Source organism: Chironomus tepperi, unplaced genomic scaffold (assembly GCF_022539635.2).
Source record: "Chironomus tepperi strain 1889 unplaced genomic scaffold, CSIRO-AGI_Ctep_v1 contig_445, whole genome shotgun sequence".
Classification (NCBI taxonomy): domain Eukaryota; kingdom Metazoa; phylum Arthropoda; class Insecta; order Diptera; family Chironomidae; genus Chironomus; species Chironomus tepperi.
In genome coordinates this window covers 158,158-290,572 of record NW_027226567.1, presented here as the reverse complement: position 1 = coordinate 290,572, position 132,415 = coordinate 158,158, and the positions used below count along the sequence as shown (strand labels likewise).

The 132,415-nt window shown below is 32.0% G+C and overlaps 1 protein-coding gene across 1 annotated transcript; it reads left to right on the top strand.

Annotated features, from left to right (window-relative positions):
• Positions 1–29,777: 29,777 nt before the first annotated feature.
• On the top strand, positions 29,778–110,466 carry LOC139098209 (zwei Ig domain protein zig-8-like). Its single transcript, XM_070650339.1, has 12 exons — positions 29,778–30,400; positions 69,106–69,197; positions 73,954–74,288; positions 75,238–75,354; positions 80,712–80,760; positions 80,826–80,870; positions 84,939–85,083; positions 85,242–85,346; positions 86,306–86,352; positions 104,884–104,983; positions 107,465–107,772; positions 109,909–110,466. Exons 2-11 carry the CDS (start codon positions 69,152–69,154, stop codon positions 107,472–107,474), a joined length of 999 nt encoding a protein of 332 aa, XP_070506440.1. The 5' UTR covers positions 29,778–30,400; positions 69,106–69,151; the 3' UTR covers positions 107,475–107,772; positions 109,909–110,466.
• Positions 110,467–132,415: the final 21,949 nt, after the last annotated feature.

The following is a 132,415-nucleotide window of genomic DNA, read 5'->3' as shown; positions in this document are numbered from 1 at the left end:
CTTTTTATCAATGTGTTGTTCTTGATTTTAATTTGAAAATAATTTTACAGAACAGATTTTGATAAACCATTGCCTTAGGTAAAATTTTAATGATGATTATTAATGAGTTTTTAGTGAAAGTTGTTCATACGTAATTTCTAAAATGTTAATTTCTTTCAAGGTAAATTTTGTGTATTGATATCATGCTTAGTGATACATCATTTTTATGGAAAACTAATGGGTCTCACGTGATATAATAATTGAAAATTGCTAATGTGCAAAACTATAATTAAAATTCATTAGAGGAAGGTATAATTATAATTTCAACGCAGTTATTGTAGCAAAAGCACTTAAAATTTTCCTAGGTCAACAATGATGCGCAATGTTTGTCTTGAGGTGGATGGGGGCTGGAGATCAACATTTCATGGCATTTTTTTGCTTCCTGTTTTTTGAAGTATCCTTAGTAAAGTGTCAAAATAACGTAAAGGTGTTCTGATAGAGACAGCTATTTACAGCCTGATCTGATTGCAAAAATTGAGATTTTCTGAATCAGAACGCCGATGTGATTATAAATTCCACAACTCTGAAGTAAATAATGTAGTAGCCAGCATCATCATTAGCATATTTTTTCACCATTTCCTGTCCTATATCCACAATTTACTCTCAATTGATGCGCTTACAAGACAAAGATAAATACAAACAGAATTACCAAAAAGAAAAAAAAAACAGCAAACAAATCTTTTCGTTTCTTTTCCGTAATTAATTTTTCTCGTAATGAATTTCTCATTGCGCAATTCTACATTATTCTTTCTCTTTTCCATTTAATGCCTTTTGGACATTGTGAAATTTTTCATTTTCTATAAAGCATGCAAACATACGATGAAAAAAAAAGAATCTCAGAGCTTTATTTTTCAATGAAAATAAATTAACAATATAAAAAGATCCTTGAAGCTATTTTTCGGCTTTCTCTTTCATCCACTTTTCATATCGTGATGCTGCTATTTCAAAAATACCGCGTTATTTTGATGATTTGTTCATCATCATTCCAACTTCGAGGCATCAATTAAAAAATTTTCATCTATTTAATTGCAAAAGTTTTTTTGCATATCGCCGATGGATAAATTTTAGAAATGGAAACGAGAATTTTTCGGTGAGATATTGTTGAACTGAGCAATATCTGTTATATCTGTTAGATGAATGAGAGCAAACACCATCTAATATACATTTGATCATGATGTAAACTATGCTGGAATTTTTTGAATGGAAATATTTCGTACAACAGATATCCAGTATTGCCAATTCAATATATACAGCATCAATTATCAAAAAAACTTGTATCGTTTGCAAAATCCTTCCATCACATTCCTACCCTCATTTCAATAGACTTCATTGTTCTCAATTATGAAGCACATTCAACAAACCGTAAACAGTGAGAAATGAGATTATGTTTACATAAACTTTTCTATTAAATTTTCACCTAAAGTGCGCAGTTTTCATCGCATCATCGCTTTTTACTACCCTATTGTTGGCATCGCCACTACTTTTAATTACTTCATCATCGTTAAAATTATCTGCTTGTTATGAATTTTATGGACATGATAGTGTGAAGTGGATTCATCTTCAATACATTTCAAACTAACAGTAATTGAATGCTTAATGTACATTTTTGAGGAATTTCATATAGAGTAGCTGTTTAGGGATATAAATGTTTGAATTACAATGATGGAAGTGAATGAGAAAATTAAAAAGCTACTGTTAATTTAATTGATAAAGTTGAGTTCATAAGTAGGGTATGTTGTGCATTATCCAATAGCTGCTATATTGACCGACATAATTATTTACAAAGTTATCATATTGCAGATATAATTTTACCAAAAATAGCATTAACACGAGAATATAGAAATTCGTAGATGATCTCAAAATGCCAGCCGGTGCAGCTGGCCTCAAAACAATTGTTCCAACAATATCTATAGAATATTATCAATACTCGAACTTGCTAACCGAATTTCTAATTAGATATTTGAGTTCAAAAACATTTTATGATTGTTTAGACTTACTGTTCGTGGTGCAATAGTGTAGTTTGGTAGTTTGGATGTGCGTTATGTTGCTTCAGGATTTGTTTCCAAAATTGCGGCTGTCAATAGTTTTATATTGTATGAGCTTAACAACTAAACTTACACAATCTAAATTTTTATGCCTTTTCTATGTCGTTGAAATTTGGTTCTAGACGTTTTAGTCGTTAAAATGATAAAAAGTTTTTAATGATTTAGCCTTAAGCCTTGTTTTCTTGATTATTGGGGTTTCTATCTGGATATTATCTGGAAAAACTTGGGAAAAACATTCAAGTTTTTCGTATCATGCCTCTGAATTGGTTAATATTATTAGGTTTAGATGACAGAGCCACGACAGTGTGGTGCCGGAATGTGCTGATTGGGAAAGAAAGTTTTTGGAGTCAAAATCCACTTTTGCCTGTAGAATTTCATTAATTTGTTTAATTTTTTTGAGAAAAAATCCACAAAACTATCCCAAATGTTTCCGGAGACTCTGTAAGGATTGCATCAATCTAAAATTGAAAGATTCTCATTTTAAGAAGCATCTCTTAACCAGAGCTCGAGGTCGATTTTGTATGAAAAAGTTGACATAAGTCGACTCGACTCCACATTAAGATGGAGTCTTCTAGCTCTGCTCCTAAGTCGATAGTCAGCCTGCTCAATTAACGAGAAATGCATTTGGTAATATTTTCAAAATTACCATCGTAATATTTCTAATATAAAGTACAATTGAAAACTGATATCATTAATATTACGAAATTATGAGCTATGCATGTAGGTAATGACTAAACATTATTATACATAATTACCAATAATTCTTATCTTAACAATAATTTGTTGTTATCTATTCCGTAATGCAAACATTCACGAAATGAAAAATCCGCGAGCATCACCTTAAGCACCCATATACATTCACTTATCATCCACAGATCGTTGTGACATCGACCCAAATGAATGTGTGAGAAATCCCATCATGTGGCAAGTTAAAAATCATACCGCATTTAATCTTTTTGATGTTTCCCTCTTTTTCGATTAGCGCTTTCTGTGTTTAGCTTGAACTCTCGTATTGCCATTTCACATTTATCGCTACATTCATTCATTTATGTGAGTCATTTTTTTCTCCCATCTTATTCATTTCCTACTGGATTCTCTATGCACAATTTCCGTTTGTTCTCTCTTACTCCCACTTAAACACGTTCTAGTCTCACAAACCACTAGACAATTTTATGTCTGTTTTGTGCATAGCGAGGAATATTACAAAAACCACAGAACGAAAGCTTCATCGTTGGATACAATAAGCAACAGCAGTTTGCAAACTATTTGCTGTAGTAGGAGGGCAAAAAAAAAAGAAAAACAACAAGCTGATAATGAATATGTAGATGTTGTGTATAGACATATAGGTGAACCATTGCATAAATAACTTGATTAAAATGCATACAAAATAGTATATATAATGTCTCTATAGCTCTGGCCCTATTGTATTATATTCATTGACAACTATTGCATGCAAAGTGAATATAGTAACATCACTTCCAACAGCAACAATAGCATAAAAAGGAGTAGAAAAAAAATTAAAGGAATGAATAAAAATTTAACAAAAGAGCTTTTCTAGAATGATAAAGTATGAATGTAAAGCGGAGCACTAATGAATATAAATGTTTTTGTTTTGCTCTTCTATGTGCTATACTTGCCCTCAACCTCCTACACACACAAAAAACAAACTTCTATTTCTCATCCAATACACATTTTTTCAATGTTTATTATCTGCAAGCATGCAAAAAAAAAGACTTTTGTGATGCATTTCGAGCATATTTGATGATGAAGAAGAGCTTATTTTTTTTTAGAAGTGAATAAAAGAGCTTAAAAGCTTTGTAATTTGATAAACTTTTATTTTTTCCATTCTCAGAGTTTTTGATTGCATATTAGTAGTGAATGTGAGTAATAAACTTTTCATGTTGGATTTTATTTGTTGTTAAACTTTTATGTTATGTACTGAGTAAAGACATGAGGAGTTTTTTTGTTATGAAATTTGATTGTTGATTTTGAGTTCCTAATTGATAATGGATTATGATTTTAATGCAGTATTTTTTTTGTTGCTGTCTGTTGTGTTCTTAGAATTTTAAAATGGTTTAATATGTTGTGTTATGTATGTGTAAGTAATTTTTGTATAATAATGATGATGATGTTCTTTGCTTCACATTCTTTAATTGCTTGTATAAGCCTTAAGCTTATTGAATGAGCTTACAATTTCGTGAGAATTACTCCCTAGGTAAATATCGAAGAGCATTGTGTGTAATAAAAGAGAGAGATCAACCTCAGGTAGGACTCAAACCTACGTACTACAAAAGAGTAGGTTGCAGTTTTTTGGTATGATGTCTAACCGTTGGATCACCAAAGACCAAAAGTCTTACTCTTGCATCTAAAAATTTTCAAAGTGGACTAAAATACGTTATAATTACTTAAAGGCAAGTCAATGTCTAGTTAATGACTAGTTTTGTCGACTCGTGTTTGCCTATAAGGCTTAATATCCCAGATTCCACTATACTCCCATAACATACTCTGCTGATCCACTTCTTTGCTATCATAGGATTGTTATTTATCACTAGATATACCAGATATAAGTCTAAATCTGGGCTCAATGCATTAGATTCTAAATGGTTTCCAAATTAAAGCGGCTTAAGTTTGGTGCTAATAAAAGACGCTTACCTGAGTTTTTAAAGTTCGGCGACGGAGTCTTCTTCATTTGTTTCACTTGGTGTTTCAGTTCAAAACTCAAACTGTAGCCATAATATTACAACATTTGATAATTTTGATACAATTTTTTTTATTAAATTACAGCTTTACATAAAATTATTTGCCTAAAAACTTCCTAATTATGTAAAGCTTTGACAGTTCATCAATTATAACTTTTAATGAACTAGATATTTTTGTAAAAATAATAAAAAATAATTTTGTCAGCACTAAAATCAAACAAATTTTAATTAATGCCAAACCATTGAGATTTGAATCATACATCACCATGATTATAACCTACACACAATATCACATTGCATCATTTTCCACAAAATTAAAATAAATTTACAAATCAAATTATCATAATGTCAATCACTAACACTCACTTAATGGAAAAGCAGGTCAATCAAACATTTTAAAAATTATAATTTCTTTCACAATAAATGTCGCATTTTATCAAAATAGGATTACTAATTTATATTATACTACATATATTTGCATATGAACATTGATATACCCACAAGTGAATGATGATATCATATGAAAGGATATGCTTATGCATATCAAAATATATTTGTAAGCACTTTGATTGAGTTTGACATGAGAAATTCTTTATCTCTTCATTTTCGTGGGTTTTCTTGGCTTTTTTCTCTATGACGGCAAAAATATGCTTTCGCAGAAATGACAAATTTGACAATTTAAAAAGGCACAAAAAAAAAAGAGAAAATTTCATTCATCTCATGTACTTGATGAAGATGTAGGAAAAAGAAAGTGAAATGAGTTCGTAAGAAGAAGATGACAAGAAAAATAATAATAATAATAAAATGAAGTGAATGATAGCGATGATGGTGGAAAAAAAAAGTTTGAAAGTCATCGATCAAGTAAGAGGAGGAAAAATAATTAATGGAAAAAATTGTTGGAATTTCTTGTGTTGCTTCTTCTTGTGAATATTTTTTATGCTCTGAAGCACTGCTTGTTAAATATGATTTTCATTCTTCGTTGTAGATTTTTTATTAGAATTTTATAGTTTCTTTCTACTTACAACACATTAGAGTTGTTGTTGCTATGAGAATTGTTGAATCGGGAATTGGCAAATGGAAGCTAGCGATAGAGTCAGCTTCAGGCAATATCTATGAGAGGTCATGTATTACAATTGAAGCTCATATGGCATTTATGAGAGATCAAGGATCACAATTGATCTGTACATGATCAGAAAAGTCAGGAATTAAGCAAGTTAACCTCAAAATTTTAAAGGTTATAACATTAAAGTCATTAAATGAGAGTTTTGAGAATCTCTTACAATATTGTAACTGATTTATGCTTAAAATATGGAATTTATAAGCTAATAGAAGCAATAACCTACATGTTTTCTGGAGCACTCAAGAGATCTTATCACTGTACAATTCCAAATCATAACAATAAAATTTGAGCATCAATTTACTTGAATTACCCGAACATATATCCTAAGACACACTAATTTATCACTAATGAATCTACAAAACTTCATACTTACTACATAATTTCTGCTTAATATCAAATGCTTTAAGTCATAACTCATTAGAAGAAATTACTACGATTATTGTATGAAGCAACAAATTAATGACTGCATTGTTGATTTTATAGAGAATTTTAAGCTCATAATCATTGTTTCACAGTAGACGACACTACTGGGAAATAAAACTATGATAACAATGAGTGCTTCTTCCGAACAGCATGTTTCTTATGAAAATACTGCAGAGACATTTAATGACAATGATGCATTTTCCAAGCATTTTCATTTTAATAAAGATTACGAGTCATAGCTGATAGCAGTTTTGTATTCTTAACATTATTCATTCTCATATTTCAGACATATTTCTTCTCAATATTATATCTTGTCTGTGGAAACTATTGAAAAATTACAGAACGATGCATGTTTGCTGAACATAAATCTGATTTACATTCCCGAACAGCATAACTTGTTGGCTAGGGCAGCGCTGTGTCACAGTGGTCCGCAACAATAATTTGAAGCTAATTATTCTTGGAAATGCCATGAACCTTATGTTGTGTACGGTTTCGGTCGAAGCTTACCACCAAGGTTTGCTGCAAAAAACAGAAGGTTGTCCATCACTGCTATATCGTCGTATTAATGATAAGATCCAAAGTTGCCATGACGGCTGGCTTGAATATTGATAAATTTAAGTTTGTCCTGCTCGGCATTGTTCTCATTTCCTTTATTTTTCAAAAAGTAATAAAATATTTTTCCATCATACTTCCGATTAACTGGAACAGTCAATATTAATAACTGAAGCAACATACTGTTGTGATGCATAAATGCTCAAATCATACATAAAGCTTTATGAACTTAAAAATCCCACCCAAATTCATGAAGCAATTCCGCTAAATTCCTCCAAGCAGAGTAATCAATTTTAAAAGCCATTCCATGTTGATTCCTGAATTTCACCCCGGGAATTCCATAAAGCACAGTTACGCAGCTTAATAAAAAAGATAATTTTCATATAATGCATAATGAGAATTTACTCCTTAATGTGTCTATTCACCCTTCATAAAATTTCAGTCACAAACCCATTCTACATTGATGATAATAACAGGTATTGAAGATTTCATGAAACTAGCACACGTCAAGAAAAATGAGGAAAACATTAACAGTGTCAACAGTATGCGAATGCCAAAGTTGATCCAATGACATAGAAAAACATTTCCTCATTTTTTTACCCCAGCTATACTTGCTTTTTTTATTTTATTTTATATACATTTCATTTTCATTCACACTATAGGTATGGCATAGAGCGTCACCATCAACATAATCATCATCAACACCGTCACGTGTAAGAGAGATTTATTACCATCGCGATGCTAACATTATAATGTGAATTCAAAGCATATTTACTTACATGTTAGATGCTGATGATGATGATGAGGTAGTGGTGTTTGGATGAATCATGTACAAACGAACGAGAGAAACTTATCATGCTGAAAAATAAGAAAAAAAAAAATCCAATTTTTTTAAAGAACATTTTCCACCTTTTTGTGAGCTTCTGAGAAATGGTGATTTTTGTACATGTATTTTGTTCTGTTTATGAGACTGACTGGGGATGGGGGGATGTTCAGGTATTGTTTTTGTTCGTGATTTGAAAGAGGAATGAGTACTGAGTTGTGATACATACCTTGAAAAATAATAGGGTTCGACCAAGATACTCAGTCCTGCAGTTTTCGGCTATACCTTACAGTTTTTCAAAGGCTGCAGTCCTGCAATTTGGTAGACTTGTTAACGCCAATCTGCAGTATTGGACTAAATTCAGAGAGTAATTTTTGTTATAAAAATTGGATAAATTAAGCTTCTTTGCTACCTTATAATCATTCAGCTCCTATGATAAGGACGAAGTTGAATCTTTCCTAAGTATACAACGCATTTCGCATCAATCTTTTAGATTTACAAAACAAACAAATGTTTTTCAAAATATTTTTCTAATTTCTGCATGAGAGCCTCAAATTTGGCATGTAATTTTATAAGAAATAGAAGAGAATCAACAACTTTGATGCAGAGGCGTAGTCAGGAATCCATAAAAGAAAGTCTTTGAATTTTTTTCTATAAGAACTCTTATCCAATTGAATAATTTGACCACGAAAACCGCCTGCCCATCCAAATACACCCCAGCTATGACGTATGCTGTATGTTCCGAAGTTGATTTTCTGTTTACGATAACAATTCATGAAAGATGAGAATTTGATGCCTTAAGAATGATAAACAATATAATTTGAGCTTAAAAATATCTCGAAGATAATGCGGATTTGCTTGCATCATCGACAATCTGACATTCTAAGCTTCAACAAGCTTATGATTGCAAACTTTTTTTTCCCCCGCTTGCCATTTTCTCGCCTTCCTTTTTTGTTCTCATTTACATTATCGACATGCAGCTTGAAATATGATTTATTTAGAAAAATGAAGGCAGTTAAGAGCTTGTGCTGTTTATTCACCTCGAGGCAATACTCTCTCGAATGTACACATCCATCTTTACAACTAGTCATCTCATCTTTCATTTTAGTATTCAGAATGTAAAAGAAGACGAGTGAAAAGCATAAGTCGATAATGATAAAGTATCAAATATCCTTTTTTTCTTTTCTCTTCCCTTATTTTTCTCACTTTTGATAGATAAGAGAGACATGTTTGAGGCAATGCTTCGTACTTCCTTACATACCCATCCATTCAAATTCATTATACGTACATATATATATACATTTCAAAAACGAGAAAGTCTTATAGAGAATGACACATGATTGATCTTCTTCTTCGTCTTCCTGCTATTACTTTTTTCTCGCTTCTTAAATTCTCTCGATACTTGCTTGTTTCTGGCACAATGTTTTGTAAAACAAATGTTCGTATTGATAGGTTGAGAGAGGCTAATTGACAGACTGACTAGTTGATTTGAATAGAATTAAAGTAATGCTGAATGGGAATTGATCTCAAATGTTTATTGGTGAACTTGTTGTATGTGAGGATTTTATTCTGAATATTTTTATGTATTTGAGTTTGTAAGGATCATTGCGGTCAAATTCTATATCCTTAAATTTGTAGAATATAATCCAAAAGATTCAATAAAGCTAGTCTGGATCAAGGCTATATTAATATTCAAATCATATCCAAAATGCGTCTATGATATCTTTTACATACAAAACTTTTCATGTCAAGCTTCCCATTTCGAACAAAAAGGAAATTTTCTTCCTAGAAATTTGTTAGGCTTATTCATGATTAGATTATATAATGATGTGGTTCTTGTGATTTCTCTTCTTGTTCCTCAAATTCAATGTAACAAAATAACAAGAAGAGAAAAAAGATGCCTTAAAGTGAATTCTATTGCTGGGATATTAATGCGTGCTAGAGAGCTACAATATCAAAGCATTAAAACAGACTTTTTGAATAAGATGCCTTCGTGATTTGAAAGTATCATAAAGAAAATAGGGTTTTCTTTAATGGAAATATATACTTTTTTGAGACAGAATTATTCAAAAGATTGAGATTTTTGAGATTTTTGGGATTGCGTGGGAATGATGTCTGTTGAATATTGGAATCATCAATTCTTCTTAAATCTGGATCATACAATATCCTTGGGAAATTTGAGATTTCAGAAGGTATAAGGGTAGATGTTGTCAAGACCAAAGCTATGAAGTCGATTTGTCAGGACTTCTAAGAGTAGTCTTAGTCTCGGTCACAGGTAGTCCTAATTCCGATATCGTCAACAGAATTCACTAGAATTCCTATATATCTAGCATCCTTACTTACTTACTTCGCTGACCGTACAGATCAAGTGTGATCCATGGCTTTGATATACATCCAATTCACCAAAGAGAAGACATCACAAACAAACAAATCCTTTACGTTCATGCCTTTCAAATTTCCAGAAAAATGAGAAAAAATTGACATTAAGTCAAAAATTGAAATTTTATCGACGAGTTTAATCGAAGAAGAAGTTCCATTGGTAGCATACTTCTTAAGGAATCATTTGAATGAAATTCCCAAGGTGGATAAACTTTAAAAAAAATATAGATCAAGGTTGCAAAGTTTTTCTTTAAACAAAACTTTTTGTTCATTCTGTCTCAGCAACCATTGATATTAAAATTTCAGTCAGTAAATTTCTTTTGGGATTTTGGCATAAAGTCGCCCTACCTTGTGTATTCCTCCTAAGAATGCAAGAAGTTTCTTTTCTCAAGTGAATAACTTTTCCATTAAAGACACAAGCATAGATGAATGTCAACCGCAATATAATTGACATTAGTGTTTGGAATCAAGATGAACAGTGCAAAGGTAATGAATTTTCATTTTAAGGTAAATCATTCATTCATTAAAAGATAATGGACGAAGGATTTACTTTAAAATAAATAACAAAAAATATAAAGTAAATTGCATGTGCAAAGCATATTTATGGCTTCCGTCTGAGTGAATGCACACAATTTCACACAACAAGACACAAAGTACAATTCCATTTTTTAAGCCAGCATCTACACAAACAAATTTGCTAATTACTTCAGAGTAGAATTAGAACCTTAACCATCCAATTTTCATATCTAATTATATCACACAGTAGTGCATGTTTTTATGATGAGCTGGGCTAATTTAATTACTTTGTTTGTTCAAAGATCACAGACCATAATTTTGTATCCCTTTTTTTTTTATTAACGTACCATAAAATGAACGAGTAAATTATTCATGGATCAAATTTATTTTTAAAAAAATTATGCTGTTGCTCAAAAGGATCAAAGGGAGTAAATTAAAGACTTGCTTGTGGGACCTTTAAGATTTCTATTTATGCTGGTTTGAAAAATAATCGTTTCCATTAATTAATCCTTTTTTTGTGTCAATGGGGTTGTTTATTTGTGATGTCGATCGAAAAATAGGAGTTTGATGTAAAACTATCATTCTAAGGGATTTACGTAATTAATGAACGACTCTAGTGTTACAAAGCATTTTAAGATACTTCTCCATCCACCATAACGTTTTGTTGCAAAATCACGAGCCAGAATTGGAACCCCATTCTACCATAAGCATTATGTAATTCAACTTGCATTCCTTGGTTTGTGTACAGATCAGCTGTGATCCATGCCATCTCTCAGTTGACGTCTAAAACTGGCTTTAGCGATTGCTGTCCTTTTCCAATTGCCAATACCAAGTGCTATACTGTCTATCAACAGCCTCCTTCAAAGAAGGCTAATCAGTTCCTTCCAACGTAATCTCCAAACATTTCCTAAACTGCTCATCATAGTCAAATCTTCATCCAAAAAATTAACAAAAACTAAGCACGAAAAATTAAGAGATAAAAGTCAATAAGAGAAAACACAGTTCGTCAACCAGCATGAACACTCGTGTTGCAAAAAAAAATTCCAAGGTTAAAGCTACAATGTAAACATGATAATTTAGTAGTCTGATTTATTTTGTCAATGGATACGAAGCAACAACATATTCATTCTTGTTTTATTTTATCTTTTCCCTTATTAGTACAATATCAATTCCATTCAAGACTCTTAAATCTCAGACATACAGTCGTTGAATAACGAAAATAATAAAAATAAGGTTCCTATGTGCAGATAGATTTTTATTCAACTTTATACTTCATTTTCTATTCTATGGATGTTGAATGAAATAAGAAAAAAAAAAGAAAATCTATTTATTCAATTTTCATGAAAGCTATGTCACATACACGCATAGATCCAAATGGGACGAAAATTTGAAGCTTGCGATACAAATCAAGGTTTGTAAATATTTAATGAAGTCGAATAAATTTCACTTGCTTTTGGTTTTGATTTTTATCTTGTTCGATGACTACATCGTTCAGGGGGATGAAAGGTATTGGGGATGAAGATAAATAAGACGCTTTTGGGTTTTCTAGTTTTCTGGGGTTGTAAACAAAAAGCTTATATAATGTCTTACGATTCACAGTGGATCAATAGGAACTAATCATCATTATCATCATTTCTGGGTATGGATTTGCTTCTGTCAGGTGCATGCTTTAAGTTGATGTGGCTCTATGGCGTGTTCTGATATAGACAAAGTAGCTTAGCAATCAAAACACTGGTGCAGCAATCATAGATTTGAGATCTAACAGCATCAATCATTGATTTCTTCAAAGACAAGGCTCACTGTCTCTCATTGAATTGACATACAGTAATAAGTCGTCTCACTGTAATATGCTACAACCTTAAAAATAGTAATATGTCGAAGCCAAATTGAGTTCGCCACAGTTCGCTAAGAAGTAATTGAAATTTGTCTGAAATGTTATACTTCACAAGAGTCAGCAGAAAAAAAATTCAATTTCAATTTTCATCGATTTTTAGCGAACTAGAGTCAATTTAAGTCGACTTCGACCTCTGGAAAATAGTCAAGCTTCACCCAATTCTGCTTGGCAAAGGTAAATTGATCCTTTGAACCATAGGTGAACAATAAAAAATTCAAAAACAAATAATTCATAGAATCCTTAAAAGATATTCCAATTTATCATATATCACAGCATACCTAACTGAGTATTACTACGACTAAGGTGCTAAGTTTGTCGATAAAAAAAAGAACAAAATGAAATTCAAAATTCAATTTACGTCCTCGATGAAATGACTTTTTATCCACATTCGAATGGAATCTACGAAAGTAATAAAGAAACAAGCAGTTTGTGGCACCACAAGATGAAAATTTATTTTTATCGTCAACTTTCAAACTTGAAATCGATTTGTTCGGAACTTTTGATATACACAAAAATTTTCTCACAGCACTTCTTCTTTGTCTTCATTTGTTCTCTATTATTTCTTACATTGTATGGAAATAAATCATGAAATGAAAACGACAATAAGAAAACTTGCTGACTTTTCATGAAAAAAAATCAAGCAAAATTTATTTTTATGTATTATAAAAAAGACAATACCAAATACCCGGAAAAATGAAAAACTTTCAAAAAATCGATTTTTCATTTTCTTAAACTATGTGGATAGAGATGAATGTGAAAGACATCTGGTGATCTTTTATTCTTCTCATTCCTATTTTCCTTATTTTTATAGATTATTGACACATAACATGTAGTTCTGTACATTACACAATGAGTCAATATGGATGAAGACAGTGATGGGCAACCTTTGTGCTGTGGTACACTAGTATGGTCTGAAGTAATTTTTTGGAAATACCATGAACCGTTGGACGTAAGTGGTTTCGATCGAGGCTTACCAACAAGATGTGCTGCGAAAAATATTAGATTGTCCATCACTGGATTAAGGGTATTGAGGTAGAAGAAATGAGAATTTACATCATTTTCTGAATAAATTTCAATCAATGAGATTTATTTTCTTCTAGGACAGTGGTGGACAACCTTTTAGTTTTCGTGGCACACCTTAGTGGTTTGCCCCGACCAAAACTGCAAATTTCGTATTGTTCAAGGCATTTCCAAAAAATACTTGCGACACATTAGAGTGACGAATCACACAGGTTGTCCATCACTGCCTTAATCCATTTTGAGTCTTTGTGCAATATAAAGATCATTTCGTAAGGAATTTCCATAAATTATTAGCAATACACTTATGTGCCGCGACACACAGATTGCCCACCACTGAATTTACGGAAATAATGGAGAAAAAAATTGAAAAATAATCTCTTTTTGAGGTGAACTTGCTGATGATGGCTTTTTTTCATTTGAATAAATATTGAAAATTGATTTTTCCTCATTGAATAGCTCATGAATTTCATTTAATGAATGCTATTGTAATATTTGTAATTTCATTTCCGAAAATTTATTATTGATAATTGTGAAAATAAGTCACTATGGTCTTGGGAATTATTTATGTAAGTATAAGAACTTCCAATAAGCTTTTTATTGTTAGGTTTAAATTACATTTCTATATTGCTGAAAGATGTTCTTGTTCATGGAATTGCTCTATTGAAATATTGGAACTTGATATTTGTTGATTGGTGTTGTATTTACTGTTGGAAGATGTATTTAAATTTTAAGAATTATGAAACAATTATTTTGGATTGTTTTGCGTTTTGGGATCAGATGTATTATTGGATAGGTCGTATTAAATTTATCAGGGAAAAAGCTGCAACGGTCTAGTTGTTTAGGAAGTCGGGTAATAGTTTCTAAAGGTCCCGGGTTCGATCCCAGGGAAAAGTCTCGTTGAATTCAGTGCATTGGTGAATACAACTTGTCTAGGTGTGTATTCGTCTAGGTACGTCGTATTTAGTATGTATTCTCGTGACTACACAAACTTTAAGGAGTCAAACTCTCGCATAAATTCCTTTCAAATATGAATATCCAGCAGGTCATCGACCTTGTTAAAACACGACAGCCAAAAAGAAGCAGGACTCGTAATAGTTCTCACTCTAGACACTTTTGTAATTCATGTTCCTACAAAAATGAAACTTCTTATCGTTCAAAACTTAGTCAACTTACCTCACCATTCAAGAACTGGATAACAATAAAATAATTTTCAGCAAAAAAAAAAAAAAATAAGTTGAAGTTTACATTTTAAAATTCATTTTAATTTCATGCAAATTGACTCCCCACTTTGCTATTTCTTTCATCTCCATTTTGTTCACTTACATTACACCTGAGGAGAATTTTTTATTTCTTCTTCTTCCTTTATGCATAATTTTTCTACAAATTAAAATCATCTCGAATAATGAGTGTGAAAATTATCACTTTCTATTCATTTGTGTCAGCCATTAAGTCAAGAATTTCAACCCCACTCAATTTCCATTTCATTCAATTATAATATCAGTAAACCGCATGAATAGAGAATTAATTTGTGCTTAGGTATGATTCTTATTTTTACTCAATCTACTCGGTGTGCAATTAATTCAATTGAAAGGAGCATCTTCTTGCCTTTTTACTATTCATTCAGCATTGGCAGGTTCTTTTCATTTAATACATCAGAGAGATCATTGGAGTGACTTTAATTTTACTAATTTAATGTAAACAGTTTTAATGGCGATCGTAAATTGCACGAAACTTTTTTCTTTTTTTTATGCATAACTACCAACTGTTGTACATCTGAAGGATAATGGAATCTATCTATTCTGCCAAATCTCAATTCGCATTTGCTCAATATTGCATAATATCCCATTGCATATTTCATATAAACTGAAATTGATTCTGAAAAGAAAGTAAGATGTTGAGATGAGGGAAAGAAGCTCAAAGAAATTGAAAAAAAGAAGTGCTTTTCAAAATCAATGGATATAAGTGATGCAAAGTAGATTTACTTTGTCAGATTGACTGAGAGAGGGAAAAACATCTAAACAGATCATGTTGAATATCTTGTCATGGATGGAATGAGATAAATATATTGATATGTTGTATTGCTGTATATCGTGGAGTTGCTTATTAAAATATTATAGGATGAAAGGAGCTTAGCATTTTGTTTTGTTTAGAAATACAAAGCTTTATGTTAGTTTTGGTTTAGGTTAAGATGTTTATGCATCGATTGAGAGTTTAGAGAAGATTTGTGCAGTCAAACTGTTTTAAATCTGTTAAGGAGACACTTTTTTGTATTTATTAGTGTCGTTTGACTTGGATTATGTTTGTTAGGGAATGTTTTTAAACTACGGAAAGCTAAAAATGGCGTTTAAGCAGAGTTGTCTGGACTTTAGGAGTTCGGACTCCAAAATCCAAAATGGAGCCTTCACTATGGAGTTGGGTCACCTCATGAAACATCTCCTTGCGTTTCTCCAACTCTTTCATAGTGAGAATCCCTCCCTTACGGTATAATTTAAGCTTTCAATTACTCAGAAGGCACGTGGAGTAGAAATGGTCAAAATGTAAGGTTTTGGTCGGCGTAACTTAGACTGTGGACCACAATTGGGGAAATCCAGCATCAGACTAGACTGAAATCGATCCTTTCCGGCTTGACAACTTCTAATTGGTAAAGTTCTGCTTCTATCCAATTTAAGTAAAATGCGCCTAATAGTTCCTGCAACCCCTTAATAACCTCAATTCTTACTCACCACATTTTCCTCTTTCAGAATAATTTTTTTTATTGAAATAAGTTACGAGACTTGAACAAATTTTTTTTAAATAGCTCATTCACAAGGAACTATTTTCATTTTCTTTATTTTCCTGACACTTTTCAAATTGTTTTTCATTCTCCATACCCTGCTCCTTACTCGACTCATTCACCATTCAATAGCTTTTTGAAGTTTTTTTCATGATAAGTCTTACGCTTCATTGTTGAATGCAAAAAGAGCGTGAAAGAAAAAAAGGAGCGAAATTTTCCATTAACCAATTGAACAAATTTCCATTCCTTCACTTTCCTTTATGAAAAACTTTGTCGATAGATTTAATTTAATTTTTTTTTCTTCTATTTTACTTTAGTCTTTACTTTTTTTTGTGTGTGCATGCTTGTTCCTCTCTTAAAAAAAAAGAAGCAAATTTTTATAACAAGTTTATTGAAATTGCTTGTTGGTCAACAAAATTAGAATCTTTTCTTTTTTTGTTCATTGTAACTTCTTCAGTTTATTGATAGTAAAAAGTTTAAAAGTCAAAAGAAATGAAATCTCGAAGAATTTTTTGTTTTTGGGGCACAAAAATGTGTGTGTTTTTGTGGGGTTAGATTGAACGGAAAAAAAGAATTTGAATGGCAAAAGTTTGACCTAAGAAAATTCTTTTATTGAGATCGGAGGAATAGGAAATGAGCTTTGATTTTTGTGCTCTGCATATTCGATGTGGAAATTATAGATACAAGATTTTCTTATCTTATTTGTTTTTCTTTGTAAATTAGAGATGTTTTGAAGGGTAGAGGCAGGGTTGAAGTAGAAATTATGCTAATGTTGTGATATTTAGTGAGTCGAAGTGGCTTGGTGGACGAATGGGTTTACTTTAATACCTAACCATTGCAACACCGACTCTATGATCATGGGTTCGAGACTCGGCAGGAGAAATTTTTCACTTGTCCTTTTTCGAATCATATACAGTGAAAACGTGGCTCATAGTCTTCCTTCGTAGACTCCAGATCAGAAATAAAAGTTGATTCAATTTTCATAAGGAATCGACTCGACTTGAGTAGAATTTCCATACAAAATTCCAATCGAGCTTCTGCTATAGGCAATAATGTCATCAAATGAGTGGTTCCGATCACATTATGAGCTGTAAGTCTATTTATTGCAAAGGTTTGGTACACCCTCACATCCTTAAATAGATGTTAGCTGCGAAACGACCTATCACACCTCTGGATCCCAATGAATGTCTATAGGGTTTCTTAATCGGCTTAAGAACATCTTTTGATCATTTCATCAAGCAGCTCAAGAAAATGAAAACAAATTTCCCATTCAAAAATAGACCTTGAACTCCAAATCTACCTCCCTGACCAAAGCTACCGTATTGTATGTTAATAAAAATTGGTCGAAATGTTTTTTTCCCTCAAATAAAGCTGATATTGCAGACAATTTCACTTCTTACTTCTCAATCAGTTTGTTTTACATTTTTATAAAGAAATTTAACTTTGACCCGATCTTAAATTACGTGAATAAACGAGGGTATGAGTTGAATCGTAAAAAATTGTGTACCGCTGTGTTTCGGTATCCTCTGAGAAAACCAAAAAAACAATTCATTTTGTGACCTTTGAATGTTTTTATTTCTTAAGAATTTCTGATGTAGGTACTGGTTTTGGGGGATTTGTAAGAAAATAATTTTATGTTTTTCAAAATATTTACTTTAAAAGTTTATTGACATTAGTGTATTTCTGATGAAAAATATGTAGTACTATATGCTTATTATTAAAATGTATATTATCTGTGAATTCTAAGAATGGAAGCGATGTTATTTTGTCCTTTAATAAATTTAAAGTAAAATGATGAAAAATATTGTTGAGTTCAAGTGTTGAGTACGAGTTTGATACGCTCAACAACGCGAAGATGCGTCGATACCCGAGCGACACAAATGATGGAAGCTCAACCATGAAAAACATTTAAGGCTCAGCAAGATCTCTTTTAAACTGCGGCATTCTGGATTAGGGAGTCATTTAAATACTAAACGGAGCATTTGTTCAAGCATTTGTTGCATTTTAGATGCATAAGCTGACAGTTTTCAGCTGAACCTTATAGTTCATCCAAAGGTACAGGCCGACATTTTTGAACAATCCATAGTGTTAATAAAACAGCTTCCCAAGAGCCTTCCTTAAATTGCATCACTCGGGTATAATCGTAAAATTTTGTTATGATTTTATGTAAGATTAGCTGCCATGACAAAATATATTTCCATTTAAAGAAGAAGAGATAAGGATAAAAAAACATTTACAGACCTTCTCAGAAATTCATACAACTTTAACATTGCGACTTATTAAACATTGATATATTTCTAAAATTGGCGGAAAAATGACTTGTGAAAACATTTTAATAGCTTTGGAATAATTTTGAATATATTTTAATGGGTAAAGGCTCGTTGAATATATTTTTGGAATTTATTTAGGTTTAGAAACAAATATTTGAAGCGAAAAGTGTCTATAAATATTGTGCAAAGTGATTAAACATCGATTTTACACCGAAAATCAGTTTATAACCGTTGACAGTTGTTTACTCCTTAAGTTTACATTGAACATTCGGAAATTACACAACGCTTAGGCTGGAGTTAGGGAGAGGAGCTGCTTTATTTTTAAGAAACACGAATTTTGACTCATGACAGGGCTTGAAGTCGACTCGAATTCTGCATGAAGTCTAGTAGACTCAAGTCGACTTGACCATACAAAATCCGGGTCAAATGTTAATTCTCGTTCATGATATTGAGTTTGCTACAGAGTGTAAAGCTGTTGGAAGGAAGGGAGGTAGTAAAAACTCTATGTTCAGCGTGTTTTAACTTCTAAACATCACCTCATTTGCTAATTGATATTATTTGATAATTAAAATTCTTGTTAAAAAAAGTTTTCCAAAATTACGAGTAAATCATTTCACAATAGTTAATTAGTAAACAATAAATGAGGTAATTAAGCTTCCCCAAACTTTAAAGCATTTTAACAACAAATAATAAAATAAAAAAAAATACGATAAGTATCGTGATTCTCTGTGATTAATAAATAATTACGATACTTGCCGAAATAAGTTTATGTAAATTGTTAAATATCATAAAATTTCAAGCATCTCAACATAATATTATCCATCACGTCAACATCCATTCTTCTTGCTAATGAACCGTATGATAAGATGAATAAATTTTGCTTCATTGAATTTTCCAACATTGAGAAAAAAAAGAATTTTGAGTAAATTATATTTTTTGTCGCGATTTTTCCACGCTTTATAAAACATGGTTTAATCATATCCATACACCCACATACGATCCACATACTGAGAAAACATTTATCACAAAATAATAAAGGGTGCATTTAATGATGAGTCATTCTGAACTTCTTGGAGGGTGCGAAACAAAATTGAGCATTTTTATTATTGAAGCTGATCAATAAAGAAATAAATTGCAAATCAAAGCATATGGAGATCCAATCCAGTAAGATGCTGTGAACCATCAAAACCACAAATTGTCTATGATCAATTGTATAACAGCATGGAAGTAAAAAAATACAGTACACAAAAAAAAAAATGAAAAGTATTCCAACTTTGGTGACAGAAATTCTTCAATAAATCATTTTACTGTAAAAAAGAAATTCTTTCCTTCAGTTCCCGCCTGCTTTCATTTTGCTTCCATATTCATTGTTAGGATGAGGAATTTATCACACAGCGATGAAGATGGAGAGAGAGAAAAAATATGAAATTCTTCATCACTGTTTAGCAAATCTCAAAGGGAGATTCATGCTTACATAAACTGCATTTTGTACATACTTGTTTGGGGTCTAGAGGAGTTTTGGAGAGTTTTTGTGGTGTCTGGTGAGATATGACTCGGAACTAAGGGATTTTGAATTTTCTTGAGCCGCACAATCTCGGAAATTTCATGTTGCGGCATAAAAATAGGTTAAAAACAGTCATTATGGTGTAGTCAAAGCCACTTCATGTGTGGTCGTTAGAGGCTTACTCTAGCACAGTGGAGGGCAACCTCTTATTTTTCGAGATACACTTTGGCTACAATCCTCGACAGAAACCACATACGACATACGGTTCATGACATTGCTAGAGTATTTTGGCGGCAGACAAGTGTGTCGCAGCACACAAGTTACCCATCACTGCTCTAGCGACTACATTGTGCTGCTTGAGTAATAGTCAGTCTATTCTAGAGTGAGTGGTTAAACGTCAGAGCCTGAAACTAGGGAGCCAAGCCCAATGTTACATAGAACAGTTGAACCAGTCAGAACTGCTGCTGAATATATAAGCATTTTACTCAATAAATCCCAAAAAAATCCTAAATCCAATATCAATATATATCCACATCCTCAACAACTGTTTTCACAAAAACTCCATAACTTGTGATTCCTCTTCTTCACACCTACCAAGAAAGAGCAACTTTTTGTCGTTCCTCTACCTTTTAGCATTTTATGCATTACATGATGATGTTAATAAATTTAATGAATTACAAAAAAGCTCTGAGTTTCCATAAATAAGATACACATATCCACGAACGCACATAAAATTCGTAACACATTTTAACCTTAAATTTTGTGTCTGCACTCACGAGGAATTCGCAAAACAAAAAAAATGTGTTGTTCTTATTATCCTTAAACCGCACGAGGAAACAGAAAGTTTCAATTGTTTTTCTTATGCTGTAAAGTTTTTTTTGTTCCTGAGGTTGTTCATCACTTTTTGTACGGTCGTGTTTTAGAGGCAAAAAGGTTGTGTAAAGAATATTTTAATAACAAATTAGTGACATAAAGGAGGTTGGGGGTAAGGTGTTAAAAACTATATTTTAGACATGCTTTTCTAAGTGAACGACCCCGACCCCTTATGAACTCATAATATCGAAATTGCTTACAATTATTAAAGAATTATGAAGTCACTTATTTACTTCCTGTTCTGCTTACATCTTATTTCACTCTTGAGAATAATACATTGAATTATTATGGCTGGATCATGCTCGATAGTCTGAATGAAAAAATTAATTTCCGGTATTTTTCTTCTTTCAATTTAGCAGCATCTATTGTTATTTGATTGTTTTCCTGCACTATATCATGTTTTTATTGCCATTATTTTAACATTATTACTGGTGCGGCAATTAGTTTTCATAATAATTATTGTGGTTAGGTTAAATAAATTGCATTTTATCCTCGTATTTAATATATTAAAGGAATTGAAGGTAAATCTTTTATTTTTCGGATAAATTTATATTCAGGTTCAATAATAGCAACCAATTATTGCTGGTAAAATAAATAATTGTACAATATTGTGGGAATGTTCTTAACAACTGGTATATACTGGAAACATTGCCTATAAAAAATACCGCATTGTAAAATCATTCAATTTTATTGATTTTGATGATGACGCTCACATTTACGAATCATTTGATTTGAATTACTGTATTTTTTCTCAATTGGGTTAGAAATTCAACATTACAGGTAGGAGAAGATGAGAACAAATCAAATGAATTTACTCAAATTTAGTTTCAATATTTGAATAAAATCAAGCATTTACATATTGGTTTCTATGTAAAAATAGAAGTGGTTGAAATGTTGCATGAATAATATAGATATTGGAATGAATTCTAAGTAATGCAAAAATTGGCTTTGCTGACTTACTCTATAGTGTTGAAAAACACATACTCTTACCACTCTTACACCCTTCTCTCTCATTTGTGTTCTGTAATAAGTTAATGACGACATAGCTTTGAGATAGAAGATTCATTCGAATAGTTCAGCGTGTAATTGTTTATGGACCACATTGTAATAACTCTAATGAAGTAATCTGAACCTTCGGTGAGTACTATATGCAATAATTGTTTAATGTGCATACCAGCCAAGGAATTAACTTAGGAATTTCTGTACTCGTATGTAACAGGCTGCGATGACTCAATCTTATGATTTTTAGCTAAAGCTTGATATTTGTGGAATTTCCCATGATACAAGTTTATCAATACACAATGAGTTTGACAAATTGCAGCCTGTTCTACTCAACACTCGGTATGGACACTTCGATAAGCATAGTTTCTTATGTAAATCTAATAGATGCAGGTGTTTAAAATGAATTTTAACCAAAAAGTTTATGCCAGAGCTTGAAGTTGACTCGAAAGTCTAGTCGACTTCGAGCTCTGATTTCTGCCAAATTTGAGCTAAATTCGGTTTAACTTCAGCATATTATTGACCGTGCGTCATATTAACATAAAATTATTCAAATTCAGCAAGACAACTTCAAAATTTACCATCCAATAAACTTCTGGATGACTACCAATATCAAATTAAAATCTATAGCAATCAATCCAGTTATAACTTATTTTGAAAGTACTTCAAATTATCAATAAAATATTCCAAAAATAAATTAAATCTAATTTACATTTGATTGTATATAGTTTTGTCCAAATATCAAATATGTTCTCATTCAATTTAATTATATTGTTGGATATGCAAACTAAAGTTCATTAGATAGATAATCAGATTATTGATTACACATAATTACTATTGAAACCTTCCAAAAATTGTCAATAATTTTGATGAATATTTGCTATGGCACCCATTTATTTGATAAACAAGTCATTGTTGATGATTATTACATTCATGCATTAACATAATGATGTCGTAAAAATACAGTATGTAATTAAAAATAATTTCAACAACTTCAATTATCCCTGAAAAATATTTCAACAAAGAAAATTTCATTTCACATTAAAAGCTCCGTAAACTAAACTTTATGGCTCATTTTGTTATTGAATGTTTGTTGCTTTATAAAGGAATCTTTAATGTTATTGCATCATATTACAATATTGAAAGAGGAAAGAAAGGGAAATAAAATTCATGAAATGCAATATTAAAAACGCTTTTAACAGGGGTGTGTTTGGAGGATGGTTTGGAAGGTCAATGTCTTTAATTTGGTTAAGAATCTAACATAGAAATACATTCAAATGACGTCAATCGAGAACTGGAATTTCTTTAAAGCATGAAGTGTCACTATCATTAGAGCCAACTTGAGAACTTTATGAGACAACTAAGGAAGTTTATGGATCGCAATTGATCTCTACGACCAGTGACGTAAATAAGCATGAAGTTTCCCTAGACCTTAGACTGCTTAGACCTTCTCTGTTGGCACTCTTTGAAATGATGCAACCACGGCGACAAGGTGTAGTTCTAAGTAAACTATGTACTTAAAATGAAGCTAATTGGCTAATTAGGTTGGTTTCACCAATTGACTGCTACATCATTGAAATATACGCTTTGTCGTCATCGTACGTAGAAGCAACATTTCCATGCCTCCTGAAGTGCTAACTGTGTTCGCTAAGATTCCATCATATTTATGGTAAGACACGAATCTGCTCTGACGAATTATGACGGTGGATATAAATCCATTTCACTTGCGTACGTCGATCGGGTATCCCGCAAAAAAGTTAGACTCACTTCATGAAAGTCTATTTTCGAGAGGTTCAGACCAATTCTCATCTAAGAACATTTAACTACGCTTCTGACTTTTTACAATTCTACATTTTCATGCTCATTCACTTTATTTTTTTCTGTTTCCTTTTTGCATGAATTTTAGCTTCACTCTCCTTTGTTCATGCAAAATTTATTTATTTTTATTTTTATTTTTACCCCACCATGCACGTTGTTTTTGTTTCTCTCCAACAATACATAATAAAAACAACTTTTGAGGATGAAAAGAAGTATAAAAATTTTTGCATAAAACGAGTACAAAAATTGTTTTTGCTTGCTTTCTGTATATCGATTCCATCATTTAAATATGTTGGGTATATATCGAAAAAAAAAGAAATGTTTGCTCAAGGTTTTTTTTTGACTTCCGTAGTCAGCTTATATGGCACATGTGAATATTTTCCTTTCATACTTTTCATCTATTTGTTTTTTTGTGTGCGGAAAATTTCATGTTTGTTTGAAAAAAAAATTTCCAAAAATAAGAAGAAACAAAAAAAAAAATCCGAAAATATTCAGTCATACATAATGGGAAAATATCTTTTCAGCATTTTATAAGCTGCTTTGAATTCTTTAAGCGTATTTCCAACATCGAGAGATTGTCTGTCTGGACAAAAAAGGTTGCATGGCAGCTTGAATTATGGATTGATGAAAAAGCTATGAAAGTTATTATTTAAATTATATTGATGTTGTATCCGACAGTCAAGTGCATTGATAAGTCGGAAAATAATATCCAACGATCAACGTGACACTAAGATGCGTCTGGATTAGACCAAATTTGACTTGAAGTTTCACTAAACCCTAGACAACTTAGATATTGTACCGATCAACATGGATAGATTGAAATGTTGCCACAATGGCGACAAGACTGCTGTTCTAAGCAAGAACCAACATTCGAATGCATCCTGAACAGCACATCATGTTAGCTAGGGGCCTCATTTTGTCACTGTTTTAATGGTAAGATGCAAAATTTCCCTGACAGTACCGTTACGGCGGATTTAAATATTTGATTCGAAATCGAAGTCACATTGGCAAAGGGCGCTATTTACTTGGGTTGGCAAAATCGTATTCGAATATTTGCCCAACCCTACTATTTAAAGACATTGGTGCTTTTATTTCCATATATCATTGCAAATTGAAGAATGTGATTTGAGGGTTGATTACAGTTGGATTACAGGTTCATTATCCCAAGTGGATAAGAATACGTAAGAACTAGACATCATCATGTCATTAACTAATAATACACACTCGAGATAGCCTCTCAACCCACTAACATACCACACGAAGCGAGGTTTGAATATCACTGACCTAGCTGCTCATTTATATTCAATATAAATTTAGAATCACGAAATTTTCCAAGAATTGAATTAGAATCCTAGCTCTTCATAATATACAAGTGCAAATAAATATACCATCATGCGACTGTGGAGCTTCATTTAATAACAATTGAATGCGTAACTAATACCAAATATTCATAATTTTCATTTAGAACTATAGAAATATTTCCAATTTCCTATTTCATCAGAATCCTATAAAAATTTTTATCTCAAATCTAGTCAAAAATCTAGAATATTCAATGTTGATTCCATAAAATAGAATTCAATTAAAATTACAATGAAATTTTTGTTAATTGATTTTTCGTATTCATCATTCACAGGTTGAACAACAATGACGAACAATGGAATTACGCGTCAAATGCGCTTCGACTTTTTCAGTTCTATTGAAAAATCATTTCCACCATCTAAGCTTCTATTTTATTACATCGACGGTAGTCACAGTAGAGCATCATATACACACAAAACCATCAGCCAATATGCATATTTACATCTGTTGCTCCAATCTCGCATCGCTTGTTCGCTTTATTGAGTTTTCGTGTCTCTTCACTGAATTGTGTATACGTACAAATATAACATTCATGTATGTATCTATGGATGGGATTTTTTTTCTTCATCCCCTCCTTGTTGGGTTATAAATTTCCTCCTCTCAGTTTTTTTTTTATATTTTTATTTAGCACTGCTCAATATATTTGCATGAACATACGTTACGGTAGCAAAAAAAGAGAGGACGTAGTGCCGCAGAAAATCAAACAATTTTGTGTGCGAATCAAAAATATTTTTTTTCATGTGTAAATAAATCAATAACCAACTGGGTTGTTAATGTTGATTGTAAACATTAATTAATGATCATGTAAATAAACCTTTTTTTTTTCGGGGGGATGTTAATGTTTAATAAATTTTCTTGAAAAACAATCGAGATAAATTAAATTGAAAATTTTCCGTAATTTTATTAAGTGTATGTGTATGTGAGGAACATGCAGCTTCAGGGTGAAAGCGTCTGGATCAATATGCGGGCGGTTTGATTGTTATGTAACGCTATGCGCTGTTATGAGGAGGTCCTCCTGGGAGAGGAACAGGATGAGTTAGATTTTGTTACGCTTCATGCAATTCACGAAGGTAGGAAAGAGGGTTGCGAGGAAGACCGAAGAATTCCTGGATTGTATGTGTTGAAAAGGAAGCTAGATTCCTTAATATGCCGAACTGGCAGAAGGTTTCGAAAGATAGAGCTGTTTTTAGACATTCCCTACGCGCGGCAATGGGCCCTCGTGCGCTTTAGCCTAGGAAGTAAGTAGAAGTAAGGGAATAAGGCTCAGCAAGTCGAGTCTATTTTCACATTTACTTATTGACCGCATAAATCTATTATAATCGATGACCTCCCATAGATGCCGCTTCAGATCAGCCATATAGCTGGCTACCGTTTGCCAATTCCCGATTCCAAATGCAATACTATCTCGATCGACAGCTTCTTTCCATGACTTCTTAGCCCGCCTAAGTGACCTTTTGTTCAATTTTTCACATTACATAATATGTGAACAGCCCCTAATCAATATGTTTCATTACAAGATGAAATGTGTATTCTGAGAAGTAGAACTGAACTTCAGACTTCATACTGTTTTAGGTAGCTTGATAGCAGCTGGAACAACACATTTGTAATATACGTTGATTTTACATGACTGTCTATACCTACATTGAGGAACCCGACATTAAAATCTATGCAAAATCATCAGATATGAACTCAAAAATCGATCTTAAAGTTCAAAGATCAAACAGTCAAATAAGTTTTTATTCAAAAATCATTTGCATTTTAAATATTTTTTATTCATGCATCTAAAAATAGAGTTTAATTACATTACAAATAGTGAGAGTCTTGTATTAATTTGGTCACGTATGCATACGTGATGTTTTTCTCACTAAGTACTTTTGATAATATTCACTTCTATGTTATTATTATTATTTTCACCCTGTGCTATATAATTATATATATGAAATATTTATAGAAGAGCTAGAAAAGCTTAGCATCGATAGCGTGATGGATTTAAATAAGACACGTGGAGATGAAAGGAATCTGATTTATTAGTTCTGGGAAATTATGATAAGATGTTGTATGCTAAGAGATATTGAAAGATATGTTTGGATGTTGTAGTTTTTGAATAGAGGAAGGAATGAAGATGTGCATTGTTGCCAATTAGAATTTAGTTGATTTGTTATTCTGTTAAATTTTGATGCATCCTGCATCATTTGACTACATAATTTGCTGTATTTGTCATTCTATCTAGAGGTAAATCCAGGAGAGGAGCTTTTGTGTTAAAATCAGGGTTTGACCAAGAACTGCAGATGTGCATTTGCTACATTTTAGATGCTCAGATTTGAAATTTTTGGCTGTAGCTTATAGTTTGCAAACAAAGTTTGGACAATTATCGAAGGCTGCAGGTGTTGTCAAAATTTTTCAATTTACTAGGGTTTTTCCAGCTACACTTCTGGTTCTATTTGTTGCAAATCTATTGTGAACGCACTGTGCATTATTCGGTAATTCAATCTTTAATGAAGAAAGGAGTATGATTATTAGAAGTAAATTTCTAGTGAATCTACCAGGCCATATATCAAGGCCATCCTGTCCCTTGAATAACATTAACAAGGTTGAAAATCCACTAAACCAATTTTTTGAAAGCTCAAAATCAATTCTCGCCAACAAAAACTTTTTATTTGCGGCAACACAAAATAAGTTTTATCTAAAACATGCTTTACTTGCTAGAAGCTTCCTTCAGAAAACTCCAAAACGTACTGGAAAGTCTATTTCTAATATATAAATATTTCAAAGCCATTGCGGTTAAGTAGATATGTCTCAATAAAATAAATGTGGACACGTGTGATAAGACAATACTCATGACATAAGGTATGGACTTCATCAAGCATTCTAAATATAAACTCCATAAGTTTTCAATTACTCCACAGAGGATATGTTGAGGAATTTATTTTTAAATGACCAAAAATAAAGTTTCTGGCACAATATTTCTGTGCGGTTGACCCATAGAAATATTTTTTAGATATTAATTATTTATCACATATTCAGAATTTGTTAACACATTGGATGCTGTTCAAAAAAATTCAAATAATTCTAACAATATGAACAGAATAATGAAATAATTTGCAATTCCAAAAACTATAAAATTGGATTTATTTCAAATTCATTATTCAGCATAAAGGAAATTTATGTAAAATTTGTTAAAGGCGAATAACAATGGGGAAAATTGAAAATAAAGCCCAAAAAAAGAAAAAACTTTCTCTTCCCAACTTGAAAAACAGGAAAAATCAAAAAATTAACAATAAACTTTTCCATATCCAACAAAAACATACAAAAAAGTTCATTTTAAGGAAAACATGGTTGAGCTACAACAACAACAAATAAAGTCGTCAATGTTTTCAAACATTCAACGTTCAACATTCAACATTCGACATCCTGCGAATGGGAAAACTGGAACGGAATGTAATCGTACGAAGGGGAAATTGATGATTTTCTGTGTGCCTTAATATTCACATTCACAATGTGATTGTTTCCAGTTGCGTAAAGTTCATCGTCGGATGTAGTTTGGACATAAGAGGAAAGGATAAAAATTTTGAAAAAAATTATCAAGGCGGTAAAAAAAGCAAAAATTTTCTGACTGGATATACCAAAAAAAAAGAAAAAGTTTTTCCAAATTATATGAAGAAAAATTTCCTCGTACGTGAGCATATTAATAACACGTCATTGTGCTTAAATTCACAGTTTTCTAAGGATTCACATCCACAGTTCGATGTGAATTATCACTTAGTGACTCTCCCGTGTATACATGTTTGGATAAACAACACGACATTGTTAAGAAATATAATCTTTGTAGATATTTTTCATCATCATCCTCACAATCTTTTGTGTGTTGTGTTAGGCAACAAATAGATGAGAAAAAAAATTCTGTCCATTCACAAGGATTTCAGATAGAAAAATAATCCAGTGTCATTTTTAACAACATCAAATGGATACAATTATTTGTGTGAACGAATCAATAATTTAATTTCATTTAAAAGCAAAAAAAGGAGAGGAAAAAAGAAGTGATTTTGAAACGTGCTTGATAGTGATTTATAAAATACATAGAATCAGTTGAATGAAAATGAGAAAATCATTGTGTGAAAAATAAATAAGAAAATAATTTAATGGAAGTAAAAAAAGTTGTTATCGATTAGAAGGAAAGATTTGAGTGTTTTGTGGATTTATCAAAGATTTGCCGAGCGGGTTTTTGAGGAAAATAAACGAACAAGTCCAATAAAAGAGTGTAAAATTAGAAAATTGCAAAACTTTAAAACTCTAATTTCTCGTGTTATTTTGAGTTTTGAACTCTTGTCAAATAAGACATTAAGATTTTAAGACTTGATTTTGTTATTAGAAAATTGGATTAAATTGAATTTACGAATTTAAATTGTGAAAAAGTTGTTAAGAATGTTCAAACAAATTGACGAATACTTAAAAAATTGTTAAAAAATTGATTTCAAGATTTGATCTCGACAAAATAAAGACTGACAAATAAGAAAGCAAGTTAAGAAACACGATGTAACATCTGTAAAAAAGATTGCAAAAAAGTAAAAAAGTTCAAAAAATAACAATTTTAGACATTCAAAAAATAATCAAAAATATCTAAACATTCAAAAAATAATTAAAGCAACTACAAAAAAACTGCCAAAAAGTGACTAAAAAGTTCAAGAAAACAATCAAAAAAGTTTAAAAGGTTCAAAAACTTCAAAAAATAATCAAAAAATTCAAAAAAGAACAAAAAATCTTCAAAAAGTGACTTAAAAAACTTCAAAATTCCATCACTAAATCTCAATCTAACAAGAACCGCTATAAAAAATAATAACCTCACATACACCGTCTCTAACAGTGTGCAAGATAAAAAGAATATCAAATCATCCAATAGTTGAAGAACACATCACTAATATTCTCGTACCAAGTTGAAGAAAATTGCGCTAAAAAAATCTCATAAAGCTCAATGATGATGATGACGCTTTATCATAATACAGAAAAAATGTGAATTCATAAAAAAACGGAGTCTGTAGGAAAAAAAAGAAAAAAGGAATCATAAAAGAGGATTCAATCCAATTTTTGTTACTTCGTCATAATCGCTTGCTGATTGAATTTTATGTATGAAATATTTTGTGTGAAAAAGAAAGGAAAAAAAGGAATTGTGAATAAATACTTAATCATTCAACACGTTGTGAAAGTGAAATTAAGTTTTATAAAAAGTGAAAAAATATCAAAAACGGAAATTCTGTTTTTTCGGAAACATATAATAAGGAATGAAATTTCATTCGAAGGTAATTTAGACACAAAAAAATTTAATGTAACAAGGAGCAAGACAGAGGAGATTAAAACACAAATGTGTACTCATGTAGAGATGAATTAATTACTTTTTGGGGTTGCAAATGAGATTTTGCGATATTCCTTCTTCTGCTAGCTTCCTCCGCATAGCTTGTCTGGGATGGTTGAAGGGATTTTACACATGAAATCATTTTTATGGAAAATTTTCACTTTTTTTATTTAATTCTGCTTAAAATGTATTTTTTAATGATATTTTAAAGGTTTTTATGTCGAACAATTAACTTTAAATAAATTTAATGGTTTTATAGCATAAAGGACATTTTTTTAATTGCTAAAGTGGTTTAAGAGTCTTATTTTAATAAAATTTGTTATAAAATCGAAAGGTTGAAACAAAATCGACTTGAATTTATGCCTTAATGCGAATTTGAAAATTCATTTTATACTGACTTTATTGAACGAAGTTTGATAATGCCTAATTATCAATGTGTAAATCTAGACGTTTTGATTTATGACTCAGACACTGTCTCAGTATTGTCCAAAATTTATTGTAAACAGCACACCTTGGTGATAAGCCGCAACCAAAACAGCATAAGATCTGTGGTTTATGACATTTCTAAATATTATTCTGAGGTAAACAGTTCAGACAGCACTGAACTAACGTAAAAATTGCATAATTTAACTAATATTGTGGAATTTAATAGAAAGTCTAAACTGAATAATTGCAATTTTTCAATTTTTCGAAATCAAAAAATCATAAAAAAAAATCAATTTTTAGAATTTTTGATCAAAAATGGCTCGACTTTATCCAATTTTCGTTGTTTTGAGGCTGAAATTGGTGAAAAGAGTTATGCTGAAATTTCAGGCTTTGTAAGTCATTCTTTGTGTTCTTTTAATCAATCAATAAAACTTCAATGTCCAATTTTGGTATTTTTCAACATAAAAATTAAAAAATAAATGCAATTGTTGATGTTTAGCCACAAAGTCAATTAAATATCAAAATAAATATTATGTGACTGGTTTTAACAATGAATGGTTTATTTTGGATATAGGTAAAATGCTGACAACTGTTTAATTGTTATGAACGTCAATAAATATGATCATAAAGCATCTAGTTCCATTAAATAATAAAGAATGAAGTTTTATGAACTGTTAATGAATTATTTTCCCGACGCCTACTCACCTGCACTGAAATTGTTTAAAAATTCGCGGTTATTGACCATTGTGTGTATTCATGTAACTTTTACAGTTTCACTGTTAAACATGTTTCCATTATTGCCTAGGTTTATTAAATTTTTTTTAATTGCTAATTAATTTATTGTGCTGCTTAACGCTGATATGAACATTCCAATTAACGTAATTTACCAAATTTTGTGTAAATTATTAATTTATTAACACCATTTTTCAATTACGATCATTGTTCTGTCATTTAATTGTTGAAATATTCCATGACTTATCAAAAGCAGCTTATTATTAAAAACATTTTAATTGAGTTTTATTATAAAAAAAATGTTGTGGTTTCAATTGTTTAATTTTGGGAATGAAAAGGTTGGTGAAGCGGTCATGTAATGTGATGATTGTTTTTAAGCTAATTGATATTTATGATATTACATCTGTGCCATTGTGTATTTTAGGGTTGTGTCACATTTAATTCCTGAAAATTCAAACTCAATTTATAAATGAATCCATTCCAGTTCTAATGCTGCATTGTTGGGTTTATGTTTAGATTAATTCAATTTTTCAATTTTTGATTCAAATTCAATTTTTAAAATTCAATTTTTTTAAAGTTATTTTGGTACGTTTCAGGAATTGGGTATTCTGGAATAGGGGTGTCAACCTAATGGGATTGCTTGTTAAATCTTAAATTAATGCTCAATTACAATCGAATCAGTTTTATTTGCAACTTAAGTGCAACCTTTCATTCTCATTGATTAAGTAACAATCGATCTAAAATCTGGCACCAAGCTGGTATGACTCTGAGTGAATAAGCTGGCATGAGTCAAGTCAGATTTAAATTGAACCAAGTACTAAGTTAGAGTCACAATGGTTTACTGTCGATTTTTGAATCGATCAATCAACTTGTACTGTTTTAGATATTTGCTTAATATCGTTCAAAAGTCCAGATTCCTTCTAGATTTGATAGCTTGATTAATATCTCAATTTTAAACACAATTTTCTCATTTTCTGTCAATATTTTTAATCAAAAAAATTCCTTCCAACCAAGTCCCACTTTTTATTTACATCTCAATCGTTTATTTAATTTTTTTCGGCCAATTGATTATAAAATTTCACCCATAAAATGACAGCAAAATTTCATTAGTCCTTATTTTGACTATAACTTTTTTCTCAATGAAGCTTCTCATGATTATATTCTTTTTTGGTAAATAAAAATGAAGAAGAGATAAAAATGATAAAATCTGACATAAAAGCGGATTAATTTTAAAAAAAGTCTCATAAAGAAAAAAATCCAGCATAAGTATTCACACAGCCGAAGAATATTTTAGGGAATTGAAGATATTCTTATTTTTTTGCATAGCACTTACGACTTACCCATCAATTGCCAATAAAATCTAATATAAATAATTGTGTAGATTTTGGAGGGGACGTTCAGCTGTTTTGTAATGTGAGGAATTGACACTTTGATGCCTCGTCTTCCTCTGGACCGAAATCTAAAATGCTGATTAACAAATGAAATGCTCAATGTGGATATCACATTGAAATCTCAATTCATTATTTGAGCTTTGACAAGCTGAGGGAGCAATTTGAGCAAATTGAGGTATTTTGTCCAAAAAGAGAGGAGAAAGGTGTGAACCCCAAAACTCTCCTTCCTCTTTGCTTCCTTGACCTCTTTCCCCAGACCTTAGATTAGTGATAGGCAACTTTTAATTTTTCAAGGCACTTCTTGGTGGACCTCGACCTAGCCTCGACCAAAACCGTATAAGGCATATGATTCATGGCAAACAGGTTGCCCATTACTGTCTTAGAGCGTGACATAATAGCTGAACAATCCCCCCATTTGCTGTATTTTTTTTTTGTTATGTGGAACCCTCAAACAAATATTTTTCCCTAAAGCTACAGCAAAAATGCCAATAATCCAAAAAATTCTTTCTAATACCAAACTTTTCTCTCATTTAATTCCAAAAGTGATGCCATAAAAATTTTTATAATAAAAAAGAAGAGAAAAACCCATAAATCAAATTTATTCTGTGTTTAATTTTTTCTTTTTCTTTCTCTTTTTTTTTCATAAATATTAAAAAGGCACAAGAAATTCGGTTCTTCTAAGAATGAATTGGAGAAAAAAAAAATAGGAAAAGGAAAAAGGATCAATTGCTTGAATCAATAAATAAAAATTTGCGATTTTTTTTTTGCATATTCCATAGATTTTCCTCCTCCAGTCTAATTTCCTTTTCTTTTCGCTGAGCATGCCTTTATATATTTTAGGATTTTCTATCCTTTCTGCCTATGCTGTTCACTTTTTTCAATGTCAAGTGGAAAGGATTAAAATAAGAGAAAAAGATGAAAACTCTTTCTTCTTGTGTGATTTTTTTGGATGTTGGTTTGTGGGATATAAAAGGCAGTTTGTCAGGTTTAGTAAAGTGTATCGGTGGTCTAAATGAGAGAGAATTGGACTGATGTGTCAAGAGTTTTATTCATAATTTAAAATTCATAATTTCAAAATATTCTTTATCATTTATTTATTTTTTGAAAACATTAATGTTAAGCCCTTATCCATTTAATCTTCAATAAAATGGACTTAAATCCAATCAGAATTAACTTCGTTTTTGTTGATTTGATTCTTCTTCGAGTTTTGATTAATGTTATCCTTTAGCGATACAAAGACTTTAATTATTATCCACGTAAAACTCTGAAATCCATGTGACTTCCAAATGGCTCCCAAATGTGTCGTTTGGCAACATGGAGCTTGAGGTGTTTTAGGACTCCATGAAAATTCCTTTGGCAGAATTAGTCTACTTTTTGTCACTTTGGCACTTAATTATTGAGTTTAAATGGCTTGAAAGAGGTAACACTTAATTATGTCAGCAAATCTGATCGGGATACGCCAGTCTTGAGAACCAAATGGTGGCCACATGATATCTAAGTGGTAACCAAAAGTGACACTTAATTATGTCTGCAAACTCGATCGTGACAAGTCTTTTTTGGCTGCCAAATGACGGCTACACGGCATTCAAGTGGCAACCAATTAACCGTCATGAGTAATTTGTGCCGATCGGGAAATAGTAAGAATCGGAAAATTCAGTTGCTCACATGCTCTAAAGAGCCGAGTAATCTGAGAGCAACGCTCATGAGCATGTTCATGCAATAAATTCGAGAGTATGCTCTTTGCCTGTTAGGAGCAATTTACCTTATCATCCAAAACCTAATAAATCATGCAACTCTTAAACAACATAAGTCCTAAATTCCCATCCTACTTTAGATGCGCTTTAATCCCCTGTTCCAAATCCGTCAACCTCACTTCAAATTTCTTTTATTTCTCGTTTTTTTTTCTGCTTCTTAAGAATAAAACCAAATAAAAAACACACAAAAAAGTGGAAAGAGGAAGCAACAAAAAAAAAAGGAAAACTAGCGTGAATTTTATTTGTTTTAAGAATTATGCAAAACTTTAAGGGGATTTTTGTTTTAACATAATTTGATTTTGATAAAAAAACCATTGTTTGCACAAATATTTAAAACAGACAGAAAAAAACTGTCTGAAAAGAATTATTTTTAAGGTTTTTTTTGGCAATAAAAATTCATGAGAACTGCTCGGTTGTGGGATTTTTTTTTAATATTAAGGAAAGTATCGGGGTTAGTTTATTGGTTGACTTTATAAACTTTAGCCTCTTCGACACTTGTAATTTAGATTATATTGTGTTGGTTGTTGCTGATTAAAATTCTTGCAATCCAATTCAATCGATGAAAGGTTTACAGTCGGGCAATTGAATTGAAATTTGTTGGATTTTTGAACACGGAATGCTTATTGGATTTGCGTTTTACAAACAAATCGATGTTTTATTTCAGTACATAAGCTAGTATTCGTCTGATTCTAGTAATATTTTATCTGCTACCCGAACAGCACCATTTGTTTGTTTGTCGCACTGCTTACTTACTTACTTATTTCACTGGCCATACAGATCAATTGTGGTCAATATCTTTCCTCAGATGGCGCCTAAAGCTAGTTCTTTAGCTGCCTTCTGTCTTCCTATTTCCAATATTTGCTTACTTACTTCGTTGTCCGTATTGATCAGCTGTGACCCATGGCTACCCTTAGACAATTGCCAATATCAAGTGCTACAATTTTTCCATCGACAACTTCCTTCCAAGAGCTCTTTGGTCACTGCAAAGACGCCGTATTAATGGTAAGACGCAAAGTTACACGGATGACATCAAGACCGGCTTCATTGACTCGAATTCAGCATACAAAATGTCTTTGTTCGCTGGATTGTGCTGCTCGGGTTACATTTAGTAGTCACACCCACGCAATAATCGCTAATACAGTATTAGCCTTGGTATTAGTTCCTCAAAATCATCATTTAATGGTAACAACTGCTTGAAAATGACACCATTCGCAATTGTCTTGGCAACTCAATACTTTATTGCTGGTTGATTCTCAAATAAGAAATAAATTTGTTCCAATTTTAAATGAAATCATAAAACTTTCTCATCATTGATTGCATAACAACCCACATCACATCACTCTGAAGATTCCAACTAAAAATTATATATTTTCTCATATCCTTATCTGCTTTTATCGATTCAATAGACTAGTTTTGTGATCTAGAAACATTTTCTTATTTTGATATGAATCTAATTGCAATTTTTTTATTTAAAAGAAAGTTTGCTCGTTTCTATGGTATCAAGTTTCATAATCCTTGAGCTTTTGTGATGTTATACAATAGAGATCTCTGATAAAATTGGAATTCCTAAAGTCAAATTCCTTTTCTTATACTTTGTATGGGAAAATATTTTCTTCAAAAATATTTTTTTTATTGCTTCACTCAAAAAAGTTTTGATTTGAAAACATATAAAATTTGTGGAGGTGTAAGTTTTATTTCTGAATCTACTAAGTATATTGTTAGATGGAAAACAAAATCTATTATGGGAAATAAGCAAAAGCTATTATGGGAAATGAAGAGTTATGAATTGAATGCCGATCAGCACAATGCAGATAATTTCATTTCTCAGCTGTCATGGTGATATAGCAAAATAATGCTATGGCGATTTAGCGCGTTTTTAGTGACAAAAAAGCTCTGCTCTGGATTGTAGTTGCTTACTGTTATTCAACTCATTCACTTTGCTGGCTTCAGGGATGAATTACATAATTTTAATTAACGGTCTAATGGATATTACACAGTTATGTAAAAGGAGCTGCTCGTAAATGCTATCAAACTGTAAAGAAGGAAGGAACTTTGCGAGACAATGTGACACTTACACGACTAGACAGAATACCGTTAGAAAGTGTCATTAACTAGATCAGTGAAGTTCATATTTTTTTGTGACACCTTGGTTGTTAGCCACGATCAAAACCACTTGGCATGTCGTTTATGGCATTTTCAAAAAGTTTCAGCTGCATGCTAGAGGAACCACGACGTAATAATTTGATGAATAGTGAGCAACTTGAGTGCCGCGTTTCGATCGAGGCTCACATATTCCAAGGTGTGTCTTGGTATTTGATCGAAAATTGAAGGTTATCCACCAATGAACTAAACATTTACTTGACTTCAACTAGATGTAATGTTTTTTGTCAATTCAGGTGGACAAGTGTAGTTTTATGTAAGGATTTGCCGTTTTAAGCTTGAAAGAAAGTATTTTTAGCATTATTCCAGAATTGTCAAGACTTTTTTCTCAAATTATAATGAGAGTTCATGACTCCAAAAAAGTATTGGACTTTTGGAGTCCTTTCAACTCTGGTTTATGCTTAAAACCCTCTTTTTCAAGCCTTAAAATGCAAATCCTTAAAGAAAACAACATCAAAACATCTAACTTACTAATATGTACTGATATGTCCTGATATGTAATGCAATAAATCTTGAAAAAGCCTTAACAAGTCAATTAGACTATACTACCGAGATCTTCATCGTATTCCTGAAATTTCAAGATTCATTTAGGTTGAACAGAAGCATCTTCATCCTCAATTTTAATCATCTTAGTTGTATCATTGTAAATAATTCAATTAGAGTCAATGCTTGAATTAATTATTCAACATACATGTAAAATTCCATTGGATTTCCTAATTATAGTCTAAGATGATTTTCCCCTAACATCTTTCAAGACACCATGTTGTATAATCCTTGTAAATTTAATTAACTTTACTTTTATGTCTTCAATTTCTAATTAACAAACTTCCCCAAAAACTCTAATGAATGTTGGAAATACTTCAAAGTTTTCAATTAACATTTAAGAAAAGTTTTCATCATGCGCTTTTAACAATTTTCCATCCACCATGGATAATTATTCATCCTTTTAAATCATTTTATCTACCCCAAAAAAAAAGAAACTTTTCTCTTTAACTACATTGAAAATTATTTAAGTTAAAAGTCAAACTTTTTGGTTGTTAAACTGCAACCGAAGCTAATTTTCAGTATTAATATAAATGAGGTAGCATATATCTCGAATTAAAAATTACTTCTGGATGAGAATTTTAAAATTATTCAACAGCAGTAATAACGCTGGTAATTTAAACAATACACGATTTTTCACTTCTCTAATTTATAACAATTTCTTTTTTTTTTCGTATCCTCGTCATGAAAAACCATGCATTTTTATGACTCGTAATTCAATTCATGTTTTTTTTTTTTGCTGTGCTGCGAAGCGTTTTTTACTGCCGTCGATGATGTTTTGCAGTTGTTTTTCATTTTGTCTGGTTATGGGATGGGATGGTGGGGTGGTTTGGTGTTGGAGGTGAAGGTGAAGGGTGTAGGAACTGGCAGGATTTCTAGGCGAATGGGGTCCCTACCTGAATGGTATACAAGGAGCAGGCTCATTTAAATTGATTGAATATACTCATGCGAATCCTCATTTATTTAAGTATGCTTTTCGCAGAATTGCAAAATAGGAACCTGTAACAGGTAAAAACCGTACAAATTCTTGAAAACTTGTAAGAAAAACCTTAAATTCTCGATAATTTGTAAGATTTTTCTTACAAAACCATATAAATTATCAAGAATTTGTACGGTTTTTGCCTGTCACAGGTGCCTGTTTTGCAACTCTAATTTATTGTCTGTTAGGAATTATAGTAAGGTGATAAGTAACGTCTATGACTAAAGTACGTCCGAAAACAGCAGAGCTGCATTTCCTGCAGATTAAATCCATAAAGTGGTGTTAAACTTGAGTCCCGCAGTTTTATGGCAAAACAGATTAAAAACTGGAAGTCCGCAGTTTTATGACTAAAAGAGTTGCATATGCGACACAGCAAACCACATATCTAATGCTAATTTAGTGTGTTGACATACTTTTTGCGACACAATAGAAGGTCTTAGAGACTTACTATTGTGTCGTGCAGTAAAATTTGAGAAGCATTGATTATAGTGTTCTCAGTTTGAAAAATTTGAATTTGAAAAATCCGGTAAATTTTTAAAAATCTGATTTTTTGCCTAAAAAGGTTCAAAACTAGTCACGTTTTCTTCACTGACCCTACAGATAACCTATGCTTCTCATCAGGCCTCTCTCAGCCTTCTCTCAATTAATAAATTTCCTACAAACCAGCATAAAATGCACTTTAACCCAACAAATTACGACCAACTCACCATACTTTTTTGTGTGTGCATGTACGCTGAATGTATAAACTTTCTCATTAAAATTAATATTTCAACATTATTTTTAGAGCCAAAATTGCTCAAAAGTTTTTGTTTCAACGAAACACGAAAAAAAAAAGAGGAACGAAAATTTTATTTTCCATGTTCACCTTACGAATTATACACATTAAATCCTCACCGTATAAAATTTATGTATATATATATATCTCATATAATCCATACACTTTTATGAATATTTTACTGTATTATTTTTAGAATATTACAATATGAAGATGAATGGGATGAGGAACTAACGTAGTTTTTGTCAACAGTTTGTGTTTTGACAATTTTAAGTATTTATGTAGTCAGATAATAATGTATAGTTAGAAATAAAAAGCAACTATTGTGACAAGCCATGACTGTTGAATTAAAACTATCATTAGTAACACTTTACAATTTATGAATGGCTTTTAAATGTTAACGGGAAATATTTTTTTGTTACATGCAAAAGTGATTTTTGTGATTAATTTTATGTTTTTGTTTTATTTTGTGAGGGTGGAGATTAATGCATGATGGAAGTGACAGCATACATTAATTTGTCACTATTATGAATAGCTTTTGATGATGGAATTTTCTGACTTTTCCTCGTTTTGGAATTTAATATGAATTATGATTATTTTTAATCAATGGATTGCAGAAAATGGTGGGCCACAGGAGGTTTTGGTTTGGTGGCTGTCTGTCAGGGTTGTTGACTTAACTCATTATAAACGTTAATTGTAGCATTAATTGATTTTAATTGTTTTTGCATTTTAATGTATTTGTATGGAATCTTTACCGATCGGCACAAGTTTTTCATAGCAGCCACATGGCATTTTTACTTACTAAACTTAATTTGCTGGTTGCATAGATCACTTTTCATTCATGGTTTTTCTCAGGTGTAGTCTAAAACTGATTCTATCACTGGCTGCTCTTTGCGAATTACCAATACCAACATGTAGTTCAAGTGGTAATTTTCAAGGCAATTTAATTGAAAATCCAAGTAGTATGTCATGTGGTAACCACTTGGTAATCACTTGGATGCATAACATTTTGGATGAAAATTGTCACTTGATTCCATTTGGCAGAAACTCTGAAATATGGGAGATTACATGAAAATTGCCTCATTTTGAAGCCATGTGACAGCCAATTCCATACATGGCAGTTTACATAAAAACTGTCACTTGTACTTTATGTGGCAGCCACTTGGATACATAGCAGTTTAAATGAAAATTGTCAATCGGATGACTTGTGACAGTTACTTGGATGCATAGCAGTTGACACAAAGATCGTCATTCGGTCGTCATGTTGTAACTACTTGGATGCCATGAATAATTTGTGCCGATCGGGTTTGCACATTACGACCCTCAATAATTATTTAATAATATTATTAGACGAAGCCAGAGTTTTTTGAGAAAGAGATGGGGAAGCGGGAAGAAATTTTTGTATACATAACTAACTTTTGTCTCGATAAATCCTAACAAATTGTCCAAAAAGAAGCAACTAAGATCATTAACCTCCCAAAATCCTCTTTCCTGATACTCCATATCACATAATTTTTCATTCCATATTTCCGTCCCACCATAAGTTTTCTAAAAAAAGAACTTATGTGTTGAGATAAACGTACACAAGCTTTTAAATCATCCACGAAAAAAGGAATTTTTTCACATTTTTATGAACTTTTGCTTTATTAATTTTTACTCTCATGCTCACTTACAGCTCCAACAACAAACACATAACATACAGCACAATAATATTGTTATTTTACTGAACGAATGTGAATTATGCTTAAATGTATGAACATGCGAGTTGAAACGAGGAGGAGGAAATTCATACCTGAGCGGATTGGGATTGTTTTTTGTACAACAGGCTTGATGCTTGGTGGGAGTGGAATGTAAAATAAGGAGAGAAAAAAAAAACATTCAGCATGTGCATCAAAAATTATGCATGACATTTCCATAATCTCTGGCTCATGTTATCAGATTAAATATTCTTTATATGCACATATTTACATTGTTGTTCCTTTCTATATACTTCAATGGATTTTTTTTTTTCATATCCAAAAACAGTCTTCGCACTTTTCGCATCTTCTACTTTTTTTTATGAACGCAATCTGCTGATGTTGTTACTTTACTTAAAGAGATTTTTTTTTATTCAAATATACGAAAGGAAAACAAGAAGGAGGAAAATTTCACGCTGAGACGATGGAAACAAAAAATTAATATCAGAAGCCTTCATCATTGCTTGAAGGGATGGAAAAAAAAGAGAATGAACGGAATTTACCGCATTTTTTTTTAAAGTAGCGATGAAGCAAGTGTGGAAAATTTTCAAGTGAATGAAGGCTGAGATTTATTTTTTGTTGTTGTTATTTTTAGGGGAATATGAAGGCGGCTTTCTACGGCTTAAGATTAATTAGCGATGCAAATGAGGAATTTGAAGGCTTAATTTTGGTGATATTCGAGAATATAAAGATATTTTTATAAAATTTCCATTACATGCGACGTCTTTTGAGGGTATTTTGAAATGGGTATCTTGAATATATATTTGATAAGGACGTCCTTTTTGCTTCTTATTTTCAAATAAGAGTCTTAGAATAATCAAAAGCATTAGCATTCTTTCATTAAGCTACATACACAATTATAACACAAAGCTTGCTTCAATACCATAAATTCGTAAGTAAAGAGAGTTCTTTTACTTGCTTAATTCCTTTGGGGAAATTTCCCGAGCGACACAAACTAAACTCTTTTATCTTCATCAAATGCAATTGGCAGCCATATGTTATCCAGTTGTTTATAAACGAGATTTGCCAAAGACTCGATTAGGGTTCAGAAAAGAAGATGCAAGGCGGTATTTTCTGCATTTTAGATTTACAGACATGTCTCGTTTTTTGTTCGACCAAGGCTTCAAGCCTGTCGTATTTTGTCTACATGCCTGCACTTTTGGACAAATTCAACTTAAAAGGGATGAGGCGGCGTTATACTTAGTACCAAGTGGCAGCCACTAGGAACAGCTGGCAGCCATTAGGCACAGCTGGCAGCCACTAGGCACAGCTGGCAGCCACTAGGCACACTTTGTTCTATATATCCTCGTCACTTTTAAGGAGACCAATAGTGCCTAGTTGCTGCCACTTGATTCTATGTATACTGTCACCTTGTCGCCATGACGGCAAAGTTTCAATATGTGTCGATTGCGAATTTAACAAAGATTCTGTGGATGCTCGAGTTTACATGCTGTTTGGTCACTTTTCATAATTTTTGTCACTCGAAATCTAAAGTTATTCTTCCCTTGGACAACTGCAACCTTATTATTGCAACAAAAGAAGTCACGTAGAAAATTCACATCCGCCAAATTGAGAAAAGCGCACTTAAAAAGCAAAAATGGTTCGAAAATAATTTTATTAAAGAGACACACGACATGTATGAGTATTAAAAACGGAAGAAAAGAGGCAAAAGCACACGAAGGAATGAAGTGACGAAGTGAAAAATCATCATTGATAAAACAAGAAAGGAATGCAAAAAAAAAAAAAATCAACTGTGAGCGTTTCCACTCGACATCTACTCTAAAGAATTGCTTTTTATGTTTTTTTGGCTCTTTTGTATTTAATTTTATTTTTGTTTCAAGGGATGGAATAGATTTTTATGGTGAAAATTTCGAGAGATTTAATGCTTTTTGTGTCAATAAATTTGTCTGATATTTCTTGTTTGTCACAGACAATTTTATATCATTTCTCTTTTATTAGCAAAGATTCGATTTATTTGAGATCTTTTATAGCTTTTTCTTTTCTATGATTTATGAAGTTTCTAGACATATCCATGTGAAGACGAACAATAAACGCGAGATTTTCTTAATGGAATCAGCGATCTTCCATTTTGGAAATTATATTTGCAATCTTAATATAATTTAATCCGTAAAAGTTAATTAGGTTCAAAACGAAATTTGATAAGTGTGCAATAAAGCAGTTCTAACAATTCAGAAATTTAAAATTTTATATTCAAATAAAAGTGGAATGCATGCAGAGCGAGAAAAAAATTGATTGAATTGTCAGAGTATAAAAGTTTCTCTTCATCGCATTGTCGGAATAGCTGCAAATAAAGAATAAAAATCAAACGAATTGAGCTTTTTTCTCTGTTGATTAAATGATGTTTTCCGTAAACTTTATGTCTGATTTGCAAAAACGTATTTATATCTGTGAGGAAGGAAGACTTAATATTCCAAGTAGGAATCTGAACTTTTGTTAAGAGTGACTAGAGCGTAACTTCTTTCTCGAATTTAAATTGATTGTTATTTCTTGAGGTTGTTAATCTTTTTTATACTTATGGCTTACTTTTATGATTGGAACCTTTATGAATACTTATAGTTTATGTGAAATATTATTGTTTTACAAGGAAATAATAACGAATTTCAATCTAGAACTTAAAGTTGAATCTGATTTTGAATCGAAAAGTCAATTTGAGCTAACTCGATTCCATAAGAAATTTGAGTCGACCTGAAGCTCTATTTCAATACCAATACAGATTGAAATCTTGATAAACAGTCGAGCAATCACAGCCTGTTCTGGGTTTGTTCCACTCTGACCAGGGAAATCGAAATTAAAAGATACTAAACTAGAGACGCTAAGCTTTTTTAAATTTTAATATGGTCTTGATGCCACAAAATACCATAAAACAGCTATAAATCTACTGCGTGGAATCCATTTAATTGTCAAATAGAGATGCCTTCCATTTGGCAACTATTTGGTGTTAATAAATCTTTCTATGACGAAATTTCAAAAAATCCATAGCGTAGCTTTTTCATTTGATTCGTTCGGGGCAGTTTCTTCATACTTTATAAAGCTTTTATCAAGCTCTTATAGATATAAGGCTGTTCAATTATTATGTAACGAATATTTGACCATTCTCCTGCTCCTTTCATTTTCATTGCTCATTGTTTGAGGCGTAGAAAAATCTCAAACCCTCCTCCACCCTAAGAACATTGTGTAAAAAGTGATGAACACCCTTACAAAACATGTTTGTTCCTTAAAAATAAAAATCATTTCAAAAACTACTTGTTCCTCATCATTACCCAAAAAAACTATTCTCAAACTCTCAAACAGCACAAAAAACTGAATAAATTAATTAGTAAAAATCAATGTTTACGATCCCCTATAATCCCTAAAATTTAACAAACATCATCACATCAAGTATCGTTAGAAAATAATCAAAATAGTATGAATATTAATTTTGACATTACTGAACATTAGAAATACCAATTATTTTTACATTTACAAAATTAAATTTCCATTTACACAACTTTCAACATCCATTTGGTTCCAAAAAAAAAAAAAATGTAAAAAAGTTTCTCCTGAATAAACATTTTTCGACTATATGATAGTATTATTATCTTCAACTTTTCTTCTTTCGCTTCCTGTTCTTCAAGAGTACAGAAAGAAAAAATAATTTTCACATTACTGAACATGTTCATAAATATATATGGATATGACGATAGCGGTATACTACTCGTACACAATCTCTATCGAGTAGAAAAAGTTTTTTACTTTCCTATTTCTTGTTTTGCTAGTTGAATCTAAAATACTGGCACGTTCATCTTACATTCAATGTATTTCGTTTTTTTTTTGGCTCATGGCTCTTTCTTTCCTTATAAATGAAGAGAAATTTTCGGTTCTTTATGAGCGGAGAAATTTTTACAGCACATTGAAGACGAATATGTAGAGTTGTTCCTATATTTTTGGGTTAATCTAAATGAAATTTAGTTCCATTCATAAATTTCGATGGAAAGAAATCCTTCAACTCGTTCTGCATCATGAAAGAGATTGTTGCCAAATTTATGCGTTTTATTCAAATATTTATAGTGATTTTCTTACTTGTTCCTGCTCTAGTTGATGAGTTCATATGGAAATCAGCTTTCCGTATCACAAAAAAATCTTATTGCCTATTTTATGCGCTCTATTTAACCACTTCCAGTGACTTTCTTACTTGTTCCTACTAAAGTTGATGAGTTCATATGGAAATCAACTTGTTCCGCATCATTAAAAACCTTATTGCCAATTTTATGCGCTTTATTCAACCAGTCCTAGTGACTTTCTTACTTGTTCCTTTTCTAACTGATGAGTTCATATGGAAACCAACTTTTTTTTCTGCTCCACAAGCGTCGTTTTTCATTTTACCTAGTCTTCGCGTGTCTCAAATGTTGCACATTATTTGTGTTGCTGTTGCTGTATCTCATTTTTAAAAGAAGCACTGTATTTCCATCCGGAGGGCTTAAAAATGAATTGCTGTTGATGATAAAAAAGAAAATGTTGAATGAAAACGAAAATGCTGAGATGTTAAAGGGGAAAAAGCTTGAAAATGCTTTTTTTAGCGCATTTCCTTGGCTGATGTGAATGTTGATAGAGTGCCAAAGAGCTTAGCCAAGCGTCAATCAGTTTAGCTGTTTTAATATACATGGATGGAGAAAGAAAAATTTTGCGAGAATAAATTTAAAGTTTTTGATGAAATTTGCATAATTTAATCAGCAAAATGGTGTTAGTGGAGGAATTATGAAGCTTGGTCTTGAAGCGAAGTGTTTGGCTGTGAATGCTAATGCAGCTCTTTTTCATGGAAATTTTCTATTTCTATGGAATTTATTAGAACTAATATGTGAGGATAGCTTTTAACCTAGATTTAGAATTAAAGTTGCTCTTTTTGGTGGATTTAAATTAAACTTTAAAGTTCATTGCTGATCTGTGAGACGATTTTAAAGTGAAGTAAGTCAAATTTGATAGGAATTGAACTTGAGGTTGCCTACCTTGTTCAGTATATCGTTCAACTATCAAGGCTAACCGTAATGGAGACTAACACCAAATGGAAGCCACCTAAATTTGACAGCTTTATGGACTTTAATAAAAGAGGTTTAGAGGAGCCTTAAAAGCTCCTTGGAGCTCGGAGCTTTCTTCATTTGTGTCGCTCGGGTGGTGCAACTTAAATTATACCCAAATAACTCAAGTTGCGAAATCGATCATGGATCGTGCACCAGACCGGCGTGACTCTGGCTTGATGACGGATTCGGCTTAAATGTCAGATTAGCATCGGCTAGATGTCGGACAAACGGTAGACCCGGATTAAATGCCAGAGATAGACTGACCTGATGTCAGACAAGTGCCGTATTCAGTTTAAATGCTTTACCAGACAAGTAATAAACCCGGTTTAAATTCCAGCGTCACACCGGCTTGTTGTCGGATTTTGGGCCGATAAACCGACTTAAGCTATTCTGGCTAGTTGAAAATTATGTGGAACTAAACTTCAAAATTTGCTTCTATTTATATTCTTATCTATTGTAGTTTTACATATCCTCAAGCAACTCTTCAAAGGAAGCATTTCGAAAACTTCTCATTCCATTTTTCAATGACGTCATAAACAGACAGTCTGGATGTGACTATTTTGTCTAGCTTTACATCATATTTTTCTCCATAATTTCCTTCATACAAAATAAATTTCCGTATGAGCTCAGCAATTTTATTTTTTACATCAAATTTCAAGTCAAAACATTTTATTCTATTGCCATTTTTACAGCCATAAACACGGAAAATATCAATCTTCCACCAGCAAAAGCAAAATCAACAAACAGAAATAAAAAAAATTGTGAAATATTTTCAGTTTATCAGTTCTTGTTCTTGCTCACTTTTTCCTTCTCTGTTGCAATATTTTTGCTTTTTCCTCGTCTTTCACCACAATTCTATTACAAAGAGATTTAAAATAAGCTTGATGTTGATGCCACTGATGCTTTTTTTTTCTTCCTTTGGTGTAATCACTAAAGGCAAAACGAGAATGAGAAAGATTTTTTTAAATAAAAAATTCTTTTGGATTTCTTCTTCCGCTTTTTTTTTGCTACATCATTGCTGTGCTATTCATCCGTAATTCAAGTTTTTCGAATATTTTTTTTATATGCATGATAGAAAAAGAAAAACTCATTTCGATATGCGGGAAATAGATAAAATTCGAAATGAACTGTAAGAAGTAAGGAAAACTAATTAAGGTGGGGATTTTGGAAAGCTTTTAGAAAGCTTGGAGCAACCTTAAATAGTTTTTAGGTTGTGAAGTTTGAGTACTTACTTACTTACTGGAACCATACTTCGACATGGAACCTAGGTCATTAAAAAAGGACTTCCATCTGACTCTGTTACTGGCCACATCACAAAGCTTGTACAAATTATCTGTTCTGTCATCTAATTGACATTTCCGTATTACTGTTCTACTCCAAGTTGCTTTTGGAGCACCAGGGTGTCTTTTTGAAGTGAAGTTTGAGTGTGATACTTGAAATGATTTGAGCTTGATTTGACTATCTTGGTGCAGAATATTGAACAGAGCTCGAAGTCAAATGACATTTTGGTGCACCAAAAGGCGTTCTTTATGAAGTTGAAGTTTGAGTGAATACACCGAGCAGAAATGCTCTGAACAATACGAATAAGGGTTATTGAAAAGCTTGTATCTAGTAGCCAGATTCGATAAAGTTCAGGGCTCGATGACCAGAGTCCATCGGTTGCAGATGCTAAATTCTATGATCAGATTGAATCGTGAGGAAGATACCAAGGTGGAAATACTAGACTTCATAAAAGTTTGAGTCGATACCAGCTGGATATTAGTTGATTTGATTCATACCGTTAGATTTGCCAGGACAAAGTCAAGTGGCCAGAGCCAGTTTATTGCAATTTTCGTTGAACGCCTTTCTGGGATGTGAGAAATATAAATTTTGTATGAGTCTATTCGAGCTTAGAATATAAAGCTTCTTGAATTTCATTGCAATTTTCTATATTTTTGTTGAATATTTGCATCTCGGACAAAAATCTAACTTTCCAATATCTTATAATGGTTTCTTTCAAGTTTCTTTTCATTTCGAAAGTATGGATTTTTCAAGCTACAGTAGTCAAATGGTTATGCAACAATTGCCTTATATTCTGTAAGTATACGGGTTCAATTCCCATTAGAGCGCTTATTGCAGTGAATCACATCATCACCCATACTTCTGTCGCTGTAACAAAAGCATTTGTAAAGGCTTGATGTGTTGTCAAAGATAGAAATGGTGTCAATAGAGCTAAAAATCAGATCAAATACCTGATTACTAGCACTTACTATGTGTATCAAGGGTATTGAAGCTAAATTAATAATATGCTGCATAAACTCATTCTTTACATACCTATAGCCAATCCTTAATTAAACTTAATTAATTTACAAACACTTTATCAAGTAATTCCAAGAGCAATTCAAACTCTATAGCTAAGGATTCACTCTAATTAATTAAACTAAGTGGGTGCAGCACTAAGATATCCTCACAGCAATAAAGATAACTTACTTAAAATGTACTGATAAGTCATAAAATGCAGAAACAACATTTAAAGTCTAATCTTTAATGCTTTTGTTTGTATTTGACAATCAGTCAAGTCGTATGTCAAGTTCTTTCTTATTTTATGGAAAACTGGTAAAAGAACAAGTAGTAAATAAAGTTCAGAAGGTTGATATAACTCAAAAAAACAAAATAAAAAGGAACCGAGTGTAGAAAGGAAAAAGTTTTTTTTTATCATGAAGAAAAATGAAAAGCAGACGAAAATGAAATGAATACGAGTAAGTAAGTATAGCTGATAAGGGGAAGATGCTTGATATGAATGTAATATTGACGAAAAGAAAGGAATAAGAAGAAAAGTATGTCAAACTTTCCTTTTATATTACGGCACACACATTTATTCCGCATTAGATGGATGGATGAAGGAAAAATGAGGAAAAATAATTTTAGTGAAGGAAATTAAGAGTCAGTACATTAAGCATTAAGAATGTTATTCATTAATGAAGTCAACTGTGAAAAGTTAAAGATGAAGAAAAAGTTCCGTCCTTGTCATCATGATGAAATGACGAAAAAAATTCTTATTTGACTTGACTTGAGTGTAATTCCATTGTAATTTTTTAATGATGAAATTTTCAACAGTTGTTGAAAGTTCCGCTGCTAATTGCTGAGCTAAACATTATATTAATCGATGATGTGAAAAATTCTTGTTGAATTTTGAGATTATAGGAAAGTTTTAATTAGATTTTATAAGTTTGAATTGTTTCAGCAAGTAGTTAATGATGAAATACGTGTTGCAAGCGAATGGAATGACTTTTTTAGAATCTTTTTTTATGAGTTTTATTGAGAATTTTGATCGTGTTTCAAACTCAATTTGTGAAACTTGAATGAGTTTCATGAATATTAATGGGAATATAAACTTTATGTCATCTTCACACCTTTGAGAACTGAATCTTGAGTATAATTTAGTGTTGGAGCCATAAAAGGTGATTTTATGAGTGATTTGATGTAAGTTTGATGATTTTTATTGAAATTTAAAAGCTGATTTTATAGGAACTAACTTTGAAGATTCACCATCAATAGTCAGGCACTATTAAAAAGTTATAACAGAGTCATTCAGTATTATAGCTTCGTTTTCTTACAATTGTATGCATAATCGCTGAATCGAATAACCAAATTCTATGAATCGATCAAATAAAAACAATACCAGACCGGCTTGACACTTGAATGGTGCAAGATTCAAATCGAATCAAGCAAGAAGTCAGTGCCATGCCGACCTGAGAGATGGTTCCGGATTTAAACCAATAAAATCCGTCTGACCCAGTGTTGGCCAATTTAACAAACTGAAATCTTGTAACGAGCGCGGTTGAAGTCAAACCTTATCAAGATGTGTCTTGAAAAATTCAAGGTTGCCCATCATCCAATATTACTTACAAAATTTGACTCCATAACATTCAGTTCACCCTTCAATATAAGCTGAAACGCTAAACCATTCAACTAAAGTCAATCATTTCATACTTAATCATGAATCATGAACATAACAAAATTGTATCACATATTGCAATTCATTGAAATAGAAAATTACTCTTAATCGACTTTTAGTATGAGAAACTTGAGGAAATCAAGCTATATTAAGTCTGATGAAAAAACTGAAGCAAATGAAATTTTCAAATTACTAAAATGACTGGAGGATTGAATCCCGAGCAACACAAATGAAGAAGACTCTGTTTGGCTACAATATGGCTGCCAAAAGTAGACTATCCATTTGGTGTTCATTTGTGTCACTCGGGAGTGTTAGCATATCCAGTTCAAATTAATTGGAATTTTTCAGCCTGAAATTTTCAGAAAAGAAGAAGATTTCAAGTGAAAATAATTAAAGACTCACAAATTCCACAGACTAATCTTTGGTCTGCTAATTTTGACAATTTTAATCTGATTTAACAAAATATTCAGCACCACTTAAACTTCATAAAATACCACAAAATGAACAAATTCTCAAAATTCACAACCAAAAATCCCCAAAAAATCCTCTCATAAAAGCACTTCGCGAAGTATGAAGAAAATGTCAAATATGCCACAACAAATAAATTTGAATAATACTGCTTCGCTGAATACAAGCACGTGTAGCAATGAGAAAGCAATCGTAATATTGAAAAATTTTGAGGTATATATACATTTGATGAATGCCATCATCGATTGAAACGCTTGCGGTTATCATACAATTTAAGCACAGTTGTACATAATGTCTAACAAAGCATATTATGGTGAACCTCAAAATGTGTCACACGACATTCTGAACATTTTTTTTTTGAGGAGATAAAACTCGAAAAAAAAGGAATTCAATTTGTATCCTTGGAGTTAAATTAATGAATTTTTATCCAACATTTCCTCATGACATAAACCGCAGAATTCTTTTTCCCTTTAACCATAATAGAGGAAATTGTTAAGAATTTACTGAGCTTACTGGTAATCTAAAAATAGCATTAAAATCTTTTGTAACTTATCAGTGAGTTTCATGAACCTTAACATTCACCCAAAAAAATATAATTAATAAGGAGGATTCTTTTACATGCATTTATGGTGGTTTAGGCTTGGATGTGGAATGGGAGGTGTCAGAGTAATGTGGAAGCTGGAGGAGGGACGTAACCAGGAATAATTTTGAGGGAGGTTTGTATTTTTGTGTTGAATAATCTAAGCAAATTGAAGTATTTTTTCCAAAAACACGTTGAGGGGGTGGGGATATTGAGTGTATTTGGGGTATCGAGCCATATGTAGACGAATCTGTTGGTACGAAACTTGGGCTTCTTTAAACTAGTTGTTAGATAAGCAAAAAACCAGAAATCTGCATCAATCTCCTTTGTAAAGACGTAGGATCGATTCCTATTAGATGCCAATATCTCAAACTAGATACAATTAAGTGTCAAAATCACTAGGATTCGCAATTTCTTACTTACTAGACCTGCAAATACGTACAGATCAATTGTGATACTTGGTTTTCCTCAAATGGCACCTAAAGCTAGTTCTATTGCTGGCTTCCGTCAGCAAATTAACAATATCAGATGTAATTCTTGCTATATCGTCAGCTTCCTTCCAAAAGTTCTTTAGTCGTCCACAAGATCCACACAGTTCTCACAAAATCACACCTGACTCCGCATCTGCTTCACACACGCAAAAAAGTTTACTCACTAATTAATAACTGAGATTAAGACTTAATTCATGAAACATTTCTCTTGACGTAAATGAGAAAATCTACGCCAATTTACCTCCACTTCCAATTTATTTTCTAAAATCCCAAAAATGTAAACAACAAAAAAATGAGGAAAAATCCACGATTGTCTCGCTAATGACTTTGTTGGATTGTGTTCTTTACTCGCAAATTATAAAAAACAAGGCAAATTAAATTAAATGCCAATTAAGCCTATACTAAATGTTTCTCATGCTGAGAGCTGAATTTGGTAATAAGTGGAGGATGGAGAGGGAAGAGACACAAGATGTAACGAATCTGCGATTTTCATGAAAGGAAATCAATAAAAATTCAATTTACATGCAAATCAAATATTTACTGAGTCAACAGCCAACAACAAGCCAGTCGATGGGAGAGAAAATCATAAATAAAAATAATTTTTTTTATTTTCAGCTCTTCAGGAACAGAAAAAAAGTGAAGCAAAGTTTGAAAAAAAACTTTTTATTTAATGTCATGAACATTTTAATAAAAAGACGAAAGGAAAAGCTTTTGTGAGATTACATAGGCAATTCCCATAACGTTTAAAAAATATTTTTTCGTTCCTCCTCTTCTTCATACACTTGAATACTTTTTTTCTTTCTTTTCTGCTGAATGGATTTTGTGAGATTTAGGTGAAACTGACCCTTTTTTGTGGCTATTTTTGTGTGAGGAGATTTTTTTTTAGCTGGAATTAAGAACTATTTGTGAGTTAAATGATTACTGGTTATGTGAGATTATTGATTTTTCTTTTGGGATGACTGTGATGTAATGAAGAAATTGTGTTTCAATTTGAAGATTAGCAGGCAGTTTTCTACTTGATCCATCCATAAAACTTCTAAATGTGGCTTACGTAAGCCAGAAGGTGATGATTATTCTGGAGATTGGAGGATGATGATAAGTAAAGGAACGAGAGTTCAAGTGTGCAAAAATACATCAGAACTGGTCATCAATTGGACATTAACTTGCCATCAAATAGTTAAAACATATTTTTGTTGACTCGGTAGTACTAGAATGAGCTTAATTACTTAAGTGGCTCACCGATGGTTTAGTACTTTGGCTAGGTGCCAAGCATGCTATCATGAGTTCCAGATTCGGCAGGAGGAATTATCTACTACTGAATCATATGTAGTGAAAATACTGCTTCCTTTGTACCAAGTGCAGTCGTTTGGTGCACCTACGATGTCACTCTGACAATATGAACTGTAGTCACTAAGTGCAGTCGTCTGGTGCACTCTGACTCGTTAAACAATTATTAGCCACGAATTGCCCTAGCATAGATCAGGATCTTAATAATCTGAATAGCCAAAGGTTTTTAACCAAATCAGCCAAAAATCATTCCAAAATTCGCATGAAATTTTGTTTTATCCGCAAAATACCTGAGCATCACAATGTGGTGAACCGTATTTTATGCCAATAAAATGGGTCAAAATCAGCAGTCACGCTGCTATCAGGACAACTTCGCCTCTTTCCGTTAATATGACGTCGTACAAAACGATGCTGTACCGAACACGGTGTGCTGTTCGGTATAATAAGTAACTCCACATGTCAATGAACTTTAAATCATTCAAAATACTAAATTCACACCTCCATTCAACATTCCTAACCCAAAAAGTACCTCATGCGTGCTAGTCATTCACCCATTTAAACAAGTACTTCAAACTTTGAATATTTTTTTTTTGGTTCCCTAATTCTGGTTCCCCATTTATTTGATGAGGATCAGAATGAGACATAAATTTAAATATTTTTTTTCCTCTTTTTTCTGCTTCTGTCCATCGAAGTGTCAGTTCGCAACAAAAAAAAATTTCCTTTCACTAATTTCCTGTCCTTTATTATTTACATATAGAAGAAGCACAAGAAAAAAAAATTTCCATCTCAATTCATCTCTTCTTCCTACTGTCCTGCACGTGGATACATTTTTCAGTGAGATTACCGTTGTGGATGAATGGACGAAACACTTACTAGGCGCTTGCCTCCTTTCTGCAACGATGATAAGAATGACATTTGTCCGACACGACAACATGAAGGAAAAGCAGCAATGCGGAAGGCTGTAAAAAAATTAAATGAGAAGAATGAAAGTAAAAAGAGAAGTTTTTTCAGCGTTGGAAGTGAATCCTTTTTCACTTAAATTATCATACATCTCTTTTTTTTCTATGGATGAGTATGAAAAGGGTTGTTTAAGGATGAAAAAAAAATGTAGACAGTGAATTTGAAAAAGGGATGAAAAGCGTGAACAAGAAAAAAGGAAAAAAATTGACAAACGAGTTAATTTAATGCAGAAAATGAGGATAAATAAGAAGACAATTCACATTCACAGATTCTTTTTTACCTCAGGCACACAACTTTTTTTTCATGAAAATTTTCATCTGCTCCTTTTACAAATTTTTTTTTGTGTATCATTGCCTAAAAGCATGATTACGAATGTTGATGATGTTTGAAATTGAGGAGGAAAGAAAATCAAAAGAAATTCTCGCTTTTTATATTCAGGAATTTCAAATTTAAATCTGCAATGTGAAAGAAGGCTTTTTTCTGTTTCGTTCGATATGTGTATGTGGAAATGAGTTATGCATGTTGAGACACTGAAAGGAATTTTTATTTCAATAATTTATATTGGAATTACTTATTGAAGAATTTTGAAGAGTCTGGTGATTTGGTTGCTGTCTTGATGGTTGGTATTTCTGTACAAGTCGCTCAGTCTATACACTATTATTACAATTAATGCTTCCGAACCCTGCTCGACACCTACCTTACTACTTCTGTGGGTCGTTATGTATGCAGCTGGTTAAACAGATTGAAAAGGACTTCATTGCTGGGAGAATATACGCTATTTGAACATCATTGGGTTCATAAACGATATAGGCCTTCTATTAAGACTTTGGGATGGGACAACATGTCATCGATCGCAGTGTCGATTAGTTTTAAGCAATTTCAGCTTTTTCTATGGTTCTGGAGGAAAGTCGTACAATTTTCTATACAATAAAGCACGAGTAGGAATCGAACCCAGAATCAAATTACATGTCAAGAGCTTTTACCTACTGAGCTATCGAGGGTTGTTAAGGAGCGTGGCATAAAGCCCGTTAAATCTTGTTTTCTATCCAGAACTTACTAAACAGCTCTAATCGTTCTATTGGACCACAGCATGATTTATTTGAAATTAGATCCGCCGCAATAACTTCACATTCTTCACGTTTTCCTTAGAATTAATTATTCCTCAACAATCTTTTATCCTGAGTGCATGCCACAAAAATCTCAAGAACGTAAATCAGGATGAGAATAAAGAAGAAATGAGAAAATATTTGAAATCGATCTTCCTACATATCACACACAAATACCTTCCTTACATTTTTTTCTCTCATATTTTGCACTTGATCGAACTCACATAGGCAGCGTGAACATCAAAAGCAGAAAATTGAGCACCAGGATGTGGATTCTGATTAGATTTATGAGAAAAAGGCATGAAAATTTAAACCTGCCAGAGAAGCGAGAATTTGCCTCTTTTTGATAATCTGTACACACATTAGATTAAATCTACTTACCGTAACAAAACAGTTAATTTTCTATTCAGTTCCGCACATTTTTTTGTTTGTTATTTTTAAATAAACAACGTAGAAAGAGGAAAAGTCGGTCGTGTATGCCATTTTTTCCCTGCCTGTTGTGAACACATCTCGATAAGGCTTAACCTGAAGATAACATATTAAATGTTATTTTCTTCTCGACTAGTTCCATTCATAGACTTTATTCTTATTTGCTCAATATTTGCTGTATTCAATACCATTTTATAGAAAAAGTATAAGTTAAGTGGAATGAAATTGAGGTTAGGAGTTTATAGTTTGAACGGTTTTGAGTGTTTTAGATGCGGTGGATTTTTGATTGCTTAATGATCAACTTTCAAAGTATTCTTTATTGGAGGATATTTGAGTTGAGAGAGATTTGGTTGCTTCTCTGGTGTAGTTGAATCGATATTCATTTAACAGAGCTTCAATATAGTCAAGCTAATAGGACGTTTTTAATAGAAAATTAAAATAATTGATACTAATTATAATTATTATTGTCTCACTCCAAAAAATATTAAAGGGATCCTTAAAAATTGTTCTTAAAGAGACTGTCACTACATAAGTAACACAAGCGACACAAATAGGATACTTGAGTAGTCCCGAGCGACACAAATGAAGAAGTCTTTGTCACGGAGCTTTGAGGGCTCTGTCAAAGCTCTTTCATTAACATCAAATGGAAGCAGTCTCGGAGTGACATCATATTGCTGTCAAGTTAAGATGGATACATTTGGTGTTAAAAATGGACTTTGGCGGAGCCTATTTAAAGCTCTGTGGCAAAGCATTCTTAATTTTGTCGCTTAGGAACACAAATTAGGATGCAACGTCGACGCTCATTCCAATTGAATTCAGCATGTGGCTTTCCAATGTTTCCAAATAGAGCATTGTTACACGAAAAAGTCTCCGATTATGACACCTTAAAGCAATGTTAGGTAACCTGTGTTCCTGACATACGTAGCAAGCCATCTAAAATGTTTGAAAATCCAGTGAACCGTAACGCTTATTCTTGACCGAGGTGTCCTTTAAAAATGAAAGATTTCCTACCACTGCCTTAATAGAATGAGGCAGTCATTTGGTGTTAAAACGGAAGCCTTAAAGGTTTCATGGTGTAACCTTTTTCAATTATGTCGCTCGGGTAAAGGATCTCAAAATCATTAATGTCCTTCTTCTTTACACTTCTTTGTCCTTCTCCATTTAACAAAAAGTCTGTGACTTGACCTTCTTGGAAATAAATAGAAAATTTTCATTTTGAATGAATATAAAGTTAGTAAGGGAGGGAAGGAAAAGTCCCAATTGTGTTGATATTTTTATGTTATTGATTTTTATGATGGCTATAAGGAGGATTCTTAAGTGTGTTTGGACAATAACTCTGATTCCCAAGAATCGAAAAATAGACAAAATTAAAGATACTTCAGGTAAAAGACAGCTACTAATGGATACATCGTACTTAAATCTATCATTGTATGCTACTAGATCTTACCATTAGTCATTAATTAAAGAGATATTTCGATTCTTTGAGTAAAAAATCCTGTCATCGAGTTATTTTTGAGCTTTTTTTCCTAATCCGTGTAGAAAAATACCAAATGAAATTTTCAGAAAAACTCAAATTTTTATCTTAATTTAGCATTTCAATGTGAAATAACTTAGTTTCAAGAATGATAAATGACTGTTTAAAGTCTTTTATCAAGATATAAATTTAAGATTCTTCAAATAACCTTGGATTGTTCCTTAAAGAATCTTTTTTGAATGAAAACTTTTTTATATTTTTCTTATTGTTCCTTATTCCTTTCATTTCCCATCCACTTAAGATGAGCTTTTAAGAGAAAAAAAATTTGAAGTTGTATAATTTTACGTGATTGAAAAGTTTTTTTCTTATTTTTTGGGAAAATGTGATTCTTTTTCCTTCTTCCCACAGAAGGAATAAAAGTTTTGTGGATTTAAGGCAAATGAACTTTTTTTTTTGTGTGTGCTTCCTTAAAAGTCTGGGAAATATTTTTTAAATATTTGAAATGTATGAGAATTTGCAGAGTGTTTTCTGTGCATAAATGTGCCGAATATTAGACATTGTTGGCTTGATTTGTGGATCTAGATAATGGATTTCTATTTATGTCATGCATTAGTTGCAGGATGAGGAGAATTTAGAAAGGAGAATAGGAAGGAAGCTTTAAAGAATGTCCAAAAATTACTTTAAAGACGAAATTCGATGTTTTTGCATTCAAATTTTACGTACTAACATTCAAAGATTACGTAATGCCTATACCAGTGTTGGACAACCTGTGAGCTGCGACACTTCCTGAAAATTGTTAAAAATGCTATGAATCGTATGCCATGTGTGGTTTTGATAGAAGCTTACCACCAAGATGTGCCGCATAAAATATAAGGTTGTCCACCACTAGCCTAAAGGAACGGAACGAGTAGCCAGGGTTACAGCTCCTTTTAAAGGAAGCACAAATTTGGGTTTCAAAATTCAGCTTCAAAGCGCTTCATTGGGGGATCTAAAAATGCTATTCATGACATGACGTAATCTCCAAACATTCCCCAAAATCACGTCCCATAGCATCTGTCAGAAAACTCCAACTCGGAATTAAAAATGCAAATCAGTAAAAAATTGATTCAATTAATTTTTTGCCATGCACAGAACAAATTCAAGCTCTTAATTTTGCAAACAATTTCAGTCTTTTTCCATCATAATTGACAACTTCCATCTTTTGCATCAACTAGTTCCAATTATGAAAATTCAAGACATGCAATTTCAATTAAGCAAATTGAGTTTCCATTCATGCTTCAGTGCATTCGAAAAAAACTTTCAGAATTGTCTCATTTATTGCAGAACTTCTTTATTGTATTTACTTTAAGGAAGAAAATTCTTACATGCAAGCTTCCTTCAACTGTAAGTCAATTCACAATTGTCATGAATTTTCTGTTTCACATTAAGTCTGTCAATATTGAATTTCTTTTTTTCTTATGTCTTACTTTCGTGAATGATTGTGTATTGATGTTGAAGAAGGGAGAAAAAATTATCGTTATTCACAAGACACACCAGCAGTAACAGCAGCAGTGGAGAAAAAAACTTTTCTTATTTTATTTTCGTAAAAAAAATAACTAAGTTGTGAAGTGTACAAAAATAGAAATTAAGGAAATGCTGACTATCGTCCATGTGGCGCATTTTTATTTTTGACGTATTTCGGTCATGAAGTAAAGCTTCAATGAAAATTTTTTCGATAATTTCCTCAGCAGGTGGTGTTAGCCATGGGTGGTGTCATTAACGAAGATTTTCATCATTAGGAAGGCACTTGATGTAAATCAAGTTGATTTTTACATTGAATGACCGAGCTTTATGTGGATGGGAATGAAAGCTGTGTGCGGTTATCAAGTTTTGCTTCTTATCCTTCTATTTAGGAGCTTTATGATTGTTATAAGTCAGTTTCGGGGTGTATCTAGGATGTGGGTTTGCTTTAATAGACTGGCTTCATAGAAAAAACCTAACTTGACCCTCGACGCTCTCCAAAATTCACACGAAATTGAAACTTCAAAGACACCCTCAGAAACCCCTGAGTCTCTGAGTTAGCCAAATGAGTCACATGTGACATCCATACGACACCCATGTGCAACAAAATGACACTCATGTGACATCTAAATGACACTCATGTGACATCCAAATGACACTCATTTGACATCAAAATCACACTCATGTCACAGCCAAATGACACTATGTGACATCCAAATATGATTCACTCATGTGACATCCACACTCATGACATAAAACCCATGTGACAGCCAAATGACACCAATGTGACGTATGACATGACACAGTCATATGACACCCATGTGACATCCACATGACTAATTACCCCATCATATACTCCCCGGAACTCACAGCACTACCTAATCAACAATTTATTCACATTGATTACCAAAGTATTTCAGGAAAATTCCTAATAACTCATTAAAGTACATACAAAAATCGACGACAAACTGCCATCAATCCAACTATACTTTCAACTTCCCCAAAAAAATAACTGCACGAAAAATTGAAATACGAAAAACTTTTCATTTGCTCTTTCTGTTTCGCTTAACTTCATTTTATCCACTAGCTGCTCTTCTTCTTATTCCACACTTCTGTTCTTAATTTGAAATGATAATAAATCCTTGAATCGAAATTATGGGGGGGAAATGGAGATAGAAGAAGCAAAAAAAAAAAAATAAACTTTATTTTTTAATTTTTTATCGTTATGGTTAAAAAGAGTTCCTTTTTTATGAACCGTCGTTGTTGCTAGTTATAACAGAGTGAAATTTGTTGCCAGTAGTTGAGTGAATAAGAAGAAGTTGTCGGAAGACAAAGTTTCAGATGGTGTAAAATTTCAGTGAAAAATACTTTAATTTCTAGCACAATCAATGAGTTGCTGCTTGATTTTTAAAAAATGATGATTTAATGGATATTAATGGATTTTAAAGAGAGTTTAATATAGTTCTGTCAGTTCAAGGATTTGGGATTTTGATGGTGAATGGTTAGGGAGTAAATTTACAATCTTAAGCTTCTTCTTCTATGTGAAAAAAGGTTTCCCTAGCAGGCAAGGAGTGTGACTCCAAGAGCAGAGTGAATATGCTGAAAGCAACGCTCATAAGCATGCTCATCTAGTGTTTTTTAATGTAAGTAAGCTCTCAAGAGCATGTTATTTGACTTGTAGGGTGTGATTCCATCCAAAGACCAATTTTTAATCAATTTTATTGAGTGCTGTCAAGTTGACAGCTGTGTAGCTCAAATGCCACAAAACAAGCAAGCATCGAGTTCACTAGGGCATCGCTACGACGTTGTATTAACGATAAGACGCAGCAGCGTCACAGTATTAACGGTAAGATGCCGTTGCGTGACCGTATTAACGGCAAGACACGAAGTTGCCCTGATGGCAACGTGATAGCTGATTTTGACCCATTTTTATGACCAAAAATTCAATTTGTCAGATTATGCTGCTTTGTTTGTTCCACATAGTCTTCAAACTTCTTTAAAAGGCACTCCGGAAGGTGTCCAATGACCAAGTTTCTTACTCAAATTTACAATTCAGCATACAGTCATAATACCATACATCCAACCCACTTTAAACTCAAAACTTTTATCTAAATTAAATTTAAAAGGGTAAACTTCAATATTTTAAACTTCCTTAACTTTATAAAAACTTTTCTGTCTGCTTTCTGTTCATCCTACAAACAAGCATAAAATAAAGGAAATTTCCAACATATTAAGCTTATTTTTTCAAATTCAATTCATACTAAAAAGTACGCCAAAGAGCAGCATAAATAGCTTTATATATTAATTTTACAGTTTCCTTATTTCTTTTATTTGTTGCCATCTCCTTTTAATTCTACCTCCATTTGAGAAGCACAAAGTCGATGAAAAAAAGATAAACTTATGTGAAATAAAAAAAAAGAAAGTTTTTCTTCATTCAATTCCTTTTGGATTATTTTATATACTTCCAATTTTATTGGAGGCAATGAAAAGAGAATGAAAATAAAAATTATTTATTGACTTTTCGGGGGTCGTTCAGTTGTTAGGGAACGTGAAAAATTGACTTTTTGAATCCTCGCTCCTCCCCATCCAGAGGCATAGCCGAAAAGGGGGGTCCGACCGTTTTTTTGAAATTTCTTTAAAACAGTAATAAAAAAATTTAAAATTTAAAAAATCGTTACAAAATTTCTTTCAAAAACGGTTTTCTAATTCTTGTGCACTTTCTCCCAATGGTCTCTTCTTGCTACGTCTCTGTCTCAACCCTTCCGTTTTTGATTGGTTGCAGCGAAACATAATCTCAACTCCGTTGTCCCCTTAAGAGTGAGGTATAGAACGGGTGGTAATCTTAAGAGCGTTACGTCATTATTGAACAACCCCATTGTATCTTCAGCTTTTAAACTTTTTTTCTCTGTGTACTGCTTTGACTTATTTTCTTGCAATCCTCAGCAATTCCTTTTCATTTTTTATTTTCTCAATAATGCTTTTCGATAAATATAAAAAAAAGAAATTTAAAATCGAGTCTAAAAAAGATTTTAATCGTAAAGTTGAGAAGCTCTTCTTATTGGGTTGAGAGAATATTCTTTGGGAAATAAGAACTTTTTTGCTCTTCTGTTGGTGACTTGACTTGTTCTTCTTTTTTTTTTGTAAGAGAAAAGTTTTATTTTATTTTTTTGTTTGTGTGTGGATTTTTGGGACGAGACTTTTTGATATTTGCATTGACCTGAGGGGGATAAGTTTAAATGTGGAGAGAATACTTACCAGACAGAACTGAAAGATTGTGTAGAGGACATTATGGTTATGAGTTTCTTGAGAGTTTAGTCTTGATTTTTTTTATAAGAATTGCCTCAAATTTTTGTAATGTTTGCTTTAATCCCGAGCGATATACAGTATGAAAAGACAGTTGTATGAAATCCAAAGGCTATCTTGGCTATATTATGGATTGAACGTTTATGCAACTGGAAAATAGATTGGCTACAAGTCATTCAAAATTGAAGGAGGTTTAAGATTTGGTCTGATGATTTGTTTGTTTAGTCCTGGGCTGTCCAAACTTTTTTGGGCTATGGCACATCTTGATAGTACCACACGACATTTGGTTCAAGGCGTTTACCTTAAAATGCTCACTTCGAAACTCAAATGCCAAGCACCACTATTTCACAACTGACATACAAAATCGTATACAAAGTATGCCAGTGCAAAACATTTTAAGCATTCCATAATTTATTCAAAATTAACTTTTTCAAAAAACCACAGCGTCCATCCCCAGACAATTCATATACGTAAAGGAAAATCATCATTCTGATTCTAAAAATACTTATCCACGGCTTACATCAACACATTTGTTATGAATTTTTATTCTGATCAAATTCATGAATAAACAAAAGTGTTTTGCATTTATTTGCCTTTAGGTCTTCACTGCGGAGTTGAATGATGATACCAAATAAAATACATATATTAAATATTCTGTAACTTAGCATCTGAGCTACATTATGCATCATTTCTGTTACCTTAACGCTATAGGCTGAATGCTTCCAAAAATACAATTCATGATCGTTAAATATTCATATGGTCCCTAAATTAATTGAGCAATATGTCAATGCCAGAAATAAAATGACATTAAATATTCAACGTTGAGCATTTCTTTAGCATTTTAGTTCCAACAAAAATAAAAAAATCAATTTTAAATAAATAATGTGAAGAACCTTTTAAAGTCATCGCCCTTATTGTTCTCAAATCTATTCATTAATCTGATCATATACAACGTAAATTTATCCTTCTTGGAACCTTTTTTTTTCTTCTTCTTGCTGGCTACCTTCACGATTTAAACAGCCCACATGATATCTGAGAGCGAGCAGCTCAAGATGTTTTCCAATGTATTCATGAATAAAGTAAAATGCGAGAGCAAGCAAAGGTGAAACAAAGGTCTTTTGGAGGAATTTTTTGGACAAGCTTGCTTCGTGGAATTATTGGCTTTTTTTGATGTTCATGATTTATTCAGAAAAATCGAGTGGTGTCGTTGGACAAAGCTGGGGTATTTTTAGGTGGGTGGAATTGAGCTAGACATTATGAGTTTACGGGTCATTTCTGATGATTAAATACTTTGTAGGAGCTTGAATTTGATACAATAATTTTGCAAAAAAATTTTCATATAATAATTATATAAGATGTTAACGTAGGAATCGAACCTCATCATATGAATTTTAAATCTGTAATTTTCAATTAAAATTAATTCTTGATGATGTCTTTTATGACAGAATGTAAACTTAAATTTTGTTGCTCTGACAATCATGTCAAAGGTATCCGAAAAGCTAGTTTTATTATGAGTTGTAAACAGCCATCAAGCCACCTTTTTACATAGATTCTTAAACAATGACGTAACGGCTCTATAACGACTATTCAGGAAATCTTATTGAGTCTGATCTAAGGCTGAATTTCAACAGAATTGGCTCTTTTATTTGTCTTTTCTACGTCATATCTTCCAGGTATTTTTTAATGCTCAGGGATTTAACTAGAAATCACTAAGAGATGCTTTGATGTCGACCAATTCAGAAAAAGTTATTTAATGCTCTGTCGTTAAGGTACCGCTCTGTTGATTTTCTTGGTAAATTGGGTTCAACATAAACCCTCACAGGTTGTTGATGTAACATAGGCAGTCGTCTAAGGCGGGTGCTCAAGCACATTTCATGCTATGGCGAAATAGAATGTCTCAGGATAGGAACTGCAATGTGTAGGCTAAGAAACGACTTTTGGGTGCTGTAATGGTGTTTCTGTCCCATAAAAGCAGTCTCTTTGCCGCTTAGAGAAAATATTTATTACCCCACCAACTTCATACATTCAAAAGACACAAGAAGAAAATTGAAACTTAAAAGAGGTCAAAACAGGCAAAAGATTTTCATCTCAAAAATGTAAAAAAGAAGCTGAGAGTCAACCGGAAGAAACAGCCGTCATGTTGTCTATAAATCTTTTTTTTTGCCTTCCCTTTTTTTTTTGACAAAGCCTTTTTTTTCTAAGCTGTTACAGTCACAGAAAAGAAGAGGATATAATGACGAAAAAATTATACGTAGGACCATTAACGGAAGTGCCTCATAGTAGACAAATTGTCGCTCAAATTAAACTCGACAAAGAGAGCAAATTTGATTTGAGAGGAGCACGCACTTTGCATAAATAAATTTTCATGCTGGAGACAATTTATGCCAAAAAAAAAGACAAGAGCCTCGAAAGGAAAGTTTTTTCTTTTTGATTTGATGACGAAGGAAGTTTGTGCTTGTGGATATGTTTTTATGAGCACTTGCTGCCACCATTATACACAATTTGGTCTTTTATTTATATCCCTCAATTTTTATTGAGATTTAGGGTTTAATTTGTGTTTGTCATCCTCCTGTTATCATATTTCATTCAAATGGCTTCATTTGATCAGGCACAAAAAATTATGAAAAAAACAACTGCGTCCACATAAAATCGCAATTAAGCCTATATCAAATGCTCGGAAACATAAAAAAAATTGTTTTCATCCTCAAAAATTGACCTTTGACCTTTGAGCATGTTTGCGAATCAGTCAAGTGATAATTTTTTGTTGCTGCATGTCTGATGCCTCTGTATGGCTTTGTTATGATTGTAACCCAACATTTTTCCTTCACGATGATTTAATTGTTTTTTATTTGAAGGATTTTTTTGGGTTATTTTTGCGGGTTTGGCTGTTAATTTTCTTTGTCCTCAACCCTCCTTTTTGTAAACAAGTTTCTTATGTTTTGGAAACATTTTTAGAGATAAGGATTGATTGACATACAATGAATGTTGGTAAAAAACTAGGCCGTTTTGGTGTTTTTTGTCAATTTTAATTTATGACTTCCAACGGACAAAGAGAGTGCATTCATGGTGGCGTTAAGGTACCATGTGAACATGGGCTTCGTCTGTAAGGATCCTTAAGCTTCTGGATGGCAATAATTCGAAAGTTTGTAGATTCCAAATAACTATCTTAGAGTCTTTAGCTTGCTTTAACTCAAATTCTCACTTTTAAAGCAATTTCTCTCTCTTTACTCAATTTTAGTCATTTCAATACTGCAAATCAGGCAACATACCTTTCATCTTAAACATGTATTCTCAATAAGACTCACAATTCTTAACCTTCAATCAAAGCCCAGTAAAATTGAGTCAAAATATTTTATTTGATTGAGTTTAAAGTAATTTTTTGTAAATTAAGTGACACAATTGCTTTAAATTGTCCAAATTGGGATTTTTTTAGAAAGCTTTATAAAGTCAAGTGCCTGAAACAAAAGAAAACTTAATCAAATTGGAGAGCCTACTGACTTTATTTATTGAAATTTAACAATCTCAGCGATATTTTTTGCAAACATTTTGGTGAGTTTGTTTTCTTTATCAGTAATTTGATGACTGCATATTTGAGATAATGGAGAGGTCAACTCAGGGCTATGTTGTGTTTTGATTTGTGCATATAGACCGTGACTGCTAGAGACATAAGATGACTAAGCATTGGTACATCAAATCAGTATCTCAGCTAGATGTTATTAAACCAGTAGTATGCGGCACACTAGTGTGATGTCGTAAACCCTATGCCGTGTGCTGTTTTGACCAAGGCTTATCACCAAGGTATACAGCGAATACTAAAAGCTTGCAAATCACTGAATTAAACTTACATCAGCTTACATGACAAAACCCAAAAAATGAACATCCATACCTTAATCGACCACCAAATAAACAACGACTGATAATATCCATAAACTTACTTCCACTTCCCCAAATTGCAGCAATATACGCCGTCCACATGGCGTAAATTACCAACCAGCTTCATAATCCACTAAAAATATTTCCATTCTTTTATGGCTGTTTCACTTTTTTTTTGCCACGCAGCACAAAACTTTATCAATTTGAAGCACTCGTGACAATGAATATAGGGAATATCCAAAGTAAATAATATAAAAATGTTGAATCATTTTGTCATTTTGTTGTAGCGGAACTGTCGGTATAAATTTATTCGTATTATTTTTAATTCAAAAATATTCAGCCAAAAGTTCCAGCTTGTGTTCATTTTAAGTTTATGTATAAATTCTTTTTTTTTTTTGCAAATTCATGTGTCGACCATAATGCTTGAAGCTCCTTTCTGTCGGAAAATGGGAATTTTTTTTTTGTTTGAGGCACGAGATTAAATTTCATCTAGAGAGAAACTTTTTCGATGAAAAAAAATTTTCATTATTCATTCTGTACTCTGACATGAATGATTGTTAAAGTACGCTTAAAGTTGAGTATAGCACTAGAGGCAGGCTATGTTGGATGATAGGTAATTTTTATTGTTTGAAAAATTAGTGATGGAGATGAGGGTGTGGATGGTGGAAGTTTTATTTAAGCTTTAAGATTTTTGATGTTTTCAAGCTTTGGCAAATAATTTATGATTGAAATGACGTGGGATGTGCTTTTTTTTGTTGGAATTTAGTGGTGTGATAATTCTTGGATAAATTGTTGATGGGCTGTGTCGTTGCTCAGAATGTGTGGTGAAATGATATGGATATAAAAGCAATACTTAATTCGTTGGGCATCCGGATCAATTGTGATTCATGAAGTTCCATATATGTCGACTATAACTAGCTCTATTATTGGCTACCGTTTTCCAATTTCTGATTACAAGTGCAATACTGTACGGTCAGCGAAGTAAGTCGTTAATTAAGTCCAACTCTGGCTCGATCGACTGACAAAGCTGGTAGTCGACTTTAAGCTATTTTGACTGATTTCTTCCGTGATTTCTTTGGGTCCACGTGATCTTATGTCATCCATAAAGTCAGACTTAAAGAATTTGCTAAAGAAGCTTCAACAGGTTTTAATAGCACAAATCTGTTAAGCGATCAAAAATCCGACCCAGGCTGATATGACTCTGAATTCGTACCGAATTCGGAATGATACAATGCCAGAGTCACGCTGGAGCGCCATATCTGTTTTTTGGATCGAATTATAGGCTTGTGCTATTTGGTATAGTTGTTTATAATTATCTGCAGAAGAGACACTATGAATTTTTTATGTCCGAGTAACAAATATGCACAAATTGAATAGTGAACTAAACTCGAAGTAGACTCAAATTTTATATGCAATTGAGTTGACTTGAGTACACTTTTCTGTACAAAATCCAAATCGACTTCGAACTCTGCTAGTAAGTCAAGTGGTGTTACTTAATAACTCAGTTTCTCAGTCTCTATGACTCCAAAGCAACAGCCAATGCTGTAAAATTCTCGAGAAAATGCAACAAACATTCAAATAATCAAAAACTGTTCAATTACATAACCTCCAAAATTGGGTTAAATCCTTTAAAATTCAAAAACCTCCCAAGAATTTTAATCAAACAACAAATACCAAAATAATGATAAAATGACAGGACGAAACCTTCAGCCATCATTTGATTTGCTAAAAAATTCAATTCACCGGAAAAATATCAGAAATGTAAATTAAATGATCATCAATAACAGCGTCAATATAATCCAAATACAATTTTTTTTTTGGAATAGTCAGGAAGGAAAATGAGCAGAAAATTCAGCAATTTCCCAAAAATAAAAATAATTTACGACATTTAATATCGATAAATCATTTTTAAATTATAATAAAAATTTTGGTGCTTTATTCTGTCTTTTTTTTCCGGAGCATCTAATTCCGAATCGTAATGTTTTTACCATAGAAATGACTGTCATTAGAAAACAATTTATGGACAATTTGAGATATTATTTATGTGTCATGTATAGGATTTCAATTTTTATGTCCTGTCTACAATCAAAAAAGATGATTTAAAGCGCTTGCATGGCAATTTTTTTCGGAGCTTTTTATCTGTTTGTGACTTTTTTGCCTCAATGTTGTACAAGTCATGTTCATGTGGCTGCTCGGATAGATTAAAAAATGTGAAGCTGCTTTCTATGATTTGTGGCTTCCATTTTCAGCTATCAGATTTTTTCCGATCTAAGAAACCATTGAAAAAAAATTTCTCAGTTTAGTTAATAAAATTTAATAAATTCTCACAAAGTCATTCCAATCACGTGCAATGATTCCGTATATTGATGCTCACTTTTACGTAATCTTTAAGAAAAGGAGCTAAATAAATGGCGTAAATGGCATCGTTACAGCCCCTCTGATGAACTTTTCTTTCCTTCTTCATTCATGCCTTTTTATTATTAAAGAAGAAGCTTTCTTGTTGAACGAGTGAGAGTCGAGGAGAGATGATGAAAAAATGGCATATAGGAGGGAAGGAAGCATAAAGCATAAAGCAGAGGGTAACAAAGCAGTTGGAAAGGCTTTTGTAATTTGAATGGTGAGGGAATAATAAGCATTTTTTTGGGTATCTGTTGAAATTAGAGCCTGAATTAGGGAATTAGTTGTGATGTAAGCTTGTCATTTGCTTGGTAAAAAGCATTGAAAAAGTCCGGATTCAGATCAGTGTCAGGCAGGGTGTCAGAATAATGTAAAACTGATTTGGACATTAAAATGGATCAAATTTGCACAATTCGATGTCTACAAACTTTATTTTGGATGTTAATGGGTTCTCAGAGGTATATCAAGTATATGATGTACTTAATAACCTCTGAAAGCTTAAGTGGTAAGAATCCTTAACTGGCAAAGATCATGCTTTCATAGTATATAGACTACTACGGTGCCTAAAAGCGGTTCCTTTGCTTGTTAGGGAATCTGACGTCAGATGAGTGTAAACTTGAATTTAGCACAGAAGAGACGCTAATTTGTCACGACGCAGCCCACACGCTGACTATTTGGATCACTTTGATGCCATTCAATATCCAGTATAGCATTTTATGAACCTAACTTAAAGCCATACAAAAAATCTCTGATTCCATTGTTGTTATGGATCAGAAGAATCGAAGACACCTTGAATTATTCAGTAAACTCTACGGTATAACCTCTTAGTATATGTAATTCAATAAAATAAATTCCATATGCTGAATATATTCAATAAATTTCTAACCATCTACCCACCAGCCACCATAAATGTAACTTTAATCACATTAAATTCTGTGTAAAAAAAGTGCTCCATAAAGAGAGAGCGAGTGAGGAAAGATTGGCATGATTATTAGACAAGCTGTTACATAGCACAGCAGCAAAAGCAATAGCTACAAATGACAAAATGAATGAGGGAATGAATGTTTCAGTAGATATATAATATGAGATGCTAGAAAGAGGAAGCTGAGAAGATGAAGGAGAAGGAAAAAAAAGCTTTTAATTAAATATAAACAACCCGAACCTTAATGAAAGAATCTCTTGCCTTTCTTCATCACTCGAGTCGACATTAATTGCTCCTATTTTGGATTATATGATGGATTTTTTCATTTTCTTCTTTTTCTTTGTTCCTTTACAGATTTAACTGACTAAATGATTAATTTCTCAATATAACGACGACGACTATGCCGTACCTTGCAATTATAATGATTTTAATAAACATTAATTACGGTGAGTAGTTTTTTATACATTTTACTACCTTTACGCCTGTCTGTCATCTTATTGTTCACCCGATATAAAGCTCATGAATCATAATTTCTCATGACTACTCAGCTCATACATCAAAATAAATATGAAAATTGTTAAAAAAAGGGTCTCGAAATTATTTAATATGATTGAATGTGAAAATATTTTCGTTTGGGTCATTAATGTGCTAGTCAGAACTATGGCTATCGCATGAAATAATTATAGACATTTTTTGGCTTGATGATAAAACTTAATTCAATAAAAACAAAAAAATATGTGAAATTTTTTTTGGGATGGACAATAAATCTTTATTTAATGAATTATGTGATAGGATCTAAAAATATAATTTAATTGATGAGTAAATTATGGAACAAAGTTTTTTGGAGATAGAAAGTAAGGGAGTTTTATTTAAGTTTTGAAATAATTAACATTGTTCATTGTTATAGGCAGAGATTAGGGATCATATGCTATATGGCATGTACAAAATACAATTTTGATTAAGTAATTAGAGTTGGTCAAGACTTATTCCTGGCCGAGAGGACAAAAGTACGTTATAACTAATTGATGGCAAATTAATGTACAGTTGATGACTTGGTTCTAACGTATTTTTGTCTACTAGAGCTGAATTGATATAGTTAAATGAAATATACCTAAACTGCTACTTAACACAATAGTTTACTTAACATATAAAGCAATAATACACTCTAAAAACAATTCAATTTATGAAAATATTACTTACTTACTTCTATTAGCTCTTTAACTGGCTTATAGGTCAGCCTATTTCTAATATCAACTGCATCACTGCCTCTATCAACAGTGTGAACAAGCTTCGATAAGCTGGACATATGAAGATGAAGCTTATCAAAGAACAAGTGAATGGCCAACTAACTTATAAGATCCTTATAACAAAGAGTTACCAACTACAAAGTTGGATATAAAGACCATATTTGATGGACGTTCTGCAGGTATTCTAATAAAAAGTCCAGATTATCGAAGCTGTTGTTTTTGATTCTTGTGATACAGCCTTTTGATCAATTCTGATCCTATTGCTGGCTTCCGCTTGATTGTCCTCATTATAAATCCGAGTTGACCAAAACACGTTATGACCAGCCTATGGAACAGTTAATGTCCAGGTGATGACTAGTTCTAACGTATTGGTCCTATCGAAAAGCTGATACAAATCTTTTTAATTCAATTAAATATATAAATTGTATTAAGTTTTTATTAAAAGATAGTATTTTAACGTCATTTAACCCTAGAAACATCAAGATGCATTACTATCACCTGTCGAGTCCTCAATTCTAGTAGAATCTATTTTTCCTATGTTTTCTTTTACAAAATTCCTTTAAATCCAAAGATATTGCAAAGAAGTTCTTTAAAAGTATTCAGAACTAACAATCAATTTCTTTTTGAGCACCTTTACCACCCTCAAAACATTCATTTTAAAAACAAAAAGCTTTTGCAGATTTTCCACTACTTTACTATACACACTCGGTTACCTTTGTAATCTTAAGCTTACAACATTCTTTTTTTTGTGGAAGAAAAAGCAGGTCAAGAAGTTCTTATAAAGATATTAAATTTCTACACTTTTCTAAAACTTTTTGTAAGCTATTTTCTCGGGTTTTATTTTTTATTTACTTGTTTCTGTTCGAGAAGGGTTGCACAAAAAACTAAATGTGAATATCCTTGTCATTTGAAAAATATGAACAGTCCATACTTGTACATAAATTAAGGAAATATTATTTTTTATGAGAGATAAATTCAGTTATTAACCCAAATTTTATCGAACATTCAACCCCGACAATCCAAACATTTTGTTGCCCGCGGGTAAGATTTTGAATATTTGTTTCCTGCCTACGTAGAATGTGAGGAAAGAAGTCTAACAAAGTACAAAAGAAAGTTTCTTTTTCCTTATTTTTAGATTTTTCGAGCTAGAATAATCGCCTTTTCTTCATTTACCTGCCTTAGAATTAATTCTATGCTTCCTAATCAGGGGATTGAAAGCTTTTAATAATGCTTATAAATTATAGTAGGAAAGAAACAAAGGAAAATTAAAGAAGGCAAAATTAAGTGAAAATTTAACGGATTTTCGGAATTTAAAATTTAACGTAATTTTAAAAATTTGAATTTTTATTCTTATAAATTTTTGGAGTTTGCAATTTAACGAACTTTTAACATGAATTTTAATTTATTTGAAAATTACTAAATTTATCGGATTTTCATAATTTGAATATTTTGAAATTTAAAATTTAACGTATTTTTTAAGTTTGAATTTCGAATTTTCAAATTATTGAATTTTTAAGTTTCAAAATTTTTGAAAAATGATTTTAAATAGAAATTTGAGTTTTAACAAAGAAATTCAACGACTTTTTGAGATTTGATGAATTTTTAACCTTAAAACTCAACTTAAATTAAGATTTGAAATTCAAATTCCAAAGATCCGTTATTTTCAATCAAATAAATGACCCAAAATGAAGAAACAATGAAGCTTTTTCTCAATTCTTGCTTTAATGAAAGCGAAAATTACACAAAAATTTTCTTCCAATTTGTTATTTCCTCCCCCAATTTTCCATCACGCATATACAAGAAAATTTCACCCAATCAAGCATAAATTTTTGCCTTCAAACTTTTTAATTTCTTAATTCAGTACTTAATTGATTGAAATTAATTCGTAACAGTCAACGAGTAACTTTTGTTGTACGTCAAATACCTAAAATGCTGGAATGAGGCCAAAATAAATTAAAGATGAACAAAAATAATGAAATCAATACAAGCAGTAAAGCCTGTACACAGTAATGAAGTCGAAGCTATTAATTATGTATTTGACATTTTTTGTGACTGCCTTTTTACTTATTACACGCATGGTAAGATTTTTATTTCTGTAAATTTGTGGGGCTTTTAACCTTTTTACGATAAATTTTTTAAAGAATTTTCAGTTCTTGTTGTAGCCATTCTTAAAGATTACTTTTGGGGGTAAATTTTGCTACATTTGAAATGATAAAATAAACTTTGGGATGACTTCTGCTTAAATTCATCGACCTTTTGTTTTTATACATAAATAAATGTGAGGTTTTTTTGTGATGAATATTTGATGCTGTACAAGACGAAATGGAAGCATTTAATTATCATCATGAAATGTACCGGTGAAAAGGTAACAAATGTGAAAGATTTTTCTCATTAAACTTTAAAGCATCATGGATCGTAAAAGTTAAAAGAGATTTTTTTTTCTCATATATGTTATCTTATTAAATATTTGTGTTAGAAAATTTTATGAGTTCTAGTTTCTATTTTTATAGCTCTTCAAATATTTTGAGGTGAAAAACTTAATTAAATATTGGAAGTCATGTGATTATTTAGCAAGAGTTTGAATATTTTTAAGTGTCTTTCTTGGTTAGGAGACGGAAGTATTTCTATTAAGAGTTTATGGATGAGAAATAATTTTATCTTAAATTCCATTGGTTATCACATTAAAGTTCTATTTTTAAGCTGTTCTGAACAGTCATTTAAGACATCTAACCAAAAATTGATACCTACTTGATTTACTGTTTTATACTTGATTAAGGCTCGTAAAGTATCAAACCTTTCATATAACATTCGATTGAAATGAACTGATCATGAAGACAGTGAAATCCTGCATAAAATTGACAATCGACAGGCGATAGGCCAGCTATAAAATCAGCTTCATTATACACATCAAATAAAGCATATTGTTCTCAATTAGGTCTGCAATTAACTATATCAATCCCGACATAAAAATGCATGTAATCCGGGAATTCAGTACCATTTGATTCCGTGATTAGGGTCTCAATCCCGGAATTAGATGTTCTGAATCTGGTGGATTAACCTCTGAATTACAAACGCTACCATAGATCTTTTAATTTCTAAATTGCTTGAAATCCAATCCCAAGATTGAAAACCCTATCCAAAGATGAAGCTCCTAATTACAATTGATATCTACCGACAGTGGGCTTATATACTATGCTACATCTCTGTCTGCGTGTTTGATGCTTATTCCGTCTTTGATTCCCAAATCTACGTATGGAATGTAGATATTCTGTAACTGTATCTATAAGATTGTAAATTGACTAGGACTCGAACCTATAGCTTATTATGAATTAATAAGTTCCATCACAAGAACGTTTAGATTATTTCATCGCAGTATTAAGCTTAATAAACAGCAGCATAAAGTCACACATAAGCAATGTTCACCTCCTTTAGAATACCAATTCAAAATAATTGATCATCTTTAAGCACGTCTCAAATTACTAAATAAAGGGAACTTCACAACAAAAAAAATCCAAAATAATATTCAAAGTCCATCCTCAATTCACAAAAATTAAGAGCTACGTGTCCACTATAATAAAATTTAAATGAGAATATTTTTCATCTAAAAACTTTTCTATTCCCCCAACAAGTTCTTCTTTAAGTCTGTTATGGTCGTTGCATTTAAATTAAAATAGACCAATATAAGAATATATAATTTTAACATTTTTTGCGTCTCTAGCATAAAATATCGCATGCTATAAAAATTTATGAGCATCAAAGACATTAAAGGAACTGATGAAGTCATCAAAAAAATGCAAAAAAATACAAACAAATTTTTACATCACAAGATAATTTTCACATTCAATCATAATCATGATAATGATGAAGTTGCTGTATCGCCAAACAGAGTGACTTAATGCATAAAATATTATTTTACTCATAAGACATTTTTTTTCTTCATTTTATTTCCATCCAGATACCTTAGCATCAGCATCATTACCATCACAAGCATCGACAATAAGTGAACACATTTCAATAACAGCATCACATTTAGATTATCAACAATATCACAAAAATATCCAGAATGATGGCAGTGAAATATCAACATCATTGTCAAAGCAACAGTATCGCTCAGGTGGTGGTGGTGATGAGACGGTCGATGTTGAGAATGAAATTGGTGATGATGAGTTTCAGGGTAATTCATTAAATCGTGGACCGTACTTTGAAGTGTCAGCAACAAAAAATATCACAGCAATAGCTGGTCAATCTGCTTATTTAAATTGTCGAGTCAGAAATTTGGGAAATAAAACGGTAAGTTTGGCACTGATAAGAGATAGAATATTTATATTTCATAAGGGAAATAGCTGATGCTTTCAATTTTTTAAGTGCAATGTTTTATTGAGTATTGATGTTTTTGTCATCACTTTGTCTGCCTGACAGTCTACTATATGCCATCGAAATGCTAAATTACTTAAGTAACTTGCGAAGCACATGGCGTGAAAAAGTCGGAAAGTGTTGTTCCTAAGCTGGCGTAACTCTGGCTTTGGTCCTTTCTGGCAAACTTTGGTTTCGTGCTTCAATCAAGTTGGCATGAGAACATTGCTTTCAAATTTCAACGACGTGTGTCTTTCAGTCAAGTAATATAGTGAATTGCTTGTTCAAAAGCCCGAAAGTCAATGATCCTTGTTGTTATGTCTGTCAGTTCGTTGAATTTGCATCCAATTAGTTGCCTGTCTGTAAGTTTATCTGTCCTTCTATATGCCCATCTACCCAGTACGATTGACAACGAACTCGTTTGTCCATCCGTCTTTAAGACTGTCTGCTCTGTAGCTTCTTGAGCCACATACTCGATTTAAGCTAGCTACTCGCGTTACTGAGCATCCTCTCTCTGAGTGGACTTTGAGTGGAATGTACCATTCCTCCTTGTTGTCTCTTTGTTCATCTTTTCATTTTTCATACTGTCTACCCGTCTATCCACTTACTTGTAATCTTGTCAATTTGCCTTGTCTGTCCGAACCCAAAACCCGAAAATGCGCTTCTGTTAGCCACGAATATACCAATTTATATATTTTTTTTTCATATCACGAAAACGTACCGAATGTCATCAGCAATCGATGAATATTTGAATTCTTCATTTCATCCCATTTGCATGGGAATTGACGGGAGAAGCTACAGATGAAGAGAAATTGATGAAAATTTAATTAAAATATATGAAAATTTTATTCCTCATCATAATCTTTTGTCAATTTATATTTTTCAGGTTTCATGGCTCCGGCATCGAGATTTGATGCTATTAACAGTCGGTAAGGAAACATATACACCCGATCAGCGCTTCCAAAGTGTCCATAATCCACATGCAAATGATTGGTCACTGAAGGTAAATTATTCTCATTTTTATTTACTCTTTTATCGATGTTGAGTCGTAAAAAAAGAACATTGAGGATGGAACGAAGAGCCTTCGGGCTGCTGCTGCGACGAGAGAAGAAAAAAACATACTGATGAGCTTCCTCAGATGATCTGCTAATTTATGACCTTTCGAGATAATTTTCTCTCTCATCTCCCATAAATCATTTTGTAGTCTTACTTGCAGCATGATGTTATGGCATCTAATGTTCTGAAAATGTGATGCTATGATATCATTTTCGTAGGTCTGATGTGAAAATAAATTGAAAAAAAGAACTTGGCTGAGTGACTTGGGTGGTTTATGCATTAGTCAGGGTCGTGTGAAAATTGTAAAATCTGGTCAGATTCAGTCATAAATTGTTGATGAAGTCTTTTAAGCGTACCCAAAAAAAAGTTTTCATCTTTGTGAAAAATTTTCGGCATCCTAATGTTAATGATGTTGAGCTACCCGTTGAAAAATTAAGTGAAAAATTTTCACTTCTTTCAAAAATATTAAAGTCTGCATGTAAAATGTCAAAAAAGAATCACATGATGAATTAACGAGCGAAAAAATGTTCAGCATTAAAGCTCATCATGTTACATCTCATGGGAATTATTAGAATAAGAACGAAATTCTTTAGTCTGTAATTTTTTTTTGGCATAATAATCAAGAAATTAATTTCGCGGAAAGAAGAAGTCAAGCATTTTTATATTCCCTTCTTTTGAATATCAACGAGAATGTCTCGTCAGATTCATAAGTCAAAGAAAAAACAACAGAAAAAAATTAAGGAGGGGAACAAAAAAATATTTCATCAAAATTCAAGGTGAAAAGGAAGAAGAAATGAAGAAAATTATAAAAGAAAAGAAGCAAGTGAGTGATGGATCAATGGAAGGATCTTCGTTTTTCGTCGCTGACGGACGGACGCATGCTGAATATTTTATTAAATTTTATTCATTAGCTTTAATTTTGTTGGTTGAAAAATAAGGAAGAAGGAAATTCAAGTGTTGATCATGGTTTGGGCATTTTGGTTGAATAATTGTGTTGATTTGTTGATGATTTGGATGATTTGATAGAGCAACAGTCATGAAACTTTAATTTTAATTGAGTAATTGAGACATTAAAAAGATGGAAATAATGTAACGGATTCTGAAAATTCAAAATTTTGACAGAATTTAAAATTTTGAATTTAAAATTTTTACAAATCGTCAGAAAAAGTAGTGCAACTATAGAATTTAGGAATTGCTAGAATTTGTCCAAAACAGCAAGCTTGCAGCCTTAGACAAACTATAAGGTAGAGCCAGAAACTGCAAGCCTGTGCATCTAAAACCCAGGAAATGAAGGCTTGTGCGTCAAAAACACTGGAAATGCATGCCTGCAGACTTGGATGAAATGTAGTCCTGAGCATATAAAATGCTCAGATGCAATTCTGCAGTTCCTGGCCGAATCTTCTTTGTCCATACCTAATGTTTTGCCTCAAAATTCAGTTAAGAGCCTAATGCCCCATATAGAGCCATATCCATCTCAAAGCCCCTCCTCAAATGTCCACACTCTGCAAACTGCTAACCTAATTTTTACATCATTCCATTATAATTCATCTTCATTTCCTGTCCTCATGCCGCAGCAAATTTTCGCATTTTAAATAAGATTATGCCTACATACACATGCGAATGTCAAGATATTGATGATGATTATGATTGTAAAATGTGTAAAAAGTACAGAAGAAAGTTATTTTATTCTCTCTTATTATCATGAAAAAAACATTTACATGACTTTTCTTTTTCCTGTTTCCCCATCATTCGCCACAAAATATGACTTTAAAGACGGTACATGGAATATTATTAAATTTTCTCTCTCTACCCTCAAATTTGCTTCCTTTTTTACTGTAAAACAAAATTATTACAATCATCGTCATGAAATCCTGTATTTATGGTATATGTTGATCCCTTTTTTTTGAAAATTACACTTCCTTCTTTAATGATACGGAGCAAAAAGTTGTACCACAGAATTTTCAAAACAAGTGTATGCGAATATGAAAAGGATAAATGGCAGGTTGGTTGTGGTGGAGGTGATGTGACAGTTTTGGTGGTTATGGAGCGCTTTTTTGCTTAAATTGTTGGGTAATTTTAAAGAAACTTAAAGATTTTGCTTAGTTTCAGAAAGTTTTGCTTTGTTTTGTGCAGATTTGATGAGTTTTGACTATGTTGACTAAGTTTTGGGTGTTTTTGCTCAAATTTGAATGTTTTTGGTTGAATCAGATGTTTTTGCGATAAAAATGAATGTTTTTGAACATTTTTTGGGCGTTTTTGCTCTGTTTAGGATGTTTTTGCTCAAATTTTGGATGTTTGTGCTCAGTTTTGAATGTATTTGATCAGTTTTGAATGTTTTTGATAAATTTTGAATGTTTTTGTTCATTTTGAATGTTTTAGTTCAATTTTGAATGTTTTTGTTCAGTTTTGAATGTTTTTGCTTAGATTTGAAAGCTTTTGATTCATTTATTGCACAATTTTCCCCTCTTTACGGCATTTTACTCAGTTTCAAAAGATTTATAGACAGTGAAAAGTCCAAACAATCTCCCTTACTTAGCATACTTTCAACATGAATCTCCAGTCTTAATGTTGTCCCGCCATTTAAAGTGCTTTCACCTTAAAAAACCAGAGATAAATAAATAAAAAAAAAGATAAAATCCAATTCCATGTAAAATATATCATTCTTAATAGCCCCCGACATTTCGCTCTAAATTGCAACTCACTTCCTTAAAACATTTCCGCTAAAAAATACTTTTCATTCATCCGCTTTTATTTTTCCTTCATTGTACCCTCCAATTCGATACAACCGTTGTTGGTTTTTGTAACATAATTTGTATTCGCATTACACAAAATAAGCCATGATATATGTGAAAAAGTTGTGTTAGCTTAAAGCTCTCACGAGCATAAATGTATTATGGATGTACAATTTTTTGTTTTAGTTGCTTTATGACTATAATAAATTCAGTATCTCCTTTATTATCTTTGATGGACAAGTTTATATGCATGGCAATATGATGATTCTAAGCCACGATATGATGGTGCTTATATATATAATAACTAAGACACATAGTTACAGTGCAAATAAGCTATAAACATGTGCAGAGAATTGGTGCATGCATGCATAGTGAGAGCTTGTGTAGTTGAGAACCAGAAGATAACTTTTCATGATGAGACTTTTGAAATTAAATTATTTCAAAATATATATATTTTTTTTTCTCCGTACCCTCAGCTGCTCGTGTCGAGTAATCGTTCCTCTTTTATAATATCATGAAAATAAATGGGATTTTTCTCGTGCCTTTTTAGAATGTGTGCTATTAGGGGTATTTTGGTCTCGAGAATTCTTGCAAGTTGGATTTAAAATGAGAACGAATAAATTGAAAATCAGGGTGAGTTGTGTAATTTTTTGGAAGGTATTGGATTGAAAGTTCACGACTAATGGGATTTAAGCTCTGTTCTTCAGCATGGGTGAGTTTGAATACTTGAGTGCCCTGTTACTCGCTTTGTCATGTAGTTGCACGGCATTAGCTACCATTTTTATGTTTACAAAGGTCTGTTCAAGTTAGGAACAATCCCAAAAAGGCAGACGTTGCCCAGGTGTTGCCCAAGGACAATGTAACTCTGACATGAGGCTGATTTCCCTGAATGCATTGAATCATCAGTCATACTGACCTGAAACCTGCTTAGAATGAAATTTCTGGTTATTGACCTTCTTAAGCACCTGTTCCTTCATCATTCTCCATAAAAGAGCACCTATGACTAGATTATTCTTCCTAAAAATGTCAACAACCTGCAATTCCCGCTCTTGTAACCCCAACAATCCACATGATATAATGTATGAGACAAACTTTTGATGTCTATATTATGCATACATACATACACTTTTTTGAAGTTATGCAAACTCTGTCAACCTGTCTGTTTTTGATAAAGATAACACACAGAAAATGAAAGATTGTACATTGATAAAAAGAGGAAAAAAAAATGTGTGCAATAAGGATGACACTAGTTTAAACTTTTCCATTGTTCTTTTCCATCACAAATGTTGTTTGGAATGTCACAAGATCTGATTGCTGATGCGCTGTGTAAGCATACAGAGAATGAGAAATTCTTGTTTCATAAATGAAGTTTCATCAAAAACATGACTTTTGTTAAATGCTGATTGTGTTCCTGGATAGAATGGTTGGATGTTTAAATTTAAGTGCTGGAAATTAAATTTATAATAGCTTTAAATTTAGCTACATCCGGGATTTAAACTTAGTTTATGGTCTAATTAAATTAAATGTTGTTAATTCTACTAGTTTTTGATATCGTTGAGATCAACCGTATGGACAATATTCAATATTGGATACATGGAAGTCGAGGCATAGGAAATTCCATTTTAAAATTGACAGTAGAGTCAAATTTCAGTTCCTTTTGATCTAATACTCAATTTTGAACCATATCAGATACAATGAACTTTACATGCTATTGAGGTTTCAAAGAATTTCTATAAATAAATTATATGCTGAAATACAAATATTGAAATGCTTTTAAAGGGGTTTCGTAAGTTAGGTCTGTTGGAAAATGCGAGTTTATGACTTTTTCTAGGATTGGTACGAAATTGTTGGCTTGCAGACTACGAGGCATGTCCGAAAACTGCAGGACTTGATATCTGAAATCGAAATACAGGCCTACGGATCTTGGAGCGTGTTTGCTAGAGCTAAGCTGGGGACCAGTACGTCGCCATATCAATGACCTTGATCGAAACTTGAAGGATGATTTTTAAGGCTTGAAATGCGATTCACTGCATTGTGCTGCTCAAGTTGACATCATTTATGACTGCTGCGCCACATACGATTTAAAATGAGAAAGTTTCACAAGAAATCTTCAATTTTCTCATACATAAATCAATAAGCAACTAAAACAAAATCAGCAAAAACTTGCTACTACATTTTATTGTTCCAAAATTAAAACTTGATGCTCCAGACAGAACTCAATTTTCTCAAAAATAATTTCACTGAGATTTATTCAGCACAAAGTCGAGTTCTTCAGTTTTAATCTCATAGTCACAATAATTAATAATTAATGGAATGTGTTAAGCCTCTCTCATTGTTCTTATAGTTTGTCAGACTGCTTGACACGACCTTCATCATCACACACTCAAAAATTTATTATTCTCTCAATATCCTGGTTCCATCACTCATAGAATTTTAATATATTCATGTTTTATAATCAGACATGAGCACACAAAGATTGCTTTACTCATTTATGTCTCATTTTTTATTCTAATTCTCCGCTAATCTTACATCGTTTGTATGGATCGGACATCTACATCAAAAATATCTACAGATTTTATATCCACAAAAGAAAGACAGTGATATCTATGAATGTCAAATAAGTATGTCCATGGATTTATTTCGGACTAATTCAAGCATATTAATCTTCTTTCATTTTTTTTTGCAGGCACTGTTCCACCCGTTGGCTATTCTGTGATGCTTACTGTTGTCGGTATGTATAGTAGTAAATTATTTAAATTTTATTTCCTTTTATGTTATTCCTTTTTTTATGTGTACTGCTGTAGGGAATATTCATACTTTTTTTTATTCTACTTCAAAGCAAGGATTTTTTAAGAGATTTGTGGATTTATGGCAATTTGTCACATTTGCGATTGAGAGTATTTAGAATATCTAAATTGTACAACAGGGTCGCATTCAATGAGGGATTTTGAGGGTCAATCCAAATGAAAATTCTCAAAATCCCCTTACCCCCATCTTGGGGGCTACGCCTTGGTAAGACAAGTTGATTAATCGAATACGAATCCAACAAGTCAGAGCCTCAGAACTATTAGGTGGATTTTTCGATTGAGACACTTTGAGTAAAGGCATTTTCAAGTGAGTACAGGGCGTGGAGAGTGGAGGTTTCTGGTCAAATCCCTTTCTCTTCCTGCCTGTTTTGGACCAAATTCTTCAATTTTCTAGTTTTTTCTGAGACAAAAATCCGAAACAACCGCTAAATATTTGCATATTATACCCCATTCTGGATTCACTCCTGATACATGAAGAGAGAAGTGAAGGATTTACTCCAAACCTTCCTGGCTACGCTTTTGATATGGACTATAGCTTCACACACTAAACAGTACAATAAACAATCGTGCTAGTTACATTTTTTGATTGATTATTTACTTTGCTGGATAAACAGGTCAATTGTGATCCGTGGTCTGACTCATGTCGTCGCCTGAAGCTGGTCCAATCACCAGCTATCTCTTACCTATTTCCAACAGCCATGAATCACATCACAGAAATCAAAATGTCCCCCACATTGTCTGCATAATAAAATTAATATTTTTATGACCCATCGAAAAAATAAGTCACCCATAAAAAAGCAGCATAAATGCTTTGAGAAAACGACAACGATGCAATTTCTACACTCACTTCTAAGTATAGAAGATTATTGAATGTTAGAATGAAGAAATGTCGTAAAGACTTGTAATCCCATAATCCCCTCTCAGTTCAAATTTATTTGCTTTAAGCCTTTTTGCCAATTCTCTTTTATTTTTTTTGTGTACCTTTCCATGCCCATAATTTCTGTTTTTTTGTGAATTGGAACTGCTGCACGTAAAAAAATTAACACACCGTTAAAGAGCTTTTTTGAGAAATTATTTATCATTCAATCCACCATTCCGTAACAAAACATGTTCCGTTCATATGAGATACACATTTCCAATGAATATTGAGCAGCAGGAAAGAAAAAAGGAAACAGCAACTTTTTTTCTGGGGCAAACATTGTAATTTCATAAATAGTTTTTTATCGCTTTATCGATAACGTGATAATAATAATAAAAAAGAACTTTCCTCTCAAAATGTTAAGGCTCTTTGCTGTTTCTTGCTATGCTTTACACTTTTTTTTGCGACTACTTTTATATTCAATTCAGATCAAGGGTTGGAAAGCCTTCGCTAAGACATACATGCACAAATATTGTTCGGAAATTAAGGAGGAAATATAATTTTAGTTGTTTTACTTTGTGTTCCTGCTTGTGCTTGTTTGGTGCTTTAGCAAACTTTGAAAATACGTGGCGTGGCATACTTTTCGAGTTTTATTCTTGGAAAAAATATGATATGAGATTATCTTGATACAGTTTGATGAAAGTTTTTGTTATCTTAATGAAATCTAGTTGGTGGTTATTTTGGAGTTTATGAAATATATAATCAGGTGTTGTCAGGGAGTGGGAATAAGGTTGGTTTCGCTGACAAACTTAGCTAACAAATTTAGCCTTGGATTTTGAGCAAGTATCTTTCTAAGATTTAGACAAAGTTCGAAGTTGGTTAAGATTTTGTATGAAAAAGTCGACTCGACTCAATACAAAACTCAGCTCAACATTGAGCACTGGATCTAGATAAGGGATTGGTTAAAATTTGAAAATTGATTCAAAATCCATTAGGATTTCCTGATTAGCACTTGAATCTTGATCGAAAATTTGACAACCGACAGGTGTGTCTCTGGTATGGCTCAGGAATTAATCCAAATCTAGCACGTGGTCAGAGCCACGTCGTCTTAGGCTTAGATTTTTGATCGATTTACCGATTTATGCTTCGGGGTATGTCGGTATTATGTCGTTATGACGAGCTATGTCATTCAGTCCATTTGGATTAGCCGTAGGGTTGGCCAATTGTCATTTGCCGACATATTACTGATGTCCAACAAAGCAACAACTTTTAACAACTGCAATTCTAAATTTAAACCTTTGTTAGATAGATTTACATAGACTATACTTTTACAATTTCATGTTAATTTGCAACTAGAGCTTAATATGACAATGTGAACATGTCTGGAAAGTTTCAGAACAAACGAACATTTCATGCTTGTGGACTTCAGTCACACAATTCGATATAAGCTCGAATTTTGTTTGAAAAAGTCCAATTTAGTCTAGTCAATTCCATATAAAGCTCAAGTTGACTTCAAACGCTGATTACTGTTTCCATAAACTTCAAATTCAATCCCCAAAACGATAATTAACATATTCCCAAAAAACTCAACCAGATAAACTTTATTCAGTCAAACAAGATGTAAAAATTGTATGATCACGCTGACAAAGCATGCCCATAATCATAATCATGACTTTATGAGACTTTAAATGTAAATTTTCCTATAACATTAACACAATTATGTCTGAATATCTCTTTTTATGCACAAGACCATTAATATTTTATTAAATGATTTCGAATAGTTATCAAGCTCGATTAGTAATATGATAACTAAATCCAATAAATTTTCATATCATATCTTTCCAATCGATTAATTTAATGATCCTCCCCATATTAATCTAATCATTCAATTAAATTTCAATTAAATTGACAATGAATTTATTAATGAAATTTTGTGTAAAATTACTAGCATGTGATAAACTTAATGTCTTATCCCTTGCGGTATGGTTTAATAATTCTTTATTCAAAAGGTTAGCGATACTTACCGAGAAATGAGGGTTAAAGTGGTATTAGCGTGATGAGCTGTTTCTTACTCGATGCTGATGGATAAAATTGGCATAAACTTTATAACTTATTGCTTTTGAATTGATTATCCAGTTAAAGCTTTTGTGGGATTTTCACTTATTTGTTCTATTTATTTTGATTTTTTCTCAATTCAGATCCATTATTGACTCCAGCTACATTGTGATGAATCGCTGCAAATATTTCACATTGATAAATCTTAATATTTCAACAGAAAAGATTTGTTGTTTCTTATGGCACAGTTTCCATGACATATAAATTTTCCAATCCTTGGTTTGTTTAATGTGCCGCTTTTCGTCGAATTCGCACTCAATTTTGTGAATGGAGTGGAAAGACTCAAATCAAATCTTGAGATTAGGTTTATTTGATGATTTTGCCTATTTTCTATTCATTTAATTGTTTGATGTGATGACATCCAGAAGTGATTTTTGTTTTTATCCAATTCTGCAGTTACATGGCCCAGTGTATGTATTGGGTATACCAGTGCAATGTCTGGAACTAGACACAATTTGTGTTTCGCGAATATACAAACCGAGTTGATGTGAGTAGAAACAACGGAAAAGCTCCCAAATCCGACTATACTTTCTCTGGGATCGAACCCAGGCCGTTAGGGTCAGGAGGCCGACGCACTAGCCACTACGTCACTGCAGCTTTTTTCCTACCTCTTTAGCAAAGACAAATTTGGACTAACTTTCTAAATTATAAGTTTGACCCTAAATCATATGAATCACAATCACATGATTCGATTGCTCATTTTCCTAACACTTCCCATATTGACATTTATTAATCATGTCTCCTTTCAATTTTTGCTTTGCTGTTTACTTTCTCGTCCTCATCTCATGCTGAATTTGTTTTATTCTCTTTCATTCCATTGATTTGCGAATTATTGCATTTGCTATTTTATTTTTTTATAGCACATTTCCTCCCCATATTCTCAATCTTTCCATCTATTTACTAATCCATTTCCAACACTCGGTCATTTCGATATGTTTGTTTCTGCTGAGAATGATGATGATCATTGTAATGGAGAATAAAAACTAATTTTTTTTATATATATTTGCATTCTTTACAGAACCGACGACATTGATCCTAGGTCAACCGGAGATGTATATTGATACGACATCAACAATAAACCTCACGTGTATAGTGCAGGGATTAAATGAGCCGCCCTCGTATATACAATGGACACATAATGGATATGAAATAAATTACGATAGGTAAGAGTCAAGATGAAAAATAAATTTTATTTCATTTTGCTCTGTTGATGATGACTATTTTTTTTTTTGGACTTAATTAATTATTTTCTCACATCTTCCTTTACATGCTGTTCATCATTTAACACAAAAAAATCACCCAACACATATTAATGATACAGTCCACGTGGTGGTGTTAGTGTTATAACTGAAAAGAGTGAGATAACAACTTCATATTTACTTATTCAGCATGCGAAGCCCAGTGATTCTGGGAAGTACATGTGCAGGTAAGGGATTTTATGGTCAAAATTATATAAATGATGAATTATATCTTTTTTAAGCGTAATTTATTTAATGAGAAAAGAGTTTTTTGGGGGTTTAGTTGTCGGGCTGTTTGCTTGCAGTATCTATAGCTGTCTAAGCTGTCCGTTATATCCATTTTTAGGCTGTTGATAGTTTAACGAGTCGGGGAATCGCCAGATCACCTGTTAAATCCTAAAGTTACAATCAGAGCTAGAAGTCGACTCAGATTTCTTATGGAAAAGTGGTCTTGACTCGACTAGACTTCATATAAGATTTGAGTCGACATCGAGTTCTGCATACAGCTTATAGCGGGATCAAACCCACTTTTTTGACAACATTACTGCCTGTAACCCTCTGTAAGACGCATTTCTACTTCAGACGATCCGAAAAAGGACAAGAAATTTCTCCAACTGAGTCTCGAACTCATGATTGTTGGTCGGTTTTGCAATAATTAGGTACCGAAGTACTTAACCATTCCGCCACTGAGCCATTTCAATCTACTTGCTCTAACTGGCAAGAGGCCGCTTTTAGGTGACGTAATAGTCTCTTTGTATCATAAAAGCATGCTCTCTGCCAGATAGGATTGCTATTAACAGCAATTTCCTCCATGATTCCCACTAAATTTGAGAAATTTAAGAAAACCCCCTAATTCAACCTCAAAAACTCCTATGGCAGTACCCTTGAACAACATTATTTGAAAAGAATTTGAAAAGAATCAAAACTTACTCTTTTGTCATTGATATAAAATGCGCATTAACTGACCAAGCATCACTAACTCACCAATTTCATCGTTTTTTTTTGTTGTCTGTAATGAAAATATTTGTGTTGTGTACCACCACCCACACACACATGCCTAAATAAATTCTCTCATAAATTTAATTTTAACCCTTTTCAAATATTTTTTATTCACTTCCTTTTTTTTTGCTCTCTCTCTCGTCGACAGTCCTTCACACGCAAACTCTGCTGGCATTTTGGTTCATGTTTTACACTGTAAGTATTATTAGTCCTTATGTATATTTTTTATATCATAAATATTCATAGACTCGACTTGAACTTCAGACTAAAAGCTCCTTTGATGTACAACACTAAAAGGAAAAGTTTTTTTCCCTCGCTTTGAGTGGATGCTTTACTACTTTTTAAAGTTCCTCTAACATTATGTTTAATGTTTCGCTTTTTCAATAAGTACATCAACATCCATTTGACTGTGCTGTTGAAAAAGTTCATTTATTTATTAAAAAAAATTGTTTTCTTTCCTTCGAGGAACTCGTTCCTTTATGCATATTTTGCTTTTTATTCCTTTTATGAATAAAAATTTGTTTTGAGACGCCAAAAGTTTTCAAACAACAAAGGAAATTTTTAGGTTTTTTTTATTAGTTTTTATAGTTCGAATATTTTTGCTGCTGCCAAGAAAATTGCTGAACAACTTCATCGTTTTTATATCAAAGAAAAGTGCTTTTTACTGTTATCCTTTTTGAAGGGCGAAAAAGTGGGTTGTTAAATAAATTGGAAATTGTTTTTGGATGGGTTAGAGAGCGCATTTTGAAAGTTGTTTACAATGTTTAGCTATTGGTAATAATGGTGCAATGGCTCAATGGTGCAGACAATAAAACCATAGATACATGGCAAGTTGTCAATTTTATGGAACAATCTAACAGGTTCGAATCTTGGCAAGACTACTTGTACAGAATATTAAAGTTTTAGGCAATTCTAGCAGTTACTAAAGGCAATAGTACGGACTAGTGACGCAGCATGGCTTCTAAGTGACCAAGTATACTTAAACTATCTTTGCTATCATTTGGTAACTGATCAGAGTTAAGGTAGAGAAACATCAGATCTAAAAAATCAACAGCTGTTAGAATTAGAGCAAATATTCCAAATAGTATAATCCACCCAAGCGACACAATCCGACGAACCGCATTTTCCGCCGTACAAATGAGTCGAAATCATCAGTCGTGATGTAGTTATGACAACTTTGCACCTTAGTGGTAATATAAAAAACACATTGCACTGTTCGAATTTGCATGGTCGTCAGGATATTGCTATATCACCATATTAGTAGCAGATAGACTTACAGTCCCCAAAATCGGCTGATCCCATCTCATTTGGTGACAAAAAATGAAATTTGACCATTCAAGTGTAAATATAGTTAGTCCAAAAATTCCACTATATCTATTCAAACTTGATTCAAACCAAATCTACGTCAATCAGCCCAAATTAAACTTACAAATTCATTTCATTTCCCAAAATCATCCATTGACAATCAATTCACAATTTGATGCACAGCGACAACGCTCTGTAAAGCTCATTATAGACAATATCTATCAGAAACTAGAGACAAATTTCATGTTAGGCATCACACACTCCTCTAATATTCCTACCCACAATCATAAATCTCTACTAAAATCGCATCAATTTCTTTTCCTTTTTATAAATGTCTGGCAATAAATTTGTCGCAGTTAAGAAGAAGAAATGAATGAAAAAAAGAAAGAAAATTCTCTTTTCCTTTCGCCACTTATTCAAGCTCTCGTGACTCCACGATTGTCTAATTTCTCTTCATGTTAGTGCGTTATATGAAAAAAACTTTATAAGTAAACACATTTAAAGGAGTGGAGAGAAGAATGGATAAAGAATAGATGTGTTAAGGAACGATATAGATGAAAGTGCTTTTGATAAAATCACCCATAACTTAAGTCTGAGTGAATGAGGAAGAAAGAAATAAGCTTTGAAGAATTGAAGATACGTGAAAGGTTTATTTAAGCACAAGAAGAAGCTATTTTTATACACATAAATATATTCTTGAATAAATATTAGTTAAAAGCACTTGAAAAGGTGAGAAAATGGTGAATAAATTTATGGAATATGTTAAGGTGTTTATATAGAGTACTTTGTGGTTTAGGGTTGAGAGAATTTTAATTAAGGAGTTATGTAGTGTTTACATAGAAATATAGCTTTCTTTATTTTTGAGTGTTTGTGTCTCATTTGTCACAGAGTTTCAGATTTTCATAGTCTTTAAGCCTATACAAATAAGTTTCTATGTTAAAGAGAAATATTAAAGATTTCTAAATAAAGCCACATCAACGATAATAGCATAGATACTCTTGTAATCATTAGGGGTTCTTGAAGTATTTGTTCGACGAGGTTCTGTGACTGAGACTAGGAAGGGAGCCGATACCGAGAATCCAAGTTAATTCTTCGAAGAATCAGTCTTGAGAATCCTAATTAACAGACGGTTAAGAAACAAGCTTAAATCTTAGTTGAATTTAGCTTAAAGCTTGCATAAAACTTGTTCTTATATTGGTTTAGTAATTAAGCATACTGTTGGGAATAGTTGAGAGCAAGTTAATAGTTTAAGATTACATTCTGTCATGATTTCAAGAAACAGAAACCCGAATAGTTCAGTAAATAGAGCGTGCAACTAGAACTTGTAAAGTACTGAGCGATACTTACCCTTTGTAATCCCACATGTTCGATTCCTACTCGGGACAAATTTTTGAGAATTTTAAAATTAGCTTCTAAGTTTCAGTTCCCTAATAGGCAAGGAGACCATTTTAAGCTACCATAGTGATCTTTTTGTACCTTGAAATGATGATCTTTGCCTGTTAGAATTCTAAGATATATTTCTACAAATCTCGGTCAATTTCTAACAAAGACCAGACCTTAATCTTTGATAAATTTCCTTTCTACATGTCTAAAGATAACTGTATCTAGTAACCACTAGCTACCTGCTTCATGTATATAAAAATCATATCAGTCTACATTTTCCAAGCTCCATATTTCTTCATTCACTCAATACAATTAAGATAAGAAATATTTCCAAGACACATGCTATGTTGAAAATGTCGAAATAGTTCATGCATTGATACCATATGTATGAAGTCAAGACTTGTGGAGTGAATATAGTAGGATCAAAAGGTATTTGTAGAGGATAAAAACTTTAAAATCCTTAAATTTCCTCAGAAGTAGTAACTAAGTGCAAAAGAAGTGGGGTAATTCATGTATCGTTGCTTATCTATGTAAATTGGATCATAACTTACATTATATGATAGTGGATATGCCGTATAAAATAGAAAATATAAATTTTATCAGAAATTATTTCCTTACCTACATTTTATGACTTATGAAATAGAGATATGAAAATCATAAATTACAAAAAATTTCCACAAAAGCTTTTTTTCTTCTTCTCATTTTTCCAGCTTAGATCTTAACGTTACAAGCTAGGAATTTCTCCTTCCAATTTGCCTCATTTTCTTCTATCCCATTTTTTGTACATATTGCTCCTTGTTATTATTATGCTGTGCTTTTGTTAGCGTGGTAAAAGGAATGAGTTAAACAATTTCGCGCATAAAACAGAAGTAGAAGCAATAAGATAGATGATATACAAAGGAACGCAGCAACATCTTGTAAAATTTATAGGAACTATAAATAGTATATTGAATGAAATATGGAGTGGCATAAATTTTTTGTACTACATTTTACTGCTTTAGCGTGAATTTATGGAATTCTTAGAAATTCTATTAAGGAAGAGGCTTTTTGGCAGCTCTTTTTTTGGCGAGGTCATGTCTTTTGTACATTTATAGAGAAATAAGATTAAAGAACTAAAGTTTGGTTATTTATTTAATTTGCTGGATAAAAAGATCAATTGTTACCCAAGGCCTTACTCAGATATTGCATGAAACTGGCCCGATAGCTCACTAATGCTTGTTAAATACCTGCTTAGCAATGTAAAAACCGAAATTGACATGACATTTTCACGTCTGTAATTAATTCTGATGGCTTAACTTGTAAATGAGAGCATTTAATCATGCTTTATGGAACGAGGGCATCTTATACTAATGATGTCCCTTAATGATCGTAGATGATCGAATAATTGTCATTAGGACATGTTTCTGACCTAGATCATCAAGAACTTCTTACTCTTATTAGCATCACACTATTACTTTCTCAATTCGCTTGCTGAACAGATCAATTGTGGTCTGTGACCTCCTCTGGATGTCAACTGAAGCTAACTCTTTTACTGGTTATTGTATTCTAATTTATCTAATGGAATACTGCCTCTTGTGACAGCTGCCATTAATTAATTGATGATATTTCGTCCAATAGTTAATCATTTGAATCAAACCAGGTTATTTAGTGATTAGCCCAGTTCATTTTCCAAGCTGCCTAATAATTTACATCAAGGCAAAGTGCTTGACTAGAGCCATACCAAGCTATAGTTTCACATCCACATTCTATTAACGACTTGGTTGCTTCTTTTCTCCTTTTTTTACATGCGCTAGAACACAATTCCATTAAATACTTTCCAAACTTCAAATCCTCTTCCTTTGTTACTCCGCTAACAACTTTTCTTCTTTTGTGCTAATAAAAGGAAGAAAAAAAAGGCAAAGAGTATGAAAAAAAAAGACGAGAGCAAAACACACAGTCTTGAGTAGAGAAAGTATTGAATAACCACAGAGAATGAAAAAAAAGAAGCACAAAGTCTCATATGGTGCGTGTGAGTTCTTCGTGTCTTTCTTCTCTATATTCATAATGGCACTTGCCGTACGTTTTTATGGCATCTAACATTGATAAAGAAGAACAAGAAGCACAAAAATTGTGTATAACAAAATGAAATGGATAGAACTTGAAATCCTTTATATATATTTTTTGTTGTTGTTGTTGCTTTGGTCGTAGAAAGGGTAAAGCATCATTTTGCTTTTGACTCTTGTGGCACACAAACAAACAATAATAATGACAACAAGCACTCAAAAAGAAGCTCATACGAAAACAACGAATGTTCGAAAGCCTGAAAAAAATATTCTCTGAAGGGTAAAATGTCATTTACATTATTGAATAAAGCTTGTCTTCATTATGTTACTAACTTCTTCTTTCCCACCGCCACCATTCTTCTTCCATTTATTCAATTTTTATTTATATTTTTTGTGTACATTATGTATATGAATGCAACATTCCTGTTGCGAACGTGAATTCAAAAGAAAAGATGAACTGAAGCAAAAAAAGAGCGCGAATGTGAGGAATAAAGCATACACGTATGCTACATAAATATTATGATGACGTTGAGCTTCTTCTTCCTTATTTGTTATTTCTTCTTGTGCTATTCTAAATTTTTTGATGCCCAGTGGGGGAAAGTTCGGGTTGTTGTCTTAGGGATTGTTATGAATTTTGAGGTTATGTTTTAAAATTGTGGTGTTAAATTCAGACTGAAATGCAGAGTTGGCATGACTCCTTTTTGCGTTCAGAATTTGGAGTCCAATTTGAGTACAGCTGAGATCGACATTCGGAATCCTGTCAACTATGAGCCAATTCAGATAGCCGAATGATACAGACATATACGTAGCTTCAATTCCTAAATACGCTTCTGGACTCAGTAACGAGTGTCTATGAATAGCTTCAGTAACACATGTTTAAGAATTTGTGGGAAGAACAGCTCAGAATTGCCCTTAATTGCACAACATTGCCAGGAATTTTGAGGAGATTGCTGGAATTTTCCATAGGTAAAATTCAGAAAAATCGTCAAAATTCCTGCAAGCTGCGAGAGTGTAGAATCATCCATTGAGATTTTTGAACAATTGGAATAGTCAAGATCATATACAACAATACTTTAGTACATGGTCAGCAGATACATGAAATATTATGCATTCCATAACTTGTACTTTCACATAAATTAAAGTTCAAAAGCTTCAAAAAATTGACAAGCGTTGCATGTTTCCTCTCTCACTCTCAGCAGATGAGTGTCTAAAATTTACAACAATTTTTTTTTATTTTCTCTATGTCAATGTCTGCTTCATCCTCATTCAATTTTTAAGCATTTACGCTTCATGACTTTGTCATAAAAAAAAAATTCGCATGAAACGGTTATGTAGGTCTGCAAAGTCATGACATTTCAATAACTCGATTCTGATATATTAAATAAAAATGTCAATCACTTTCAATAAGAAAGTGTTGTGCTTGAAATAAATAAAAAAAATCAGAACAATAAGATGACAATGGGAATATTTTGCACGTTGACAAAATTGATGACAAAGGAATGAGTTTGAAGAGAAGAATAAATAATTTTATTTGTTGACGACTTTGAAATGAGTTGATGATTTTCAGTCAGATTAAATATTTTTATAATAATGAAAATGTTATTTCTGTGGGCTTTGAGAGGATCTTGGCTTATAACTGCTTAGTAACTAGGTGAGTAAATTGTATTAAATCAGATGTAGGTGAGGATAGCAGAATTGACAAGATTGCATTGTCAAGACTCCTCCACTGGATCCCGGAGACTCACCCATTTTGGTAGTCTAGACTATAGTGGAAACACTGTTTTTAAAGTTCAGGCTCCCACAGTTCTGCCAACGATGATTCTCTGTTAACAATTTGGAACTTCATTGTTACTCAGGCTATATGAATCAGTCAATTGGAGCAACTTACAGCTCTCGTTTAGATTTTTCAAAACTACATTTAAATTCCGGGTCCGTTAATTACTACCAGCATTGCCCAAATCTCCATTTCTACCTTGATCTCATAACATTAAGCAGTTTGCTTCTGAAAAATGACAATATTTGGAAATGACAGGATTTGAACAGAATACCTTTCGAGTTACCACACCAAATTTGAGCCAATTACCTTTCCAGTTACCCCAGAAATTTAGAAATGGTAGGATTCGAACCAACTACCTTCGAATTATCAACATCGAATTTTAGCCAATTACCATCCAATTACTCCACAGAGGAACTCATCTGTTTCAATTTCACGCTGATTTCTTTACTATTTTAAACCTTTCTCGGAATAGAGTTTAATACCGCAAACAGTTTAAACTTAGATAATTCCTTAAATAAATTCTTAGAAAACAACCAACTCGTTGAGTAAATTAAGATTACTCACGCTGAACTCGTTCTGAAAGTCACGAAAATTCCAAGTATAACTTTTATAGACACAAACTAAACATAACAATACCTAGCAACATAGAATCGCTGACGAGAAAGTAAAAGGCTTAGCCAGAATTCCATTAATATATTTTAGTTTCTTACTTTGAACAATTCGATTACATTTCTTGGAAAACTTAATATGGAATTAACTTCAAATCTCCTCCTAATACCGGAGATAAAAAGCTTTACATTATTGTATGCTGTATGTGAACATGAAATAAAATCGAGCTTTAGTGCTCTTGTGGAAATGATAAATAAATAAAGCAGTTATCATAAAAAAAGTAACAAATTGAAATTTCATATGACTCTAATTATGAGCAGTGCTATAGTCATTGTTATCAGATACATAAAGGTATAACAATTTTGTTACAACTTCATTTCCATTCATATCTTGTTTAATTCCTGACTGGGAAAGTTCTTTTTGAAGAACTTCTTCGAAGAAACGTTTTTTCCTATCCGGTTTGTTCGTAAGTGACGTAACTTGAATGATGTAGATCACAAAATTCTATGGTTTGGTCAAGAGCCGCAGGGCTGCATTCCTGCGTTTTAGATGCGCAGACCTGCATTTTTGAGCTGTAATTTGTAGATCATCAACTGGTTTGGTACGTACGCCTGTACTCTAACAGGCAAAGATCATACTTGAATTGTACAGAATGACCCGTACAGTACCTAAAAGCGGTCTTTTTGCCTGTTAGAGACAGTTTGCGACGAACCCTACAAAATTCATTTTTGTATGAACAGTCACACAGCTCCAGATTCCCCAACTATCTACAAATAAGACCTCATTTACCAACAACCCCACCTAGCATCTCCCGAAAAAAGAAAAGCAAGCATATTGTTTATGTATAACAAGAGAAAATAAAAACAAAAGCGGCAACAACAGTATAATAATAATAAAATATCCAGCATATAAAGTAAGTCGAAAGAACGGAAGGAATCGAAAAGGAAAGGAAGAAAAATATTCACATTAGAATGAATATGAAAGAATTTCCATAAATTTTCTATACACACACTTTTTTTTACATTCTCATCTAATATTACATTTATCTTCAGCTACGACTGAAAGAAACAGCACAAGTCTTGTGAAGAAAGATGATAATGAGTTCATTAAGGCATGCATAAGACATATTGAAGCATAAATGATAAATATGTTTTCCTGACACATAAATGTTGTATGTGAAAATTATTATACCTTAATGTGACCATCCTTATGACACGTAGCTGGGTATTTATGTGCGTGAGATTTTAACTAAATCTTCATGCATACTTTTGCTAATTCCTTGATGTTGATGGGAAGGGGAATGATGCTAAGGGGGAATGATACTAATCCCCTCTATGTTGCCGTCGTCTTTGAATAGTCCCGAGCTGCATAGGTTGGTAGTCAAGTCGCTTTTTTGCTGCCGTGTTAACAGTCATGCAGTCATGTTGTGTTTTCGGTGTCTATTTGGATATAAGGGTTCTGTACACCGACAGCGACATCGAAACGGTTTCTGAGGACGTCCCAGTAGACCTGCCTTTGACTTTCCATACCTTTGACAGAATTTAAATTCCAAAATCCGCTCAAAGGCAACAATACAGCACTGAATACCACTGAACATCCCCATGAGGAAACAGAGTAACATTTCCCTTAATGTGCAGCTCAGGTAAACGATTATTATCATTCATCCGACGGATGTTCATGTAACACAAGATACTGTTTTGTTGTGACTGTTAATAAGACTTGGTGACATTATAGCCTGGAACAACAAAACAACAAGAATAACAGATAACAGATAAGGCATATGCCACTCGATGCCTCCATACAAATGAATAGATATTATTGAAGGCTTTTTGCCTTTTTGGCCATTGTTAAATGAAATGAATGTGGGATTATAGTGGAAATTTATGTTACATTATTATCGTTCTGGGCATCCCCTATTTAATGAATCTTATCTATGTCAGGAATGATAGCCAAGAATGGATTTTTTATGGAAATGAGATGAAGGAAGAATTTCAATTGAGGAAAAAATCTGTTTAGACGATGAAAAGCTTTCTTATGGTCTGTGGATGTGAGTTTTGATGTAAATGCAATTGCATTTGTTTTGATGAAATTCTCTAGAAATTCCAATGGTTGAATACAATGGATGCTGTTGGATGCAGATGGAAAATCATCAAGTATTGTATGGGTTTTCTAATGAAACTTCCCTTAACCACTGCTGAACATTTCACATGAAATCATCTACTTTAATAAACTTGTTTAAAGTTCTTTCCACTTCCACTCTGATTGCTTTACATCCATTTTGGTGATAATTATTGGAGTGACTAAATGTCTGAGCACAAAAAGTGTGTTTTTACTTAAGGGGCACATTTTGGGATGCCACGTGGAGGATGAAAATCATTTTTCTAATTAAGACTTTTTTTTTTGTTCCTTTTTCTCGTCTATAATCCATCCATTTGTGATTAAAAAAGTTCTTGTGTTATTTTTTGTGTCTCGTCCAGTGTCCATTTTTGTTAAATAGAAAAGTATGATGGAATATAATCCAATTGTCTGTCTGTATTTGTTCTCATGTGAAATTTAACTAAATGGAGGATTGAGGGATTAAAGTATTGATTTGAGATTATGGAAATGTCTGGCATCATTGGAGGAATGATGGATATAGGAATGGTATTGTTATTCAAATAATCGGATTGAGAATGAAAAATTTATTTTAATTTTATGGAATTTCTTCATGGAGATTCCATGAAATGGATGTATGTAGAATTGGGAGAACTAGTGGTTGACTTCAAATCTGATCATATGTGGAGGCAAACTAAAGGTTCTCGATACCTGGACCGACATTTCTTGAATTCTGCCTCTGGATATTGTTGAGGCCGAGATTTCAGGAAACCTTAGTGCATTCCCCGTGGTATGCAACGCTTTTGACCAAAAATTCTGCCGGGATGCGTACATTAAATGTCAAATTACCTTGTCTGAAGTGGAAAAGATCAGTAATCAGCGGGTTTAATCTTCAATCATCGGTTATGAGCGGTACTAAAAGCAGAGAATGTTATAACACTAGCTATCAACTAGCTATGTCCCTAACTGTTACTGACAATAATTTAACAATAATCATCAATTTCAAATGACTCAAACCAAGAACAAATACTCTCACAGTTCCAAAAAGCGCCCTAAAAATCCATTCCCACACAACATCAATTCCAACGCTTATTTGTATCCAAAAAAATGAAAGATTAGAACGAGAATGACACTATGAATTATCCCTTAAGGTATTTATGTGTAAATTATCAAGGGTCCCATTTATGCATTATCATTTTTTTGCTACTCTTGCTCCGTACTTTAATCATTCTTTGACCTTTCGGTTTTGGAAAAAAAGGGATTAAATAGAACATGAGATAAAAGTTTTCTTCTGTCATTCCCTATGAACCAGATAGAATGGAAAATGAAAAAGAAAGTCATCAGTAAAAGTTCATTAGAATAATCTCAAGTTAATGCGATGAGAAAAAGAAGTAAAAAGTTTTTGGAGAGACGAAAAAGTTTAGGTTTTTGTGGAACTGATTGAGATGTTTTTAAGAGATTAATTTGTGATCGAATGGAGGCTTTGACTGTGGGAAGAATATCGTACCTGGCATGTTGTCTATGGAAAAGTTTATAGTTTATTGGCATAATTATTTTATTAAGGAATAAGAATAATTGAGAATAACATGTTGGTCTGTAAAGTTTTTGAGGGTAATGAGGAAGTTTCTTGCTTGTTCTCATCATGTGGCTTTAAGGTTTTAGGATAGTAGTTTTAAAATTACGGTTTTATGCTTGTATATTTGGATTTGAGTTTGGGAGGAGTTTGGCTTTCAAATGGAAGATTAGTGAAGGATATTAGAGCTTTTTAGAATTCGGCTATGAACTGTTAGTCTGCAAATGAATCCTGCATTTTAGAAGAGCAAGCTTGAAGTTTTTAGCTGCATCTTATAGTTCGTCCAAGGCTGCAGGTCTGCAACTTTGAATGAACCTTAGTTTTTTTGGATTTTTTTTCTGATTTTCGAAAAATTCGAAATTAATTCCGAATAATTCGAACTGAAATGGAACTAGTTGAAGCTAATATTCTTTAAAGTCTCACACTTTGTTGAATTTTCCCATAGAAACCTTTAACAATAGTGCAAGCTCGACATTCAACAATAACTCAAGCTTAACTTTAAGTCCTTTAAAGTCTCGAAAAAAATAAAAATTTTATCCCAAAAATCCTCTTATTATAATCTCATCAACTCGATTCCTTTCTTTTTACAAAAGCAGAAACGTGTCATAACTTTCAGAAAATAATCCTAAAAATGATCAAAAGAAAGGAAGTTAAAAATAATTTCCGTATCCATGAATTCATATTCCCTTGTTAAGCAGAAAAAAAGACCAAAAATTTCTTGTACAGCACAAAAAGGAATAAACTGTTGCTTATATTGTAACTTAATCAAAGTTGGAGACGTGGAAATGAGAGAGAAAGCAAATCTCAGAAAGAGAATTAAAAACTTTCTCCTTTTTTCCCCGTTCGCTTCAATTATAAATTCTGGGAAGAGAAGTAAATATCGAAAGGTAAAGTTTGGACAAGGTAAGTACCAGTGGAAATGGGGAACCTTCCAATGAAAAACAGGAGCAAATTTTTTTTATCGATTTCAAAGTTAATTAAAAGTTTTGGTTTGTAGAGAAATTTTTTTAATGCCTGAAGTGAATGAAAAGTTCCGCAATTACATGGTTTTTTTTTGTTGTTGAAAAATTCACTGATGTTTTGGGCGCTGTTTTGAAATACTTTGAAATTGAGAGGAAATTTGAGGAAAAAAACATGAAAAAGTTGTGGGAAGAAACAAACTTTTTTTTGAAAACAACTTTCAAAGCAAAAGTTTGAAATTTCATTGGAAGCAATTAAAAAATACAGTAAATAATGAGGATATTTATTCAAAATTAGGGTAGATACATACATAATGTGATTCAAATTCTTCCTGGAATTGATTGATGAAGGAAATTCCTTTTGAAAGTCGAACATTGAGATCGATTTTCAGATTATGGTAAAAATTCTTCGGAAAATCCAAATGTTGTCTAAACTTTATGTCGAAAAACACTCAAAAAAGAAAAGTTTTAACACGACTTTTCAATTTTTTTGGTAAAAATTCTTTAAAAAATCCAAATTTTCCTGTATTATGTCGAAAAACTCTCAAAAAAGCTTAGTTTTACCTCAATTTTGCTATATTGTGGTGAAAATCTCCCGAAAAAGTCGAATTTTGCCTCAATTTATGATGAAAAACTCTTGGAAAATCCAAATTTTGTTTCAATTTTTTAATATTATGTCGAAAAACACTCGGAAAAGCCAAGTTTTGAGAATTTTCCTATATTGTGGTGAAAATCTCTTGGAAAAGTCCAAATTTGCCTCAATTTTTCTATATTATGATGAAAAACTATTGGAAAATCCAAATTTTGTTTCAGTTTTCCATATTGTGGTGAAAATCTCTTGGAAAAGTCCAAATTGAGTGCCTAATTTTCCTATATTATGAGTGAAAAACTCTTGAAAAATTCAAATTTTGTCTCAATTTTCCTTTATTCTGTCGGCCCTTCTGCGGCCAAACACTCGGAAAAGCCAAGTTTTACCACAATTTTCCTATATTCCATGGTGAAAATTTCCAACGGAACAAAGTCGAATTTATGCCTCAATTTCCCTCCATTTTAAGGCGAAAAACTTTGAAAAACTTATAAATTTCCTTTCAGTTTTCCAAAATTAGTCTCAACCATTGTGCAACCCTCAAAAAAGCAAAGTTTCAAATTCAAATAATCAATATTAGGGTTCAAAACTCTCAAGGAATTGACTTATTTTCGTATAAATTTTCTTTTACCAGGGTTTAAAACTACCGGAAAATATATTTTCCATCTCGGTTTTCCCATTTTAAAAAGATAAAACCTTATAAATGCGATACCGAGAAATACCGCAAAATACAAATACCGCCAAATACCGCGGTATTTGCATATAAATACCGCCGATACCGCCTAGTTTCTCAGCCAAATGGGAAAAAAAGACCAAAAATTTCTTGTACAGCATAAAAAGGAATAAACTGTTGCTTACATTGTAACTTAATCAAAGTTAGAGACGTGGAAATGAGAGAGAAAGCAAATCTCAGAAAGAGAATTTTTTCAAAACTTTCTCCTTTTTTCCCCGTTCGCTTCAATTATAAATTCTGGGAAGAGAAGTAAATATCGAAAGGTAAAGTTTGGACAAGGTAAGTATTGGAAATGGGGAACCTTCCAATGAAAAACAGGAGCAAATGTGATTTTTTCATCGATTTCAAAGTTAATTAAAAGTTTTGGTTTGTAGAGAAATTTTTTTTAATGCCTGAAGTGAATGAAAAGTTCCGCAATTACATGGTTTTTTTTTGTTGTTGAAAAATTCACTGATGTTTTGGGCGCTGTTTTGAAATACTTTGAAATTGAGAGGAAATTTGAGGAAAAAAACATGAAAAGTTGTGGGAAGAAACAAACTTTTTATTTTTGAAAACAACTTTCAAAGCAAAAGTTTGAAAATTCATTTCAATTAAAAAATACAGTAAATAATGAGGATATTTATTCAAAATTAGGGTAGATACATACATAATGTGATTCAAATTCTTCCTGGAATTGATTGATGAAGGAAATTTTTTTTTGAATAGTCATTAGGAGATCTCAGAGCCAAAGTCGATTTGAGCTTTATATGGAGTTCAGTCGACAATTCTGACCGTATTAAAAGAACTAAGAACTCTTAGTACCGAAACTAAAACCTGGGCCGAGACTTCTCTTAATCTCTTTTGAATTTTTCAAGATCGAAACTTCAAAAAATTCTAAGGAAGTCTTCAGGTAAAGTCTCGGTCCCGGTCTCGTCAATGGCCTCGGTCTCAAAAATTCGTCATTCCGAACTTTGAGAATCCTCAGATTCACCTAACTTTAAGTCTCAAAGAACATACTGAAACAATGTTCATACTAACAGTATCAAATCTTAGTCTAATAAACTAAATGAATCAACAGAAACATATTGCTTGTTAGTGTTGATCGTAAGAACCTCTTTGACATTAGTCAGCTCAACCAAACTTCGACCACAACATAAATTCAACTCAATTTCCCAAAAACACAAAACCGCAAATCCTTCATTCAATTTGAACACTCAATTTCCTATAATTCTACCTACAACTGCTAACAAATTAAAGCACTACAAAGAACAACAGAAACAGAATTTCTTTTTTCTCACTTCTTATTGAACCAAGGAATTAGTCAATTGGGAGTGAGAAAAAAAAAATGTAATTAAATATTAATGAAAGGAAAATTTATTTCCAACAAGAAAATTACTGAGAATTTTTTTTTCTTACAAGCTTTATTAATGGATGGTGAAGAAGGGGTTCAATGAATTTTTTATTGCACTAAAATGGAAAACAAAGACTCGTAAAATTTATCACAAATTAGATCTTTGAGCGTGATTTTCTCATGGGGATTTAGTTGGAATTTGATGTTTGTTGATTAATAAGTTGTTTATGGATTTGTGGGGTAAAATCAATCAATTTTGATGGGATATGAGCATGGCAGTTTATAAAAGGTTGAGTGTTGCTAACTGAGTGCTGACATACACCATCCTAAGCCAGGAGTGATATTAAGAGCATTTGGTGACAATCCAATTGATAATTGAACTTCAAAAGTCTCGCTTCCTCATTCTTCCTTGCTTAAATACTCGCTATTCTGCTTAGAGCCCTTCTGCGGCCGTTTCCCATTCACATACAACAAGTTCAATTGCTGATCTCAAGTTCAGGCACATCAACTCACAATGCCATGCTCCAGCAACATAACTAAAATATCCAACAACATCTTCAACAAGCATAATATCATATCTAATATCACAAAATAAAATTTCACAAAAATTCCTCCATAATACCCACGTTCAACAACATCCAAGCTTCTCCATCTCACAAAAAGGAATAAGAATCACTTATGAATGAAAAATGATCCTTTATTTGCTTGTGTTGTATCCTGTCAAAGCTACTTCACATCATTTCTTTTATCTATTTATCATCTCATCGTCCCACCATTGTGCATCTGCAAATGTCTTTGACATTCTTCAAGAGTTCAAATGTGGGGGAAATGAAGAAGAATAAGCAAAAGATTCTCAAGTGTCAAGGTAAATTGATTGAACGCTTATTCAACTTTTTTTCCGTTGCGGAAGGGTTTAGATTCTTTTCGGGAAGTAGTTGATGGTTGGATGTTTTGATAATTTGCATTTGAAGCGATAAAGCTACCTAACTTTTGAGCTGGAAGGAATGTGATTAATTTTGAAAGCGAATGTTGCAAAAGTTGTGGTTTGAAAGTTAATTAATTGCTTTTTGGATGATTTCTAGTCGTGGAGCTGCATATAATTGGTTCAGATAGGGATACATCTGCTCAGGAAGGAGGTTGACCTCGAGCTTCCTCTTCTTTGAACAAAATACTGCAATTTTGAACAAATTTTCATAAAAAATCACAAAACTCCACCTTCTTATCTTACAAACATTAAGCTCCTGGGTCATGGCACTAATATCATTTGAATCTAGGTCATTCGATGCTTACAAATGGATACAAAATGAAATTCTATTCTATTTGATTACAAATTCAACGAAAATAAACAGAAATTTAAGAAAATCGTATTGACTCTGCAGCCATAAAAAATGCAAAGCTTTATTTCAATAATCTCATCAAAATTCTCTAAAATTCCAATCTCAAAAGCAGTCTTTATAGCATCATGACTAAAATATCAATCGAAATCAATATAAAAGAATCAACAGAAATATAATAAAGCTCTCATCACAAGCCATAACAATATCACATTAATCCTTCATAACACTTGAAAGTACATTAAGCTCATCTTAAAAGAAGCATCATAATGGATTTTTTTCACCTGCTATCAATTTGCCATAAATGCGCTATGAAACTCTTTTTTATTACTCGTCTGTGATTGTTTGTAATTTTACTTTTGGGATTGCATGTTATGACGTACGGTAAATGTCACAAAGTATAAAAATAAGAAATTTACGATAAATAACTGTTGAATGGAAGGTATTTTACTTCCATTTTTGATACATATTTATGATAGATTATTTTTGTTTATTTAATGAGATTTTCAATTTGTTTGGGATTTAGTTTCGTATGAACAAGGTTGTTATGAGAATGTTAATGAATGAATATTTAACATGATGTGTAGGTTGTGATGAATTGTTTACTTATTTTTGATATTTTACGATTTGTTTTTGTCAAAATATCAAGAATGTTCCGGGAAAATGTTATGTAATTTAGACAATTATTTAAACCTATTAATATCGCCCGAGCAACACATATGAAAGAGGCTCTTACTTAGAAGCCTCTACATGGAGCTTTTAAAGCTCTGCACAAGCTCTATTATGACATAGAAGTGACTCCAATTTAGAGTTAGTAAAAGAACTTTAGCGTAGCCTGAAAAGCTCTAATTAAAGCATTTAAACTTATTTAATGTCACACGGAAACAACTTTCATTTGGCCCTTAGAGAAGCCTTAAAAGCTCCGCGTTGAACCTTTCTTCATATGTGTCACTCGGGTCGTTCTCTCATTAATATTTCTGCTGATTTGAATACAGCTTTACCAGAGTTGTTAGCTTCTGAAATTAATTTTACAAATATTAAGACATTACCTATACTTGGTAATTGCCTCTGTTTAGACTCTTGAGTTACTTTCTCTGAACAAGTTGATTTTGGAAATTGCTTTTGTATGCCTAGAGCGCTTGATATGACCATCCTTGATATGACTATGGGAATGCTACTTTAGCATAGGCAGTCGCCTGTGATCAAGGTGTATGCAAACAGGGTGCACCAGCAGTACGCTAAGCATCCTCTTCGCTACACTACCCTTCATCGTAACTTTTACATTGCTTGATCGTCAGCACTTTATTTAGCTGTATCAAGGAAGATCACGAGTAGGTTTAGGACATTCGGTCAACTTCGGAGTTAGAATTCGATCTACCCTATTCCTTCCTATGTTAACATAGACTAGCATAAAGTAGCCAAAACATATACCCTTTGTGCCTAGAGCTCTGCATTAGATAGACTTTTGGAAAGAAATCGACGGAAGTGACAACTCTTGAAAATATCAAATTCTGTCAACACATTGAGCTTTTTGCTCAAAAAAACAATCTCACTTCAAAGTCAGTTCTATTTATTCCTTTTAATCATTTTCACATCGAAAATGTCAAAAAATCCCAAAAACGTATCGTATAACAATAATTAATAAAATTCCTTTGTGCCTAAAATTTCATATCTAAAATTAACGAAAAATTAATTAAACAAATTCCATGAAAAAAGTTCTCAAAATATTTTAATGAAAATATGAAATTTGAAGCAATGGAACCATTACAGCATCGGCAGAAGTAAAATAATATAAAAAACACTCCAAACTGCTTTTCTCACATAGAACATAAAATTAATTATAAATTGCCTCGAGGCGCCGAGTGGTTGTACATTATTTCAATTATCTCATAATGTTGATGATGTAAATGAAATCAGCGCGTCCATTCATGCTGGAAAATTTCAAAATGAAAAGGAATCCATTGCGTTGTTAATTAATTAAAAAAAATATATATTTAATATTTCAAAATTTTGCGATTGTTTTCATTTTAGAAATGAAAATAAAATTGTTTTTTTTGATTTGATGGTTGTGGAAATGAGTTATATGACAAGGGCAATGACTTTATGGCAAATCAATTTAATGGCTTTTGGGTTCATATTGGTAGAGCAATCATATAAATTAAGAAAAATTTCGTGAAGATTGAGACGTAGTTTTTTATAATTAAATGGATTTACAGTGGGTTTTTTGAGTATTGAAGTCGAGAGGTTGTTGATCTTTAAAGTTGCTAAGGATGATGAAGTAGTGGAAGGAGGCAATTAGTTGGTGACGACGAGCGAAGCTTTAAAGGCTTTACTAGACATCGTTTATTAATATCATGTGGTAGTCGCCTCTATATGGAGTCCAAATGGCATCCAGATCAAGGCGGCTTCCAGTTGTTGTTAATATAAGCAATTTAGCGGAGCTTCGTCGCGGAGCCTTCTTCCTTTGTATCGCTTGTAGTCTAAATTTTGATGACTTTCGTTTATTTTCATATTATTTCAATATTTTTTTCTGGAATTTCCATTATTTGGTCAATTTAAGTCAGTAGCAGCCAACCTCTGTCCAGCGGCACACCAGCATGTCATAAACCTCATGCCGTGTGTGAGTTCAGTCGCAGTTTACCACTAAGGTGTGTCATGGTACAAACAAAGTTGTCTACAACTGATCTAAGTCTCATAAATACAATTCTTTTGGAGCTTCCCAATAAGTCAATCTAAATCCAAAACTGACTTTATTTTGTCAAAGAAAATGAAGACTTTTATTCTCTTACAACATCTTAAGAAATTGTCCAAAATGTAATAGAATAAATGACAGAACAATAAACGACAAGTAGGACATAAGAATTACACACAATTCGCAAACAGAAAAAGACAGACACAGACGTAGAAAGGAAGATTAGTGAATTTTTCTGACAGTTTTTGTAACCTTTTTTTTTTGCTTCCTCTTCTTCTCTCATTTCATTCCATTTCATTTGATGTTAAGCTGAACACCCGGCAGCCATTCAAAGAGCGGACAGAATACAAATTAAACTGTATTTGCTATGTTTTACAATTCTCATTTACGTGGCTTCATCTACAAAAAGGTAAGCGTATTAAATTTCACATTTATTTTTTTTTCTTTCGTTCCTTGCTACTTTAACTACAATATGTATGTACATAGAGATGTAAAATGAGATCCGTTAAATTTTATTCCATTCTCATTGTTGTTTTATTTAAATGCGAGAATTAAAAGGAAAGGGGAATAAAAAGGGGACGAAAATGGATAATTTGAGGACACAAAAAAAATTATTTAATTAAAATGTTGTTTGTTTAAAAGAAAATTTAAGAAAATGTAAATTTGCAAAAAAATGAGGAAATATTTGTCTTGTTGTGGACGTTAATTTTTTAAAAAATGAGGCACATTTTGGGTTAATTTGTTGATATCCATAATAAGAGGGGTGTATCCAGAATTTTTTAATAGGTACTTGAATTTTTTGTAAGAAATCCAAGATTTTAGCGATTTTTTTGGGATTTTAGTTTCAAATTGTTGGAAAATTGAAGAGTTTTGTTCAAAAAGAAAGAATTGACCTCCTGGATACGACTCTGATTCTAAGTTTGCTTTCTTCAAATTTCTTAGAAGCACTTGTACAACATTTTAAGAATTCTAATATTATTGGCTTCAGAATTCCAATAGTGTGATGCCTAAACATAAACAGAGTGTAATCTGGGGTATCGAGTCATATATAGACGAATCTGACATTTCATAAGGTTTCAATCGCCGAGTAATTAGGCAGGGGTTTGATTTCCACCAAAGATCGATCAATCAATCATTATATAGAGTTCTGTCGATATGACAACAATTCAGGCAAATCTGATCTAAACATTGGAAATTCCGAGAATTCAAGTAAACGACCCCAATGAATTTTAATGACTATTTTTAAAGACAAAAGAAGAAAATTGATTATTCATATTATTTTAAGGTTATTATTATATGCTTTTAATTTTAAAATACATACAACATTTGAAAATTAAATTTCCGAGAAATTCTTCAAAATTTGCTCATTTAAATTTCATATCAAATTTCAAATTTCTTCCATTTGTTCCTAACTTAATAGTAAAGGTATTTAGCAGAACCTTGGCAAAAAACCTTCAAAATAATCATTTTAAATAATTAAGGAACTTTATATAGTATAAGAATACTAATTAAATACAAATCTTTACTACGCATCAACTCGAATATGCAAATTAACAACATCCGCCTTGAAATCAGCATTTTAAATATTTACAACAATAAAAAAGTATTTGACATGATCAAATATTGAAAATTCTGATTCAAATTGAAATTAAAACGTCCCCAAGGGTTTTTCTCTTTATTGCTTTTTGTTCACAGTCATTTCATATTTGAGATGAAATTTAATAAAAGAGATTTTTTTAATCAAATGTGACGTCACTTTGAGACAAATAAAAAAAAATTATGTAGAATTTCGGAATTACCTTAAAAAATGCCATTTATTTTCGGAATAAAAATTTCATAAATAATTCAATGGCTGAAAAATTTCGCTGCATCTATTTCCATAAAAAAAATTTGTCTCGTGCAATTTTTTTTTGGTCCTTCATGAATATTCGGATGTCCCTTTTTATCTCACGAATATCAAATAATAAGTTGACAATGTTGAAATGAAAAATTTAAATTTATATTGAAAAATTTCTTCGTGCTGAAAATTTTTTTTCGATTCAATTTGTGGCTTGAACATTCAAATTAATTCAAATTATGTTAGCCAATTAGTGGATGGAATTTAAAAAGAAATTTATATTTCTTGAGTTTGGGGATTGTCTTGGAAATTGAATTTTGTTGTTGACTTCAAAATGATAATCTTCTTTGAAGTGGGATTTTAATGTTTGGAACTTACTCGGCTTCTTGAGGCTCTTGAGCAAATGTACATACATTTCCTCACAAGCTGGTCCGAATAGGAAATCGAAATTCATGACTCACAAGCAGCCCTAATGGGACTCGAACTCATGGCCTCTCGATTACATGTCAGATGCTCTCAACTAATGAGCTATCGAGAGTTGTTAAGTTTCGTGGCACAAAGCACATTTAAACCTTCTTCACCATCCAATACTAATTGCACAGCACATATTAAACATTTGTCAGATTCAGGATACTAGAGTATCTAGAATTAACGAGATAAAGGCCAATATCAGCCATCACAGTACCGACAGGGCATCTTTGTGTCTTACTGTTAATATGATGATGTAGGGGGCATGTAAACATGTTGTGCTGCCGGTACTTAATTAATTTCATAATTTCCTGGTCGTACTGATCAACTATGATCCATGGTCTCTCTAAGAAGGCATCTTGAGCTGGTTCCAACGCTGACTACTCTTTGTCAATTTTCAATACCAAATGCTACAATGTCTCTGTCCTACCAGTGCCTATAAGCATTGTTAATATCAGATTATGCAGTTATATCTTAATTTATTGCTTATTTTACTTATAACTTACCTTATAATTGATCATAAATTTACCTAAAAACAATAGAAAATATTTTCTAAAATTTTACCTCATTTTCTTCTCTTTTCAGCTTTCATTAGCAAATAAATTGGTCATAAGGAACCAAAAAGACCTAAGAAATTTCTTCCTTCCTGTTTAGATAACACAAATAAATTTGTTCAATTTATGTTCATTTTCATCTACAAAATATTACACTCTGAGATGTTTATTTGAATGTGTTTTTTTGGAAATGCTGAGGATTCATATTTATTGTATTTCTACAAATCTTGAAGACTGATCTAGTGGAAAAAAATGTTTAAATTTCTATTTATATGCTTAACAGCTTCCTTTCAACAGTCAAGATTTAACTCTCTTTGCTGTTATTATTTGTTTTAAAAGGTAAGATCTTGTTGACATTTAAAGTTATTTTTTCAAAAAAATCATTGAATAACTTCCTACTTTTTCAAATCATAAATAAAAGCTCTTCAACTACATAAAACTCATCTCAAACGACGTTTATCTTAAATTGAAGCAATTAACTTTGCTTGGAAAATTTCATAAACTTTTCTCAAATCAAAAAAAAAAAAAAATTCAAAAGAAGGTTAAATTTATTTTTAAAATTTTAACGAAAAAGTTAATTGTAAGTCAAGTGAAAAGAAAAGTTTTTAATGATGATACGATGCGATGGAAGAAGAAAAAGTTTATCATTATAGTTCAAACTTTATCATTCGTTAACATCAGTTTTGTCCAAGTTGTGTGCTCCGAGACACTAGTGCAGTGTTGGACAACTGTTTATCTGAGGCACATGTTGATGGTAAGCTTCGTCATGGTCTCGATCTAAGCCTAATATTGCATTTATATATCATGCTTGAAGGATCCAGTCTTTTGACACTCAAAGTTTTTGTCTAAACTTTTGGAGACACTCAGGTTGCTCACCACTGCACTATTGCTTGAAAATGCAATGATCTGAATGCCAAATACAGTTTCGGTCGTGACCAACCACCAAGATGTACCATGACCCAATAAAGCTTGCCCACCACTGCATTGCATCATCAAATCAAGTCTTCTCTGTTTCTTGTACAGCAGTATTATGATCGATAGTAAATAGAGCTTATACAAGAATGATGCATGCTGTGATACTGCATCAAGATGTGTAATTAAAGCATTGAATCCTGATATCAACATTTTAAAGCTTAGATTGTTTATTTAATTTATAAGTTTTCTTTATCATCAATTAAATCTGCCTCCTAGAAGTATTAAATCTTAATTGAACAACTTTTGTAAGGTTCACAATTTCCACAAGTTATGAAATATAATTCCTCAATTTCTTGATGTAAGATTATGTTTACATTTTGAAGAGAAATTGAAGAGAAATATCTTGACTTTCAAGTTTTTGATTCCTTATTTAATCAATTATGAATGGTTACATGACTTTCACATTAAACATGAGGTATGGAGAGAGTTTTGGGTACTTTATGGTAGCTTTGGTCAGTTATGTACTTCAAATAATATTGATTCTTGGAATTGTTACTTTATTATATGAGAAAAATGAGTATTGATTGAATATTGGCAAGAGAACCAACTACTTCTGTCCCATGAGTCATGTATGACTCCTTTAAAAATAAGGGAAAGAGCAAGGAAGGTTTCTAGAAGTCTCTGTTTTGATTAATTTCCGAGATCTAGATATAGACTGTGACTATAAGGAAACTTTTCGAATGTTTGGTCTGGAGAACCCTCATAAGCAAGGGAGTGTCTAAAATGGGGTTTTTGGTCCCCATCTAACCCTCAACAAGCAAATTTCTCCAATTTGCTGGCATTTTGAGAAAAAAGTTCACAAATCTCACTTAAAAATTGGGTAACCCCTTGATGATCCCAATTATTTACATAATTACTGGAACCATGCTCCGACTTGAAGCCTAGGTTGCTACAAAATGCATTAATGAACCCAATATAATCAAAGAATCTCTAACTAGATCACTGGTTAAGTACCAGCCTTCAAATGTGACATTCCATCAAAGAACCAAAAGTTCCATAACCTTGCACAAAGAGACTTAATCACAAAATCTTATCAATTATTTGTTCTAAAAGATTGAAGCACTTGTTTACAATAAACAACTAGAAAATTGTCGGTCTCCGAATATAAGTGAGTGTTCATTTAATATTTCATACATATGCTGTATGTTTTGTTGCTACACAATACATGTTGTACGATAAATATTAAATATTTCTAGAGGATATGATTTAAATTTTTCATCAAAATAGTCCTTGAGAGAGTTTTATGAGAAAATTGTTTGGGGTTAAAATTAAATTTCAGCTGCTGATGAAGCAACAAGAGAGAAGTTTTTGATTTAATTGAAAATATCTCTCCTTCATTCTTTTAATTCTTTATACAAAGCTTAATCCTCATACTCAGCATGTCACATAATAATGATGATATTGCAAATTGCAACTATATCTATCAAGTCAAACAGAAATGACAGGAAAAAAAAGAAATTTATTTAATTAAAATTGTTTCCTCCTTTATATCCTTTACAGGTGTTTCATGTTCTGAGACAACATCGCATCATGAAGCTCTCATGAGATAAAAATAAGGAAAAAAAAAGTAAATTGAAATGAAGAAATCAGACGATAAATTAATTTAAGTAATGCACACGTGGAATGGAATGAGAATGTGTGAGAATCGTTGAGATTTTTATCTGTACATATAGCAATACATATATTGACAGTCATGTAATAAATGCGAAGCATCAGCTTCAACTTTGTAAAAATATAAAATTACACAAAAAGCATTTTCACGTTTCACATAACATTAAAAAAAAAAACAAAAAAGAGATTCTTAACATTTTAATGTGTGTAATATAATTGAAGAATTTTATATGACAATGAATTGAAAATGCAGCGGTTGAGTGACGAAAAATAAAATTTAAAAAAAGGAATTAAATTAATATTAATTGTTATAAATTAAATGAAGAATGAATGGCACTAATGGAATTTTTTTTGTTTATTGTTTCACATTGGGTTGAGTTGTGTGCATTTAATTTAATGGAATGTTCGGAAATTATGTAAAGCTACAAGAAGCATTTTTACAATTTTTATAGTAGGGTTCATTTAAAACTGCCGGCTTGCAGAGATATGGAAGAGATAAATGTTATAGATGTAGCTATTGACGAGATATATGGAACACTGCCAGTCTGCGCATTTAAAATGAAGGAAACTTACGCCTGCGGATTTTGGCTGAACCTTAATTTTTAGGCTCTCCAAATGGTAAAGCTTTGTAAGAAAATAATGAACCAAAATTCGTACTTACTTCTCTGGCAATCCAGATCAAATGTGATCCATGGCCTGCCTCAGTCGGCGCATGAAGCTGGCTCTAACTAAATAACTAAACCTTTCTTCTCTTTACCGCGTTACGTAATTTCCGAACATTCATTAATTCAATGCTAATAGTCGACTCAGAATTTGTATGTAAATATTGAATTGAGTTGAGTCGACTTAATGCATTTAAAATTTGAACTCTGGTTCAAGAGCAAAGGTCAAACCATTTCATAAAAACTCATAGAAATTGGAAATTTTTAAGAAGAATTTTACATTTCTTTTGAAACAAAAATAGAAAAAAAATACAATTTGAAATGAAACAAAATTGTAAAAATCAGCGAATTTCAAATAAAACTGTAAAGAAAATTATCATAAAAAGTCGTTAAAAAATGAATTTTTTTAATAAATTTAAATAAAAATTTGAAATTTGAGTTGAATACAAAATGTTTTAGTTTGCTAAAATTTCAAGAAAAATGCATTAAAATCTCTCAATTTGAATTTTTAATCCAATGTTCCCACAAACTTTTTCTTCAAATTATCTATCCAGAGTTTGCAGGACTCCATGTGGAGTCCAGACGCCAGTTAAGACGTCATTTTGAACTTGTGGAGTTCAGAAGCCAGTTGAGACGCCAGTGAAGGACTTGTGGTGTCTTGACTACAAAAGTCCTGCCAACTTTAAACCTAATATTTTCCTTAAATTTAATCCCTCAAAAATTCTTAACTTTTATCCCTCAACTCTTTAAATTTGTCTTGCTTATAGTTTATTCAGTTTCACACTTCCGACTTCGTTTTCTTTATAAAAAGATCCATTCATAAACTTATAGTTTTTGTCATATTTTAAGAATAAAAAAATGTAAGATATAAAAAAGTGTTGGATGAGAAGAAAAAACTTATTTAAAGTTGTACAAATGAAATTTTCTTTAATGAGGTTCATTATATCTTCTGTCAGCTTTGTTCAAGGGATGGTGGTTGTTGAGGATGATGAATATCGGAGATGGTGACTGTCGAGATGGCAACAAAGAATGAATTTTCTCAAATACGGATTTGAAATCAGTGACAAAATTAATTTTTTGATGAAAATGAATTTGTAATGAAAATTTGAATTTTGAACAAATTTTTGAGTTTAAGGCTTAATATTTTCTTTGTTTTAACTTCTTTAATTATTTTTTATGTACAAAATATAGTGAATTTGCATATTTTAAGTCACAATCATCCAAGCAGTATCCAATATCTGTAAAATATTAAACAAAATGACTTTACAAAGGTTTTATAACAATGAATCGATGTGCAAAGAGTTCTCCTTCTTCAATTGTCATATTTTGCACAGATTCTCGATTTCCTGAATGAAATCTATCCAGATTCTTGCATAAAAATATCTTACCAGTATTACAAATGCCAGCAAAACTTGTGAATATTGAGCAAAAAGTAATTTTGTTAATGTTGTGTCTACAAACTCCCACAGGATTATGAACTCCTACTACAAAAACTATCAAGTGCTATGTCAACTCAACAAATCAACCCACAATGTCACTATCCCTTTGCCATAACAAACTTCTCTTCCTGAAACTAAAAACTTAAAAAAGTTAAGAAAAAAATTGTAAAAGAAGTGAACAAAAATGAATCATAAGAAAATTAATAAGAATAAAAAATCATGAACCTAATAATAATAAGAAGAAGTAAGAAAGTGGACGATGAAGAATAAAATTTATTAGGTTAAGTAAAACGTAGATGAAATAATGTTAATAAAAAAAAAAATGATGAGGGAAAAAAACTAGTGTAAAATAAGTTAAACAAATATAAAAATGTTCTCAATAAACTGAAAAGTCACTTTTAAAAATATAAAGTAATCTTGTCGTTCTTATTATCATTGCCAATTCAATACCTTTCAGCATCGTTGCAGTTTCAACATTAAATCTCTTGTGTATATAAAATTGATTGTATTAAGAAAGAAGCTCCTTCCAGATAGCTTTTAAGCTTTATCTCACGTCTCTCATAATTGCAGCTCTTTATTGTATGACACGGAATTGTGAGCAATCAAAAATCTTCGCTTTATTGCTTTTAATTCCCATGAAAATTTACAGAATTGCAGAAAATAAGCATCCATTTACAATGATGAAAGCACATGTACGTTTTGTTTTGTTTCACATCCGGTGTTTGAATAGTTTGAAGAGATGTTTGCAATCGTGATGTATTGAAGGGCTTCTTGAGTTACGAGAGTTAATTAATGAAAGCTCCTTAGGGGCCATTTGAGGATGGTGGCAATCTGCGGAAGGGATCATTGGCGAAAGGCGGCAATAAGAGTCTTGAAACTGCGGAAGGGGTGTTAACCAAGCTAGCAACTTGGCAGAAGAAGGAATCCTCTGAAGAACGGGTACACATGTGAGAGATAGTAACTTGCGAAAGAGTAATCGACTGAAGGCAGCAAATTGCAGAAGGGGCTATCAGCAGAACGCTCCAACCTGCAGAAAGGATCATTGATAGAGAACAATAGCCTGTAAAAGAGTCCACATGCAGGAGATGATCTGGTAAGCGACAAAACCAAACTTTTCCAAACTTCAATTTTATTTCCTTTTTAAAGTTAAATTTTCAGATCTTGTGAAATTGAAAAGGAAGTATAGCAATTATACTTATAAACTATTAAGCACTATGAGATACTCTCCACATAACTTGACTTTCCAATACTGTTCATACCATTTAAAGATTACGTCATTTGACATGATTACTGATTTCTCCTTAGAGAATATATAAATCACAGTTAATTGCATATTCCCAAGGTGATTAAATCCTACAACATTTATTTTACATCAGAATGCTAATTTACAAGAGTCATTTATGGCAAGTCAACTCATCTATGAAAACTACATAAAACTATTTTCTGATGAATTTTGCATGTCATTGTTATAATGATTTGTTGAACAAACACCAGAAAACCCCTCGAAATGAGTTGACATAAGCTCAAAAGCTTTTCACTCAATTTCATAAATGCTTTTTTTTTAAAATGACAGAGATAAATGCAAAACAGTTCCGGATGGATGAATACGAAGAACAAAAAAAAAGTACTTATGTAAGCTTATACGGTGCTTGTGTTAGCAACAATTTCACATTATTTGCTTTATTGTTATTTCCAATAATTTAATAAAAAGCCTTTTAGTGTGATTATTTGCATGACGTGAATGAGATTGCAATATATGACATTGTTATGAAAATTGGAACAATAAAATGGGGGTAAATTAATTTGAAGATGAAATATAAATGACATTAAAATCATTTTGGATGGAATTCAAATGTTTTTAAATTAATTGAAATGCGCGCTGCGTCGACATTATATTGAGTTATGGACATTTTAATTATTTGACAATTGATTTGTTATAAATTGAAATCGGTAGTTTGTGGTTTGGACATGAATTCCTTTTTTAAATTATTTAATTGAAATTAAAAAAATATCAAATTTTAAAAAATTTCTAAAACTTCAATTTTGGAAAGTTTTGTGATTCAAAAATGCAAATTAAAATGGAAAACTAGGACATGATCAAATTATTTTCATTCATTTCACATTTCTAATATGAATAATTGGAATCTAATGGACATTATACAATGAATCATATATTTGAATCAATCTAAAAAGCTTTTATTTTTGCAAACATAAAAATCAATAGAGAAACTTTTTTTTGTGTCTAAATGGAGCTTCAAAAGTTTTATTTTTTAAACATTTTAGTTGGAAATTATGTGTTTTAGTCAGGAGCGTAGTGAGGATTTCAGGAACACTATAAATTGACTTTAGATTTCAACTTTAGTTCCAACATCTGATAAGAACAGACTGCGATTAGATGACCTCTGAAGTGACATATCATGGCCCATCATGGAAAATTTCATTGAATGCCAAGTTTTTAACTATACAGATGATCCATTTATCGCAGCCAGATGTTGCGTACATGACATTCAGGTGGCAATTGTAAAGAATATTTCTACTCAATAATTTCAGAATTTATTGGATTACATAATGCCTTCAAAGATTTCTGGCTACACTCCTGATCCAGACTTGATGAATTTATCAAATTTTTTGGTAAAATAAAATAAAAAATGGAAAAGTTTATTGAATAAAAGTTTATTGGAAAATTACAGATATGATGCAGTATTTAAAGATAAATGAAATGCACAATGGGAACGTTCTGAATTGACGTAATGCTTAGTGGAAGCTTTGCAACCGTTTACAATTTTAAATTAAATTTTTTTCAACAATTTCTATTCATGAATTTTTTAACAAATCACTAAGTTTAGTGGAGAAGAGCCTAAAAATTCTTAAGGGCTACGTAATTTCCGAACATTCCCTAACTATAATTACTTTTAGTGAATTAATTTCTAGAAAAAAAGTTGTCAAAACTTTAAAAAAAATGTGTTGCCGACTTTATTTCGGATAAAACCATCAAATTACTTCATGTTTTTTCATCCTTTTTATAGTGCCAATACCCGTATTCTCTAACTATCTTGTTAACAAGACAGTTTTGTACAACAATTGCTCTCTTTTTTTGGCTATAAGCCATTTCATGTTATTGATATTGAGTACAAAAAACGAACAAAATCTTTGTCCTCTTAAGAAAAAAGGCGGGTATCGTAAAATAGTCGATAATGTTAAATTTATTGTCATTTAAAAAGAAATAAGACGAAAAAGTTTACATCATTACAGCGCAATTAAACAAAACCAATTTGTAGAGTTTTCATTTTCATTAGAAAAGTTTTCATTTTCCTTTTTCATTTTCCATTTCGCTTTTATTTGATCCTTAATGAGATGCTTTATAATTTGATAATAGCACAATTAATTGCCATTTTTTCGCTTTGATATTCCCTACAATTTTCTTCATTTCCTGCTTTTCTCCTTCATTCACTTTCATTTCTGATGACAACTTTCTTTCGACACGAACGAATTCCTTTTTTTTTTGCACAAATTTTTGTGCTGGTAAAATAAAAATTGCTTTGAGCGTTCATGCTTAACAAAGTAGGTCAGGAAAATGAGGGAAGAATCGAATAAAATAAGGAAAGAATTTATTGTTATTTTGAGAGGAGAAAAGAGATAAGGAAGACGCATTTTTATTTCAAAAGTGCTGTTTTATGACGTTATTTATTTTTATGTGAAAAAATAGTTTAGGGATACATTGATTGTTGAACATATTTGAGTTTAGAATGTTATGTTGTCTAGCCCGAGTGATACATATAAAGAATGCTCCACCATGGAGCTGTTAAGTCACTTTAAATGCTCTTTTTACTATTTGCTTACACTATTGTTTAGTAGTCTCGATTTCGATTAATTTTCTATACGTAAGACCGACACTTTGATTTCAAGAGAATTCTTCGAAGTCTCAGTCTCGACAAATCTTGATCTCTTGATCTCGGTCTATAGAACCCTTAATTAACACCAAATGGAAGCCGTTTCTATTTTACACCCATAAAGATGCCAAAAAAGGCTTCCATTTAATGTTAATAAAAAAGATTTTAAAGCTACATACCCGATCGGTAAAATTCGACGAACCGCATTTTTCGTCATAAAACTAGCTAAAAATCAGATAACATGGGGCTTTTAGGGATACTTCATGTGCTACGGTTTATACGGCCACTGAGCGTTTCCTAAGCTAATATCTTGTGCTTCTCAGGGTAGTTCAGTCTATCATATATGTAACTCGACATAGTCAACCAATGCCATGACACTCTATATCATATTCACTTCCATATAAAACTAAAGCATAATTAATCCAATTTAAGCAATATCAAGCATGTGAAAGTTTTTCGATGTAAATAAGCGTAAAATTAATTTTAAAATTGCATGCAAGCTAGAATTTCGGATTTATGTACATTAATTAAATCTCATCACGCCTCTATTGTACAATTTAAGGCTAAATTCATGAACATGATATTAATCTCTACAAAATTTTAATTGCATTTGTAATTTCCAAGTATATCACATCGCTGTATTTAAGTTGATTAAAAATATTCAAGTAAGCATCAGCCACAAAATTGTAAATCAATTAAGTAACTGTAAGTTGAATCTCTTGTTAGCATCTGCCAATTACGAAAAAAATGAGAATCTAATGAGTAATTAAACATAATTTGTGGAATATCATCTACGATGAGTAATTGATTTTTAAATTCAAGGACGTCCTTAAAGAGCTATGTGTATTCCAATTAAGCAAGATTTGCTGGAAATGATCCAAAAGCTCAATCAAGAAAAGGATCGGAGAAAATTCAATTTTGGTTTAATTTTTTTAAGGGTATCAAGTGACTTCTAGGAAGTTTTGATAATTGGGGTGCAAATTAAGTAAAAAGTGCTGTAGACCGTAAAATGAAAAATATCCACAAAATCAACAAGAACCAAACACAAACAATTCTTTTTCCCAACTTTTCATCATTCATCGTCCTCAATTTCCCATCATATCCCCAATCAAGCTGCTAAAATAAGAAATGATGAAACATTTGAATTCTAAATCCCAATTGCAATTGTCCACTCCCAGGTATGTACATACAATCAATAATGACTATATAGGCACAAACATTTTTTCTATCTACATGATGAAGGTAAAACAATTTTTTTTTGAGAGATGGAAAAATATTGGCATAGAATTGTGTATTTTTCATTCATTCACTTAAGCCATTTGGGAACCCGCATCAAGATTCAATTCAAGTATCGATTTTTGTGTCTACTTTTTTTCAGTGCTCAACAAAACGTAAAGTAAGTCAAACGTGGAATAAAAAAGATGAGAAGCTTTTGTTTTTTTAGTTTTAGGAGCAACAAAATGGCATAAATTTCACTTTTATATGCCATTTTTGAAAGGATATAGGAAATACAAAAAGGAAGTTACGTCATATCTAAAGTAACAAAAATAATGAAAAAAAAGGAGACGGAATTGAAGAGCTTCAATAAAGCTTTATTTAAGATCCTTACAATGACTTCCTCAATTTGTGTCGGAATAAATTTGAGATGCCCGAGTGATACATGACTTCAATTTGGTTGTTCTGGCAATTTTTGATCATTTTGAATTCTGTCAAATTCTTGAAGCATTCCTTAAAGATACAGGAGAGGTACGGACTGTAAAAAGGCAAAAGTAGGACTCTCAGACTGTTGAAAGTCGGATTTGGTGAATTCCAATACCAAGTCAGAGCAACACCAGTTTAGGAACATTCTGTGCTCTTCGGGACACCTTAAAAGCTTCACCAGTAACATGATTAGAACGAAAAATGGTGTTATTTTTGGGTATATGCTACTCGGGAGCCATTTCTTCTTGGTTGGAACTTGGGGGAGATTTTATTTGTTTTGAGGCTGTTTAAATTCAAGGACATTAGCTTTTAGTGTGTCAAATGTGTAGCTCATATGTATGTATATGTATCTCAAGTTTGTGATTGATTTTTTACTCGAAATCGTAACTTTTAAATTTTGACTTAAAACTCTTTGAGATCTTAGACAAGAATTGAAGGCAAATTTGAAGGAATTATGTTGTGAAGAATCATTTTAGAATCATTTACTCGATGTCAATTAAATATGCAAATACAAAATCTCTCAGAACCTTCCTACTTCTAAGGTTCCAAAGAAGAAAGGACACATTCCCACATCAAAGCCTGAGTGGGTCTCAAATCCACGCTACTCTTAATTAAATGTCAAGTACTCTTACTTATTCAGCTACCAAGGGCTGTTAGCAAGCGTGGCACAAATCCCACTTAAATCTTCTTCTCTATCCAGTGCTCATCACACAGCTCTTTTCGTTAAATTCGTCCACAGCAAAAATCCAACGAAAACAATTCCTAATAAAACTGCCACAGTTAGTCTTAATTCAAATTAAATTGCAGCAAAAAAACTTTTTAATTTCCATAACTTCTATTTTTTGTATAAAATGTTCATTATAATCTTGACAATCAAATAAATTTGCAAACCAATGAAATTTAAATAAAAAGTTAAAATTACCTTTTAATGATGACAGACAGACACATTTGCACGCACACACGATTAGCATTAAGTACAAATAAAAATAATTCTTTCCTTTTTCCATTTTAAGGGTAGATGGAAAATTAAATTTTCATTTTTATTTCAAAAATACGAAATTTATTCAAATGTTATTCGTGCGCATTGTTTTCAGCACAATTTTATTATTGTTCATAATTTTCCATGCTTATTTTTACTACATTCAAGTCAAGAACAATGTAAGCAATTAATGAATATATAAAAAAATATTTTTATGAGCTTTATTCTTCCTTGTCTCCACAAAATAAAGAGCTAAATCCATAAGGATGCTTAAAATTGCTAAATAAAGAAATAAATCTTCAGGATGACAATGAATTTATCTTTTGTTTTATTCAGGGTTTTGTGGACTTGGCTCATTTTGGAAGCAACTCATGTGTATACAGAATTCTAGGAAGTAAATTTAATTTTGTCATTTTAGGAATAATCATTTCCTCAAGAGCAATTAAGGAATTAATTTGTTTTAAAAATGGAAATTGTATTTGATGAAAATTTTGAATTTTTTTGGCTTGAAGTGCAATTCCTGAAATTCGACTCAATGGAATTTATTGGATAAAACTCAATTTAAGCTTAAAATACTCAAATTTTAAGAATTGGAAGCTCAAACTCTAAAATTTTTTTCTTCACTATTTTGGACTCAGTTCTATTTTGAATTTTACAGTTTTTCAACTATATGCTCTAAAATTCTTACAGATAAAGTGCATCATGACTTGATTAATGTTGGCAACTACTGACTTAAATACATCCCAACTGCAATAAAACATTTCCCAGAAAAAAAATGGTACTTTAAGTACAAGCAACTTTTATCATTATTAATATATCAAATTTATTTTAATCTCACATTAAAAGTCAGCATAGTCCGTACAAGCTTACCGCATATTACTCATTTTAATCAAGAAAATCATGATTGATGTTGTGGATATTCTGTACTTGATTTCAATAAAATTACGAGTAATATTTCACATATTATGTGGGTAAATTTGATTTAACCTTAAAGTCATGATTAAGTAATATACATTAAATAAGGATATTTGTACATCTGTGAAGTTTATGAGGTAATATTAGAAAGGTATGTTGCCATGGATGACCATATGGTTGATTTTTGTTAAGATTATTTAATGAACTATGTTATGTTTCTTACAGCGTCGTTTGATGCCAAAGTGTATTCCTTACATGTCTTTTCATATTTCAGTACCAAATAATTGCTGGTCGATGGCCCTACTCTTTTCATATTTATTTCTAAATTTCTATTGTAATCATTCATATAACCAGAAATGAGTTTACTTTTGTGTCTTTGAAGGAGATTTATAAACAGAAATTGAAAGGCAAGATGAAATCGTTAGTCATAATAAATGAAATTTCTTACAGACTGGAAACAGAATTGGATAGTTTTGAAATTTTTGATAAGATTCTTCTCAAATTTTATTATTTTCAATAAAATTTATTCAAAAATTCCTCATGGTTTACCGAGCGACACAAAGGAAGAAGGCTCTGCTGAAGCTCTTTTGTGAACATATCAGGTGTGGAAGTCTGATCTGCTAGCCTGGAAGATTGCTGGTTAATAGAAGCGACTTTCATTATTTGTTTGTAAAAGAGCTTTGGTAGAGCCTTAAAAGATCCGTGGCGTAGTCTTCTTCATTTGTTTAGCTCGGGTTTATTATAATTTTCAATGAACATTGATTTTGGAAACTCCCACTACTTTGCCACTACGCAAATCACTCTAAATTATTTACGATATCCAATTATGTCTTCTTCAATTTGTCCTCAAATAACAATCATCTCAACAAAGACAACAGACCAAAATTATCGGAAAACAAAAGAACGCTCAAAACTTATTCAAAAGTCAATTATTTATCAATATTCAAGGACTGTCCCGAATAGCACAAATTAAAGTAGCATTAATTGATCCAAAATTAGGTCTAAGCCGGTGTGACTCTGACTTGGTGCTGAACAAGAGTAAAACTGGTGCCGAACAATAAAACAAGAGCAAATCTAGTGCTGAATTCAATTTAAATCTAGCACCGTGCCAGAATCTCGCCAATCCAGTGTCAAATTTTGGATATATTACCCAACTTATGCTTCTCGGACGTCATATCCCTTCTTCTACCCAGCATTTATATTTACTCAAATTTAAAATAATAGAGCTTTTAAAATAAGCAGCGTTTAAACTGACAAGACAATCCAATTAGAGAGCGAAGCATTTCCCAGAAATTAAAAAAAGTTTTAAACTGACTGATGACGATTGTTGTTATCGAATGAATCAAACAGAGCTTGAGTTTAACAGAGAAATTGGATTAAAGATTTTTTGTTATTTAATTGGAAGAGTTTTAGAAAATTGATAGAAAAAGGCATAGATTTAATTGATATTTACTGTAACAGACGTAGACGTAGGTTAGACTACATTACATTGAATCGGAAGTTTATTTTTCATAGTAAAGCAATTAATAAATATTGTGCTGATTCCTATTGACTTTCATAGAAGAAATATCCAATTACTTTTAAAGCATTTGCAAACTGAATGACAATGTCATCGTTATAATGAATAAAAGAAGGAAAAAGAAGTTCTCATAAATAAAACAGACAGCAAAATTGACAGAGAAATAAAAAAAAAGTGTCAAGTCACAAGGAATCAATTCAATCTCTTGATGGAATTATCCTTAAGCGTACACTGTTCTACTGCCGTTAACAGACTCTATACGACTTTAGGGTACTTTTCTGTATACATTTCGTCTATGATTCTTGTTATGTGTGTGAAAATTGTACAGATATTGGAAATTGAAATTGACTTTCAGTCGAAAAAAGAAAAACTTGCAAATGCTCGACTTATAAAGAGATTGAATATCAATGCTTGAATTAATTAGAATCAAGAAATAAAACGAATCAGACACGACTGATGAGATTAAATATGTTATTGACTTTATTTCAGACGGAGATTGAAAAATTGATCGTTCTTCGTCGATGTCTGATTTATTGAAAGATTGAAGGTTGAGTGATTTGAAATTGTTTATTTTAATTTTTTAATGGATTGATTGAGAACATTTGAGCATCTGTAATTTAATTTATTAGTCATTGAGTTGGATGACGTTTGAAAATGATGTATATTCAGGCTGTATGGTCCATAGCTATTGCGTTATATGCGTCATAAGGATAATGACAGGTTTACGTGTCTTATCCGTTCAAATATAGACTCCTGCCTAGTCCAACTGTTGAATGGAGTTAAACGTGGGATTCGAACCACTCCTTTGATGGTATTTCTGTCTGTATCCAAAAAAACAAGACCATAGTGCTTCAAACCTTTTCTAAAACCAAACTTTTCTTCGACTACTGACAAAAGTTCCATTAAAGAATAAGAACCCCGTTTAAATCCCTTAAAACTCAGACATAGCAAACCTTTTCTGATAGATGCTGTACACGATACACTACAGAAGGTGTTCCCAGACATGAAATTCAAAATAACCCTCTTAGAATCATTGCATCACAAGATGATAATTCTATGACATTATAAAAAATTATGCTTCACTTTTTCACATTTCAAAAACTTCACAAAAAAAATGGAAAAGTTTTTCTTCATATTCAGCAATTCCGTTTTTCAAAAAGAAGCAAAACGAATGAAAATGAATATTGTTATTACCTCATTTGTGAAATATTTTTCTTTTCTTTCCCTTTTCGCATTCTTTCAAGTCACTTCCATTATACGGAAAGATGTGTGTGCGAGTATATGTGTGAATATAGTCGCACAACAATTTCAATTTGAAAGAAATCTCTCGTGAAATTATAACTTTTTATATCCCATTTTCCCTCATTTCCTTTAGGGATCATTCAGCTGTTACGTTCACTTTTGAGAGAGTAGGGAGTGGGAGGTGTTTATGATTTTGTAACAGTTTAATCCAGTGGTGAGTAATCGCACCGTATGCCGCGTTCAAGGCATTTCCAAACATGTTTGGTGGCACACAGGCTGCTTATCACTGGTTTAAACAAAGGGAGAGGGTGTTGGGTAGAAACGAAGGAGCGAGTCGGGTCTGAAAATTAATTTTTTCACGTAACCTAACATATGAACTTCCCCATTCCTCTGGAAAATGAATAAAAATACATGGTGGAAGTATTATATTGTGCTAATATTTTTCAGAACAAATAGACCATTCAGATGAATTTAAAGAGCCATAGGGGGAATAAAAATAAAAATCATAAAATTTTGGGTATGAGAAGGAAGCAGAAAATGCCATGAAAATTTTTTTGTTGAAAAGTTACGTAAATTAATTTGTAAGGATGAAAATTATAAAATAAGAGCTTTTTTAGATGGAAAAAATATTTGATGAGAAATTTAATGAAGTGAATGTCTTCTTAGTCTTGTGCTGTTTTCGGCGAGAAAAGGCATTGACAATAATATTTCGTTGAGATTGTGAATAAATTTAATTAGGGAGAAAATTGGGAGATGTTTTGATAGTTTTAAGAGCTTTCAAGTTGGGTTGAATTATTGATTTTTAATTCGAGTGAAAAGTTTCTTGGGTCGTGCTTGTTGCCTTTTTGAGAATAAAGCTAAAAGATGGCTAAAAGCTCGTTCATATGTTATGTAGCACAATTGTGGTCGTTAATCTTGGAGTGATAAAGCAAAGTAGCATTAAAATAGAGATTATAGTGAGAATCTCCTTTGTTTAGGACTCATTTGAACATTAGTGAATGTCTACTTGAATTTGAGTTGTTTTTTACAACTCTAGATACTTTATGGATCAGTAGTTCTCAAACTATGGTCCGCGACATATTAGTATGACGCCAGAATCCCATGTTTACCTAATTTACGCGAGATTTATGGCTTACAAGTAAATCGAAGTCTCTTAGTCCTTTAACTTTACGATCTTAGGCTAGTGGCCTTGATTCCTCTAAGTATAGCATCACATACTTTCCAAACAACCCCAATGAAGATCATACTTCAATTTATGATAACAAAACCCATCCTATAAACTCATTAAAGCGTCTTGAAAATGTTATAATACCTTAGAAAAGAAAAGCATACAGCCAGTCCTCAATTTCATATAAACCAACAAACTTTTTATTAAACATTGAGGCTTGTGTTAGCCAGCAAGTTACTAAAGTACATAACAATGTTTATATTTTGGCAAAATATTACAATATTTTTTTAGATGGGAACAAAATAATATTTTTTAATGGAGTTATGTAAATTAAAGATAAACATTAGCAAACAGTAATTATGGATGGTCTTGATAAGAACTCTTTATTGTTATACATGACATGAACATGATATGACACTTGTATATTACATTATTTTATGGGAGGAATTGTATTAAAATTGTCATGAGAAAACATCAAGTTTTTCGAATATTATTTCTGTCTGTGGTTGTTCTATTCTCACATGGATGAAACTAAAAATTGTGGATTATTGGTTTTGTGTATTTTTGTGAATATGTTGAGTGAATTTTGAGCTTTTTGTGGCTTTTATGATTGTCAAAAAATTATTAAATTTTTAGGATTTTTGTGTTTAAAAATAGAATAGTGAGTTGAAGCATGAAGTTGCTCGATGCTGTAGTGGTTTACGCTTTGGTACTTAACTGTTGCGATTCTGAAACAGCGATTATGGATTTGAAACTGGATGGAGAGGGAATTTGTTAATTTTTGAAACAATCAGAACAAATTGAATGCTTTTATGTAGCGTATTTGTGTTATAGTTCCATGAAAGGACGCTAATTTTTTTCTAAGTCTTATTTTATGGTAATGATGCTCACGGCTTCTGATTGTTGAGATAAAGGCAGAAATGACATCAAAAAGTAGTAGTTTTCGATCCTCCAATGAGCTTTAAATGTTCACGAATAGCAATATATGGAAAATGTCAAAGACAGACAGTCATGGAACTGTTGAAACGCTTGAAAGTCTTAAAAATCATTAGAACCCGCTAAAAATAGTACTTGACTTTCAATTACATTTAACTGCATTGACAGCAAGGCTTTGAACTTAGACTTCTTCCCTTAATTTGCTCCTTGATCTACTTACCTAAATCCTAACATTCCTTACAAAACTCAATTTTATCAACATTAATAAAAACATTTCCTTAAACGTCCCTCAGTATCACTTAAACCAAAAGAAAATCTCAGACAACAATCTTCAACCGCTTGATCCTTTTCAACACGACAAACTTTTCATCAAATAATCTACCATTAATAAAATGCTCCCTCATTCCAAATATCCATTATCCTCTCATATCCACATTTTCGCTCTAAAATAGCCAAAAAATAAATTTTTAAAAAAGAGCAAGAAGATATTGCTGGAAAGCATAGCCAAAAAATGTATCTCAATGAAAAAGTTTTGGTTCTTTAATAAAAAATTGACTTTTTTTCTTTCGTTCTTTTCGCATCTCATAATATTAATAATAATTTTCTGCTATAACATAAAAAAGTATAAATTTGTGCACATAATTTTATGACCAAGTTGAATTATAATGATTTGGAAGAAATTTAAATTAAGTATATTGACTGTAGCAAGGCGATAAAAAATTGGCGATTGAATTGAGTTCAAAAATGCTTTGATTTTGGTATTAGGGAGGAGTTTTGGCGCATTTTTGTGGATGATTTGTGAATTCTAAGCTGTTAAGTTGGGTAGAAATGCGGGATTTTGGTCAGGATAAGCTCAAGCAAATTGAAGACGTGCAAAGAGGAAGGATAGGATCGTCTTGGTCTAGTTTGACTCCAAACTTCATATTTGCTCCCCTAACACAACAGACTCTCAACCCTGACAGACTCTTGTATTACAGCAAGACCTCTACGGTACCTAAAAGCTGTCTCTATACATTTTAGGGCTCTTGTTGAATACTGCAGAAAAGTAGCTGAATATGCAAATTATCAGTATCAATCAATCTATCTGTATTATTATTAACATGTATTGAATCACTGAATTCTCTTTGGAATTAATAAAAGAGGTTTTGCATTGCCTTAAAAGCTCCATGACGGAGCCTTCTTCGTTTCTGTCGCTCAGTCATATAGTTCCATTCTTCCAACATTGAAAGCCCTAGTTCAAGCTTTTTAAATTTTCTAGTTACTTCTATGTTGGCGTTAAATCTCTTCATTCTCTTCCTTTCTGCTATCATTGTTGATTACAGAATTAATGACACAGAAAAGGATTATATTTCAATATTATATAAATTTTCATACAATCACATACATCAATCAGCCACCAATTTTTCATCAGAACTCATTAAAAATACCAAAAATCAAGAATTCCTGTACTCAACATATTAAAAGCCATATTTTGGAACTCGTTATAATTTTAATGAGGATTTTATGAAAAATTCTGAGTCAATGGACATTGAACGACCCACATAAATATTGGACAGAAAAAAGAATTTCAATTCATAATTTCAAATTCTGTATAAATTTCAACTCAATCAAACATCAAATCGATCATACTGGACTGTTCTAACAAAATTCATTCATGCTGAAAAAAAAGCTCGCTATGAAAATTGCGGTCGTAATTTTTTGTTCCACGAATATTTACAATGTATGTAAGGATGTATGTGCGTAAAAAAAAGTTCTTTTAAAATCAATTTTAAACGTTGTAAACATTGGAGTATGTATGGCTTAGTGGTTGAGATTGATGCAGGCACTTGTGTGTGCGAGGCTTGCAATAAACGATCGAAAATTCAAGCTCGTTTATACAAAATTTATATGTTCCTCATGCAATCCATAATACACACAATTTTTTTTAGTATGTTTGGCGGTATTTATACACAATTTTTATGTCTTACAAGCTGTGAAATCATAAATTTAACCTTCATTTTAATGCTTTGTAAACGATTTCTATGCTTCAATTTTTATGGTCCTCCTCCCCGATACATTTATTATTCCTTTTTGGGTGCTGGATGTAAGGAATTGCATGAAGTAAAGTTTTTTTTTGGATATATAACAAAAAATTGAGGCTGTCATGTAAGCGTGGAATGCCATAAATCCTAATTGAATTGTCATAAATTAAGATTAATCATTTTTTTCGTTCCTTTTTCCATTTTTTTGAGTCATTTTATCCACAAAAAGTCTATAAACGGAATCGTTAAAAAGAAATCTTTTGTTGGTTTGGATATAAAAAAATGGCATGACGATAATGAGACTAATAAATTTTAATCCTGGATTAAAATTGTCATAATTAAAGCGGATTTAAAAATTTTTTAATTAGGAACAAATTTTTGTTGGATTTTTGAAAAAAATTTACATTGAGTTATTAAGTTATAAGCCTTGCTTAAATTAACTCTCAGAAAAACAAGCACCTGACAAGTATTTTTAGATGCATAATTACCATTACTGTTAGAAAGACTCAAATTAAGCCCATTTAAGCTACTTAAAATTATTTTTATATTTGTCTATTGAAATTTAAATTTGTGCGGTTCAAAGTAATCATATACACATGCTAAATGAACTTATCAAGGAATCCACTAAGCATGATTAATTATATTTTGTTAAGCCAATCATAAAATGTTCCCAGTTAGATAAATTCATCCCTAAACCGGAAAAAAATCCCAACTCGGTGTCATAAATTTTTGACCAATTTATCATTTCTCCTTCTTATTTTTGGTTTGTTAAGCATTGCATTGACTTCAATCCCTCGATGCTGTCATTGTGTTTTCAAGGAAATTCCAAAATGAAAGTGTGGCGAAGTAGAAACAGTTTCTGGAGCTTGAAGTTTTAAGAGCGCATTATTCTTTAAGAACAAGCTAGGAAATACCTTTTCCAAGACTTAAAATCACCTTGATTCTTTTTCCTAACAGGCACAAAATCCGCTTTTAGGTATCATTGTCTTCCTTCTGTCATTTGTAAGCATTCGCTTAACCTGTTAGGGTTTCTGTGATTGGATATGTCTACATCATCAATTTTAGACCCTCTTTCCTTATCCTAATGCTAAATTACGAACCAAAATTTGTAATTCGTAACAAAATTGTATCCTGGCTCTGCTCTTCCGTTCTTAAAATTTGCGTAAAATTCTAAATGCTCCTTAACTATAAGTTTGTCTCTCATTTTAATCATTTCTCCCACTTTATATGCTAAATATTCAGTTTTTCAGTCTATAATTCCAGCAAACTTTAATTTCAAGTTTTAATCCACCAAATCCCCTTTCAGCTCATCCCATCTTAAAAACACCAATAAACCAGTCAGTCAAAGATAACAAAATGATATATCTGCTACGTTCAATTTCACCGAAAAAAAAGAGAGCAAAAACCATAAACCATGAGACGAAATAAGAAGGAAAAGAAAGCAAATCTGCAAGGGAAATTTATTATCTCGCACAACATCATCTGTTTTAAAAAATGGTTTTTCTTATTGACTTATTTGCTGTTAAGAAATTATAGAATAAGAAGATGAAAAAGGAAAGACTAAAAAAGGAATTGAAAAGTTTTTTGTTGGCATAGATTGTTGTTTAAATTAATTTAATGTTGCTGTTTCTTCAACAATAGAAAGTCACCGAAAATACAATAAAAGTTTCTTCTTTTCCTTTTTTTTTTGTTCGGGTGGTGATAGGCAAAAAAAAAATAAAAAGTCAGCGGGTGGGAATTGTGCGACATCCATAGACTTTGATAAAGAATAGCAAAAAAAATGAATTGAGAGATTAGAACGCACAATTTATTGTTAAAAACTTTATGGTATGTCGATGAAGGAAGAATTTTTTTTTATATTAAGGCTTGTTAAATAAATTGCTTTGAGTTGAATTTTTTATTCCTCGGCTAGAAAGGAAATCCATAGACAAAAAAATGAGAATATACATTTTAAAAAAATGAAAAGGAAATGCGATGTGGATGGGGGATGAATTTTCATAATCAACAAAAAAAAAGCATCAAATATTTCTTTTGATTTGTAAAATTAAGCTTCTTTGATTCGAAAAGTTATTTGGATATCCTTGAATGTGCATTAAGTAATTGTGCTATTGTGGGCTTGGGAATTATTCATTGTAATTTGAATTTTATCATCAAAAGTTAATTTTTTAGCCCATTTTCTAAGGGGCCGTTTGCTTATTACATAAAGTAAAGTAGGAGGAGGTGGGGATTTAGGGGTTAGTATGAGGTTGCTAACATTTTAAATTGAAATTTTTGATTCACAAATTTCCTTTATTTCAGTTCAACCAATTAACAGTATTTAATAAATTTTTGAATTGATGAGCATCAATGAATTTAGAAGACGTTCGTAAATTACGTAACATTAAAAAATAATCATGTTTAGACCAATTTACACTTCCCATGGTATACATAGCCACAATTTTTGAATCGCGAATACACAAATCGAGTTGCTGTGACTCGGAACAGAGAAAAAACATCCGAATCCAACGACACTTTTCCCTGGTCGTAAGGGTCGATTGGACGACCCTCTAACAACCACGCTACTGCTGTTTTTTCACTGCAACTGCACTATAAATCCTTAAAACAAAATCATCCTTTAGATACTCCATAACAAAATTGTAAATTCTTGCGCTCTCCCTTACAAGCGTTACGTAATTCCCAAATATTCCATTCAACACATAATCATTGCAATTTTGTTAATTAGACATCTATAATAAAGCTCTATTTTGACAAACTAATAATGAATGATTAAATTTTTGAATAAAACCCACAAAATATAAATTTACACAAATTCAATACATTTTAGATTTTCAATAACTATTAATTCAAATAACCTCAAAACTGAATTTGATGCAAAAAATATCAAATAAATCCGATATATCTAATAATTTGCTAATAACTTGACGACCAAATGTATGTGGATTTTGTGAAATAATTGGACAGATTTAATCAAACTGATGGACTAAATGATAAATTCAGCTATTTGATTAAATACCATTAAAGCTAATTACTTTTTAATTCTTTGAGAATTTGATACTTTACTGCTCATTATCGCCATTAAAATTATTAATTGGATTGGACTGTGATCAAATTATGTCAATTGGACATACGATTATCATTTGAACTTTATTAAATAATGATCCTAATTATAATTAAATTGAAAAAATTCTTGAATTTAAAAATTGATTAATTTTCCGTAATTAAATTTTGGATTATTTGAGATTGAGCTTTAACTGAGCTGCTACAAAATTGCAATCAATATCCTCCCCCACCCTCTCAAACCCAAAGAGCATACATTGAAATTGAACGAATCCAAAAAATACATCAAAATTGAAGTATTTCCTGTTTAAAAGCATGAAATTCAGAAAATATAGAAAAGTAATATTGTCTATTGACCAACATGTAAATGCTACATGCAGCAACTTGATTCCCATGTAAATTGATCAAGCCACATCATTCAATCTGCTAATTGAAGACAGCTCATACAATTGATCAGTGTTGTAACATGAAGTAAGCTACAATTCAGGTATTTTGAAGGAAAATGGAATGTTCAGCATTACAAAACATGTAAATGACCCCAAACTACAATTGACCATACAAACTTCCAACAAAAAGCTAATAACAAATTTAAAACCAATTTAAATTCTTTTGTTTAAGAATTCTTTATTGATTTATCAACAACATCATTATCATAGCAATTATGAATCAATTTATTGTTCCATTAACTCTTCACATCGTATTTGTTTTTCAATTTTATCGAGAATTTGAGATGGAAAGGGATTTTGATTGAGCTGATTTTTGAAGTACCAATATAGCTGTGATACTTGATCCAAAAAGTACATTTTTATCGACATTGCATTGCAACAGATTCAAACCCATAAATGCTCGAATATTTTCTGCATCAATGCAATCAAATAAGGAGAAACTCATTTTATGAGATAAAGAAGTTTAGAGTGCAGATAAAGGATGATGAACATGACGACAGATGTTAATGCAATATTTTAGTGACAATTCTTGGGCAAATGATATGTAACAAAATGGTATGTAACAAAATGGTTGTCGGATTGCAGTTTTTGGGGTTAAATCAGTTTTATGAATTTTATGTCTTACATGATGTTTTACAAAAGTTCATTCAAAGCGTCTTCTTTCTAGTTTGCATCTAAATCAGTGGAGTGCAACCTTTTATTCTTTACGACAGACCTTGGTGACAAGCCTCAACCAAAACAACACACGATATACGGTTTATGCTTTTCCGAATACTTTAGCAGCTCACCAGAGTGCCTCGGCACACAGGTTGCCCACCACTAACTTAGATGCACCACAATAAAGTCTTTTGTTAGTTTGTTGCAACTAAACCGTAAATTTACATTTCATAAATTTTGTAAAACTAATTTGCATCAGAAATAATTCATAAATTATTAAAATCTAATAATAAATGCAGCAAAAAAATTTCACATTTTATCACAAAAAACAATGTTTTGTTGGATGGAAAACCTTCATCAAAAATGGATAAATTTAATTCATAAATGTCAAAATTTCTCATCGTTTTTTTGTGAACATAAAAAAAAACATTCATTAGTTACATGAAATGAAGGATGAATGTTGACCATTTTTGATTCTATATCTCATAAATCCCACAGACATCCACATGGGTATATTAATATGGAAATGTATAGAATATAGAACAAGTTAGGTGAATTTTGGGGTTGTAATCTGATTGAGGCGTTGAAAAGGGAATGGTTAAGGTTAAAATAGGTTTGAAATTGAGCTGTTCATAGTTTTGGATTAAAACATTCTTAATATAGAAGTCAAGCCACAAATAGACGATGATTTTACTCAAGCACAACAATATTGACGCAATTCGAATACAGTACTTGATTCATTTGATCAGGACTTCTGATCCTCTCAAGATTTGCGGAGACTAAGTTTCAAGATCCCCTTATTAAGTTTCGGTCCATCTCGGTCTTAGCCTTACTCTCGGCCTCTGTCTCCAGAATTTGAAACCTAAATTTCAAGTAATCCTCTCCCCAAACCTCCTCTCTTTGCATACACATCAGTCACAATTTATGACATTTTTCATATCAAAAATGAGCATTAAAATGTGTGAAATTCAAGGACATCACCATAATGAAAACATTATGTCATCAAATATGCAACAAAGCATATCCAAAAATCTACAAACTGAACAAACATTTCCATTAATTTATGCAGTAATCTACGAAAAATAGTCCAACATCATCTCCTGCATTTTAATGATTAATGTGACAGTAAAGATAGAGACTAGGTATGTTTGGACATGCAGGAATAATATTGTGGTTGTATAAAAAAAAGTATAAATGTAGTTAGTTATAAAATTATCATCATGACTTAAAATGATTCAAAACATTTCATTGAAAATAGTCAAGATCATCATAAATAATCGGAATCGTAAATAAATTTTAATGTCGCTGGTAACAGTTGGAGAGCAAAAGTTTAATTACGAGTCATTAATAACTCGAGAGGATTTTTTTTTCCTTTCCATTCCTTCTTCCATGGTCTATATCAGTCTATGTATATTTCAGTAAGAAGCAACTCACTCTATTCTGGTTATCATGAGGAGATATGTTGTGAGAAGAAAGCATGTGCCTAATATAATAAAATAATAGGATGTAATGAATGAGAAGCAGCAAAAAAAAGGCAAAGCCGAGGAAGTCAAGAGCTTTATTGTTTTTAATGGAACCAAAAATTGCAAGCAATTGTTTTATGTGTTATTCTTCTTTGGTTTTCTTGTTCCCTTTTCTCATGTCTTTTTTGTTCCCATTCTACCCTCTCACTCGATGTATTTTTTTAGTGTAATTTAGACTTACCAGATGAAAATTTATTTTTTACTTCTTGACTTGTGAAATATTTGAATAGGGAGAAATTAT

Coding starts and splice junctions, on each gene's coding strand:
- LOC139098209 (XM_070650339.1), top strand. CDS start 69,152: ATGCCGTACCTTGCAATTATAATGATTTTAATAAACATTAATTACG. Junction 69,198..73,953: donor TTTAATAAACATTAATTACG/GTGAGTAGTTTT, acceptor ATTTCCATCCAG/ATACCTTAGCATCAGCATCA. Junction 80,761..80,825: donor TATCTATGAATGTCAAATAA/GTATGTCCATGG, acceptor TTTTTTTTGCAG/GCACTGTTCCACCCGTTGGC.